The 144,179-nt window shown below is 43.7% G+C and overlaps 2 protein-coding genes across 2 annotated transcripts; both read left to right on the forward strand.

The window, feature by feature from the left end:
- Positions 1-14,860: 14,860 nt before the first annotated feature.
- Positions 14,861-93,521, forward strand: IFNGR1 (interferon gamma receptor 1). Its single transcript, XM_033939444.1, has 7 exons — positions 14,861-15,230; positions 39,358-39,472; positions 47,205-47,377; positions 69,888-70,063; positions 82,985-83,150; positions 86,755-86,879; positions 91,847-93,521. Exons 1-7 carry the CDS (start codon positions 15,125-15,127, stop codon positions 92,327-92,329), a joined length of 1,344 nt encoding a protein of 447 aa, XP_033795335.1. The 5' UTR covers positions 14,861-15,124; the 3' UTR covers positions 92,330-93,521.
- A 20,675-nt stretch (positions 93,522-114,196) lies between these two features.
- LOC117357206 (interleukin-22 receptor subunit alpha-2-like) lies at positions 114,197-143,456 on the forward strand. Its single transcript, XM_033937577.1, has 7 exons — positions 114,197-114,251; positions 121,718-121,856; positions 126,291-126,469; positions 131,801-131,970; positions 138,351-138,496; positions 140,452-140,568; positions 143,255-143,456. The coding sequence occupies exons 1-7, from the start codon at positions 114,197-114,199 to the stop codon at positions 143,454-143,456; spliced, it is 1,008 nt and encodes a 335-aa protein (XP_033793468.1).
- Positions 143,457-144,179: the final 723 nt, after the last annotated feature.

The raw sequence follows: 144,179 nt of genomic DNA on the forward strand, positions 1-144,179 counted from the left end.
CAAACCTCCCAGCTCCAGCAGCAGCTGCATCACACTAAAGATGCTGCTTCGCAGCCTTCCATGCTCTGATTTCTTCTGCCGCATCTCTGAAGACGTCATCAGAAACGCCGGCAGAGGAAATCAGAGCATGGGAAGGCCACGAAGCAGCGTCTTTAGTGTGATGCAGCCGCTGCTGGAGCCTGGAGGTTTGTGCGTCTCACGGTGGGAGGATCAACGGGGGGTTCTTGTGCACCGGGAAAGGGTGCACGGGGGGAAGGGGGCGATGACGCGGCGAACTTACAGTGAGGGAGGGAGGGAGGGAGGGAGTAGAAGTGCGCATGCGCACTCTTGCCGGTGGGGCCCTACAGCTCACGGAAAACGGAACCACGCAGGTAACAGTGCGCATGCATGCTTAGGGTTTTATTATATTAGATTTTCCTCCCCCATTTTTTCCCTTCCATATCATGTACGTCAGTGCGTAAGTGCCTCCCTCCTTTTAGCTTAGACATTTTTTTATTTCTATTTTTTATATTCTATTTTATTGTTAACCATTTAGAAACTTCTATGATAAATGGTATATCAAAAATAAAAAAAACTTGAAACTTACAAAACAGGTGGCAGTAACTGGATTTGAAGATTTCTGATGTTCACCGACCATTTTTAAGTGTTGTTTTCTTAACAACTGAATTATGTATGTTTTAACATTTTATGCTTGTTACTATGGAAACCGTATAATATAAGGTATATAATTTTTTAAAATAAATAAATACACATGCACTAATTATTTTACAATGGCTATGCACTAATGAAAAACACAACAAAAAATCCAATAGAACTGCAGTGTGCCCTCAAATCAAACCAATTCTTCACAACCACACAATGAAGGATCCCCATTGTGGTTTACTTGACACAATAAAGGAGTGGTTTGCTGTTGCCTTCTGATATAGTGTGAGGCATCAGTCAAGCTCCTGTCTAGACGCAGTGGCGTACCTAGGGGGGGAGCAATCCGCCCCGGGTGCACACCTTAGGGGGGTGCACAGCCAGCCATGTCCAGGTCATCCGGTGTTGGTCCGCAGAAAATTCCTGCCGGTCTGCGCAGGGCCGGCAAGATCGGATTGGGACCATTGGCAGCATCTAGGCTGCATCGGCACCCCCGTGACACAATTTAAGATCAGAAATGGGCCCTCCCATGACAGCACTCAAGTTCGGCAACGGGCCTCCTTCTCCCCCCACCCCCGGCATCAACAGCACTTCAGATCAGCAACCGCGGTGCTCAGCCCAAAGCTTCCCTCTGACTCAGCTTCCTGTTTCCGCCCAGGCAGTTCGAGTCAGAGGGAAGCTTTGGCCTGAGCACCGCGGTTGCTGATCTGAAGTACTGTTGATGCCAGTGGGGGTGGAGAAGGAGGCCCATTGCCGAACTTGAATGTCATCATGGGGGGGGGGAGCTTGCCGATCTTGTTGCCAAAATCGGAAAGAAAGGTGAGAGGAAAGAAGAGAGATGGGCCTGTGGTGGATAGAGAGATTGAAAGAAGGGGGCAGATGATGGAAGTGGGGGGAAAGAGAGAGAAGGGGCAGATGATGGAAGTGGGGGGAAAGAGAGAGAAGGGGCAGATGATGGAAGTGGGGAGAAGGGGAGAGAGAAGAGGGCAGATGATGAAAGTGGGGAGAAGGGGCAGATGATGGAAATGGGGAGAAGTGAGAGCAAATGCTGAATGGAAGTGGAGAAAGAGAACACATACTGGATGGAAGGAGGGATAAAGAAAAAGGACATATGCTGGATAGAGGAAGAAGATAGAGTTAGTGAGATAGTGGAGGGGTGAAGGAAAGGGATGGCATGCTGTGGGTAGATACAGTGAAAAGAGGGAAACTGAGGACTACATAGTAAGAAAGAATTTAATTTAGACGGAGGCAGAAAATAAAAAAGGAAGACCAGAGAAGGAAAGAGAAGAGAGAGAAGGAGAGAGAGATGCCAAAGAACGGGGAAGGAGACAGAGATATCAGATCTGAGTGGAGGAAATGAGAAGAGAGAGATGCTAAAAACCACAGGGGGGAGGGAAAGAGAGATGAAAGGAGAAAGATGCCAGACCATGAGGGAACAGAGGGAAGATGATGGATGCCAGACCAAAGAAGGGGGGGGGGTCTAGAGGAGAGATGGCAGGGGGAAACAGACAGTTTCTGGAAGGGGTAGACAGTGGATGGAACGGGCAGATGGTGGATTGAAGAGACAGGGCAGACGCTGGAAGGAATAGAGTGAAAAGAAGATAAAAGCAGAAACCAGAGACAACAAAAGGTAGAAAAAAAATCATTTTATTTCTAGTTTGTCATTAGAATATATCAGATTTGAAATATATATCCTTCTAGAGATATTACTTGGGACTGCAAAGCCCAGGCAGTGCTTCTTTAGCTTCCAGATGGCTTAGGGCTCTCTCGGACCAGGGGGCACTCCCCTAACACTTTTCCTGTCATGTGTGACTCCAGTATTCTGTTAGCATGATATTTCTGTATAGCATTCTGTAATAATTTGGCTTGTTCAGTTTTCTTGATAGTAGAGGGGATATATGTGAAGGGGAGGGGAGACAGGGGTTTTGTTGGTCCTTGCTCTGTATATTTATATTTATAAAATGACAATTGTACAGAATATTGTTTCTTTTTATACTTTAATAAAATACGTTCAATATAAAATCATAACTGAGGCTTGTGCGGATGGGATCAGATGGTTTGCGGGGACCGAGCTTGTGGAGACAGGGCGGAAATGTGTTTTTTTATTTCAGTATTAGTAGTTTGCCAGTTCACAAAATAATTATTTTATTTCTGCCGGTCCACGGGTGTAAAAAGGTTGAAAAACACTGCTCTAGAGCAGAGTCGGCAGTTGCGCTGAGGTGCAGGAAGGTCCACCGATGACTCGTCTGCCGGCTTTGCTCCGGAAGAAGTAAGTTACATCGGAGGGGTGAACCCGGCAGACGCAGTCATCGCGGGACCTTGCCACAATTCCCTGCGTCTGCCAGGTCAACCCGTAACTTTCTTCTTCTGGAGCAAAGACTGCAGACGAGTCATCGCGGAACCTTCCAGCACGCGGCTGCTGACTCTGCTCCAGAGCTAGTACGTCGGAGTGGGGTGGACCGGCAGCCGGCAGCTACAGTCATCGTGGAAAAGGAGCAGGACTGCTGGAATGAAAGAGTGGTGCAGGGAGAGAAAGGGGGCAGGGTGGTATGGAAGGGTAATTGATGTACAGGGAAAGGGGAGAGAGACATACGGGGGAAGGATATTGGATGGAATTGGATTGGAGGGAAAGAAAGGGGCAGATTCTGCTTGAAGAGTGGTGGATGGAGAAAGGGCAGACATTGGATGGTAGTGTGGCGGGTAGAGGGGGAGCCTATGCTGGATGGAAATGCGGATGGGAGAGATAAGGGAGCAAATGCAGGAAGAAAATGGGAGGAGAGAAAGACGGGAGCAGACGATGGAAGTGGACAGAGAGAGAAAGTACTAGATGGAAGGGGTAGAGAAAGAGGGCACATGATGGAAGGAGGGGATAAATATAAGGAGGGGGGAAAATGATTGAGTTAGAGAAATACTGGAGGGGTGAGGGAAGAGGTGGCGAGCTGTAGGTAGACAGTATAAAAGGAAATTAATGAGAGGGTAGTAAGAATGTAATCTAGATGGATGCAGAAAATAAATTGAAAAGGAAAAGGAGGGAAGAAAAGGATTGCAGAAGAGAGGTGTGGAAGAGGGAAGGAGAGGAGTGAGATGCCAGACCAATGAGGGTGAAAAGAGAGATGGAAGGGGGAGGCATACAGTTTCTGGAAGGGGCATAGAAGGAGAGAAGATGCCATATAGGGGCAGAGAGATGGCGAACAGTGGATGGACGGAAGAGAGTAACAAGATGAGGAAAGCAGAAATCAGAGAAGTCAAAGATAGAACAAAAATTTTCTATTTATTTATTGCTTTAGGAGACATGTGTCACTGTTTCTGTGGTGTTGCATTGTATGCCGAGTCCAGCTTCTTGCTGGTTCAATTTAACCTTTGTCTATGTATTTCTATTTTATTCCCCCTTTTACAGAATTGTGGAGTGTTTTTAGTGCCAGCCGTGGTGGTAGCAGCTCTGATGCTCAGAATTCTATGAGCGTCAGAGCTGTTACCACCGTGTCTAAAATCCACACTACAGTTTTGTAAAAGGGGGAGGGGTTAGTTTGTGATGACATATTCCATACTAGGCGAAGGTGTTTTCTGTGTGTTCGAAAGACATGGTTTTCTGTTAGGATTGACGGTGTAGGATTGTTCTGTACTAGTCTGGCTTGTTTATTTTTACTATGGGTGTATTGATGTTGTACAGCTCACTGCAGTAAGTAAGATGCTGCCACACTCATGTGTGACGTGTGGATTGTTACTAAAAATCATGTTTTTCGTACAGATGGGGGGGGTGTCAAAAAATGATGGCCCCATCACTTATGCTAGGTACGCCACTGCCTAGACGGTAACCTTTTTCCGGTGTTTGCATTTAGCAAAAGGGCTTTTATCATAAGTCTTTCTTTATCTGTGCCCTCTTAAAGTCCACATCACAAACTGGTTTCTTGTTTTTTTTGGGCGCTGGCTTCCTTAAACAAGCAGTACCTTAGTACTGAACTCTGCTCCATTGGAAAGTCCCAAAACAAAGGAAAAGACTTCAAATTCGTCACCTTCACCTTCACTTTTCCTTCTTTCCCCTTTCAAGTTCAAAACAGGGTTCAAACAGACATAAGTTTTTAAATAAATTTTCCCCTTTTCATTTTGTAACCCAAACACAGTTCAAGGAAGACTGGCTACTTATTGTTGCCCCTCCCTCTTTAGAGCAAACAACTTCAGCAAATAAGATCTTCCATCACTACTTTCCTTCAGACAAACACATTCCATTCCCCCAACTGGACTAAAGGGCTAAAGTCTAGTTTTTGCAGTCGGTTTACCTAATGTAAGTCAGATTCAAACACATGAAAGGGGAAGTTCCTTAAATAGTTAATTCAGGGCAAAACTTTTCTTGATAATAAGGGTGGTTGGGTTAAAGATTCCCATCAGTTTTGGTCCTATGTGTAGGGGTTAGATTAGCATAGCTCCTCTGAGCTTTCCCTTAAATATTCCCCATTTGCAGGGTCAGGTCAGTTTGACTCTCCTGCACCTCTCAATCCAGGGCTTCTCCCCTTCTCCCTGTTTTTCTCTCTCTGATTACCTTGTCAGCAAAGCCCTTGCTTAAACAGCCTTTCTCTGCCTGTTCACCTTGCTGTGTTAATTAGCCACAGCTGAATAGGATTGCTGTTCAATCATCTCTTCTCTCCATACCATGCTGCAGAGTCAAGGGCATTTTGGGACCCATAGTTCCTTTCAATAAAAATTTTATTTTAACCTTTTAAAAGTGCTAAGGTGGGTTGATATTTCTTTACATTCCATTATCTTCATTATCTCAATCAGCTCCTTGACTGGCTTATCACCCATCCCCACCTTCATGATCTCTTAGGTTCCAGTTAGAGGGCTAGATTCACTAAGCCCACCGATCGTGTTTGCGATCGTGTACCAACCCGATTTTCCTCCATCCTGATTCACTAACCTCTGTGCCGATCATCCTCTGATCCGCGCATACAAATGAGGGGAAACAGCATGCAAAGTAGGAAGGACAGGATTCATAAACTAAAGAAGGCACACCGACTGGGCTGGCTGATCCATAAACAAGCGACTGGTGAGGACCATCGCTTGAGCAAAAACCCTGCTCTCTGCCCCAACTTTCCTGCTCTCTCTGCTCGACTCTTTAGAGTCCTGTTGAGAATGATGACACAGTGCTTACAAACCAGGCAGAGATAGGCTCGGCTTTATGCTAAAAGGTCAATGATGCATTTGAGCAAGCTTCCAAACGCCATTTCCATGATATTCTGATATCGCTTCCTGTATTGCTACCGCAATGTACAAAAGAAAACCTTCATTTTTCTCCTCCAGAACTTCTTGTTTCCTTGTTGCAGCTAAAACAGGTAGTTAACCCCTCAGAGTTTGCTTCATGAATTCAACAGCTGGCTCTAGGCACTCCATTGTTAAGGAAATCTTAAACTAGCCAACAAAGAGCAGATGCAATCAGAAGGGTGGTTGGCAAAAAACATTCAGTCACTATGCTGGCTGCCCTGCTCTCTGCCCAATGCTGCCCTGATTCTCCTGCTTGCTGCCCTGATTCTCCTGCTTGCCGCCCCGCTCACTGCCCCAACTCTCCTGCTCATCCCTGCAGTGCAAGCCTGTGGTTTTAACCCATGGTTTTAAAGCAGGTTAAAACCATGGGCTCATGAAGTAAAAAAAAAATTTAAGTAAAAGTTTTAAAAAAAAGTTTCCAGCTCTGCCGGGAATGGAGGGCCAGTGCATGCACAGACCATCCACAGGCAAGGAAGATGGTCTGCGCATGCTCAAGGATCGCTCTCCAGTGATCCGTGCAGTCGGTGGGGGGCATGCTAATAATTGCCCCCATTTGCATGAGGACGCATTGAGAATTTGTCAGCCTGCCATGGATCGCACATGAATCGGACACGATCGGGCAGGTAAGTGAATCTAGCCCAGAGTGAAAGATAGCAACTACTTTTCCTCTCCCCCACCCACCTCCAACTGTCAATTAGGCAGTCCAACTTCTTAGGGCAACTCCCCACTCCTTCCCTTTAAGCTCGCACTGCCCAGACTTGGTGTTTAACCAGGGATAGTTGCACCCAACTCCTTCTGGCAGCACTGGTGACACCTCAAGGTGTCAAAGTAACCAAGGACCTTATGACAATGGTGACTGGCGAATCCAGCAGGACCATGTACCATGGTGACCCATGGTGACTGGATAGTCCAGCAAGGCCAATGTACCACAGTGACCTGTGGTGACCAGAGTCCAGTAGAACCAGGGGGCCACAGAGACCAGAAATGACTGGAAGTGACCCGAGAGACCAGAAGTGACCGGAAGTGTACGGAAAAGACCAGAGCAGCTGCAGCACATAATTTATGGCAGTGGTGGGATTGAGAAGCTGATAAACAAAACCCAGAGAGGATGGCCTCCGAATCATGGCTTAAATGGATTACTGAACAGCTCCAGGCCCAGCAGGAAAGCATGGAGCTTCTTAAATAGTTAACTCAGGGCAAAACTTTCCTTGATAATACCTTTAATAAGGGTGGTTGGCATAAAGATTCCCATCAGTTTTGGTTTTCAGTGTGTAGGGGCTAGTTAGCATCTTCCAATTTGATGCCTTCCTGTTGCCCCAGGTAGATGAAATGATTGAAGATCTAGTTGGAGCTTAGTACCTATCGACTCTAGACCTCACCAAAGGGTACTGGAAAATCCCTTTCGATGAGCCCTCAAAGGAGAAGACAGCATTCATAACTTCAAGTTGCATGGAGTGCCCGCTACTTTCCAATGAGTTATGAATATCATCCTTCAACCACATTCCGCTTATGCCAAGGCATACCTTGACGATGTCATAATTTTCTCAATGAGTTGGGAGCAACATGTGCAGCACATCATAACCATCTGTACCACCCTTAACAGGGCAAACCTCATGGCTAATCCCCAAAAATGCTCACTCAACCAAAAAGAAGTAACAATATCTGGGTTGTTGCATAGGAAATGCATGGGTTAAACCCATGCCCTCCAAGGTAGAGGCCTTCATGCTGCACCTACACACACCACCAAGAAACAACTGAGACACTTCTTAAGGATGACTGGTTACTACCGAAAATTCATATCTAACTTTGCAGACATGGCAGCTTGGCTCATAGACTTGTTACAAAAAGCCCATCCAAATAAACTGGGATGGAATAGAACGAGCCTATAGGAAACTTAAAACCTCTACTTTAGACCAAAAATTAGTTGTGCAGCAAAATATAACATAGTCTGCAACTAATAGCCTGGAGGAACTAGAAAAAGCTGAAAAGAGGATAGTATCATCTCACAAGGAAACAAAAAAAAAAAAAACACCCTACAAACTGGACTGTACAGTGATACCCTCTTTATCTACTTCCAAGAAAAAAAATCAATTGCATACATGCAAATCTTGATTTGACACCTCAAAACCCAGCAAAAACCTAGATCAACCCTTCCCCCATCCTCTCCCACACCATGAGAGAACCTGGAACTGAAACCCTCAATTACTTTGAACCGGCATCTCATGATGACCTAGCAAAAACAATTGTTGCACTATGACCCTCTGAATCCATCCTCAACCTGTGCCCGCCGAATCTCCTGACAGCCACATCAAATTGATCCTACCTCTAATAAATTCCTCCCTGCAATCGGGAATAGTAGTACAAAGCTGGAAATCAGCAATCATCAGACCGATCTTTAAAAAAACGACCCTGGATCCAAATGAACCTGGCAACTACAGACCGGTCTCCAACCTTCCCTTCATCTCCAAGATCCTTGAAAAGACCATACTATCTCAACTCCAGGCCTTCATTGACAGACCATACTAATCTGGCTTCAGAAAATTCCGTAGCACGGAAACAGTCCTGGTGGACATTATCAATGACTGCTGGAGAATACTAGACAAAGGAAATAATGCATTAATGGTCCTTCTAGACCTCAGTGCCACCTTTGATACCATCATCACCCCCACCTCCTCACCAGACTCACAAATATTGGAATTAGTGATCAAGTGCTCCAATGGTTCGCATCATTCCTGAGCCATAGGACCCAAAGTGTCCTACTAAGATCTACTCTAGCGCGACCCAAACCGATAAATGGACACTCTTCATCCTGTATATCAGACAAGTAATAGTCATTGCCTTAAAACACCACATAAAGATCCACTCATTTACTGATGACAGACAACTGTACTTACCACTAGGTACAAACCGAGACCCCCAAATCTCCACATGACTGCCTGGATGTCCCAAAACAAGCTGCAACTAAACATGGTGAAAACTGAGCTCCTCTGGATATGGAGAGGCGACCCTGAACTTGCCCACCTGTCAATTTCTTGGGAATTGGCCACCTTGATAGCCAAAGATGAAAAGTGATTATGTGTTCCCTTGGACGAGCTCTATGTCTTGAGAATGCCCAAAAAAATCTTACTCATACTACCTACCACACCTCTGAACAAACTACCTAACTGCACAAGATCATTAGAAGGCCTACTGAACTTCAGGAAGGCAATAAAAACTCACCTTTTCCCTTGACCCTCTATGAGAGTACACCAATCAAATTCCTTAAACCTTCTGACAAAGTGCCTGACCCTCCAGTGTCTTGAATCTAAAACACTATGTTCTTCATCCTATGTCTGACCATGCCATGTTTTCTCATACAATGTTCTCCCACAATCTGTCATACTAATCACCATCTCTATCCTACGATAAAATATACAACTATCATCAATTAGAAGTTTACATTTTTTTTCTAAATCCTACTAATGGTTCAAGCTGAATTTAAAACTGTGGGATATATTTTCTTTTAAATCTCAAATTACTGTGAACAATCCTTAGTGCATACATATGTGAAGTGTTCATTTCTCAGAACTCCTGCAAATGAGGCGCTAAGCAATTATTAAGAGGGCCATCATTACACTCCAACGTCCCCTATACCTATATTAAAGTTGAAGCTGGGCAATTATCTGATTTTCAGCAGGCACTCAAAACACCTACTTGGAGTGCTGATGAATAATCAAAGTGGCTCAGCAGGAGGTCTTCTCTGATAATAAACGTGACATAATCAGGCTCGAAGAATGGGCATTGACATGGCAGATGAGATTCAACGTGGATAAGTCTAAACTGATGCATGTTGGTAACAAAAATCTCAAGTAAGAGTACAGGATGTCCGGGGTGGTACTTGGAGAGACCTCCCAGGAAAGGGACTTGGGAGTTCTGATCGACAAGTCGATGAAGCCTTCTACACAATGTGCGGCGGCAGCAAAAAGGGCGAACATAATGCTAGGAATGATAAAGAAGGGGATCACAAACAGATCAGAGGTTATCATGCCGCTGTACCAGGCCATAGTGCGCCCTCACCTGGAATACTGCGTACAGCACTGGTCGCCATACATGAAGAAGGACACAGTACTATTTGAAAGGGTCCAGAGAAGAGAGACTAAGATAGTTAAGGGGTTGGAGGAGCTGCCGTACAGCGACAGATTAGAGAAACTGAGCCTCTTCTCTCTCGAACAGAGGAGATTGAGAGGGGACATGATCGAAACATTCAAGATACTGAAGGGGATAGACTTAGTAGATAAGGACAGGTTGTTCACCCTCTCCAAGGTAGGGAGAACGAGAGGGCACTCTTTAGATTCCGTACAAACGTAAGGAAGTTCTTCTTCACCCAGAGAGTGGTGGAAAACTGGAACACTCTGCTGGAGGCTGTCATAGGGGAAAACACCCGCCAGGGATTCAAGACAAAGTTAGACAAGTTCCAACTGAACAAGGACGTCCGCTGGTAGGGCTAGTCTCAGTTAGGGCACTGGTCTTTGACCAAAAGGGCTGCCGCGTGGTGGACTGCTGGGCATGATGGACAGCACTGGTCTGACACAGCAGCAGCATCTCTTATGTTCTTATGTTCACATCTTGTATTCCATTCATCAAACTCAAAAAACTTCCCCTCTACCCAGAATTGAATTTCACCATATCGACGTTTATGGGTAACAAGTGCTGTGTATGATCATTTTGATAAGAAATATTGAAGAAGTTAATAAATCTGACAAGGTGTTAGTGAGGTGGTAAAATGATGAAGAGTATATAATGTTAGCTTCTTTTACTTATGTTCAATGTCTTTGTTTGCACAGAAGGCACTTGTTATCCCTCTGGACGATGCCGATATGGCGAAACTCAGGTCTGGGTAGAGGGGAAGCTTTCAGTCAAGTTTATTTGTCAAGAACTGTCTCTTGTGAAATCATGTTCAATTCACTGAATTCAACATATTGCAACATTCTTTCCTTTAGCAATGCTTCAATTACTATGCCAGCCCCTGACATCAAACTCCTTCTTCCCCAATTCCACCCTTGAGTCAAAGTTAGAGTTGCCGGAGCACAATATTCTCTCCTTTACAGTATCTACAGTACAAAATTCTTAGAGCACACAGCAATCAGCAACAGTAGCTGTATTCCAGCCTAGGTCACCTTTCATGGAGCCATGGCCCTCTTTCTCCAAACCCATTTCACATTTGAGGCAATATACATTAGTACTTAAATGTTAATTCTGCATAAACGTCTATGTCCCCATTTTACAAAGCTAGGATATTGAAGTCTCAAACCCAAGTGCATGCAAATGGTAAGGGGATGTGGTCTGGGTGTGTTTTGAAATGATAAGACAGACAGCGGAGATGTTCAAAGGTCCAGTTGTGCAACTTTATTTCAAAACTCAATTTAATAGTGCGATGTTTTGGGCAGGACAAGTGCAACATTTTGGAAGGGGACGAAACATCGATGTTCTAAAAAAACTCAAGAGTCACACTAAGCATGTTTAGTAATTGGTAAATAACTGCACTCCACTGGAGGGATTGGGAAAGGTTATCTTCTTAATCCCCCAGTGGTTCCCCCCCCCCATGCCCCATGCCATACTGGCAAGGGAAACTGGTCTCTGATAACATCAGGATAAAACTCAGCTATATTTCTAAAGTCACAAAGATAAATGGGAATTTGCTAACACATACCTCTTTATGTTGTCATTGTTCAATATAACTGGTTGTATGAACATATCTGTTTATGTATTTATATACGGCCTAACAAATTATCCAAGTGGTTTACATACAGGTACCTTAAGCATGTTCCCTGTCTGTCCCAGTGGGTTCACAATCTATCTAATGTACCTGAGGCAATGGAGGATTGAGTGACTTGCCCAGGATCACAAGAAGCAGCATGGGATTTGAACCCACAACCTCAGAGTTCCAAGGAACACAGAGTCTGAATGCACTATTTTATTGTAACATGTATTAGTTAAAGTCACCACAGGGCTACATAACAAGATCCAAAGCATGCAAAACACTTCTTCATTGTGCAAATTGAATAGCACATCTTGTGTTGAATTTTGCAAGCTGCATTATTCCTGGAAAGCTAGTGCTATTTTTCCTTGCCTGAGAGCATCAAGTTCCTAGCACATGGCCCGAGGTTCCCAGGTACCATTTTAAAGAGGCTAGAGCTGTATTAATATTAAGCATAGACTCCTCCCCCAGCAAAGACCGCCACTTTGAGCAGAAGCTCATACATGCCAATATGACTTCCTAGCAGTAGTATTATGTTACTACCACTAGGGTCATGAGTTGCCATTTTGAACTAGAGATAGGAGCAACTGGGGATTGCTCTTGCCCCATTCCATTAACAGTGGGATCTAGAGAGACCCGCTGTCCTCTCAACCCCCCTCTTCCACCCTACCCTATTATCCGAGCCCATCAGCCAATAGATCCTGCCCCTCCCCCTTATGCGCTGCACACCATGTGGGACACGGATGATCCTCAGACGGCTATCCAGCACATATCTGACATGAATCCAATGTATCCTGGCTTGAGGAATCCACTACACCTGTTTTTGAGTAAAATTGAGGTGCTGTGAGGCAGACATGGGTTTTTATTTTCAAATCCAGAAATCTAAGATAGCCACCATGACAACAATTATAGAACAAAAAACAGCCTGTGGAAGCTAAGCTAGGATTCAAACACCAACAATTTTGGGATTTTAGAGGTGAGAGACACTGGCTCTAACCACACAACCCAAAATATTCTACTTTTAAAGCCCCCCACCCACACACACACAATTCTGTATTAGAGACTGTCATGTCAGCCTGTTACTTACTGTGCCATGGATTGGCATCATGGTCTGGGAACTTCACTGCTCTGCCGGCGTCGGGCTATCCTCTCTGCTGCGTCCTGCCTTCGCAGAAGCAGGACGTATGCAGGACCGGCAGCCTGTTACTTACTGTGCTGGGAGCTGCTAGTAGTGAAGCTGCAAATGGCTTACAGGGAGAACCTCTGCCTCCAATAAATCTGGAATCCGGACTGCTTGTCTCTTTGGACTGCCTCTCGGGTCCAACGACTGGCCAGAGACTTCAACTCCCAATGGAACCTCACATGCACAGTCAGGGGGAGGAAAGCAGTCAGCCCCAATCCTGAAAAAACCACCACGGAGTCACTCAGCTTGCTCTCAAACCCACTGCAGACAGAACCTGGTGTGCGTCTTGCTCCCAAGTAGGATTACCAGATTTTGTCCAGAGAAACTTGGACACATGGCCCTGCCCCGTTCCACCTCCACCTCCAGTCCCTCCCCCATCCCATTCTGCCTCTATCCCTCTATCCCTCAGGAATCCGTCCAATCCCTGTTTGAATCCCTGTACCGTACTCTGCCTGACCACTTCCTCCGGTAGCGCATTCCAAGTGTCCACGACCCTTTGGGTGAAAAAAAACTTCCTTGCATTTGTTTTGAACCTATCTCCCTTCAGTTTCTACGAATGCCCCCTCGTACCTGTTGTCCCCTTCAGTCTGAAGAATCTGTCCCTATCCACCCTCTCTATGCCCCTCATGATCTTAAAGGTCTCTATCATATCTCCCCTGAGCCTCCTTTTTTCCAGAGAGAAGAGCCCCAGCCTATCCAACCTCTCGGCGTATGGGCAGTGTTCCAGCCCTCTTACCAGTTTCGTTGCTCTCCTTTGGACTCTCTCAAGTACCGCCATGTCCTTCTTGAGGTATGGCGACCAATACTGAACGCAGTATTCCAGATGTGGACGCACCATCGCTCGATACAATGGCATGATGACTTCCCGCGTCCTGGTAGTGATGCTCCTCTTTATGATGCCCAGCATCCTGTTGGCTTTTTTTGAGGCTGCTGCGCACTGTGCAGATGGCTTCAGTGATGCATCCACCAGCACACCCAAGTCTCTCTCAAGTCTGCTGTCTCCCAACAATGCCCCCCCCCAATTTGTTGTTGAACAATGGGTTCTTTTTCCCTATATGCATGACCTTGCATTTTTCCACGTTAAAGCGCATTTGCCATTTGTTTGCACCTAAGTGGTTAGTATTGAAGCCTTATGCTGTGCTTCCCTAATGAAAATAATAAAGATAGAAGAAAAATTTCAACTTATCTTCAGCTGATCGGTACACCACAGGTGGCCAGCGTTTCACAAATATGCTGCCTCAGGGTGTATCCCCACCAATCAGGCTTCTTTCAAATGGGACGCCAAAACGTCTCACCCTGAGGCAGCATATTTGTGAAACGCTGGCCACTGTTGGTGTACCGACCAGCTGAAGATAAGTTGAAGGTTTTTTGCCAATGAGGTGACCACTCCACCACCTTTAACTAACCACTTCGGTGGAGGTGGGAGGGCCCTTTCTGAGGCTTTTTCCTTCATTGTTGAGTCATTCTTGAGTTATTGTGTAGCCTATGCTGTTCTTATATCATATTATAGGACATCACATACCCTAGGTCCGCCACTGGGAGGTTTTTCTGTTTCGAAAATGTGCATACTGTACCTCAGTCCTAATAATCATGCTAGGTGGTTTATATATAACGTTGCTCATCGACATCTATTCTTTAACATTCTTTTACAACAATAATAGTATCATCCTCTTTGTTAGATACGTTCTTATTTTCAGAAGTTATAGGGCAGTTTTGTTACTTTTTTCAGTCCTTTATTGATTAAGGCTGTGATCTTGCTGTGAAATATTATATTTTTCTGATACGGTTTTCTATAGTCTTGTTCTGAAACGCTGTGCCCCGCTTAATGTGTTGATGCGACACAGCAGGCCACAACGGCACGTCCCTCTTTTGCCGCCTCGCAGGAGTTCAACGAAAGTGCGAAGGTGAATTACGCTTAAACAGGAAACAGCAAACCCACAGCGCGAAATCAGGACTCTTCCTTTACCACCTGACTGCCCTGCCCCCGCCCCCGCCCGCCAAGACTGGGTATCAGACACGTCGGAGCACGCGCGTTATTCTTTACTGGAAGGCGACGCCAGTCCGTTCCCGAATCCAGTCACGTGAACGCGGAGGGGGCGGGGCGAGGAGGGATTTCCCAGCCCTAACAGCTCTCGTCGTTTTGGGGGAGGCTCGTCCGAAATGGTTGATCGCTGTCGGGAGAGGGCAAATGGCGCTGGTGTAAGGCGTGAGATCGCGCGCTGTTGAAGCGGCGCCCGTTCTCCCGGTGCTGAGAGGGACTCCCCCCCCCTTGATTTCTGGCAGTGCTGCCGGGGATTTCCGTGTTCAGGATGAGGTCTTTTACAGCTCGGAGCTTTTTTGTACAGGACCCGTGGCTTCTGCCACTGCTGCAACTACTAGTGCATGCCTCAGGAGCGACGGCGAGCCGAGGCACAGGTAAAGGCTGCCTGTCGTAGACAGTAGATCTCACTGTGAACAGCGTATATAGAAATACAGAGAAGCATAATGAGGGACTTGGTGCTGGTGACAAGAGCGAATGATGCGAGAGCACGATGTCATCTTTGATCTTTTTACTCTTTGCAATGCTAATGCAACTTCTATTTCCCTTCTGTTACTTTTCACTGTTTTTGCATGTTAGATAACTTTGCTTTGGGTGTTTTGATAAATGTGCGAATTTATCATGCTTACAGTTTGCTTGTATTTTTGAGGGGATGTAGTGGAAGCCTTGATTTGAGGAAAGCCTAGGGGCCGAGGATGGAAGGGGGAAAGTTCTGACATTGAGAGAGATGAACAATGGAAAAGACGAGGGGGAGGGGTGGCCCCTTAGCTGTGGTTCTTTTTTTATAGCTCTGGGCCTCTTATCTTCCATACAGTGTGTTATTTTTCCCCAAGCCCCATCCGGTCTCACATTCACTGAGATCCTACCATACTTTCTCTTTTTTTCCCCTCTTAAGGTCTTTAATTCTTTTCCATTTGATGCTTTCCTCTTTGTAATTTCTCTGCACAGATTCAAGCAGCTGGTGAGATGAGGTTGAGGTTGCCTCCTGTTCCTCTGGAACTGAGGTTTTGGACTGTGCAGGGTACTCCAACACTATGCATTAAAAACACAACTGGCCCAGCAGCAGAGGAGGGTGCAATATGGTACCTGTTTTGCTGGTGGCTAGCTGGATTGGCATGGGCGGTGATAGGAATGAAGGTGTAGCTGCTCAATTTAGCTCCTAGGGCAGGGATGGGGACCCTTTGCATGTTGGAAGGCTGCATTAATCTTCCCTCCCCGCTGTACACAACCATAATGTGGTTTTTAGCATCAGCCATGGTGGTAATAGCTCCGACACTCATAGCAATTCTATGAGCGTTGGAGCTGTTACCGCCGTGACTGGTGCTAAAACCCGCATTACGGTTTTGTAAAGGGGGGGGCAGGGTAATTTAGCTGTAATCAAATGAAACTATATTCAAGAAACTTCAGTTCGATTTTTGCAAAACAAAGTACATTTTTAAGTTTATCTAACTACAGTACTATGGACTTAATTTTAAAAAATGAAAACTTAATTTTAAAGTTAACTAAGCTTTTAATGACTTTGTCTGCTTTTTGTTGGAAAACATTTGAATATTTGGTTGTAGCATGGAGGTTCGCAGTTTCAGTTGATCCTCTGAGTATTAGTCATTTGTGACCTAAGGGCGTCTGTCTTGGGTAAGGTAGGAGAATGTAGATTCGCAGCAAAAGTAGCTGAAAAGCAAGAAACATTTTGGGGCATGTTGCTGAAGGCATGGGTAGTCTACTGTAGTGGTATGACGGGATATAAATAAAGCTATTGTTATTATCATTATTATTATTTCAATTGGATCTTTCTTAGCATCAAACAGTGACTTCAAAATGTCATCTACTGAGAGATTAAATCAATTCCATCTGTAGTTCTGTAGGTGCCTTGGTGATTTTGAGTATGATCATACAATTGATGGTCTCAAAATTTTGAAAAATGTTAAACTCGGAAGATATATAAACACTGATTCCCAAACAAATCATCCGAGTAGTAATATCAGTGTTTTCAGCTTATCAACACTTTACACTAATGTTTATGGGCTCCTTTTACAAAGGTGCACTAAGCATTTTAGTGCACGCTAAATGCTAATGTGGGCATGTTAGAGTTTAGCGCGTGCTAAAAATGCTTAGCGCACCTTAGTAAAACAGGGAGTAAGTCTATTAAAGGCCTCAGATACACCTCTCTGCCTCTGATCAATTGATTTTATCGAGCGGGGACTACTGTGCAATGCAGTTTTCACTGGCCTTAACATATTTTAATCTTTTTTTTTTTTTTCATTTTATTATTTTATCTTTTTTCTTAAGGTACAAAAATTTTGTCTTTTAAGAGATGAATTATGTACTTAGCTTTAACTCATCTTCTAATCAATTTTGATCTGTGAGCATTGGATCCGACATGTTTTGCAAGTACAGTAGTACCTTGGTTTATGAGCATAATTCGTTCCAGAAGCATGCTCGTAATTCAAAGTACTCGTATATCAAAGCACATGTCCCCATAGGCCACAATGTAAACTGAAACAATTTATTCCACAACCAAGGTTTACTATGGTGGCCCAGGAGTGGGTACCTGCCTGTGGGTGCTGCAGCCCTTGTAGCGTGGTGGCTTCCTTTCCCCGGGGTCCCTGTGCGGCTCTCCTCCCTCTTCGGCTGATGCCTTTTCCATTCATCAGCACTTCCCAGCTTCTGATTCAAGCCGGCCGCCATCCTTCTGACGCATGTGCAGGATCTCTGAACTCCCCCGTCAAGCCGGCGCCACTCCAACAACACGCGCACCACGTACAAGCACGCAGGACATCCTGCATGCTTGTACTTGGTGCGCGTGTTGTTGGAGCGGCGCCGGCTTGAAGGGGGAGTTCAGAGGTCCAGCGCATGTGTCTGGAGGATGGCCGGGAATCGGAAGCCGGGAGGCACTGGTGAACGGCGGAGGCATCGGCCGAAGAGGGAGGAGAGCCGCACAGGGACCCTGGGGAAAGGAAGCCACCACGCTACAAGGGCTGCAGCACCCACAGGCAGGCACCCACCCCACCATAGAGCTCGTGTAGCGAATCAACACTCGTTTTGCGAGACAAAAGTTTGCCGAGTGTTTTGCTCGTCTTGCAAAACACTCGCAAACTGGGTTACTCGCAAACCGAGGTTCCACTGTATATTGCTTTTTCAAGGATCTCCCAGCGCCGCTAGAGTCATCTGATTCTCCCTAAACTTCTGGATGAAGAGAGAAATTGTTCCATAAAACTAGAAGGAAAAAATAATACATTTAAAATAAATAATTATAATAGTACATCCTACTACTAACAGCGTTGCTCAGTGGCTTAATATTTGTATCGAGACTGTTTATTCTCAGTGTCTTTCAAAAACTGTTCTAACTGAAGTAGATCTCAAAAAACATAATCATTATTCTGGAAATTTAGTAAACATTTACAATACTCTAGGCTTCAAAGCTAGAAAAGCCTTCCATTGTCCTGGATACATCGGGAAATAACATCGGGAAATAAAAGGGTAGATTTTGTCTGGATCACATCTTTGAGAATGTTCTAAAAAGGCAGTTGTGATGTCATGATTCTTAGTTGGTGAACCTTTCATTGTATTCTCCAATTATTAGGTTCATAACGGCTGCATATTCTTCAAATGATTCACATATAGCATCCAGCTCATCAATGAGCTTTGCTAACTGGGGAAAATGTTTATCTGAAATTTCCTTTTGAAAAAGTGCTTTGGAAAAAGATAGCATTTTCTGACATGCTTGAATTTTTTGCTTCATATCAAGTTGTTTTGACATGATATTACACAGAAATGCAGTGTAGAAATCTTCTTTCAATAATTCACATTGCTGATTCTGTTCATAAAATTTAATTATCTATTCTCAATGAGATAAAATTTTGGGAAACACCTGTCCCTGCGATAGCCAATATACTTTAGAATGATACAGCAAATCCACTCAGAATACCTCATCATTCAGCTTTAACATTGCGGAACTAATGATGCCACATTGCATTTGCACGGACATAGTTAACAATACTTACAACTTGTTGCAAAGCATCACTTAAAATAGTAGCTTTAGCACACAGATTTTGCTGATGCAAGTTATAATGAAAGGAAATGAGAGCATCTTGATCTATTAATACTTTTTTTTATAATCTGTGCAATAAACCCTTCATGTTTTCCTGTTATGAAAAGTGCACCGTCTATACTGTACACTCACTAAATTTACCAAATTCAGTCCAACTTCACGACATTTATCTTTAAAGTTGTTGAAGATATAGTGGTACTGTGGAATCCAAACTTAATTCATTCCAGAACCCCGTTTGAGTTCCAAAATGTTCGAGTTCCAAGGCAATTTTTCCCATTGAAAATAATAGAAACTGGATTAATCCGTTTCTTTGTCCCACAAACTCAGATTTTCAAACAAGAACGGGCCCACCTGGCAGAAACAGCAAGATCAGGCCCCCACCGGCATAGGCAGCAAGATCGGCAACTGCAAGCGGTGCTCAGCCCAAAGCTTCCCTCTGACGCGAACCGCCTAGGCAGAAACAGGAAGCTGCGTCAGAGGGGAAGTTTTGGGCTGAGCAATGCTTGCAGTTCCCGTACGTTCGGATTCCAAAGCAGTGTTCAGATTCCGGGGCAAAATTTAATTTTTTAAAAAAGTTGTTCGAGTTCTGGGGCATTTGGATTCTGAGGTATCACTGTACATAACATAACATAACTTTATTCTATACCGCCATAATCAAACAATTTCCAAGCTGAGACAAAATCTAGGTTTACTGTGTGCTAATACAGGATGTGCCCATGCATTAAGCCCAGATATACTGCAGTATAAAAGTTGGACATTTTTCAGGTTGTGTGCTGTTTGCTTGGTACCTGCAAAAATAATAATCATAATACAGCAGGAACACGTGGAGGGGCATAATAAAAAAACAAACGTCTTAAGTCCCCTTTTGGCCTAAGGCCTTAAACGTTGAAAGTAGAAGCACGGAAAATATCCATTATCAAAAAAAAGTCCAAAAGGAGTTTTTTTTAAATAATGGCCTGCCTGTACGTTCAGCTGTTTAAATGGCCAGACCTTAAGCACATGGGCCGGTTAGGTCCATGTGCCTAAGGCCCCGCTCACAGGAGGGGCCTAAGACAACTGGGCCGATTCCACCTGTGGGCGGGGTTTGAGCCGCCTGGGCCAATCAGGCCCTAAGGCCAGCCATTCCCGAGATGGCTGTCCTGTCGGTCGGACGGGCTTGGCACCCATCTGTCTGACCAACGAGTTTTAAGAAAGGGGGGTGGGGCAGGGGGTCGGTGGGGGGAGGGTCGCTGGTCAGCAGTGGGGGGCGATCGGGGGTTTGGAGGGGTTGCGTCGAGGGCAGGAGGGCCTGGGATCCCTCCTGCCCATATTTTAGTGGGGGGTGGGGGTTAGAGGGTGTCGCCGGGCCAGGAGGGCTTGGGCTCCCTCCTGGCCCCTTCGTACTTGGTGGGGGGGGGTTGGGGATCGCGGGGCAAGAGGGCTTGGGCTTCCTCTTTCCCTGATGTCAGCGGGGGGGGGGGGGGAGTGGGGTTGCAGTTTGCCAGGGCAGGAGGGCTTGGGCTCCCTCCTGCCCCGATAGTGTGTGTTATGTATCGCGGCAGGAGAGATTGGTCATCTCCCCTGCCGCGATGCAATCACCCCTTTACCCGAACTGCCACAACCCACGGCAGGAGAGATTGGGCATCTCTCCTGCCGCGGGTCGCAGCAGTTCGGGTAGAGGGGTGATCGCATCGTGGTAGGGGAGATGAGGCATCTCTCCTGCCGCGATGGTTGCGGTGAGCGGGTGGGTAGGTTGCCGGGCCGCTGAACTGATCGCGCCAGCTGCCATCAGCTCAGCGGCCTCTTTTTCGGCACTTATACCTGTTTTGACTTGGTCTAAGTCAAAACGTATAAGTGCCGACTAGGCAACTTGTCAAAATCTTTGGTTATGTGTTGTACGCCAAGGTATAGGTCGGCCCACCTCCCGCCCGCCCTTTTGCCCCCTCTAAAAACGCCTCTGTGCATTTAGAGGCAGGGGAAAGGCCTAAGCTGGTTTTAGATACGTCTAAAACCAGCTTTGATTATGGGTACTTGGACGATCAGGCTTTTTGATCGTTCAAGTACCCATTTAGGCCACTTTTAGATGGGTTTTATTTTTTATTTTTTTTATTATTATTATTATGAGCCCCTTACTATCCTTAGGAGGTGCTCTTGTGTTAATGCATGGTAACATGGAGTTAATGCAAATGTGCTAGCTGGATAATTCTTCCATGTCCATTCTCCACCTATTTCACATCCCCTGCACAAAATACTTACAAGTTAGTGTATGCTATATTTTTTTAATGTTAGTTAACAGGAAAATACCAGAAAACACTTTAATGAATTTTGTAGCATGCTTTTCCTTGTGCGCTAAGCACAAGTTAGATACTCGACACCCTTTAGTAAAACAGGCCCCTTAATCCTGTACTTAGGAAGGAGAGGTATACAGTATGCTTAGAAAGAAGCTCCTTCTCATTTATGAGTCATAATAGCACAGAGTAAATCCTGGGCAATGATTTTGAACAGTGGTGACTTGAGAATGGAACACTTGATCAAGTATGACAGGGTTCCAGTATGCAATGGCAAACTGGTTGAGAAGGCCATTTAGATTAGGGAACTGATTGGAATTTATGAAAACAACTTCCAAATAACTGACACTTTGGCGGGGGGTTAATGTTATTTTCTGACAGTATAATTCTTTTTTTTTTATTTGTAAATTGCCTTGATGGTTTTTTCATCCAAGGAGTGATCAGTCACATATAATTATAAAAATGTTATTGTACCTTGCTGAGAACACCCTTTAGCTGAAATGAAAATAATATATGTTTCTTATCTTGGTCTGAAATGCTGAGTTTAGGCCATGTTTTATACAAGTCTTAGGTGGCTTACTGGCTTAGCCACTCATGCCTTGGAACAAACCGGAAGCATGTTTCTTTATCTATGGGTTGAATTGTAACTGTACAGTATATTTACAAACTTGAACATACTAACTAAGAAATAGTTGAGGAACCTAGCTATCTAGTACAGAGGTTCTCAACACACATACGCTTACCATTATCGGGGGGGGGGGGGGGTACGAGGCGCGGTCCTAATCAATGTTCCCTCTAAGGATTGATGAGGTGTGTACAAAAAAAAATATGCATGAGCGACAAGTTACATACTCCACAAATTTATGAGCAGGCGCGGAGGACGCATTTTTAAACAAATGTAGTTTATCCTTATACTCCTTATGTATTTTTAATCATCTATGGATATGTTTGTATGTTTATTGTTCAAATGGTTTTATTTATTTCCCCAAATTTATTTTTGTTATACGCATTGAAAATATTTGATATTGCGTTTAAATCAAAATCTCAATAAATTTGAAACTTGAAACGAGTGCCCGTGAGATTGTGGGAGGGTTAAATCCTCAAAACTTAGAAGAATAACAATTTACTTAAAGTTTTTGCTTTGCCAGTTTTCTGGTATCTTTACATACAGTGGCGTACCTAGCATATGTAACACCCTGGGCCCATCATTTTTTGGCACCCACCCCCCCATCTGTACGAAAAATATGATTTTTAGTAACAAGCCACACGTCACACATGAGTACCTAGGAAAAGGCAGCATCTTACATATTGCAGTGAGCAGTACATCAATACACCCATTGTAAAACTAAACAAGCCAGACCAGCACAGATCAATCCTACAACGTCAATCCTAACAGAAAATCATGTCTTTCGAACACACAGAACACAGAAAACACCTTCGCCTAGTATGGAATATGTCATTACAAACTAATCCCTCCCCCTTTTACAAAACTGTAGTGTGGATTTTAGCCACGGTGGTAACAGCTCCACAGTTTTGTAAAAGGAGGGATAAAATAGAAATACACAGCTTCAACGCTCTAGCTCAGAGGTGCCCAAACGTTTTGGGCTTGCGAGCTACTTTAAAATGACCAAGTCAAAATGATCTACCAACAATAAAATTAAAAAACACAAAGCACACTATACGCTGAGAAAATGTTAATTATCATTCCTATTCTGGGTTTTTTTCAAAGAGGTCAAGGCAGATGACTCTATGCATTGTCACCTCAGTAACAACCATACAAAAATAGGCAAATATACCCCCCTCCCTTTTTATTAAACCGCAATAGCAGTTTTTAGCGCAGGGAATTGCGCTAAATGTCCAGCGCTGCTCTCGACGCTCATAGGCTCCCTGCGCTAAAAAACACTATTGCGGTTTAGTAAAAGGGGGCCATAGTGCAAAATATAGACAGCATATATAAATTCAGCCACATTTTGATCACTAAATTTAAAATAAAATCATTTTTCCTACCTTGTCTGGTGATTTCATGAGTCTCTGGTTGCACTTTCATCTTCTGATTGTGCATCCAATCTTTCTTCCCTTCTTTCAGCCTGTATGCTTCCTTTCCTCCAGACCTCATTCCCTCCCCCAACTTTTTCTTCCTCTCTCCCTGCCCTTTCTTTTTTTTTCTCTCTTGATGCCCCCTTTCTTTTTTTCTGTTTCCCTTCTGTCTCCCTGCCTGCCCCCTTTCTTTCTCCCTACCCTCCACAAAGCTACTGCTGCCACCATCGGGGGAAACAGGCCCCAAAGCCACCGCTGCAACCATCGGGGGAAACAGGCCCCAAAGCCAGTACCGCGGCTGTCCCAAGCTCTCTTTGCTTCCCCTGACGTCAATTCTGCCGTCGGAGAGGAAGTTCCGCCCAGCCAGGCAGCGATTGGCTGGCCCGAACTTCCTCTCCGACTGCAGCCTTAGGGCGGGTGCACAGCCAGGGCGGACCGCCCCGCCCCCCGGTATGACACTGAAGACATGGCAGCGGCTCCTCTCACAAATCCCCACCTGCGTCGGAAGTACGATGCATTCGGGGATCTTGAGAGGAGCTGCCGCTGCATATTTCAACTTTAAAATACAGGCCGCCGCCGCTTCCTCTCACCTCACCCTCGAGTGAGCGACAGGAGAAAGCGCATGAGCGACGCCACTGAAAATAGTGTGCAATCGCTCATGCGCTCACCTTAGAGGGAACACTGTCCCCTCCTGCTGTTTCATATCTTATACCTTTCTTATCTTCTTCTCTCTCTCACTCCCCCCCTCCCTCCCCCGGCAGCTCACTGTGTGCTTTTAATTTTCTCACACAACTGCCACTAGCATTAGTTTAGCCGATGATTCCATCAGACAGCTTTGGAGCCTTTGTTAGGCTGGCCTGCCTGCCTCCAATGAAAGAGGGAGTTGCATCATCGGAGGCGGGTTGACCTAGCAAAAGGCTGCTAGACAGGGAAGGAAGGAAAGGAAAGGGAGAAGAGGTACTGCTGGACGTGGGGAAGGGAGAGGGAGAGGTGCTGCTGGACAGGGGAGGAGGGAAAGGGAAGGGAGGAAAGGTACTGCTGGAGAGTGGAGGAGAGAGAGGAAAGGGAGAAGAGGTGCTGCTGGACTTGAAGGGGAGGAAAGGGATAGGTGCTACATGCTGGAGGGGAGGGTAAGATGGTGCATGGGGAGAGAGCATATTCATTGTGAGTGGGGTTGGGGGAAGGGAAGGAAGGAAAATTGTTGCAGGAAGGATGAGAGAGGGAGAAATGGACATGGGGTGGAGGGGAGGTAGAAATGGTGCATTGGAGAGAGCATATTAATTGTGAGTGGGGTTTGGTAGGAGGGAAGGAAGGAAAATTGTTGCAGGAAGGATGAGGAGGGAGAAAAGGACATGTGGTGCATGGGAAGGAGAGCATTTTAGTTGGGACAGAAAGCGAAAAGGAATGGAGAGAGAAATGTTAAACTTGGGGGGGGGAGAGAAATGACTCAAGGAAGGGAGAAATGTCAGATCCGGAGAAGGGTGAAGGATGGAGGGAGAGAGATGTCAGATCACTGGAAGGGGGAGGAAAGGAGAGAGATGCCATACCAGGGAATGGAAGGAGAGGAGAGAGATGCCAGTCTGTGGCAAGGGGGGAAAGGAAGGAGAGAGGTATTGGACTACTGGGGAGGGAGGGATGGAAAGAGATGTCAGACCATGGGCGAGGAGAGAGATTGGAAGGGAAGTTAAGACATAACATAAGAACATAAGAAACGCCTTCACCGGATCAGACCTTAGGTCCAACTAGTCCGGCGACCCGCACACGCAGAGGCCAAGCTAGGTGCTCCCTGATGGAGACCTTGATTACCCATATCCCTCAATGTGATTTGCAAGAAGGTGTGTATCCAACTTGTGCTTGAATCCCAGAATGGTAGTCTCCGTCACAACCTCCTCTGGGAGAGCATTCCAAGCGTCCACCACTCGCTGTGCGAAACAGAACTTCCTGACATTTGTCCTGGGCCTGCTGCCCCTCAGTTTCAGTCCATGACCTCTTGTCCGTGTCACATTTGACAATGTGAATAACGATGTTTCTTGCTCTATTTTGTCGAATCTTTTTAGTATTTTAAAAGTCTCTATCATATCCCCTCGCAGTCTCCTCTTTTCGAGGGTGAACAGTCCCAATTTTCCGAGGCATTCTTTGTAGCTCAAATTTTCCATACCTTTTACTAGTTTCATGGCTCGCCTCTGCACCCTCTCCAGCAGGGTTATATCCTTCTTTAGGTATGGAGACCAGTGTTGGATACAGTATTCCAAGTGTGGTCTGACCATAGCTCTAAAGCGGCATTATGACGCCCGCTGATATACTCGTGATCCTCTTCTTTATCATGCCCAACATCCTGTTTGCTTTCTTTGCAGCCGCTGCGCATTGAGCCGACGGCTTCAGGTTGCTGTCTATCAGTACCCCCACGTCCCTTTCTTCTTTGCTTTTGCCCAATGTTACACCTAACATTTTATATTCATGTTCCTTGTTTTTCCTACCCAGGTGCGTCACCTTGCATTTTTCTATGTTAAACTTCATCTGCCACTTTTCCGCCCATTTCTCCAGCTGGTTCAGATCCTTCTGGAGATCCTCGCTGTCCTTTTGTGACCCAACTGCCCGACATAGTTTTGCAAACTTGATTATATTACTTGTTGTTTCCTCTTCCAGGTCATTTATGAAGATATTGAATAAGATGGGCCCAAGAACCGAGCCCTGGGGCACACCGCTTGTCACCTTCTCCCAGTCCGAAAAATTCCCATTTATGCTTACCCTCTGCAATCTGTTCTCTAGCCATTTGCCTATCCATCTGAGTACATCCCCATTCTATTCCGTGGATTAGTAGTTTCCTCATAAGCCCTGCGTGCGGGACCTTGTCGAACGCTTTCTGGAAGTCCAAATAAATTATATCCACCAGGTCTCCGCTATCGATTTGTTTGTTCACCTTCTCAAAAAATTGAAGTAAATTCGTCAAACATGACTTCCCCTTCCTGAAGCCGTGTTTGACTTGCTCTCATCAGGTCGTGATCTTCCAGGTGTTGCACTATGCTATCCCTGATTAGTGCTTCAACCATGTAAAAGTAAATTTTGAGAAGAGAGTAGAAAATGGAAAAAACTTGAATGTTAAGTTAATGCCAAAGATGGATGCAGGACAGAAAGTGAAGAAAGAGAGAAAAACTGTAAGTGAATAAGAAGGCCTTGAAAACGCAGTTAAGAGCACAGACAGAAGGAAGTGCAACCAGAGACTTAGGAACAGATGGTTAAAAAAATAAAATCGCCAGACAACAAGGTAGGGAAAATTATTTTATTTTCAATTTAGTGATTGAAATGTATCAGCTTTGAGAATTTATATCTGCTGTGTATATTGTGTGTACATGAAAAACGAATGGAAGAAATTGCATTACAATTAGTAATGGGGTGGGGTCTGGGCCGGAGCTCGGACAGTTGGTGGTTGGGGGTACTTGATTGATATTTGTTAGACTTAGGGGGTATTTGGCATGAAGAAGTTGAGAAACACTGATCTAGTACTTCCATACAGGTAGAAAAAATATTTTATAACTGTTTAACACCCATGATGTTAGTGGTTTCTTTATAAAAGTGTTTTTGCTTTTTGGGCACAAAGCTATTTTCCTGTCTTCAGAGACTGACACAAACCTCTAACTTCTCTGCCTGCCCAGACCCCCACCCCATCAAATAGCTTTTATTTTTTCCCTGCAACTCTGCTTATCTGTGGATCTTTTCAGCTCACAGCTGGACTGATTCTGTACAGAGGGGTCTGTTAAGGTTTTGTGCTCGGTGTAAATTTCCTAATGCATGCATAAGATAAAATTGCTCCCTATGCTGTAAGCAAATTGAATGCAAATGTGCTATGCATAACAAAATGCACTAATATGAGAGAGAGCATACGTATACATGCATTCACAAATGTGCTAGAATGCTATTCTACACATTCAATTTTGTCATTCTGTTATTCCAGACCATGCACAAATGTATTCCTTTGCAAATCAAAATGCTAATACACAATGTCAACAGTCTAGCTTTTTTGTTGTTGTTCTGTCACTTTACTTCTCGTCAAGGAAACCAGAAGATGCTGTGGGTGCTGAATGTTTGCAGTAAAGAGAAGAAGCAAATGCTGACCACAGGAAACTGAGCTTTATTCCTCCTCAGGGCATGTGTTAAAACCCCCAGCATTAGAGAAACCTGCGCTCAGTCTTTGGGTCCAATCCAATCCTTTGTTTTATGTACCGATTCATCCCTTATAAAAAGTGCTCGACTCGGTTAACAAAATTTCCTAAGTTCAGCTGGGGAATGAGATAATTCTACTCCAAACTATCTTAGAACAGAAGAATCAACCAGAGATTTTTGATATAGATAAATTTTTAACATTTTCCAAAAAGTTGTTAAATAAGAAATTAACCTGATGTCCGAAGAAAGCTCATTCTACATTTTTACAATTAGAAAAGATTTGCAAAAATTGGATATACAGTGTTCCACTGGTCATTTGCTGTTCGCGGTCCCGGTCATTCGCAGATTTTCCGATCGCGAATGACTGGGCAGGAGAGGGCAGCCGGAGCGGCAGGAGAGATCAGCCGGAGCGCCAGCGAGTGAAGGAAATTGATGTTTTGCGATTGCAAATACTTTTAAGGCTACCATGGCATATTCTAGCCATTAAAGGTGTTTCAGAAGGCTTCCATTAATGGCTAGAATATGCTGAGGTAGCATTAAAAGTACAAGTATTAAAGCATTAAAAGTAGGCAGTAACAAGAGTTGGTCTGAAATCTTTGACATCAAAAACTGTTTATGGAAGGCAACTTACAGAATGTTCATTGAAACTGCAGTACAGGATTTTTGGTAAAATGTTGACGCAAAATTGCGCAGTGAGCCTGAACCATGATGGTACTTATGCAGAGTAAGTGCAGTTTTATAGTCAGAAGAAAACAGTGATTGCATGAAGTGTTTCTAGGTTTCAGAGAGTCATTGCTTCAATTTCTTAGATCAGCTGCCTATGGCTGAATGATTTCCATTTCTGGATTATGAGAGAGAATGTCATCTTGGTCTTGACAAATCATTTTTGTCATCATCAGATGTTAAGTAGAAAAGAAAAATGTAGCATAGAATACCACAAAATGTAAATTACAGAAACAATATTCTGTATATAGTGTATTCATATGGGGCAAAAACACCAGGAAGAAGGAAAACAGGGCCAACTCAAAGGGTTATGATGCCCTGAGACAAATTTGATGTAGGCACCCCTACCCCCAAAGTTTAAGCTTTCTCCTCTTTTCTCTCAAGTCCCTAGTCTGGTATTGCTCCCTCCTTCCTTCCTCTTTGGCCTGTGGCCCTCTAAACATTTCCTTTCTTGCCGGCAGCAATAGTATATACAACAAGCTGCTTTCAGCCAACTCTGGGTCTTCCCTCTGCCGTGTCCAGCCAACAGGAAATTGCAGGCAGAGAGGACACCCAGGTTTGGCTGAAAGTAACCTGCTGTGCATGCTATTGCTACCAACGAGCAAGGAAATGTTTGGAGGACCACGGGGGTAGGAGTGAAAAGAGAAGGAGAGAAATGTTGAATTGAGAAAGAAGGGGGAAGAAAGCTGTGGACCAGGTGAGGTACTGGTGGTGAGCTCAGGGACTAGGGATTTTGGCACCCTTTGTATCTGGTACCCTGGTCCAGAGCCTCACATGGTCCAATGGTTGAGTTGACCTTGAAGGGAAAGGTATAATCACAAAGGGTCCTTTTATAAGGAGTAACTAAAGACAAAATCTGTCAGGCAGATTCCACGATGGTTGACATTCTGGAAAATTTTAGGCAGAAGGGAAGACTTGGGAATATATCATATTTTTCTCTCCATAAGACGCACTCCCCCCCCCCCCAAAAAAAAAAAAGTGGGTGGAAATAAGCGTGCATCTTATGGAGCGAATATAACAACCATGATTGGATTGATGCTGACATCAGGGCCTGCCTTCTTCGTCGCCTGCCTTCTTCCTGGATGGTTGTTTTTGGCTTTTGGGCCACTCTTTGAACTCTGCTCTCTCCTGCCTCCTGTCTCAGACCACGGGGGAGGTGCCTGTCTTCAGCTGCCGGGATGGAGAGAGGGAAGGGAAAAAGAAAGGAGCCCCTAGCAAACGAGAAGACAACCAGAGCCTGGGACCGCAATAATGACCAGACAACAAAATTATTTTATTTTCTGTTTTGTAATTACAATATGTCAGATTTGAAATTCCTGCCAGAGCTGGTGTTAGACAGGGAGTGGAGAGGGGACAGGGTACAGAGCCTGGCAGGGAGGGGGGAGAGGGTGCGAAGCCTAGCAGGGAGTGAGGGGGACTAGGTGCAGAGCCTGGTATATATTAGTACAGAATTTGGTTCAGAATGGTTTTTTTTCTTGTTTTCCTCTTCTAAATCTAGGGTGAGTCTTATGGTCAGGTGCGTCATAGGGAGCAAAAAATATGGTAATAGATGTTTAATGCTATTTTAAATTTGCAATATGAGGCCTTGGGTTGAATGCTTTGGAATGGTCTGTCACATTTAAGTAACTACTTCCAATATCACAGCTCTAGAATTTCTTGCAAACTTTTAAAAATTATGAATCTATAAATATTAAAATTTAATATATGAAGTGCTCAGACCCATCAACCAAACTGTTGAGTGATAACACCAAACTATGGCTGCCTTTAGGACCATCATCGCCTTCACTGTCCCTTTGCCACCCTCTGTTAACCTAACAAATAATACTGAATATCAGGTGAATTGACTTATCTTGTATGTTGAACAGTGGCTTGTTGATTATGTTGTTGGCAACCATAGATAAAAAGGTAAAGTGCTTGTGCTCAAAAGTGCTCTAAATGAAATTTGCTGAAAGCCATCTCTAGAACCCCGACCACCCCCCCCCCCCCCGACTGTTTGTTAGATTAACAGAGGTTGGCAAAGGGACATTGAAGGCGATGATGGTCCCAACGACAGCCATAGTTTGCTGTTATCACTAAACAATTTGGTTGAAGTCTGAGCACTTCATAGATTAAATTTTAATATTTATAGATTCATAATTTTAAAAAGTTTGATTGAAATTCTAGAGCTGTGACATTGGAAGTAGTTACATGTCATTATCACAGATTCTTTATTTATAGCTCCATAGATGAATGTGACAACTTTTATTTAAGTGTTATGACTTGGAAACAAGAATGACCGATAGAATCCAATTGAATTTGCATATATATGAGTGGGAACCACCAATAAATGTTGTTAGGAGGACTGAAGAGATAAGGTGGGAGCATATGGAACAAGAGAACTAAATAAATGGAGGAAAACCAGAATGAAAAGATAATGTAAGAATCTTGAAAAGTATTTAATATATTGCTGAGGAGTGGTGGTACCCTATGATGTTTCCTCACCTGATTAAAGTTTCATAGAAGTTGCTAGAATAATTTGGAGCCTACTACTACTATTATTTCTATAGCACTACCAGACGTATGCAGCACAGTACAGAGTCACAAAGAAAACAGTCTCTGTTTGAAAGAGTTTACAATCTAGACAGACAAGACAGCTAAACAGGATGTCATGGATACAGTTAAGGGGAACAGTTATTCTTCTGGCTAAGTTGGCGGGCAATGGGGAGTAGGGTTATGGATTGAAGGCCATGTCAAAAAGGTGGGTTTTCAGTCTGCTTTTAAACAAGGGAAGGGAAGGGGCTTGATGGACAAAAGGGTAATTTTTTCCAGGCAAAGGGGGCAGCTAGATGAAAAGAATGAATTCTGGAATTGGCAGTGAAAAAGGGTACAGCTAAAAGCAGCTGATCTGAGAAACGGAGCCTGAGTTATACCTGGGGTAGACCTAGAAAAGGAATTACAGTAGTCGATATAGGACAATGCTAGAGAGGGAAGTATTTATTTATTTAATCAAGTTTCAAGTTTTATTAAAAAATTTTTATACCGCTTATTCAAATTTTCTAGGCGGTGTACAGCAATAATAAAAGAGATATCTTAAAAAAACAAAAACAAATTAGGGTTAAAATAATTATACAAAACAGTATTAAATTAGTAGACATTTACAGTAGAACACATATACTAACATCACACAGTTGGGAAAGAGGGACTGAACTACAATATTTTGATAAAGCACACTTAGGGGTAAAACAATAGATAGGGAAAGGGACTATAGTTGATTTAGTCCTAAGAAGGACAGTTTTATCCAAAAGCATCCTCAAATAAAAATGTTAATCATTTATTTACCACTTATATCCTAAGTGGTTTACATTCAGGTACTTTATCATATTTCCCTATCTGTCCCGGTGGGCTCAAACTCTATCTAGTGTGCCTGGGGCATTGAGGGGATTAAGTGACTTGCCCAGGGTCACAAGGAGCAGTGAGGGATTTTAATCTACAACCTCAGGGTGCTAAGGCTGTAGTTCTAACTACAGCGCCACACACTCCCCAGTAGATGTAGAAGGCCTAATGCCTTTCTGTCAGTTAGGGAACAAATTGATTATAATTAATAGAGTGTGGAGAATTTCTTCACCACCACTGAGATCTTGGGTGAAAAATGATTAGATGAAGGTCAAAGATAACCACGAGGACATTAATAGACTACCAAGGGAACAGGTGTTCCAAATAGAGAGAGAGCAAGTCCTAATCCTAGTACTGCACTGCTCAAACTCCCTGAGGTCTAGGCAGTGTTCTTCCTTAAGAGTACAGTTAGTTTGGGGTTAGAGGTAATGGAGAAAATGGTTTGGGATATGAACATTCCGGACACTAGGGCAGGAAGAGGTCTTATGTTTTTTTTTCTAGCTCTGGGTTAAGAAAAGTTTGAAAGACCTTTTGCCCTTTTAATAAAGTCTGATGTCTGACTTGAGTAACCAAACTCTGAAGGAACCACAGCATGTCTGGGTGAGAATTTTGTTAAATTCTTTTTAGTGCTCTCGCTTTCACACATCTTTTTCTAATCTTAGCACCATCAGCCTCTTAGGTGTTGTGGGTTTCCTTTGCTAACAAACAAAACAGTGGTTAAGAGATCTGTAGTTTCCTTTGTCTTGTCTTATATTCATTCATTCATGTTTCTACTCATTTTCCTGTTCTTCATTATACTTTGCAGTTTCTGTTACGGCAGAACATGGACCGATGTTTTTATGTCCAAGTCTCAAATAACGATAAATAGTGAAATGCATCTTCGTTCTCTTGCCTTCCCCAAACTGTTCTTGTACAGTTCTATTTGATATATCGAGGGTGGTCATGGCAAGCATGTTCACCCCCAAAGTGACCTGATTTTTATGACAAAGATTTTTCTACATGCTTACCAACCAAAATTTATTGTGAACAAGTATAACCAGAAGATGGTATGGTTAGAAACTGAATAGTCTTCATACTGAAAGACTGATAAAGTCTTGAATGTAAAGAAAGTAGCAGTTTCATAGGACAAAAAAGCATCGGCTTTACAAGTAAATCATAATGAACTGAGACAGAGCAAAGTAAAACACAGATGGAAAGTAGCATTATCTAATAATTTCAGTCAGCCCCTAAGGAGCAGGTGATTGGCCTTATCTTGCCTAATTCGCTGTTTTAAGAGTCATGAAGAAAGGCTGCTGTCAGCATTTAGCCCCCCAACCCTTCCAAATTTTGGTGGTCTTTCTAGCATTGCACAAGTAAACACAGTGAGTGAGTAAGGTTTTTTGGGCCGGATTCTGAAAAAAGTTACCGTAAGTTAGGCGCCTAACTTAAGTGTTTTAAGTGGCGTGATAATTGGTCACACTATTAAAAACTCATTTAAAAAAATATTAGGCGCTGCTAGGTTGCTTCCGAGACCGGCACCTGGGTCCATGACACCTAGTGACGTTGGAGCCCAGAAATAGGCGTGTTTAGTGTCAATGCCAGACTTTGGTGTCAGTAGGTGCTGTTGGCCACAATTCTGCAAGGATGCCAGGCACCGGAAATGTAGGCCTGTAAAACACTGGCCTGCATTTCTGGTGCCTAGGGTCCTTGCTAGCTGCGATTCTGTAAGCGGAATATATCCATGATTGATATGCCAGATTCTGTAAGAGGTGCTGTTTTGCCTAGCTGTAAAGGGGATAACAAGCTAGGTATTCTGCCTCGCATAAAGAATGCAACAATCTAGGTGTTCTGCTTGTCTGTAAAGAGTGCAACAAGCCAGGGCAAAACAGTTTTTACCTACTGTCTCTATTGTACACTAGTGTTAATGGAAAACACACAAGTTTCTTTTAGAACTAAATATAGCATTTATTAGTGAAAGATTAGTGAGAGAAAGCAATACCAGAGTGGTATTTACAAAGAAGAAAATAAACAATACATCACTGTGAAAGTTTGCTGCATCTTCTAGCCTCCCTGCCAAAGACCGGGAAGCCCCAAAACCACGTCTGCCTGGAAGAGCTCACAGGAGGATTCTGCGGCTGTAAGTGCACGTTACTCTGTAGTCAAACATCGAGCATTCTTACACAATGTTTACCTTACAAACACACTCAGGATGGTGTACACATTCCCAGTACAGTATATGAAACTCATACATATCGGTTAATTGGAATGGATAAAAACAAGACATTTATCATAATGAGAAAACCAAATTACTGTATATTAGTATGTGAAAAGTTCTGCCCAAATGCTCTGTTTAGTCTCAGTAAGCAGCTTCACTGATAAGAATAGTCCCCAGTAAGCACTAACAGGCACTGCTAGTGTCAACAGCTATGCTAATAAGCAGCTAGCAGGAATTGAGATGGCCAAAGCAATGGCCAATTAACTATATCTGCCATAACGAGACTATGCAGCTTATAAACATAAGACATAAGAATACCGGTAACCTTACTGGATCAGAGCAGTGGTCCATCAAGCCCAGTAGCTCATTCTCACGGTGGCCAATCCAGGTCATGAGTGTAAGGTTTGATAGTGTGTGGCCCCCACAATGTATGGTGGTAGGGGTTATGTGAGAGGCGCCCTTACACATGCCAGGTCCCAGGTTCAGTTCCCTCACAGAAGATTCACCAGGAGTAGAATCAAATAAGAAACAGCCACAGGTGATTGCATAAAGAATATATTATAAAAATAGGCTTACAGAAAAGTACTATTCATAGGCATTACAATTAAGGAGAGAGCAAAGCAGTTTCCCTGCTTTACAGAGTTCAGAGGCAAAGAGACCAGAGAGTCTGAAGTTCTAGGGAGAGCCAGAGAGAGAGAAAGGGGGATGGGGTGATGGTCTAAGCTTCGGGTTCCATAGATAAAGAGAAGGATAGACAGAGAAAGAGATCCATGTGTCTTGCAGAGAGGAGGCTTTTATAGTTTTGAATCTTATTCTGAATATAGAAAACTATTGAGCTTCAATAGAAGTTGAACTTCCCCCCTCCTTCGTAAACAGGAGAAAAATAGGCTGTAGTCATATGTAATTTCAAGTCTGTCTCTGACAATAGTTTCTGATTAACTTTAGTTATCTGTGCACCTGGACCCATTGTCCTAAGCACCTTCTTAATCAGAGAAATTGCAATGTCGTGGGATGCTGGTACTGGGATAGACCGAAGGTCCATCAAGCCCAGTATTCTGCTTCCAACAGTGGCCAACACAGGACCAAGTACCTAGCTAGGTCCCAAGTAGTAAAACAGATTTTATGCTGCTTATCCTAGGAATAAGCAGTGGATTTCCCCAAGCCATCTGAATAATGGCCTATGGACTTCTCATTTAGGGAATTATCCAAACCTTTTTTAATCCCCGCTAAGCTAACTGATTTCACCATATTCTCCACCAACAAATTTCAGAATTTAATTATATGTTATGTGAAAAAATATTTTCTCCAGTTTGTTTTAAATACTATTAATAGTTTCATTGTATGCCCCTTGGTTCTAGTTGTAGTAAGAGTTATGGTGCACTAATCAGTTACATAAACAAATACATGCCTGTTAGTTTTCTAGGGAAAACCATAATATTTCATCCAGGTTCAGCTATCTTTGCCTACTTACACAACACCAGACCCAGGCTAATGAGAAATACTTTTATTATGAAAATAGAAAAATATAATTCATAAGCCAGTAGCAATAACTAATTATTGTTCACAAAATATCCGATTACATTTATGAAACTCAGTACACAATTATTACAACACACTTGCTAGATAAATAAGTAAAACTAATTCTTACACTCTATAATTCCTTATAATAATAATTCCTGATTAGCAGCAAACTAGTACAGATTATCACCAAGGTGCTTCACTTCTCATCCCGAACCACAATAGATTCATTTATCTAACCCCAGCTGATAAGATTATAGAATTCCGTATTCTCACCATCTAATTAGGCCTTTGCACAAAATCAGGTGAAAAGGAAGACGTCCTCTACTCAGAACTGAAGATAAGAATTCCTTTGGTACCGGAACAAAAGTTAGTCAGCCACTGGAGAAGCTGTAACTTAGGTTGGCAGCAAAGGTTTACTTTATGTGATGGAATTCAGATTTGTTTAAAGGTCCGGTTCTCTCTCTTAGGCAGAGAGTCACAAGAGGTAACTTTTCAGGTCTTAATTATTATAAGATGTGCAGAGAATCCAATGTTAAGATGTAAGCTTCCTCACATCCCAACACAGAATCAATTATAATTAGCACGTTTCACTTTGATCTCATCAGATGACCTCTCCGGACCAATCCAGAAACAGAACTTAGATGAATAGCCTTTCTGTATAGAGTCTCGTACAGGCTGTGAGACAGAGGCGCCTTCGTTAGATAAGAAGTATAACAGCAATTCCTCCCCCAAGATTCATACAGGCTAAGCATAGAGGCATAGATGGATGTCCTTGACTAGAATTCAATTCTGGTACATACCCAGAATGCATCAGGCAGAAACAGCAAATGTGTATTCTTTCTCTTCTTGCTAGGTTCAGGCTGGAATGATTTCTTGCAAACAATGGTTCAGGCTTGATGATGTCAGAGAGGCCTAACCTTCAGGTTCAAATAAAGAAACACCCCTACATAGTCTAGTCCTAGCATTTTTGAACAAGTGATTTACCTCTACCCTTTCCATTCCACTCATTATTGTATAGACCTCTATCATATCCCCCCTGAGCCATCTCTTCTCCAAGCTGAAGAGACCTAGTCACTTTAGCCTTTCCTCAGAGGGAAGTCATCCTATCCCTTGTATCATTTTCCGCTATATCTTTTTTGAGATACAGTGACCAGAACAGCATACAGTATTCATGTTCATGTGCTTCAAAATGTCTTTATCAAAAAGGTGGTTATTCAGTCTGCTTTGAAACATGGTAAGGGAAGGGGCGTGATGGATGAACTCAGGTAGTTTATTCCAAGTATATGGGCAGCTAGATGAAAGGAACGAAGAAATCTGGAATGGGCATTGATGGAGAAGGGTACAGATAAAAGCAGCTTATCTCGGGGAGTATAAGTAGAGATACTGAGGGGCTGCAGCATGAGCACGCTTGTAGGTTAGTAATAGGAGTTTGAACTGTATGTGGAGGTGGTTTGTGCAAATGAAGTGATTTTGAGGAGAGAGATGAGTGTAGATACGTCATGCAGCTGAGTTTTGTACTGATTGCAGGGGGAGAGGCATTTCGGCGGGAGACATGTTGCAGCAATCTAAGCGTGAGGTTATTATGAATGTGTGGACATGGGTCTGAGTAGTGTGCTTAAGAAGGAGCAAATTTTGGTGGTGATAAAAAGATAGAAGTTGGATGTACGTAGAAAATGAGAAGTCAAAATTGAAGATGACTAAGGTTGCGAGCAGAAGAGACTAGAACGATAATAGTATTATTTACAGAGAATGGAGGGAGAGGAGTGGAGGGTTTAAGAGGAAGGAGGAGCAGTTCAGTCTTGGACATGTTTAGTTTCAGATGGCAACAAGACATCCAGACAGCAACGTCAGCCAAATAGGCTGAGACTTTTTCTTGGACTTTAGGTGAAATTTTGAGTGTTGAGAGTAGATCTGGGAGTCATCTGTAAGTAGGTGTTACTGGAAGCCATGGGAGAAAATAAGGGCACTGAGGAGAAGAGGTGTAGAAAAAAGAAGAGGTCCCAAGGCAGACCCATGGGATACACCAACCACTACCATCTCTGACTACCCACCTTTCTACCTCTCTAAAACTTTGCACAGTCACACATCCCATAGCCAAAATTGTGGGCAGAGACAGAACAAAGTAGACAGATCTTGAGAGATCCAACAGTTTGAAGGCTAGATATTGATTAATAACTTATGTATATAAAGCTATGTATTTGCAATTGTAATGTAATATATAATAGGGGTATATAGACAAAATATAGTCGGGGTTTGTTTTTGTTTCAAAGCAGTTTAATTCATTGTGCATACTATATCTACCTTAGTAATGTGCACTGTGCTTTAATATGTGCACATTGAGCATTATTCATTGGGCATCTAGTGAAGAAGTATCATATATTCGCAACTATAAGTTGAGAAATTTAGATTTAAAAAAGCCCCCCAAAACCCAGGGTCGACTTATCCAAGTAATCCACTGCCGATCCTCTTTCTCCCTCTCTCCAACACTCCTGGCAGTGATCTTCCCTCCCCCCCACCCCCATGCTAATCATGCATCCTTCCTGCCTGCCTTATTAACTTCGGCCACAAGCAGCCATCAATCCTCTGAGGCCGCTTGTGACTAGTCCTGGAGCCATCTCTATGGTTGCTGATGGCCTGTTCCGGCAGGAAGGGGGGCATGATTAGCTTGGAGGGAAGGAGGATTGCTGCCAGGGGATTGGAGGGAAGGGGAACGAATCACTGCTGCAGAGTGTTGGAAGGAAAGAGCAGTTCTGGCACAGGTGAGGGCTAGAGGGGAGGACTGACATATGCCCTGGTCGAGGGATGTTTAGGTCTAATATTGCCACTCAACTTATGCATGAGTTCGACATGTAGTTGAGCATATACAGTAATGGCCGGCTTCTAGTAATAGCACCATAAATTAAGCAGAAGTAGACGCCCTACCGCCACCTATCTTAATTGTTTTGATTGGTATTAATCTGTGCAGTAATTGACCGTGTCACTTAAAACAAATTAATAATTTTTTTAAATGTTGGTTTCCGTAGGTGCCTACAAAAAAGAACACTATAATTGTCTTTACAGAGATGCTTAACAGCGCCTAAGGTCAAAGGTAGGCATGGTTTATGCCCAAAATGACCTTTGGGGCTGCTGGACACCCCTGTAGATGTGATTCTTGTCAAACATATACGCCAGTAATGTAGGTCTGCAAACCCTGGCCTACATTACCAGTGCCTATGTTAGATGTAAGCCGCAATTCTCTTAAAGTCACCTACGCATGATTGACATGCAGATGGCGCCATTTTTTGGAGGCACCAGCTGATGTAGGCGCCATTACTAGAATCAGGCCCTAAGGGCCTATTGATCAGTAGTGTTCACCATTAATGACACGGAGAGAAAACCCTTTTCCTGTTTTGAGGTTAAAAAAAAAATCCACCCTCAAAATGACATGGGAAATGTTGTTTCAAATGAATATACATCCCTAAAGTGTAGAGACTGAGGACTAAATTCTATATATTGTGCCTAAAAAATTTCATTGAAAATTCTCACTAAGCGCTATTCTGTAAATGGAACCTAAAGTTGAGCACTATTTATAGAATATTGCTTAACTTTACTCCTGGGAACCACACCTAACTTTAGGCACAACCATTTGCACCAGTGGAAACGTGGTGCAAAACCTCACATCTAAATTTAGGTGCAGATGCCTCTTATTCTATAATTATGTACATAACTGTGAGGAATGCCCCCCCCTCCCCTCATATTCACCTATGACTCACCCATATCTGTGCCCCCTTTTGGGCGCTGTATGTAAAATTTTAGGCACAGATCCCACGCCTACATTTATATGCATAATTTTAAATTAAAACCAATTGGCACTGATAATTGGTTTATTAGTCAACTAAGTTACACTCACAAAGCATCATTCATAGAATTGAGGATAAATGTCGCCACTGTGTACAGTATACATATTCTATGCCTGCCTCAAATTTTTTTATGTGTAACTTTGGGTGTATAGTGAATTGTATGCCCGGAACTTTGTGCTACAGAATGTTGCTGCTCACTCAAGTAAAATATTGACATCAGATAAATAAGTTTTCCTTTACAAACAGTTTTCAACGTAGCGGGTACATTTCTTGCTGTAACCAACAAAAGCCAGTTCTTGAAATTAACTCAATTAGGATTATTGTTTATCTTGTGTTTTTTAGTGCCCGAGCCTACTCAGCTGGTGATAGAATCCTATAACTTCAATACTATCCTGTACTGGAACTATAGTCACACAACGCCAACTCCTCACTTCAGCGTAGAGGTCGAAAATTACATGTAGGTTGGAATGTTTCCACTTATTTTACTGTCCTGAGCAGGGATAACTTGTCAGGACTGTATACCAGGAATACTGTAAATATCTTAATTTTTTAAAAACTGGCCATCTCTAATTTTAATCTTTGACCAGATTCATGTTGTACAGGCAATCCCTGGGTTACAAATGTCCGACTTACGTTGGACTCGTATTTACGAATGTTGCCCTCTCCCATTCACTGTCCAGCATCTCCATTCCTCCCCTCTCCATGGCCTTTCCAAAGTGGCGATGGCTGGCTGGCCAGCAGGAGCACCACTCTAAACAGGAAGCCCAAGGTAAGCTTCATTGGGTCCTTTCTCCCTGGACAGGGATCTTACAGCCACACAAGAAGGTGACGTCCCCGTGACGGAGCCGACCCGGCAGTCTAAAAGCTGCAAAGCTAAAGAGCTTTGCGCATGTGCCAGCCCTCCCCCCTACAGTATCCCACCCGGCCCCTATATAAGCACACCCCCAACCGGCCAACACAGTTTTAAAAGTTTCCGCGAAATCCGACTCGGTAGTCAGAACGGTGTCAGCCGTTTTTACTTTCGCTTCAACTTTTAATTCAACATTTCCAAAAATTCTCGATTTCGATTTGGCAGAGCTCTGGTTCAGCATGTCAGAAAAAACCAAACCTGGTTTCAAACGCTGCTCCACGTGCTCTGCGAAGATGTCGGCGACTGACCAGCACGCCTCGTGCATCCGATGTCTGGGTCCCCTCCACCGGACGTCTTCCTGCGCTCACTGCGCTAAATTCAACAAGCGCTCGCTCAAAATTCGAGCGCTTAAACTAAAGGACCTTGAACTCCCGAATGCGGCCTCCGCTCTCTCCTCCGCCTGCCAGCAAGGAGCATCGGAGCCGCAGGGACCGCCTCCCAAGGTGCCGAAGCTGGTGCTTCGCAAACCAGCTCAGGCACCAGCGTCTCCTGCGTGTAGCACGTCGATGCCGATGACGTCACACGCAGGGACGCTGCCTATTGGCTCCTTTGCTCCTCCACTGCCTATTGGCTCAGTGACTGCTCCCACTGGCCAATCCCGGCAGGATCGCTGTCTCTCGGTCCCGCCCTCGGCACCGACTGACTCCAGCCGTCGGCACCGTGCTCCTTCTGCTACAGAGCCTGCAGCCCAGCGTTCTGCCTCCCCAGACCAGCATCTGCACTCTGCTTCAGCCAGCCCACCCAGGAAACTAAAGAGGACATCTAAACAACTACTTTCCTCTAGTTCCTCCTCCTCCCGGGGCTCTCCTCCTACACTGTCTGCTGCTACTGCCGCTCCTGCTCCAGCCCAGGATCCTCCCCAGCTCCAGTCTCAGCTTCTGATGCAGCCTGAACTTTTTCAACTTTTCCAGCAGTTCCAGCTTTTTCAGCAACAGCAACTGCTTTCTGCATCTCCTCCTCTACTCTTCGCTCAGCCGATTGAACAGGGCACTCAGCTTACATCCTCACCTCAGGTTCAGCATGATGCCCATCTCTCGGACTCTGTCTCCACTACCTCTTCTATGGCGGCGGAACTGGATTCCTATTATGCTTCCTCCTCGCGTTCACCCTCGCCTGATCTGCAGACGGATCCCTGCTCTCTTCTCTGGCTCATGACGACACCCCATCTGAGCGAGATAGGGCGTCACCCCCGGAAGACACCTCCTACCCACGCTTCCTTTCCAAGGTGGCGTCCTCTTTACAATTAACCGCCACGGCCCAGCCGGACCCCCGGGAACAGAGACTTCAGGTCCTTAAGTATCTTCACATTCCAAAAGAGGTGGTCTCTTTGCCCCTTCATGCTACTCTGGCTGATTCTCAGACAGCTATCTGGAACATTCCATACTCGTCCCGAGTCACGAAACGCAGTTTGGAACATAAATACAAAGTCCAGGATGTGGCGGGGTTTGGCAAAACTCAACTCCCTCACCAATCCCTGGTGGTCCGCTCTGCCTTGCGAAAATCCAAATCCTCCAAAGACTTTGCATCTACTCCACCGGTCCGCGAGATGCGCATCATGGACTCCATGGGTAAACGAGCTTACCAAAACTCCATGCTGTCTGGGCGAATTGCCATCCATACGTTCTTCTACACCCAATACCTCTATTCTAACATGGAGGATATGAGAAAACTGGTCGAGACCTTACCGGTGCCCACGCAGGAGGCTTTTAATGCTGTCCTCTCCAACTTCGAGGAATGCTCCAAGAACCTTATCCGGGCAGCTGACGATGCCTTTGATACCGCCATGAGGGGAGCGGCTACAGGTATGTCCACCCGCAGACTGGCATGGTTGCAATGCTCTAAACTGGGGGTGGACATCCATGCTAAGGTGGCGGATGCTCCTTGTCTCGGAGACAGCTTGTTCGGAGACAAGGTTAAGGATCTTATTGAGGGGCTTAAAGAGGATTGCACCACACTGGATGCTCTGGAGGAGGATACCGCACATCACTCAAAACAGCCCTTTAAGAAGCAGCTACCTTCTCAACGGCAGTTCCAGACCAGGAAGTCCTTTTCTTCTGCCAGACAGTTTGCTCCATATCCGCAGAAGCAGTTTCGGCCCTATCTACAGCAATCCTCCAACAGGGCCCCCAGAGACCGTCGCTCTCCTAAACCCGCTCAACCCGCGGCCCAGAAGCCCCAGCCCTCTTTTTGACAACCCTCCCCTTCCCACTGTTCCAGTGGGAGGTCGGTTGAGATTTTTTCTCCAGACCTGGCGGGATATAACCACAGACACCTGGGTCTTGCGCATCATTCAACATGGATACCGCCTTCGCTTTCTGGCTTGGTGCCCCCCGTCCCACCAGTCCCTCCAACCATCTCACCTGCTACCTTTGCAACAGGAGTTGTCTCGGTTGCTGGACATTCGGGCCGTAGAACCAGTCCCCGAACACCAGTGGGGCCAGGGGTTCTATTCCCGATACTTCCTCATACCGAAGAAGACGGGGGGCGTTCGCCCGATTTTGGACCTACGGAACCTAAACAAATTCATATTAAAGGAAAGGTTCCGCATGCTCTCAATCTCCGCCATTGCTCCTCTGCTCCAAGTCGACGCTTGGCTCACATCCATAGACCTTCATGATGCCTATCTGCATATTCCCATACATCCCTCTCACAGGCAGTACCTCCGGTTTGTGTTTCAGAACCTTCACTACCAATACACGGTTCTCCCCTTTGGCCTCTCGTCAGCACCAAGGGTCTTTTCCAAATGTGTCATCCCCATAGTAGCACATCTGCGCAAGCAGGGCATGTCCATCTTCCCCTACCTGGACGACTGGCTCATTTCGGCTATGACGCCCTGCCTCGCCCGCCACGCTTTGAGCCAAACTGTCAACCTCCTTCTACAGTTGGGATTTCTCCTCAATTTTCCAAAGTCCCATCTCCTCCCATCTCAATCACTGCAATTCATCGGGGCAACTTTTCAGACTCAGCAGGCTATGGTCTTCCTCCCGTCATTGCGAGCTCAAGTCATCCAACAACTGGTACCCAGGGCTCTGGGTCACAGCCAAGGACGTTCTCACCTTACTAGGACACATGGCGGCCACAGTGCAAGTGCTACAGTTTGCTCGCCTAAAGATGAGACCTATCCAATGGTTTCTCAAAACCCATTGGAACCAGTTCCTTCAGCTTCTTTCCACGCAACTACAGTTAACGCCCCAAGTGCTTCAGGACTTGCAATGGTGGCTTCACGTGGATCCCCTTGCTCACGGGCTTCCGTTTCATCCTCCTCAGCCTACTGTCACCATCACAACAGATGCCTCCAAGAAAGGCTGGGGCGCTCATCTCCTCTCTTGGTCCACGCAGGGCACCTGGTCCCCCGCATTAGCTCGCTGCAGCATCAACTTCCTGGAACTGCATGCCATCCATCTTGCTCTGCAGGTGTTCCAACACCACTTGCACAGTCAGATCATCCGAATCCGCACCGACAACCAGGTTGCCATGTTCTATGTGAACAAACAGGGGGGAATGGGCTCCTCTCGCCTATCCCGCGAAGCAGTCTCCATTTGGAACCTCGCTCTCCAGCTCCACTCCACCCTGCAGGCGGTATACCTTCCAGGCACGGACAACCAGCTCGCAGACAGACTCAGCAGGCAACTCAGTCCTCACGAATGGTCGCTTCAGAGCACAGTTACGCGAAAGCTTTTCGCAAAATGGGGCACTCCTCACGTCGACCTCTTTGCATCCCAGACGAACGCCAAATGTCCCAGATTTTGCTCCAGGTACGGAGAACCAACCTGTCTGGCAGGCGATGCATTCCTCCTCCACTGGTCTCAGCATCTCCTCTATGCGTTTCCTCCGATTCCTCTGATTGGGAAAGTCCTGCAAAAGGCCATCGCAGACAATGCCTCCCTGATCCTCATCACTCCGTATTGGCCGCGACAAGCCTGGTTCCCCGTCCTCCTCAACCGGGCTTCTCAGGCTCCTTGGATTCTACCGCAGTTCCCGGATCTTCTCACTCAACACGACGGTCAATTACTTCACCCCAATCTTCCGTCTCTCAAATTGACAGCCTGGCTCCTGCTCCCACGCTGACTGGGAACTCTGCCTTCCCTCCGGAGGTCCTACACATCCTTCTTGCCTCCAGAGCTCCTGCGACTTAACGCTCCTACTCCGCCAAGTGGTCCCGTTTCCAGCACTGGTGCTCCACCCGTCGAGTTCACCCCAGCACCTCGCCCTTGGCTCAGGTCCTCCGCTACCTTACTTCCCTGCAAGTCTGCGGATTATCCTACAACTCCATTCGCCTTCATCTGGTGGCCATCTCAGTGTACCACAACCCCGTGGACACGGTCTCCCTGGCACGCCATCCTGTGGTCAAGCGCTTCTTCAAAGGACTTCTTCGGCTGCATCCCCCCCTCCGACCTCCGGTGCCGGTCTGGGATCTCAACCTTATGCTGCAGGCTCTCATGGTTCCCCCATTTGAACCTCTCTCTGTTGCACCACTCAAATTCCTTACCTGGAAAACTCTATTCCTGGTAGCTATTACCTCGGCTCGCCGAATTGGAGAACTCCATGCCTTGGTATCCTATAGTCCCTATACCCAATTTCTTCACGACAAAGTGTTGTTACGGACTCATCCCAAATTCCTACCCAAGGTGGTCTCGGCCTTCCATTTGAATCAATCCATTGTGCTGCCTACTTTTCATCCACCCCCCCACCCTTCACCGGAGGCCGAACGACTCCACACACTGGACTGTGCCAGAGCTCTCCGCATCTATTTGGACAGAACTGCGACTCCTCAGCGCCCGTCTCAGTTGTTCCTCTCCATCCGTCCGACTTCCTCTCCTAGACCGGTTTCGAAGTTGACATTATCCTCTTGGATTACCCAGCTCATTGCGTACTGTTACGCCTCCGCCCCGGGGCCTGCTCTTCAGGTGATCCCTCCGCATGTCACGGCTCATGACCTCCGAGCTATGGCTACCACCTGGGCTAACCTCCGCCTCGCGCCTCTCCAAGAGATCTGTTGAGCGGCTACCTGGTCCAGGATTCATACCTTTGCCAAGCACTACTGGCTTGACGTGGAATCCGGCGCAGATGCATCTCTGGGTTCTACGGTCCTGCAAGCGGCTTTATGAGGCGTCAACTTCCCTCCTCCTCTCCGTCTCAGGTAACAGATCTTATTATTATTATAATAACATGTGGTTATTCTGTTACCTTCAGCTCGGGAGGCACCTTCTTGTGTGGCTGTAAGATCCCTGTCCAGGGAGAAATAGAAGTTGCTTACCTGTAACGGTAGTTCTCCTTGGACAGATGGATCTTACAGCCACACAATCCTGCCCAGCCTCCCCTTTGTTGCCGCCAGCTTTATACCTAACTGTGTTGGCCGGTTGGGGGGGTGCTTATATAGGGGCCGGGTGGGATACTGTAGGGGGGAGGGCTGGCACATGCGCAAAGCTCTTTAGCTTTGCAGCTTTTAGACTGCCGGGTCGGCTCAGTCACGGGGACGTCACCTTCTTGTGTGGCTGTAAGATCCATCTGTCCAAGGAGAACTACCGTTACAGGTAAGCAACTTCTATTTCCTCTGCCGCGTCTGCTTCCTATGATGTCATTTCCTTTAGGCAGACACAGCAAAGGTAAAGGACCCAATGGGGCCAACCTTGGGCTTCACTGTCGGTAAAGAACTGAAGGTTTAAAAAGGTACTGGATGGATGGGGGAATGGAGTAGAGAAATACCCGCTCGCTTGGGGGAGAGGGTGAAGTTGTTTGTTATGCTCACATACTTTGGATCCAGGCCAGTCTAAAATTGGATGATTAGCTATACTATTGCTCCATGGTTCTCTTTCAGTCTACCTAAAAGTAAGACCCACACCCAGAGAAGCCATTGTGGCACGAGTTTGAAGAAACCCATGATTTTTGGCTGGCTCAAATTCAGAGCCTGAGCTTTCTGCTCTAATCCCTTTTGTGAGGTACATTCAAAAGAGAAGCCAAGGGGCAAAAACACTCTAAATACATGGCTTATCTGTATGCCTCCATCTTGACCATTTCTTTCTCTGAATAGCTTCCAGTCAGTTTTCCATGCTATGTTTGTACCAATATGGGGCTATTGTAAAGCTGTATATACTTTGGGCCCAGGCCATCTTAAATTAGGTGTCTAGCTCCATGGGTTGGAAATGCCATGATGACGTAATCTGGGACAAGTTCCTTAACCCTCTACTGCTTCAGATATAAACAGATTAAGCTTTCTAGGGACTGATGATACCTACAGTACCTGAAAATACACCCAGATTCTCACGTTTGAGTTATATTCAATTCTGACTTAAGAACGGCTTTAAAAGTATAACTCATGCTTAACCTGGAGACTTCCTATATATATTTACCAGGATAGAATAAGAACGTAAGAATAGCCTTATTGGGTCAGACCAATGGTCCATCAAACCCAGTAGCCCATTCTCACGGTGGCCAATCCAGGTCCCTAGTACCTGGCCAAAACCCAAGGAGTAGCAACATTCCATGCTACCGATCCAGGGCAAGCAGTTCACAAATTTCCCCCCTTCCCCCCAAAAAACATATTGATAGCTATGAAATACCTCTCCAGAATTTCCTTAATGTCTTTTACCAGTAAGTGGAACCCAGTATAAAACCAGATGCTTCAAAGAGCACAGTATGTGTCTTTGATATTTTATATTCCTGAGTATTAGAAAACTTATGGGTTCTCAGATTTTTCAGGTGATGCTGCAGCAATGTTGATTATCTTGTGCCAGTAGCACTATAGAAGCAATATGGGCCTGATTCTCAAAATTACAGCATAAGTTAGGTAGCAGTAGACGCCCTACTGCCACCTAACTTAATTGGTTTAATTGGTGATAAATAGCGCAGTAACTGACCATGTCATCAAGTGGTCCAAGGTTCCCCATTCAACCATCTCAGAAATTGATGGCCTACATTTCCAGTACCTACTTTTAACATGGCCATGATTCTGCAAACGGCGCCATTTCATGACTGACATACAACAATGTCGCCATTTGCAGAATCCGTCCCTGTATGTTTTGCAGAAATTTGCTATATGTAACAAGTCTGGTTATCCATTTCTCAGAACAGTTATAAAAATGCTGAAGGAACATGAACAAGCACCTCACCAGGAATTTCTGTAACATTTACTTAAAATCTGAGGGGATCTTTTAAGTGGCAATTTTATTATTTGGTTTAGAGCATTTTGCTGGTTCTGAAAGGTGCAAAATCCTGTGTATTTTATGATAAACGTTCCACTATTACAATGGTATGATGGTTTGTTTCCTTTGTATTTTAGAAATGGAGAACAGATGCATATTGAGAGCTGTAAAAATATTACACATTATTATTGCGATATTTCTGAAGAAGTATTTGATCCAGACAATTTCTATTATATCAAAGTTAAAGCTGTAGTTGAATCAAAGGAATCCAGGTATGCTGTGAGAAATGACTTTTCGCTGCGGGTGAATGGTAAGTCCTGTAATACATATTTGCAAATTTAGTTTTGATCTTAAGACTCTGTTAGCCTTGTAGTACCTTTAACTCATATAACTCTCGTCACAGTGCTGTTGTATATAAGGTGGTGTTGTAGTGTCATCCTGTATGTCATTGTTCCTCCGTGCAAGGCCTGTGAGAGAATAGTGGTTTCTGGTGAGGCCCAATCCTGCCTTCCTCCCCCCCACCCCCCAGCTTTGCAGGATATAGGATAAGGTCCTTGCATTGAAAACCACTGTGTAAGTTCAGGCAAGTCTGTTTTGCTAATGTTGGCCCCTTTCCTCTTCCTTTTCTCTCGTCTGTGGAGTAGACATCTCTCACTCGCCTTCCACCACAGCCTCCTCTAAACCTGCTGTCTTTGCTGGTAGTAGTTTAAGCCAGACTGCTCTGGTAAGCCCCAGGCGGCTTCCCTTTGTTGTAATTTCCTGTTGCCACATTGGCATTATGCATCAGAGTGAAGGCTTTGGGGCCTGTTGGAGTAACCTGACTTAGAGCTAGATGTACTAAACAGGATTGGTAAGACTGGGCCCGCTCCAATCCAATTGTTGGCCAATTTTAAAAGAGCTATTGAAGCACTAAAAATTTTGCATGCAAATAATTCATGCAGAGGTTTGTACTAATCCCTGTTTCTCTCGTCCGATTGATCGCTGTGAGAGCAACTTGCATGTGTGCAGAAATGGCAGGGGAAGCCCAAACAGCTGAGAGGAAGGGGAAGCCTCCTGCCACTCAGCTGTTTCAGGCAGGAAACCTTTTCTTTTTCTTTTTTGTTTAATGGACACAGATGTGCGTGTTACATGCGTACAATATCTTGTCTCATTTGAAAAAAAAGATAAAAGCCCCCCCTCCCCAACATACAGATGACGGCCCTCCACGGCATCCTGCTGATGAACCACCCCCGTGCCAGCAAGAATCAGTAGGAGGGGATGCCCACTCCCTCCTACCTTGCTGACTGTTAGGCAGTCGCTTCTGTCTGTATAGTTTTGCACTGTACAAGAGGAAATACATTTATATATTTTTTTCTGTTGTTGCACTGCAAACAGTCTAGTATCTTTAGGATTTCAGTTTTTGTCTGCTTTAGCACTTTTAGTTTGGGATCATTTACCCTATATGTAAAGATGGGGATGTATGTGTTCTACAAGTTTGATCAAAGCCAGGTGTTCTGGCGGAGATAGCTGTCTAATCTAATCTAATCCTTAGGTTTGTATACCGCATCATCTCCACGTTCGTAGAGCTCGACGCGGTTTACAGTAGGAGAAATAGGAAGGAACTACAACAGAGGGTTAGAGGTAGAAGTGTGAAGAAAATTTAGAGGACTTGGGATACCAAGTTTCCTTGATTCCTAAGTTGGAGGGAGACTTACATTTTTTGAGAAAAGCCAGGTTTTCAGATGTTTGCGGAAAACTTGGAGAGAGCTCAAGTTCCAAAGAGGGGAGGTAAGGTTGTTCCAGAGCTCAGTGATTTTGAAGTGGAGGGAGGTCCCTAGCTTTCCTGTGTGGGAAATGCCTTTTAGCGAGGGGAAGGATAGTTTTAATTTGTGGGAGGATCTGGTGGTATTAGGGTTTGAGGAATTCCAAGAAAGAGGGATAAAGGGAGGGAGGATACCATATAAGATTTTGAAAGTTAAACAGGCGCATTTATAGTGGACCCTGGCGATTATCGGAAGCCAGTGGAGCTTGGCCAGGAGCGGGGAGACATGGTCAAATTTACTTTTAGCGAAGATGAGCTTGGCCGCGGCATTCTGAATCTGTTGGAGTCTGTGGAGGTTTTTCTTAGTTAGGCTTAAGTAGATAGAGTTGCAATAGTCCAATCTGGAGAGGATGATGGATTGGACAAGGAGGGTAAAATGTTTTTGATGGAAGCAGGATCTAACTTTCCTCAGCTATCTGTACAGATTGGTCAGTTTTGTGGCCCCATGAGAGAAGATGTTGGCTATTCTTCAGCCTTTGGGACCCAAAGTAGCCTTGACTTAAAAATTAGCGAAAACCATTGGCGTAGCAGGTGATTGTTCAGTCAGACACATGGAGCTTGAATCACACTATATTTACGACAACTTCATGCCTCAGGTGAACTATACTGGTTGTTGAGTAATTTTCAAAATGCACTACTGAAAATATATAGTCGGTCATACAGAATTCCCCAGGAGTACACCCCAGGGCTGAGGCCTCTTGCACGGCCCTGTTTGTTGTCTCTTGCAGGCTCAGCTCTATTACTTCCTTTATCATGACCTACATGGTCCAATAATAATAACTGATAATGTGTTCCTCTATCCCAGTGTTTCTCAACTTGGTCCTGGAGTACCTCCTTTTCAGTCAGGCTTTCAAGATATCCACAATGAATTTGCATGAAAGAAATTTGCATATAATGGAAGTAATATATGCAAATCAAGTTTATGCATCTTCATTGTGGATATCCTGAAAACCTGACTTGCAAGGGTGTACTCCAGGACCAAGTTGAGAAACACTTCTCTAGCCTGTGCAGACTAAGGCGGTTCATAGACAACCCCGCGAAAGACAAAGGCGCGCGCCGAAGAAAATTACAGTTTTTAGGGGATCCGACAGGGGGTTTTGTTGGGGAGCCCCCCCCAGTTTACTTAATAGAGATCGCGCCGGCGTTATGGGGGGTTTGGGGGGTTGTAACCGTCCACATTTTACTGTAAACTTAACTTTTTCCCTAAAAACAGGGAAAAAGTGAAGTTTTCAGTAACATGTTGGGGGTTGCAACCCCCCAAACCCCCCACAACGCCCCCACAACGCGGCGCGATCTCTATTAAGTAAAGTGGGGGGATTCCCCCCACACACACCCCCGTCGGAGCCCTAAAAACAGTAATTTTGTGTGGCGCGCACCCCCACGCTGCGCTCGATTGTCTGGGCGTGCCTTTGTCCCGGCACGCCTTTGACCTGACACCGGCTAAGGCAGTGTACTTTTTGGCCATATAGGCCACCTGGCCAATTTTTGAAAACAATTGGGTGTGCCAACCTCATGAACTAAACACAAATTGCTACCCCTCTCCTTCGAGTATAATAGATTGTAAGCATGATATAAGAATATAGGGATTGCCATACAGAATCAGACCAAATGTCCATTTAAACACAATATCCTATTTCCTACAGTGGCCAATGCAAGACTGCTACTTTTTAAACATATTTATAAATGATCTACAGATGGAAATAACTAGTGATTAATTAATAACTAGTAATTAAATTTTGCTAATGACACAAAGTTCAAACTTGTTAAATTGTAAAAGGATTATGAAAAATCACAAGAGGACCTTGGGAGACTGGGCATCAAAATGTCAGATGATGTTTAACATGAGCAAGTGCAAAGTGACGCATGTAGGGAAGAGGAACCCAAACTATAAATACAAGGTCTGACAATTAAGTTCACAAACTCATCCTAGAAAAAGTGCTACATAACTCATTGCTGAATATCACTACGGACACCTTTGAAGTGCTCCCCTTGGGAAGTTATGCACTGACGCCAGCACCTTGTCCACCCTTCAAAGCAATTTTGGAACTCTATCTGGAATGCCCATCAGACCTGTCATATTACCCTTGATGTCCTGAATGTCGTCAAAATGTCTTCAATATTTGCTTTATCTTTCGGTAAAGAAAAGTCATTGGGGGCTAGATCAGGTGGGTTCTGTAACGAAATAGTGCAGGACTTATGCGCGCCGCCTTAAAACTGTTCCTGTGAGCGCTCTGAGGGGGTGTGGGGGGGGAAACCCCCCCCCAGTAAACTTATAAGTGTTTGCGCTCCCGTAAGAGGGGGTGTGGGTTTTTTGGGGGTAATCGGCAGTTTTCAGTGTAGTGAGGGGGGTTCTCCCCCCCTCAGAGTGCTCGCAGGAGCTGTTTTAAGGACAAAAGTCCTGCGCGGGATTGTCGGCATGCCAATGTCCCATACAGTTTCGACATATCACTGATCAGGTGAGTAGGGAGGATGTTCCAATACAGTTATTTGTTTTCTGGCTAAAAATTCCCTCAAAGGCAGTGCCATGTGAGCTTGTGCATTGTCGTGATGAGTTGATGGCGAAAAGTTCAGGTCGTTTTCGTCTAACTTTTTCATGCAGCCTTATCAGCACTTCCAAATAGTAAACTCAGTTAACTGTCCAGTTGGTACAGGTTCATAATGAATCATCCCTCTGATATCAAAAAAGATTTAGCAACATTGTTTTGACTCTTGATTTAGACTGGCAGAAATTTTTTGGTCATGGAGAATTGGCTGACTTCCATTATGCACTTTGACACTTTGTTTCAGGATTGTATTGGTACATCCATGTTTCATCACCAGTGATAACAATGCCCAAAATATCATCTTGCCTCTCCAAAAGGTCTTGGCAAACTTTCTCTCATTTGCTTTTGTTCATCGGTGAGCTCCTTGCGCACACACCTTTCTCATACCATGATTTTTACTTGGTCTGCTATACTTCGCATAGTCAGTTGATGATTTTGACATACAATTCAACAAATTTTTGCAATGTTTTTGTCGGTTCTGCTTGTTACTGGTTGCCCTGACCTTTCTTCATCAGTGACGCATTCTCTCCCCCTCAGAAAAACGTTTAATCCATTTGTACACTGCCATCTTCTTTATGGCATTATCCCCATAAACTTGGACTAACATGTCAATGATTTCACTTCCACTCTTTCAAAGTTTAACAAGAAATGTAATGTATGTTTGTTGCTGTAATTCAAGCTCCGACATTCTTGCAATTGCATATAAAAAGCACACAACAATAATGAACGCTTCTCAGCAAGACACTGCCAAACGTCGACACGAACACAGCTGTGAGACACTGATATATCAAGGTTATGAAACCATACCAAGTTGTACAGTGCTGTCAAAGTAAGCGCACGGAGGCAAGTTCACAAACTTTAATTGTCAGACCATGTATGTGATGCATGGTTCCACATTAGGAGTCACCGCCCAGGAAAAGGATCTAGGTATCATCATTGATAATGCATTGAAACCCTTTGCTCAGTGTGTAGCAGCAGCTAAGAAAGCAAATAGAATGTTGGGAATTATTAGAAAAGGAATAGAAAACAAATATGAGAATACTATGCCTTTGTATTGCTCCATGATGAGACCTCGCCTTGAATACTGTGTGCAATTTTGGTCACCGCAACTCAAAAAAGATACAGTGGAATTAGAAAAGATACGGAGAAGGGCAATAAAACTGATAGAGGAGATGGGACAACTTCCTTATGAGGAAAGGCTAAACGTAGTAGATGACAGCAGATAAAGACATGTACGGGCCATCCAGTCTGCTCAACAAGATAAACTGATTACATAAAGTATGATGTGATACTACATATACATTCTTGATCTTGATTTGTCCTTGCCATTTTCAGGGCATAGATCTTAGAAATCTGCCCAGCACTGGCCTTGTTCTCCAAGTACTGAAGCTGAATCTGTCCAGGAATGATCAAGTCACAAACCGTAGAAGCAGCTAGGACTTTTCAGCCTGGAGAAGAGATGGCTCAGTGGAGATATGATAAGATATCTATAAAATGCTGAGTGAAGTGGAGTTGCATGTTTCCAAAAATACTAAGGGCTCCTTTTACGAAGCTACGTTAGCGGTTTAATGTGCATAACAGCGCGAGCTAAACTGCTAGCTGCTACCGCCTCCTCTTGAGCAGGTGGTAGTTTTTTGGCTAGCACGGGGGTTAGCGCGTGATTAAAAAGTCCTTCGTAAAAGGAGCCCTAAGTCTAGGGGGCATACAATGAATCTACTGAGTAGTCAATGTAAAAGAAACAGGAAAAAGCTTTTCTTCATGCAATGTATAATTAAACTCTGGAATTCGTTGCTAGAGAATGTGGTGAAAGCAGTTAGCTTAGGAGAGTTTAGAAAAAGGTTTGGATAATTTCCTAAAAGAAAAGTCCATAAGCCATTATAAAGATGGGCTTAGGAAATTCTACTTTTTATTTCTAGGATAAGCAGCATAATATCCTGTTTTACTCTTTTGGGATCTTGCCAGGTACTTGTGATCTGGATTGACCACGGTTGGATCTTTGGTCTGTCTCGGTATGGCAACTTTTTATGTTCTTATGTAACAAGTATCTAGAGAGATTCTAAAGATAGGTAGAGTCTATGATACTTACTTCAAAGGATACACAGTGAGTTTGTTAAAGTCTACCTTAACAGTGGTTTATGGACTTTTCCGCCAGGAACTTGTCCAAACCTTTTTCAACTCAGCTACACTAACAGTTACTATAACAAATTCCAGAACTTAACTATGTGTCGTAGTTAAAAAAAATATTTTCTCTTCTTTATTACTTCATTGCATGCCTCCTGCTAATTGTTTTACAGAACTCTATCATATATCTCCAAGCTGAAGTGTGCTAACCTCTTAAGCCTTTCCTCATAGGGAAAGTCATTCCATACTCATTGTTATCCAGGTTGTCCAGCTCTGTACCTTTTCTAATTCTCTACTTTTCAGATGTGATGACCAGAATTTCACAGTGCTCCAAGTGTGTTGACACTTTAAAAAAAAAAAAAATTTTGGAGGGAGGAAGGGTTGCACATTCCCAAGACAAATAATCCCAGTGAGAAAATGTTTTAATGTTGCTGCTACCCTAGTCACTGAGTTATAGATTTCCAATTTACAAGTAAAATGGGGAACAATTATCTGTTGATCCCCCTCTTAAAGAGGCATTGCACAAAGTAATCTTGTTGATGTCACCCTAGCCATCTGTCCCCTTTAGATTAAATGGGTTAGTTTGTTATGTTTCCAGAGGTCCATCTTGTTGGCTGCAAAATCTAGTTACAAAAAATAAAAACTGTTTCACGCTATCCCCAAGTCTACCTTAAAACTTACCCTGATAATGACTGGCTTTTAGATGTCACCAGCCATAGTACTAATCTTCCCTGACCCTATAACAGGGGTACGGGAGAGAGACAGCTTATACCATTTGCTGATTATTATTTGCACTTTTAGCACATTTTTTTAGGTTCACTAGTACACATTCAATCACTTGTGGGCAAACCCAAGGATGTTTCACAGTTTATGCCAGAGCAGAAAAGGGTGGTGTGAAAGAAGAAAAATAGGGGCAGATAGGTGGCTGGGGTAGGAGGAAATAAGTACAGGTTGGAAAGGTGGTTGGGGTAGGGGTGAGAAAGACATAGATGGCAAAAAGAAAGCTGGGAGGTGTCCTTCTTGGTGAAGGGGCACAAAAAGCTGGGGGCTAAGGAGGGATTCAAACTAGGTTGAGGAGTGTGATGCTTAGAAAATTGTATTGCTAGGTAAGGGTAAGGAAAGAAACATAAACTTGGAATTCAAATCGACTCCTGTGGAATGCCACAAGTGATAGTATGAGGAGTAGAGAGTGTGCCTTTGTGAGAGATTTGAAAAGAACGTTCTAAACTGTTTGAGAATGGTGCCAGAAAGAAATGGTTATTATATTTGAGCATCATGATGATCATGGTCCACAATGTTGAAGGTGGAAGAGATCCAATAAGATTTGGATAACTGAGGAGTGTTGGTCCAGAGATGTTCAAAGTTTGTTTTACAGTGTTGTGAGGAGAGATTTTTTTTTACTGTGACCTTCCTTGAAACTAGCTTGGCAAGGGTGAAGTATAAAGGATTTTTGAAAAAATGAGTGAAATGATATGGTGGCCATGTTAGTCCACGCTTCAAGGTAATATATAGAAATATTACCTGGAAAAATGAGGAAAGCTGAGTAAGGACTACTTTTTCAAGAATTAGAGAAGGAAAGTTGGCTGAGTTAGAGAGCTCTAAGTGTGTTTTATTTTTTTTAAAATAAGAGATGTGACCAGTGCATGCTTCCAAAGAAGTAGAAGGCATAACTAGACAAGAGAAACATGAAAAGGCATTTAACTAAATGGACAGGCTAGGGGGCTGAGTGAGGAGGAAGTTGAGTTCAAGCTCACCAAGAATTCATTTGCCTAGTAAAAGGTAAGAGAGGCAAAGGATGACTATTCCCATGGGAGATTTGTTGGTTGTGGTGGAAGGGCCCAAAAATCTAGGAACTAGTCTTGGAACAAATGGGATTATTTATCACACATTTATCATAAATCACACATTCATTAGAACATAAGAATTGCCATACTGGAACAGAATGAAGGTCCATCAAGCCCGGTCTCCCAGTTTCACAAGGTCATCTTGCAGTTTTTCACAGTCCTCTTTCACTTTAACAACTTTTGGGTCATCAGCAAATTTAGTTATCTCATTAGTTATTCACATCTCTAGATCGTTGATAAATATGTTAAAAAGCTGCGGTTCCAGCACAGACCCCTGGGGAACCCCACTATTTACTACTAACTGTTCTACACAGCTAGAATTCTAATTCACACAAAAAAACAAAAGCTGTGAGTCAAAAAGTGAAAAAGTATAGCAGCCAATATACTTTGTCGTAAGGAGGAAAAGCTTCAGAACCCCATTAGGGAAGACACCCTTCTCTAATGTAATCAGCACAAAAACCTTAAAACTAGTGTTAAAACTGATATGAACTCTTAGATTGGTGCAAATCGACACACTATTAGTTAATGTAAGTAAGCGGCAGAATTCCTAGTTTAATGGCACCATGCACAATGTTAACGGCAGTTAGCAACAGGACATTTTCAATCATAACAGGTAATCAAACAATCCAATGAATATCAAAGAATTATCTTGGCATTTACTAGTGTGTTCATGCTCAGGCTGCCGCCCCAACAGTGGCCAAAGCATTTCGCCTCATGGCTGCTTCAGGGAAAGGGAGGGTGAAGCTCTTGAAAACATGCAAATAAAAGTATAGAAAACTTGCTTTAGGCTTGCCTGTTTACTTGGCAGATTGTTGCATTAGCTGCTCATTTTCACTTACATTTAGAATAGGTACTGATGTACATGTGGGCGGTGTGACAAATCTGATCAGTTTCTTTGACTGAATGACCAGAGTATTGGATAGAAGGAGTGTGCTAGATGTTGTGTATTTAGATTTTAGCAAAGCCTGTGACGGTGTTCCACACAGGCGTCTAATAAGTAAACTGAGTGCTCTCAGGATGGGTCCCAAAGTGATGGGCTGGGTCAAGAACTGGTTGAGAGGAAGGCGACAGAGGGTAGTGATCAATGGAGATCGCTCTGAGGAAAGTGATGTTACCATTGATATGCCTGAGGTTCTGTTCTTGAGTCTGTTCTTTATAACATTTTTATAAAAAATCTTGCTGAAGGGCTCTCAGGTAAGATTTCCCTTTTTGCGGATGATAACAAAATCTGCAATAGAGTAGATACCCAGGATGGTGTGAATAACATGAAGAAAGACCTGATGAAGCTTGAAGAATGGTCTGAAACTTGGCAGCTAATTTAATGCTAAGAAATGCAAAGTCATGCATTTGGGCTGCAAAAACCCGATGATACGGTACAGTTTAGGGGGTGAAGAACTTATGTGCATGATAGAAGAGCGGGACTTGGGTGTGATTGTATGTGATGATCTTAAGATGGCCAAACAGGTTGAAAAGGTGAAGGAAAAAACTAGAAGGTTGCTAGGGTGCATAGAGAGAGGTATGGCCAGTAGGAAAAAGGAGGTATCGATGCCCCTGTATAAGACTTTGGCGAGATCTCATTTAGAATATTGTGTACGATTCTGGAGGCCACATCTTCAAAAAGATGGAATCGGTCCAGAGGAAGGCTACTAAAATGGTGTGTGGTCTTCGTGATAAGGCATATGGGGACAGACTTAAAGATCTCAATCTGTATACTCTGGAAGAAAGGCAAGAGAGGGGAGCTATGATAGAGATGTTTAAATACCTACGTAATATAAATGTGCATGAGTCGAATCTCTTATTTGAAAGAAAGCTATGGAATGAGAGGGCAAGTTAAGAGGTGATAGGCTCTGGAGTAATCTAAGGAAATACTTTTTTTACAGAAGGGGTGGTAGATGCATGGAACAGTCTCCTGGAAGAGGTGGTGGAGACAGAGACTGTCTGAATTCAAGAAAGCCTGGGATAGACACGTGGGATCTCTTAGAGAGATGAAGAGATAATGATTACTACAGATGGGGCAGACTGGAAGGACCATTTGGCCTTTATGTGCCATTATGTTTCTATGCTTCTAGTAAAACAGTCTGCCCCATCCACAGCATCCACTATTTCCTCCTCTTTCTAAGAGATCCCACATGCCTATCCCACGCTATCTTAAATTCAGATACTGTCTTCATCTTCACCACCTCCACTGGTAGAGACTATTCCACGCATCTACCACCCTTTCTGTAAAGAAATATTTTCTTGCATTACTCTTGAGCCTATCGCTTCTTAACTTTATCCTATGCCCTCTCATATGGAGTTTTCCTTCATTTGAAAAAGGCTTACCTGCTATACATTAACGCCATGGAGATATTTAAATGTTTCTATTATATCCCATGTTTCCCATGTTTCTTCCCTAGTATAAATCACCAAAATGAACATTCAAAAAATTAGTAACTCGATGATGAATCAGGAACTCATCAAAATAATCAAACTTAGTGGAGAAAAGACCTCAGTGTCACCAAAGGATGTAAAAAAATCGTAATATCTAAAAGGACTAACCTAACTTTAAAAAACCTTTTGAAGTACGGGGCACATCCTCGGTCAGAAAAACTCAACTCTTGGTTATTTTAAAGTTCAGATAAATATTTAAATAGCTTCACAAAAGTATGTACATTTATCCCAGGACAAGCAGGCAGCATATTCTTAACACATGGGTGACGTCACCGACGGAGCCCTCGGTACGGACCTTTTTAACTAGAAGTTTCTAGTTGGCCGCACCGCGCGTGCGCGAGTGCCTTCCCGCCCGACGGAGGAGTGCGTGGTCCCCAGTTTCTTCGTTTCCGCGGAGCGAAGAAGACGCGTGTGTTTTTTCAACGGCCGTTGAAACCACTTTTTGCCTTCCCGCTCACGCTTTTTTCCATTTTTTATCTTCCTTTGCCTTCGGGTTTCTTTTTTCTTTGCTTTGTAAAAAAAAAAAAAAAAAAAACTTTGCTTTTTTTCCCCTTTTTTCGTTTTTGCCCCGGCGGGGCCTGTTGCCATTATACAGGCCTCGGGGTTCGATTTTGCGGAGGCCGTTTTCCCCTTCATGCCCCCGCAGGTCGGTTTTAAAAAGTGCCAGCGGTGTGCACGCCCGATCTCCCTCACTGACCCACACAATTGGTGTTTGCAGTGTTTGGGTCCGGAGCATCGGGCGGACTCCTGCACCCGCTGTGCCACTCTTCAAAAGAGAACCCTTAAAAACCGAAGAATTCAACAAACTCTCCTCTTCGGCACCGGGTCGGCGATGGACTCCTCGACATCGACAGCGGTACCACAGAAATCGGCACCGTCTACCTCGACACCGCCCGACCCCACATCGGCGTCTCTGGCGCCAGGTAAGCCTGCTAAGAAGCCTTCCTCTTCCCTCGAGCGCCCTCCAACTACGGTGGCGACGCCGACCTTGCCGGCATCGCACCGGTCCCGCAAGCGCTCCGCCCCGATCTCGGTGAGTGCCTCGTCATCGGCCTCCTCATCGCTGGGGCGTGGAGCGGCATCTAAGGAACCGAAGAAAAAGAAAGCGGTTCCGATGCCACCCCTAGATGACCGTATCTCGGCCATCTTAAAGGTTCAACTCCAGGAACAGTTACAGCAGCAACTCAAGCACCTGTTGCCCACTATCCTGGCACCACTCCTTCCGGTACCAGACCGGCCCGAGCCCCGTACCGAACCCCCGGTATCCACCCCTTCGGTACCCATCAACACTTCCATGCCGATTCTTTCGGCTGAGCAGCTTCATGCCCATCCAGTGGTTCACTCCCATACCACATCGGATCCTCCTCGGCACCAAGCAGTGCGTCATTCTTCCCTGGACCGGGATCGACGCCGGTCTTCCTCTCCTGGTACCATTTCGGTGCGTTCTGGGAAATCTTTATCCAAGACCCGCCATACCGCACCTTCCACCCCGGTGTCTCGACATGCACCAGAGGTCCGGGACCCTGACTTATGGGAGGAAACCCCTCTCGGTACCGAGGAGGATCCCTCCTCATCTGATGAGGACCCGTCGGCACCCGATGCCACCTCCAAACCGGAGCAGTCCTCATTTTCTAAATTTCTGAGGGAGATGTCTGCAGCCCTGTCCCTTCCTTTAGAATCTGACTCAAAGAAGTCTCAAGCCTTCCTGGAGGCTTTAGATTTCGAACAACCTCCTAAAGAGTTCCTCAAGCTCCCCGTGCATGACATCCTACGGGAGACCTTTTACAAAAACTTGGAGAATCCCCTTACGGTACCGGGGGCTCCACGTAAACTGGACAACCTCTATCGAGTCATCCCTATTCCAGGGTTCGACAAGTCTCAATTGCCCCATGAGTCCCTTCTTGTTGAATCCACCTTGAAAAAGACTCAGGGCTCCAGTGTCTATGCCTCTACCCCTCCTGGCAGAGAGGGTAAGACCATGGACAAGTTTGGCAAGAGGCTCTACCAGAATGCCATGCTGGCCAACAGGGCGAACAACTATTCCTTCCATTTTTCGTTCTATATGAAACATTTGGTCCAACAGCTGTCTGCCCTTCAAAAGTACCTGCCGGAGCGCAAGGTCCCACTGTTCCAGCAGCACATCTCTGGCCTTCTTCAGTTGCGCAAGTTTATGGTCCGCTCGATATACGACTCATTTGAGCTCACCTCCCGTGCCTCTGCCATGGCCGTTGCCATGCGCCGCTTGGCCTGGTTGAGAGTCTCCGACCTGGACATCAACCACCAGGATCGTCTAGCCAATGCCCCCTGTCTCGGGGATGAACTTTTTGGAGAGTCACTGGATTCCACCACCCAGAAACTCTCCGCCCATGAAACAAGGTGGGACACCCTGATCAAACCAAAAAAGAAGGCTCCGCCTGCCCGACCTTATCGACCTCAGTCATCTTATCAGCGCAGGTTCTCAGCCAGGCCACTCAATCCGCCTCCTCAACAACCTCGGCGGCCCCGTCAACAGCAGCACCATGCCCAGGCTCGTTCTCAGGCCACTCAACCCTCCAAGCCTCTTCAGCCTGCTAAGCAATCCCAGCCCTTTTGACTCTTCTCTCCAGGGCATAGCCAGTCATCCACCCTCGCTACCTCTTCCACAACCAATCGGAGGTCGTCTCACCATTTTCTCCAGCCGTTGGGAGGTCATCACATCGGACCAGTGGGTCCTCAACATCATCCGCCACGGCTACTCTCTCAACTTCCAGACTCTTCCACCGGACAACCTTCCCGTAGAGTCTGCTTCACACTCATCTCAAACCCCCCTCCTCCTGAGGGAGGTTCAATCCCTCCTCCTTCTCAATGCCATCGAAGAAGTACCTCCAGATCAAAGGGGTCAGGGATTCTACTCCCGCTACTTCCTGGTTCCCAAAAAGACGGGAGACCTCCGTCCCATTCTCGATCTCAGGGACCTCAACAAGTGTCTGGTCAAGGAGAAGTTCAGAATGCTCTCCCTTGCCACGCTCTACCCTCTTCTTTCTCAACACGACTGGCTATGTTCCCTGGACCTCAAAGAGGCCTACACTCACATCTCCATCAATCAGAATTCTCGCCGCTACCTGCGGTTCCAGGTGCTGCACCACCACTATCAGTACAAGGTGCTACCGTTCGGCCTCGCTTCCTCACCCAGGGTCTTCACCAAGTGCCTTATAGTGGTGGCGGCCTTTCTCAGGTCTCACAACCTCCAGGTGTTCCCCTATTTGGACGATTGGTTGGTGAAAGCACCTACGTCTCAACTTGTGCTACAGGCTACTCATCACACCATCTCTCTCCTCCACCTCCTGGGGTTCGAGATCAACTACCCCAAGTCGCATCTGCTTCCCACCCAGCGACTTCAGTTCATTGGAGCAGTTCTGGACACCACACTAATGAGGGCTTTTCTCCCCTCCGATCGTCAGCGGACCCTGCTCCACCTCTGTCGTCAGGTGCTCATGCATCCCTCCATTCCTGCCCGTCAGATGATGGTCCACCTGGGTCACATGGCCTCGACGGTGCATGTCCTTCCTCTGGCACGTCTCCACCTTCGCACGCCTCAGTGGACTCTCGCCAACCAATGGTCACAGACTACGGATCTTCTTTCTCATCCCATCTCTGTGACATCATCTCTTCAGCAATCTCTCCAATGGTGGTTGAACTCCTCAAATCTTTCCAGGGGTCTACTTTTTCATCTACCCCCTCACTCTATGATCATCACCACGGATGCGTCCCCCTATGCGTGGGGAGCTCACCTAGGAGATCTACGCACCCAGGGACTTTGGACCCCACAGGAGCGTCGTCATCACATCAATTTCCTGGAACTCAGAGCCATGTTCTACGCCCTCAAGGCTTTCCAACATCTCCTCTGTCCTCAAGTCCTCCTCCTGTGCACAGACAATCAAGTCGCCATGTACTACATAAACAAACAAGGCGGCACCGGATCTCGCCCCCTTTGTTTGGAGGCTCTGCGCATCTGGACCTGGGCCACGGACCGCAATCTCTTTCTCAGGGCGGTATATATCCAGGGCGAACAGAACTCCCTGGCCGACAATCTCAGCCGCATCCTTCAACCTCACGAGTGGACGTTGGACCCTCCGACTCTGCTCTCCATCTTTGCTCGATGGGGCACGCCGCAGGTGGACCTCTTTGCAGCACCTCACAATCATCAACTGCCCCTCTTCTGTTCCAGACTCTTCTCTCCTCACCGTCTGGCCCCGGATGCATTCCTGCTCGATTGGAGGGACCGGTTCCTGTATGCCTTCCCTCCACTTCCTCTGATGTTGCGGACCTTGTCCAAACTCCGCAAGGACAACGCCACCATGATTCTCATCGCCCCTCGGTGGCCTCGCCAACACTGGTTCTCCCTCCTGCTCCAACTCAGCTCCAGGGAGCCCATTCCTCTTCCTGTGTTTCCTACTCTACTTACGCAGCGGCATCAGTCTCTACTGCATCCCAATCTGTCTTCGCTCCACCTGACAGCTTGGTTTCTCTCGGGCTGACCTCTCCAGAGAATCTATCTCAGCCGGTCCGCCTCGTCTTGGACGCCTCCAGGAAACCGGCCACCCTCCAATGTTACCATCAGAAATGGACCAGATTCTCCTCGTGGTGTCTCCGGCATCATCAGGAACCCACCTCCTTAGCGGTGGAAACTGTATTGGAATATTTGCTCTCGCTGTCCAATGCTGGCCTCAAAACTACCTCCATCAGAGTCCACCTCAGTGCCATCACTGCGTTTCATGAGCCTATCCTCGGAAAACCCCTCACGGCTCATCCTCTGGTTTCCAGATTTATGAGAGGGCTCTTCAATATCAAGCCGCCTCTCAAGCCTCCTCCTGTCGTCTGGGACCTGAATGTGGTTCTCTCAGCACTCATGAAACCTCCGTTTGAGCCTCTTGCCGCAACTTCGCTCAGGCTTCTTACCTGGAAGGTGCTTTTCCTAATTGCCATCACCTCTGCCAGGAGAGTTAGCGAACTGCATGCACTGGTTGCTGACCCACCGTTCACTGTTTTTCACCATGACAAGGTTGTTCTGCGTACCCACCCTAAATTCCTTCCCAAGGTGGTCTCGGCTTTTCACCTCAACCAGTCCATTGTGCTGCCCGTCTTCTTCCCTAAGCCTCACTCGCACCCTGGGGAACAGGCGCTGCACACGCTGGACTGTAAGCGTGCCCTTGCTTACTACCTTGATCGTACCAGAGCTCACCGTGCATCCCCTCAGCTGTTTTTGTCTTTCGATCCCAACCGTTTGGGTCGCCCTGTCTCCAAACGGACACTTTCGAATTGGCTTGCTGCCTGTATTGCATTCTGCTATGCTCGGGCCGGTCTCTCACTGGAAGGTGCTGTCACGGCCCACAGAGTCCGAGCTATGGCTGCTTCTGTAGCTTTCCTCCGTTCCACGCCCATCGAGGAAATCTGCAAGGCTGCCACTTGGTCCTCAGTTCACACGTTCACTACTCACTACTGTCTGGATGCCTTTTCCAGACGGGATGGTCACTTCGGCCAATCGGTGTTACAGAATTTATTTTCATGATGGCCAACCATCCCCCCTCCCTCTTTGTTAGCTTGGAGGTCACCCATGTGTTAAGAATATGCTGCCTGCTTGTCCTGGGATAAAGCACAGTTACTTACCGTAACAGGTGTTATCCAGGGACAGCAGGCAGATATTCTTACGTCCCACCCACCTCCCCGGGTTGGCTTCTTAGCTGGCTTATCCTAACTGGGGACCACGCACTCCTCCGTCGGGCGGGAAGGCACTCGCGCACGCGCGGTGCGGCCAACTAGAAACTTCTAGTTAAAAAGGTCCGTACCGAGGGCTCCGTCGGTGACGTCACCCATGTGTTAAGAATATCTGCCTGCTGTCCCTGGATAACACCTGTTACGGTAAGTAACTGTGCTATATCAAAATTGTAAATCAAAAACTTTGTCTTTAGATGAAATGTCCACTTATCTTTCAGCATATCACAAGGCAACCAATATTAATTAACCCACCGGGACTGATAAGACTTTTTAATAGCTTTACTTAGTACATAAACAAAATACCCAAATAAGAGCTATATTTCACACTACTTCTTATGCTTATAAATAATTCATCATTTATCACAAGGAGTATAGATTGGTACAGTTATAAGGACTTCACCAAAATTCTCGTTCTTTTACAATCCCGATGGTGCTATGCCGATCCAGCTTATCAGAATATTGGATACCTGTTTTACCACCTGAGATCATCAGACATAATCACCCCCAAGTCCTGCTCTTCTGTGCACAGAAGTTCTTCACCTCCTATACTATATCGTTCTGGATTTTTGCAGCCCACGTGCATGATCATACATTTTTTAGCATTAAATCTTAGTTGCCAATTACCAGACCATTCTTCAAGCTTCGCCATGTCCCACCTCGTGTTATCTACACCCTCCGGGGTGTCCACCTTATTACAGAGCTTGGTATCATCTACAAAAAAAACAAACTTTGCCAGACAGTCCTTTCGCAATGTCGCTCACAAAGATGTTAAACAGAGCTGGCCCAAGGCCAATCCCTGCAGCACTCCACTAACAACATCCTTTTTCTGCAATCAAACTCCATTTACCACTATCCTTTCTCTCCTTCCACTTAACTAGCTTTTAATCCAGTTTGTCACTTTTAGGATCCTTACTGCATGCATTCTGTTTATTTTTCAATTGCCTGTACGACACTGTAACGAAAGCTTTGCTAAAGTCCAAGTACACTACATCTAGCGCCCCTCCCATATCCAACTGTTTGATTTCTTTGACTGAATGACCAATCAGATAATTTGGAAGACTGGGCGTCCAAATGGCAGATGAAATTTAATGTGGACAAATGCAAAGTAATGCACATTGGGAAGAATAACCTGAATCACAGTTACTGGATATAGGGTCCACCTTGGGGGTTAGCGCCATAGAAAAGGATCTGGGTATCATTGTAGACAATACGATGAAACCTTCCACCCAATGCACTGTGGCAGCCAAAAAAGCAAACAGAATGCTGGCAATTTATTAAAAAAGGGATAGTTAACAAGACTAAGAATATCATAATGCCCCTGTATCGCTCCATGGTGCAACCTCATTTGGAGTATTGCGTTCATTTCTGGTCTCTTTATCTCAAGAAAGATATAGTGGCGCTAGAAAAAGTTGAAAAAAAAGCGACCAAGATGGTAAAGGGAATGGAACTCCTCTCATATGAGGAAAGACTAAAACGGTTGTGGCTCCTCAGCTTGGAAAAGAAATGGCTGAGGAGAGATATGATTGAAGTCTACAAAATCCTGAGTGGAATAGAATGGGTACAAGTGGATCGATTTTTCACTCCATCAAAAATTACAAAGACTAGGGGACACTCAATGAAGTTAAAACCAATAGGATGAAATTTTTTTTCACTCAGAGAATAGTTAAGCTCTGGAAAGCGTTGCCAGAGGATGTAGTAAGAGCGGATAGCGTAGCTGGTTTTAAGAAAGGTTTGGACAAGTTCCTGGAGGAAAAGTCCATAGTTTGTTATTGAGAAAGACATGGGGGAAGCCACTGCTTGCCCTGTATTGGTAGCATGGAATATTGCTACACCTTGGGTTTTGGCCAGGTACTAGTGATCTGGATTTGCTACCGTGAGAACGGGCTACTAGGCTTGATGGACCATTGGTCTGACCCAGTAAGGCTATTCTTATGTTCTTATCTGACGAGACTTGCCTCTCGTAAAACCATGCTGCCTCAGGTCCTGCAGTCCATTAGATTCTAGAAATCTAGAATTATATTGCTAGTTATTCTCATCTCTAGATCATTGATAAATATGTTAAGTAGCGGTCCCAGCACAGACCCCTATAGAACCCCACTATTTACCCTTCTACATTGAGAATACTGACCATTTAAACCTACTCTTTGTTTTCTATCTTTTAACCAGTTTTTAATCTATAATAGGACATTACCTCCTATCCCATGACTTCCTGATTTCCTCAGGAACTTTTCATGAGGTACTTTGTCAAATGCCTTTTGAAAATCCAGATACACAATCCTCCATTGCCCCCTGCTTTGCTGATTAACATTAGTCTCTGGAGTCAAATGCTGCTGATGACAAGGAAGGAAAAATTGTCTTATCTGATCATTTTCTTTCTTTTAATCTTGGCTTATGAATCTAGAACCTCACCCTATTCTTTTTCAGTGTGATTTTCTGTTCATGTTACTGTTGAATGTTTTCATTGTCCTGGCTTTGAAAAGTTGTCTATCCTTTGAAAAAGTTGTTAATGTGTGGATTAATCCCTTCTGCTTTGTTATGAGAAATACTAACTGACTAGAAGCCTCACTGTCCTAGAGCGCTAAACTGAACCCAATCTTATATCTTCATCTGCTGGATTCATATGCTGTGACTAAAGGAAAGAAAATTATCAGGTAAAACACAATCTTTCCTTTTACCCTTTGTCTACCCATTGTTACCCTTCCCAGCCCATTTTCTCCCTCTCTCTACATTTTCTCTTCCCAGTAAATCATAAGTGTCCACTTTGCGCTGTACCTTCTACCCAACAGCTGTTCCTGTATTGCCATTCTCCCCCACCCCTAGTTGTTGAGCCTGTTGCCACTTCCTCCCTGGAAACCAAATAATAAAGGGCATATTCTATAGTCCCATCTTCCCTCATTTTCCCAGTCCTCCTCTAGAACTCACACATTAAAATTATTCTAATCTCAGACCCATGCTCTTTCCTCCATGCATCTCCTCTCCACCTCTTGCCTAAAAATGGCTATCTCTTCTCCTCCAACCAGCACTTGCTCTCTCTCACTCTCCCTTTCAGCATGCTCTCTTTTCCTCCTCTTTCCTGTATTTACGTTATCATGTCCTCTCTTCCTGTTAAGTAACTGCTCTCTACTCTTTAGCATCTCTGTCTCACTTTCCTCCCCCTCCTGTCTTCTCGCTCTCTCACTCTCCTTCCCCATAGCCCTTGCAGTCAGCACTGATGCAGGCTGGGTCTGCAATAATGAACGTACAGCAGGGAGAGCCTCAATCACAGAGCATAAACACTGAAGATGGTACTGTGTTCCCGCTTCCTCATTTGATCTTAACTTCCTCTTACTAATGGAGAGCTTGTATACAAGGAGTGGATGGGGGTGGGGATGTAACACTACTTTCAATGCATCCTTCCTCTCAGTCCCGACCTCTGCCTCTAGCTGCAAGTTGTTCACTGCTGGATCCTGACTGTTCCAGTCTGCGCCTTTGTTCCCCCCCTCCCCTCCGCAGATCACTACACCTACTTTACTCTCCTCTCCCCTCCCCTTCTCCAGTCCACCGTAAAGACAGTGGAAGAAAAGAAAAGTAGTTGTGTATTAAGTAACAATCTTCTCTTTTGTCACTCGGTGCTGAAAATAAAATTTGAACAGCGTGATTCTAATTTTATTTTCAGCAACAAGTGACAGAAGAGGAGACTAATGCCTCACACGCAGCTACTCTTTTCTTCCACTGTCTATAGAGTGAACTGGGCCTTGGGGAAGGGGGTAGGAGAGAGAGATGTATGCCTGTGTGTGCACGCACACATATCAGAGGTTACATGTTGGGAGGTAAGAGACAGAAGTGAAAAGCCTGCTATTCTTTGTGTAATGCTGACTGAGCTGCACACTGCCCTGTCGGCTGAATATCTAGCATGGACTTTATAAGTGAATTTTAACCACCACTTTGGATACTACTACTAATGGAGATAAGTACTTGAAATCTTTTGATACTAATCTCAATTTACTGTGAACTATTGTCACGGATATTGATTTTTAGACCCACTTATTAGTGGACTTCACTGCACTAGGGGTTAGAATTCCTTTTTGATTCAGTTTATTGAATTTTTGCGTTATACCACAGAGTTAAGCCCTACCCTTTATTGGGATCACTTTGCTGGGACTTCATTTACAACACTTCATTTATCTAGGTCCAGGGATGTCTTATGCTTAATCTACCCTGTTGGGTTTCCAAGCTTACAACTCACCTATGAAAAACTTTTGCTGAGCTGTACATAATGGTTCATAGTCTAAAACGCGCGAGGACAAAGGCGCGCTGACAACCGAGCGCAGACAACTGAGCGCAGGACTTCATCGCGCTGAAGAAAATTTTAAAGGGCTCCGACAGGGAGTATTTTAAAGGGCTCCGACAGGGAGTGTTGGTGGGGAACCCCCCACTTTACTTAATAGAGATCGCGCTGGCGTTGTGGGGGATTTGGGGGGTTGTAACCCCCCTCATTATACTGCAAACTTAACTTTTTCCCTGTTTTTTAGGGAAAAAGTTAAGTTTTCAGTATAATGTGGGGGGTTACACCCACCACACCCCCCAACATGGCAGCGTGAGGCAGCGCGATCCCTATTAAGTAGAGTGGGGGGTTTCCCCCCACACCTCCCGTCAGAGCCCTTTAAAATACAGGTTTTCTTTGGCACGATTAAGCTCTGCACTCAGTTGTCCGCGCTCGGTTGTCGGCGCGCATTTGTCCTCGCGCGCTTTTGATCCGTCACCGTATATAACTGAGGACCAAATATAATGTTAACTTGAAGTGCTGATATGCAGTCTCCTTATTTTTCCAACATCTCAAACTAAGTGTGGCTTTTGGACTTCCCTGTGGCATGTGAAAGATCTTTTTTGTCTTCCACATTTTCTATTCTTTCATTCATTTTTGGGTTCTTACACTTGAAGACAAAACTTAGATGCCAGGATCAATTATTTTTTCAGTCACCATGGTAACCTGGTGGTTTGTTGATCCCCACCTTATATTCTTTTTCCTACAAACATTGCATTTCTGAACCAGGTCTGAAGACCCATCTGTTAGGGTTTATCTTGGTAATGTTGAGGTAAATCCATCTTTCTGAAGCCTTTAGATCAGGGGTATCAAAGTCCCCCCTCCTCGAGGGCCGCAATCCAGTCGGGTTTTCAGGATTTCCCCAATGAATATGCATGAGATCTATTAGCATACAATGAAAGCAGTGCATGCAAATAGATCTCATGCATATTCATTTGGGAAATCCTGAAAACCCGACTGGATTGTGACCCTCAAGGAGGGACTTTGACACCCCTGCTTTAGATGTTTAATATATAGTATATGGGGCTTGTTGCTCTTGAAACCTTCTAATAAGCTGCTCATTGTGTCTTGAGACCTCAGTGTGGTATGGACCCAGCTGTTGAAAACTCAGGAAATTCTGCAAAGCTGCAGCATGATTAGTATGTTCTGCACATGCATGATAGTCTATATTGAAAAACTCTTTGAGCTTGTTACTCACAGCCATGTGGTAGACGTCCTTGAGTGATGTCATCTAGTTGTGAGGAGGCCTTATATCCTGCTGTGTTTGGTAAACATCTGTTACAAGTAAACAGTGTAGATTTCTTATTCTTATATCCAGTAACTACCGTGTTTCCACGAAAATAAGACCTACTCCGGAAATTTATCCCTAGCATCATTTTCGGGATAGGTCTTAATACAAGCCCTACCCCAAAAATAAGCCCTAGTCCCGGGATTCACCAGCAAATGTTCAAATACCCTCTTTCTCCCCCCCCCCCCCCGGTGCAGCCTCTGCTGATTCGCCATTCTTCCCTTCCCGCCAACCGCAAGTGAGCCCTACCTTGATCCGAAGTAGCATCGGGCCGGCAGCACTCTAAACAGGCTGCCGTAGCAAAGTGAAATCCCCGACGGACAAGGCCAAGCAGTCTGTTTAGAGTGCTGCCGGCCCTACGCTGCTTCGAAGGATGGCGGGTCAGCAAGGGTTCTGCTGCACAAGGGATGGGAGGGAGGGATTGATAAAAGCTGGGCAAGGCTGTACGAGGGACGAGAGGGAGGGCAGGATAGAAGCTGGGCAAACTTCTGCTGCACAGGAGGATGGAAGAGAGGGGAGGAAAGATGCTGCACATGTGGGGGAGAGAAAAGAAAGAGGAAGAATTGGGGTGAAGGAGAGGAAGGAAGAGATGATCATGTGCATATTCTGAAAATAAGACCTAGTGCCTTTTTTGGGCCCCAAATGAATATAAGACACTCTTATTTTCGGGGCAACACGGTACTACTGTAGTGTATTAATTTTCATTATTGAACAAATGTATAACTTTGTTTGGTAGGAAAAATTGGGCCACCAGAACTGAAAGTCACAAGGGATGATCCAGAGATCATTGTTGAAGTTTGGCATCCTATCACTCCTTATCAAAGGGAAGATCCAACAAGTGGTTTGAAAACTGTACGAGACATTTATGATGATTTCACCTACACCGTTTTAGAGAGGAAGAGTGGAAATCAGGTTTGTCGTGTTAACAATTGCTGATGCTGAATGTGTTAGGAGATTTGAAAAATGCTTTTATTTGATAAAGGTCAGAATTTTTTTTTTTAATTCTGTGCATAGTTTTTCCAATGATTCTTAAGAAATAATGGAACTTATGGCTTATAGTTTTTCTTTCAGGAGCTGATTAATATAATATAGTGATTGACATCCTATTACATAAAAATAAACTTTCTAACCCATTTACTATTTCAAAACTTATGAGCAGAAAGATATTTTAATGAGTAGAGCAATAATGACGTAACAATTTTATATTATGCATCCAGTGGCAAATAGTAGAGCCCTAACAGTTGGTCAATAGACAAACACAGCAGTGAACATTTGTTTTATTTTAAAAAACTGAATGCTGCATTTAAAAATACATCCACTACTGCTATACAACCTCTGGTAAATACACAGTCAAGTCACATTATTATGACTACCTGCTAATATCCAAAATAACCGCTGCTGGCAGCATGGATGGCAGCCAGATGCCATGGGAGTGACTCGGTAAGATTTTGAATGTTTGCTAGAGATATCTGGAGCCATGCAGACTGCAGTGCTTCTGACAGTTGCTGACAGGTGCGTGGTGGTGGATCCAGCCATCAAACATGTTGATCGAGGTGGTCCCAAATGTGCTCATTTGGGATAAGGTCTGGGGAATTTGTTGGAAGTCCTGGTAGTGCTCTGTGAACCACTTGTGAACAATTCTAGTGGTATGATATGTCACATTGTCTAATCTAATCTAAACCTTAGGTTTGTATACCGCATCATCTCTATATTCGTAAAGCTCGACACGGTTAACAAGAGTTAGGGTCCTGTTGAAAGATCCCATCGGCCATAGGGAAGACTGTCAACATGTAAAGGTGTACTTGATCGGCAAGCATGGAGAGATACTCATATTGGTTGAGAGTGCCTTCCAGAGGTATTAAGGGACCCAGACCATACCAAGAAAACATTCCCCAGACCATAATGCTGCCACTACCAGCTTGTGTACATCCAACAATGGTTGCCGTGTATTTCTTCTCTGCAAGATCACACTTGATACGCCAACGTCCATCCATTCGATGGAACTCAAAACGTGACTCATCGGAGAAGGCAACTCTTTGCCAGTTGGTGCAAGTCCAATGCTGGTACTCCTGTGCAAGTCCAATGTCGGTATTCCTGTGCAAATTGCAGCCATTTTTATGTGGTGAACCCTCGTGAGCATGGGTGCAGTCACCAGCCCTCTGCTCTGACGTGCTATTCGCAACAGGATTCACTGCACAGTCATTTTGGACACACATCTGGAAGCCCCCTGGTTCATTTGGATAGTGTTTTGCTCCACGGTGGCGTGCTAATCGGCCTGCACCAACCTGCACAGCCAACATTCACCTCTCACATCGATGGCTCGTGCTATTTCACAGTTACCATGTTGGGTCGTCGAAACGGTTCCATTCATTCACTGATGGTCCATTTTAACCAGAGCAGCCCTTGAAAGGTTCACAAACTACCATTTCTGAAATGCTGCCACCCTTGGCCCAGTTGTTGATGATCTTTTTTCAATGTCTGATAAATCGCTCTTTTTTTCCCCTTGACAGCCCCTGATGACATCCCACCTTATATATCCATAAAGTCTTCATATGACAGTTGCATTCATTCATTGGCTGTGTCCCTGAAGTCAGAGGTAGGCGTGGGTCATAATAGTGTGACTTGACCATGTATAAAATTGCTCCAGCAGCGGTCATCTTGGATTTTCCCGATTTTGAATTAAAAGCTTTTATCTGCCTCAAAACACCTCATTTTTGCAAGAAAACAGGTGGGATGGACTTCTCATGTTGGAATACTTCGGGTTCATAACCTGTTTGTGGCGAATGGTTATTGGACGAGCAGTCGTGTTCCAGGTGGCACGTGAGGAAGGAGGTAACGACTTTACACTTCCCCCTCCGTATTCACGGGGGTTTGGGACAGAGCTGGCCCGCAAATATTTAAAAAAACCGCAAATAATATTCGGGCCGGTTCTGCCCCTAACCCCCGCTTTCCCTGGCTATTTTAAGCCCTGAAAAGCCCCCCCTTAAGCCTTACCTGGCGGGTTTTTGGGGCAGGAGCGATCTTCCTACGCTCCTGCCTGTGCAGATCGCTCACAGGAAATGGCTGTCTTGAGCTCCCATAGTCTCTTGAGCCTTTTCCTGTGAGCAATCTGCATGGGGCAGGAGTGTGAGAAGATTGCTCCTGTCCCGAAAACCCACTATACCACCAGGAAAGGCTTAAGGTGGGGCTTAACAGGGCTTAAAATAGCCTGAAAAATGAAAATGTATTTTTTGATCTAAAACCCCAAATAAGCGAATCCGTAGATACGGAATTCGCAAATATGTAGGGGGAAGTGTAGTCCCCTCTGCCTCTTTGAGGTGTTTTGGTACTCAGGTCATCAATGGACTGTCTAAATTAGGAACGGGGCAGTGCCAGTGCATCCCAAGTGAAACGCAGCTGCAATTTAGTGCCAAAATCCTAGAAAATCCCCAAGAACTCTAAACAAGGTCTAGAAGGGATTTCTGCCCCTCAGGTCATTTTAGGCTTATTTGGCTCACAAAATTCACTGAAGCTGCCTTCTGTGGTGGCCCTATTAGTGCCAAGTTCCACTCCCCTCCCTCAAGAGCGCAGGTCCCCAACACCAGAGACATGCTTAAGCGGGCGACAGTCCACTTGAGGAAGAATCGGATGATCCAAATGATGATCTTTTGTCTGTACTTTCTCTGACAGGCATTGCCACAGTGGGGAATGTAGCTGCTATTTAAGAAGATGTTAAAGATAACTTTATCGAGGTTTTTTATTGAATAATTATTTAAATTAGAGAATTTTTTTTCAGATGTATGTAAATTATTTGATTTGTACTGTTTTGAAGATTGTGTACGTGTTTTGTGAACCACTTAGGTTTAAGCAGGCAACAAATTTTTTAAATAAAATAAATCTGCAGAACACAAAACTGGGGGACGCTCTGGATCTTGGGGAAGACCCTACTGTACGGAGACTATTCAAGCCTTCAGCACTGATAGGGATCATTTTGGAATCCCTTCAGCAGTTGAAATTTGAGACTCCTCAGTTCTTGACAGCACAGTTTGAGTAGCACACAACCGCAGTCTTCCTGTTTTCTTGACCATCCGGACCTTGTGCAGATGTTCTCAGATCACTGGGAGGTACCTGCAGGTCCTCCAAGAATAGCAAAGGCTATGTCTAAGCTCTATCCAATGGTGGATACTTTTAATCATCATTTTGTTTCCTCAGGTAGATTCTTTGATTTTTTTTATTTTTTTTATTTATTCAATTTTCTATACCGTTCTCCCAGGGGAGCTCAGAACAGTTTACATGCATTTATTCAGGTACTCAAGCAGTTTTCCCTCTCTGTCCCGGCGAGCTCACAATCTATCTAATGTACCTGGGGCAATGGGAGGATTAAGTGACTTGCCCAGGGTCACAAGGAGCAGAGTGGGTTTGAACCCACAACCTCAGGGTGCTGAGGCTGTAGCTTTAACCACTGCGCCAGGTTACTAAGCACAGTCTCTTTCCAGTGAAGGTGGTGAGGTGTTAGACTGCAGAATTGATTTTGTGCTCAAAAGGCTTTTTGATTCTGCAGCCTTAGGTTTGAGAGCAGCTGCAGCAGCATCCTTTGTCACCAGAGCCTGTTGTACCAGTCTGTGTCATGATCCAGACACTATTGTGGATAATTGATCTCCCATTTTTGATCGCTGGAGTGAATTAAGTGGCAGATGCCCTGTATGACCTGTTCAGAGTGGTGAGCAAGCTCTCAGCTTACTCGTATCTCCGCATTCTGGATGCTGTGGATTAGACAGAGGTCTGGTGATTCTTTGTCCAAGGCGACCCTCAATGAACTGCCATTTAAGGGACAGTTATTGTTCGGAAATGGTCAGGATAACCTTATGGCTAGTATGCAGGACCACAAACCCAAGTCCTTGCTGAACAGCAGGCCTTGATATTCCATGGGGCCGGGGCATTACAGCTTTTGTTCCTCTGGATGATATAGTTAATATTCCAGAGATCTCTTGGGTCAAAGATCTTATCGGACCACCAAACAAAGGTTTGGTGGTGCCAGGCGCCCGCAACCTTTGGCAATGCGTTCTACTTCTGCCCCAAAGAAGCTGTTATGACAACAGGTCCTCAGCCAACTCTCCTCGGATTGGGGGAGGCCCTCAGCATGCCTAGAAGAGTGGGCAGACATCACCACTGATTACTGGGTGCTGGACATTCTAAGAGACGACTACAAACTCAAGTTTTATTGTCCCTTTCCGGAGCTTTTTCTGGACTCGCCAGCTGGGAAACCTGACAGAGGTGAAGGTTAAGAGCCACTGTTCAAAGATTACTGAATATAGCAGCTATAGAGGTTCCAGAGTCCAACTTGGGCTCCGTCAGATACTCGATATACTAAAGAGAGGCTCTAACAACTGGAGATCAATTCTGGATCTCACAGCGGTCCATGCAGAACTCAAGATTCCTCGGCTTCGAATGGAAATGATGAGGTTGGTGATTACCTGCATGTAAACCATGTAAGTTATAAATGGTATATAAATACTAAAAATAAATAAATACCTTATTCGCTCAGGGGAAATTTCTGGCTTCTCTGGATTTGACAGAGGCCTACCTTCATATTCCCATCTTCCTGGAACACAGAAGGTACTTTGAGATTCCATGTCTTGCAACAGCACTTCCAGTTCACAACCTTGCCATTCGGGCTGGTGACAGCATCTCAGACTTTTACCAAAGTGAAGGTAGTTGTAGCAGCATACTTATGCAGACTCAGTATATGAGTACAGCTGTATCTGGACGATTGGCTCATCAGAGCCCTGTCTGAGTCATTCTCCTAATTGTCCAGCTGCTGCAGAAATTAGTCTGAGTGATCAACTGTCGGAAGAGTCACCTCATTCCAACACAAAACCTAGAATACTTAGGAGTCTGGTTCACCAAGAGAGTGAACAGGGTATGTGTTCTGCAATCCCGCAAAGACAAGCTTCTCCATTTGATGTGTTCTCCTGAACACACACACCCTGATAGCCTGACAATACTTGCAGGTTCTGGGGTCAGTAGTCACAACCATGGATGTTCCCTGTCAAGAGCCCACTTACGACTGCTTCAGGTAGCATTCATCTTCCGTTGGAGTTCGTAAAGGAAACCACTACATCTGTGGCTCCTCTGGATGGCAGAGGCTCATTGCAGTCTAGCCTAGTGGTTGAATCCTCTGTCTTTCCAGAGGAGTTCCCCTCCAGATCTCCACCTGGGTGATCTTGATGACAGACACCAGCCTTTACGGATGCGCGTACTGTCCATTTCGGGAACACTGGTCTCCTTCCAAGAAAAAGTTGTCGATCCAGCTTGCTCTTCTGCATTTCGAGAGAGCACTCCAGAACAAGTCGGTTCGGGTCTCAGAAAATGTCTTGGCAGTAGACTGTCAATCACCAAGGGGGCACCAGAAGTACATCTCTGCTTCAGGAGGCTCAAATGCTCTTTCACTGGGTGGAATGCCATCTTCTAGTGCTTTCGATGGTGCATTTTTTATGGAGAAAGATTAATTCAAACGATCCAGTGCATACTTACTAACTTTTATTTAATCACCATCTTTTTTTTTTTCATATATACCGTATTTTCGCGGATATAACGCGCACCCGTGTAAAACGCGCACACGGGTATAGCGCGCAGAAATCACGATGATATGTACAAAAACTTTTGTATACCGCGCTCACGGGTATACCGCGCATGATGCCCGACGCTCCTTTCGCCCGCCCTGACTTTCCGTGCGCTGTCCCGACTCTCCGTTCACCCCCCCTGACTTCCGTGCACTGCCCTGACTTTCCGTGCGCTGTCCCGACTCTCCGTTCACCCCCCCCTGACTTCCGTGCACTGCCCTGACTTTCCGTGCGCTGTCCCGACTCTCCGTTCACCCCCCCTGACTTTCCGTGCACTGTCCCCCCTTGAAGTCCTGTCCCCCCTTGAAGGTCTGTCCCCATCCTGAAAGCCTGATGCCCCCCCGACGTCCGATACATCCCCCCCCCGGCAGGACCACTCGCACCCCCACCCCGAAGGACCGCCGACTCCCCAACAATATCGGGCCAGGAGGGAGCCCAAACCCTCCTGGCCACGGCGACCCCCTAACCCCACCCCGCACTACATTACGGGCAGGAGGGATCCCAGGCCCTCCTGCCCTCGATGCAAACCCCCTCCCCCCAACGACCGCCCCCCCCCAAGAACCTCCGCCCGTCACCCAGCCGACCCGCGACCCCCTTGCCGACCCCCACGACACCCCCACCCGCCTTCCCCGTACCTTTGTGTAGTTGGGCCAGAAGGGAGCCCAAACCCTCCTGGCCACGGCGACCCCCTAACCCCACCCCGCACTACATTACGGGCAGGAGGGATCCCAGGCCCTCCTGCCCTCGACGCAAACCCCCCTCCCCCCCCAACGACCGCCCCCCCCACGAACCCCCGCCCGCCCCCCCAGCCGACCCGCGCCCCCCCTGGCCGACCCCCACGACCCCCCCACCCCCCTTCCCCGTACCTTTGGTAGTTGGCCGGACAGACGGGAGCCAAACCCGCCTGTCCGGCAGGCAGCCAACGAAGGAATGAGGCCGGATTGGCCCATCCGTCCTAAAGCTCCGCCTACTGGTGGGGCCTAAGGCGCGTGGGCCAATCAGAATAGGCCCTGGAGCCTTAGGTCCCACCTGGGGGCGCGGCCTGAGGCACATGGTCGGGTTGGGCCCATGTGCCTCAGGCCGCGCCCCCAGGTGGGACCTAAGGCTCCAAGGCCTATTCTGATTGGCCCACGCACCTTAGGCCCCACCAGTAGGCGGAGCTTTAGGACGGATGGGCCAATCCGGCCTCATTCCTTCGTTGGCTGCCTGCCGGACAGGCGGGGTTTGGCTCCCGTCTGTCCGGCCAACTACCAAAGGTACGGGGAAGGGGGGTGGGGGGGTCGTGGGGGTCGGCCAGGGGGGTCGCGGGTCGGCTGGGGGGGCGGTCGGAGGTTCTTGGGGGGGGGCGGTCATTGGGGGGGGAGGGGGGTTTGCGTCGAGGGCAGGAGGGCCTGGGATCCCTCCTGCCCGTAATGTAGTGCGGGGTGGGGTTAGGGGGTCGCCGTGGCCAGGAGGGTTTGGGCTCCCTTCTGGCCCGATATTGTCGGGAAGTCGGCGGTCCTTCGGGGTGGGGGTGCGAGTGGTCCTGCCGGGGGGGGGGGGGGGATGTATCGGACGTCGGGGAGTCGGCCGGGCAAGAGGGCTTGGGCTCCCTCTTGCTCCGATCGTGGGTGCGGGTGGGAGTGCGTGCGAGCGGTCGTTCGGGGTGGGGGTGCGAGCGGTCCTGCTGGGGGGGTGAATCGGGCGTCGGGCGGGGTGGGAACTATGTTTAAAAACTTTTGTATACCGCGCTCACGCATATAACGCGCGAGGGGTATGCGCGGTACGTAAAAACGCGTATAACGCGCGCGTTATATCCGCGAAAATACGGTAGTTCATACAGTCCAACATTTGATGCTATATGACAGAACAGTAGAACGTGTCATTTTTTTTACCTAATATTTTGTTTAATTCCTTTTTTAATTAATGCTTTCTTAAGAACATAAGAATTGCCGCTGCTGGGTCAGACCAGACCAGTGGCTCACATGGCGGCCCTCCAGTCAACGACCAGCGCCCTGAGAGTAGCCCTACCTGTGTGTGTTCCAGTTAAGCAGGAACTTGTCTAACTTTGTCTTGAATCCCTAGAGGGTGTTTTCTCCTATGACAGATTCCAGAAGAGCGTTCCAGTTTTCTACCACTCTCTGGGTGAAGAAGAACTTCCTTACATTCGTATGGAATCTATGTAACCCCCCTCCTTTTTCTGTACCAGAGCGCTGAGGATCCTAAACTGTAGTCATTGGTGTCCAAGTGGCTTAGCTCAACACCTGGCCAGAAAAAGAGGAAAGTCAGAATTAAAATGAACACTAGCCACTCTTAACTTGGATTTTAAGAGAACAGGCTAGGATTAAATGTTTTGAAAATCAGATAAAATATACAAAGGTTATAAACACTGTAATGAATAGCCAGACTAGATGCAAGGTGCAAAAACAAATTTATTGCACCGATTCAATAATTTGTCTTTAAAATGGTTAAAAGCAAGTTTAAAAGCAAATAAAATCTTTTAATAAGTTATAAAGTGCTTAACATTATAATTTAATAACATATGCCTAACTGGATCCAGTATTCTAATACTCTAATGTGTTTCAGCATTCACTATTTATCACAGTTACATACTGATGACTGAACAACAGTGCTTCCTTTACAGTACAGAAACCTTTCTTTCTATTTCACAGTTCTCAGGGTCATAAATGCCATTTAAAGTCATAGAGTCTTAACTTCAGGTAGGCAAAGGTTGTTCTTAGTAGAAATTAAAATGACTTCTGTCTTTGGTGAATTTTACTTATCTTTGTTCTTCATTCTTCAATCTTCAGGCCTCTTTCCTTCATCTGTTCTTCTCCCTACACCTCTCTAAGTCAAATAAAAATAAGAGTAAAAATTACCCTCACTCCCTATATGTAAATATCTTAAGTTTGCCTGTCAGCTCAGGATACCTAAGAACTGTTCCACTAAATAAGTTTAAAAGAAACAAAAATAGTTTCTATAACTAGAATTCTATCTAAACTATTTTTTTATTTTCCTTAAACTAACTATTGTAGCAGACTGAGTTCTCTTCACTTACATTTTTCCATTTTCTTAGGCAGACATTAAAACAACACACAACTTTCTCAAATACCAATTTGCCTTAAATCTGTTCCAAAAATCTGTTAGTCATACACACAATTTTTATTAAAGTTTCATTCATATACCTCACCTTCTATCTCACTTACTCTCATTTACACACAGAACAAAACCAGAACCGTTTTCCCTTCTTCAAAGACAACTCAGTCTGTTTAACTGTCACAAGACAGTTGATGTCCCTGCAGACTTGTGCAGCCAATCAGAAACATTCGTACATTAGCATAGATTCTCAACACATTCTAATCAATATCTTTACTCAAATAGCACTGCATTAGGAAACTACCAACAGCACCTCTGCTGAATGTGGGCTCAACATTCCACAGCACAACACCAGCACAAATACTCCACAGTATCTGACACAACAAATGGACCAGGTATTTAATTTATATTATAACCTTGGTTATATCTATCCCCTTTCAATTTTAGAGAGTTCCCTCTCGTTCTCCCTTTCTTGGAGAGGGTGAATAACCTGTCTTTATCTACTAAGTCTATTCCCTTCAGTACCTTGAAAGATTCGATCATGTCCCCTCTCAATCTCCTCTGTTCGAGGGACAAGAGGCCGAGTTTCACTAATCTTTCACTGTACGGCAACTCCTCCAGCCCCTTAACCATCTTAGTCGCTCTTCTCTGGACCCTTTCGAGTAGTACCGTGTCTTTCTTCATGTACGGCGACCAGTGCTGGACGCAGTACTCCAGGTGAGGGTGCACCATGGCCCAGTACAGCGGCATGATAACCTTCTCTGACCTGTTCGTGATCCCCTTCTTTATCATTCCTAGTACATGAAACGGATTAGAACCAGGAATTCTGTTCCTAAAAATCTGCATTACAAGAAAATCGTAACTTTTTTTGATATGATACATTGCTATTCTTTAGCTTCTTATATTCGTATGTTTATGGTTCATTTTTATATGGGATTTTCATATTATGTTTTTACATTTATATTTGTTTGTTAAATCCATCATATCATGTTTGTTCGGTATTATTGATGTCTCATACTATTTTGTCATGCTGAAAATTTTCATCTTTTTCATGTATTATTTTAATGTTTATGCATTTTATCATTATTTTAGTTCTTTGTTATCCCCTGAGGAAGGCGGCGTAGTCGCCGAAACACGGAGACTTAATCTGTACTGCATGTGAAGAACTTGTTTTTACATTTTGCAATTTTAACTTCAATAAAGCATATGTAACTTAAGGTTGGTTTAAGACATCTCCTGTGCCTCTTCCTTTTGTTCTACATTTTAAATAGACATGGCTGCTGAGCCAATTGCGGCAAGGGAATCTCCCTGCCATGATCAGTTTAGAGCAGTGGTCTCAAACTCAAACCCTTTGCAGGGCCACATTTTGGATTTGTAGTTATTTGGAGAGCCTCAAGAAAAAAGAGCTAATGTCTTATTAAAGAAATGACAATTTTGCATGAGGTAAAACTCTTTATAGTTTTTAAATCTTTCCTTTTGGCTAAGTCTTAATAATAATATTGTCATTTATAGCTAAAGAGACATATGATCAAGAAACTGTTTTATTTTACTTTTGTGATTATGATAAACATACTGAGAGCCTCAAAATAGAACCTGGTGGGCCGCATGTGGCCCCCGGGCCGTGTGTTTGAGACCACTGGTTTAGAGGATACAGCAGGAACCTGTCCACCTGTGAAGTCGGCCAGCAGGAGGGTTGCCCACTCGCTCCTGCTGCTGGCCCCCATCATCCCCTGAACTCCACCAAACACTCCCTGACTCCACCCCGGACACCCCAACATTCCCCTGCCACTCTCCAACTCGACCTGGACAACTCGACATCCGTAAGATCCACATGCCACTCCACAACACCCCCAAGATCCCCCTGCCACCCCCACCCCCTGAATGCCCTGTACCTTTATCTGATGGCCTGCAAGAGGGATGCCCACACCCTCCCTCGAGGAGCCTTAGGGATCTGAGCCAATCAGGAACTTAGGCCCATCCCAAATGCATCCCAGAATGCACTGGGTAGGGGAAGGCCTGTCATTTTGTAGTGGAGGGCCTACCGGCGGTAGGGTGTGAGCATCCCTCTTGTAGGCCATCAGATAAAGGCACATGGAGGGCATTCAGGGGTGGCAGGGGAATCTTGGGGGTGTCGGGGAGTTGTCCAGGTAGAGTCAGTGGCAGGGGAATGTTGGGGTTTCGGGTGGAGTCAGGAAGTGTTTGGTGGGGTTCGGGGGATGATGAAGCCAGCGGCAGGAGGGAGTGGGCATCCCTGCTTGGCGAGTAGCGGCAGGAGGAAATGGGCACTCCTCCTGTCACACACTGTGTCGGGAGGGTTCGCCATTGCAGCAAGACGAATTGGGCATTCCTCCTGCTGCGGACATTTGAGGTGGGAGCCTTTGGGGGTTCTGGCAGGAGGGAGTGGGTATCCCTTCTGCTGGCTGACTTCGTGGGTGGCTGCTAAACTGACTGCAACAGGGAGATTCCATTGCCACGATGCTCTAACCGGCGCCTGTGACATGGACACCGGTTAGAGAATTGCGATTCTATATAGGACGATTCTCAAAAGCCCTTTAGGCGGCTGCTGAGATCGGGTGTACTATACAGCAGTGGTCCCCAACCCTGTCCTGGAGGACCACCAGGCCAGTCGGATTTTTGGGATAGCCCTAATGAATATGCATGGGGCAGATTTGCAAGCTTGTCACCTCCATTGTATGCAAATCTCTCTCATGCATATTCATTAGGGCTATCCCAAAAACCTGACTGACCTGGTGGTCCTCTAGGACAGGGTTGGGGACCACTGCTATAAGGAATCGGGCCGGTACCCCCTCTTTTACTAAGGTGAGCTATGCTTCTTAGCACGCATTAAATGCTAACGCGTGCTAAATGCATATTATTCTATGGACGTATTAGCGGTTAGCGCACGCATTCATTTTAGCATGCGCTAAATGCACGCTAAAACGCTTAGCGCATCTTTGGCAAAGAGGGCCTTAGTGTATACAGAGGACTTGAAATATATTGCTTGAAGGCTATGATATATCAGAGTTATATAGATTGTTGTCTTTATACAAAATATTTTCTTGGAGGGAACTATTTCCAAAATGTCAAAGACTCCTTCCTCAGGAAATACAATTCTGTCCCTCCTTACTCCAATCAAAGAATTTATTAAACTTGAAACCACCACTTCATTGTCCATCTGAACAGGTTTTTTTCTTTCCTGACAAGACTTGACCTTTTCATCCCCCTCCACTGTGTACTTTACTATATTTCAGCTGCCATGACTGTAAACCAAATGTATTTGGATACACCTGTAACAAATGTATTGCACTCTTTCCCCCCTGTTCCAACTAGTGAAATTCAAACTCTGGAGGTGGAAAGGAGTTCATTGAGTAGGGTAGGGTAGAACAAAAAACAAACATAGGGAGTAATTTTAGAATCATTTATCACTTTTCTTTATTTAAAGGCTCCGTAGCTACTTCAGGCTTAACTCACACCAATCAGAATATTCTTTTTAATAGTGGTGGAAATGTTGTCATTTTGCCTGTATCTTTTGAAAATGCCTTAGGCGGAACCATACTCCTGAGCAATTGTGTTTTCCCTCTCCCCCAAAACTTTTTTTTACAGTTTGGTGCCATCCTAATTAGAGTGAAGCCCATGCTTTTTAAAATAAACTCCCCTGTTGCTTGGTTCCTAGAAAATCTAAAGTTCGCTCCCTGTAGCTTTATCTCACCTTCATATTGAAACTATGGGAATCTGCCTGGGTTTGAAGACCTAAGTTTGTCTTCTAGAACCTCCATTACACGTCATCCTGTGTTGGTATCTATACCCACATGTACTATAACTGACTTTTCCCCAGTACCATCTAAAAACATAAGGATGACGTGGGCTATGGGTTTTTTTTGTTTGTTTGTTTGTTTGGTTGTTTGTTTGTTTTTTTGTTCTTATCTCAATTTGGGAAAACTGAAAACTACACAATAAAACAGCAGCTTTCCTTCTTAAAAGGAGTCATAACTGATGACATTGTGTTTTTTGAGTTAATGCAAAGAGAGTAAGTTAGTGATCTACTTTGAACCGAAAGGTAATGGCGGAATAGAAATCTGTAATGTAATGTAATGTACTGTTCCATTATGGTAGATTTTAAATAGAATAGTTCTAAATCATTTCATTTTTGTTACAGTATAAACCAGAGGAATGTGATGAGCAAAAATGCATCATAAAAATTCCACATCGTTCCAATGATGATTTATATCTGTCCGCTGAAGGAAAATCAGACAATTGGGCTATATTGGGTGAAAAATCGGAAGAAAAAATCTTTAATGTCACTTTTAAAGAACCAGAAAATGGTAAATATTTTTTTTTTTTAGTAATAAGTTTTATGCCATTTAAACATTTTGTTTTTTTTATTTCTTTTCTTTCCTTATCAATTTTATTTGAATTGTAAGTGATACTTTTTTTATAGGATAAACTATATACCTTTTTTTCTTTTAACATTCATTTATACATTTTTCAATATGTATACAAAAGAATAAGCATAAAAGAAACATCAACAAATGGAAGTGTCTGCATTTGTTGATTATGCTAAAATTGAGAGCAATATGTATCTAAAATACTCCAACCTTTAGTAAATGAAGATAAATGATTACATTTTAGTGCTCTAATTTCTTCATATTTTCTGTAGGCACATAAAGTATTCCGCCATTCATTATATGAAACTTTTAAATTATTTTTCCACTAAAAACAATAATATGTAAGGCTAAAGCCATCATATTGTCTTTTTGGGATGAGCATTCAGTAATCTCTGCTGGACATTTGTAAAACTGCAGCAGAGTCCTCCCTTCATACCATTGCTAGGTATTATAGTTTAGGTGTTGCAGTTAAAGGGGAAACTGTCTTTGGTGCTTCACTGATTAGAGCAGGAGCTTCAGCTTCTTACTTCCCATCTTGAGGACTACGTTTTTACATTCCTGGAGTGGTGTGATGCTAAGGAAAGAAAAATTAGATCATGCCTGTTAATTTTCTTTCCTTTAGATTAGTGGGCTCAAACTCAAACCCTTTGTAGGGCCACGTTTTGAATTTGTAGGTACCTCAGAAAAAATAGTTAGTGTCTTATTAAAGAAATGACAATTTTGCATAAGGTAAAATTCTTTATAGTTTATAAATCTTTCTTTATGGCTAAGGCCTAGATTCACTAAACCTCCAAACCGTGTGCGATCCGTTTCCGTTTGAATGCCGGCCGACAAATTCACTAAAAGCCTGCATGCAAAAGGAGATGATCGTTAACATGCCCCCCTATCTACAGCCAGGATCACTAGAGAGTGATCCCTGCTCATGCGCACACTCTGACAGTAGTGACAGGAGAAGCAGCCTCCTGTCGCTGCTGTCAGGGCTCAGCCCCAATCTCTCTTGCCTGCCCTGACTCTCCTGCTCTCTGCAGTGCAAGTCCATGGTTTTAAAGTGGGCCTGCACTGCGGGGAAAGGTGGCAGAGAGCAGGAGAGTCCAGCGAGCAGGCAAGAGAGATCGGGGCACAGCAGGGCAGGCAGGAGAACCTAAATTAGCCCCACCCACTGACCTGACACACCGGCCCTACCTGACACCCCCACAGGCCCCGATCTCTCCTGCCTGCCCTGCTCCGATCTCGCCTTCCCTTCCCACGACCGGCACGGCCCTCGCCCCCCACCTGGCACGGCTCACCCACCTCCAGCACCAAAAAGTTGGGAGCAGGAGGGGTGCTCAGTCTCTCCTGCTCCTAGTGCAATTCAATGTGTTAAGCTGTTTAATTAAACTGATTTTTTAAGGAAGTAACCATGTTAGTCTGGTGTAACAAAACTGATATAGAGCGGTAGCAGCTTGATGATAGACTTACTAGTTTGAGGCATGAACTTTCAAGGACCAGAGTCCACTTCATCTGATGCATGTGACAAAGTGGATTCTGGTCTTCACAAGTTCATGCTTCAATAAAATGGTTAGTCTGTAAGTTTAACCTACCAGTTTTAACAAGTCTTATTTCATTGTATACCATCGGTGTTCAAATTAGCACAATAAGAGTGATAATTAAGACTGTGGTAAATAGCAAAATTTGCTGTATGAGTCATTACACTGCTAGAGCAGATTGCCCTGTTAGGGAATTGAGCATACCTGGGTAGATTGTTGATGTGAGCAAACTGCCCAAAGCCATTGAACTGCACTGGGTGTCAACAGTACATGAGTTATCAATGGCCTAGAAAACATATTAGACATTTAATAAGTGCCAGCATTGAAAATATATGAAATATTTCCCAGAACCCATTATCGGAAAGCTTAATAGGACCAGTGCAAGATCTTAATTGTTAATTTTTAAAATTAAACAACCTTATAGCTGGAGCAAACTTTGATGGCAGCTCCAGAGATTGACAAGTGGGACCAATGACAGGCAGACAGTCTGGGTCCTGTGATAGACAAAGTCAGATCAAGGCTAGAGTGCACTTAAGTAACAACTGCAGTGGCAGCTCTTAAAAGGGGCAGGGATTTTCAGGTCAGCTGTATAGCAATAGCTGTCAGCCCTTGAACCTTCATGCCTTTTAAGACAGCAGACTAAGAAGAGACTTATTGCGGTTCATAGACAACAACGCGGAAGACAAAGGCGCGCGCCGACAACTGAGCGCAAGATGGAGGCACGCGCCGAAGAAAATTACTGTTTTTAGGGGCTCCGACGGGGGGTTTTGTTGGGGAGCACCCCCAGTTTACTTAATACAAATTGCGCCGGCGTTGTGGAGGGTTTGGGGGGTTGTAACCCCCCACATTTTACTGTAAACTTAGCTTTTTCCCTAAAAACAGGGAAAAAGTGAAGTTTTCAGTAAAATGTGGGGGGTTACAACCCCCCAAACCCCCCACAATGCCCCCACAACGCGGCATGATCTGTATTAAGTAAAGTGGGGGACCCCACGCCCCCCCCCCCCTGTCGGAGCCCTAAAAACAGTCATTTTCTTCGGTGCGTGCCTCTGCACTGCGCTCATTTGTCTGCTCGCGCCTTTATCCCGGCGCGCTTTTGACCTGACACCCTTATTGCTACTCTGATTTATTAATTACAGACGTAAGTCATACAACACAGAGCAGTTGTAGCCAGAATTTGATGTTGGGGAGGCAGACATCATAGGTGGGAATGGGATTGGAGAGCAACCAAGGTTAGAAAAGAGACCAGAAACAGGATCCTCACTTCTAGGCCAATGTTTGGCCACAATTTACTCCCGCTTAGTATTACAGCTTAGTGACTCTCAAGATAAATGTCATTCTATGTGCATTGTTGCATATGGGAATATCGTGCATTCCTGGTCACAGCTGTGCAAGGATAATGGGTCTCAAATCAGGTCAATATATTTCTAAAGGGTCAGTACAGGATAAAATAAGCCCTTAACTCTGACTGTTGCAACCAGGAGTCTTCCTGTTGGGGGGAGGAGGGGGAAAGAGGTAGACGCAATCTCTAGTTGCCCCTGTCCCGAGGTATACCTGGATTCTAAATGGTGATCAAGGCCCCATAGTAGTCTCTCAATATTGTGGATGGTCCAAGGCATTTTGATACTTTCTTGGGATGGGTGGGGGAAATGAGGGGACCAGGCTTATTTATCCTGCACTACTTCCTTTAAGTAGCTCCCCAGGAATATCAAAGGTGGTATCTTTTTCCATGAATAATTCAGCTTGCTTGATAAGATTAAAGGGCAAGCATCATTACTCATTTTGTATAATAATGAGCTATGTTGAATGTACAGTAATACATGTTTTGAATATTATTAATCTTAACTTGCATTGCACAAAATGTGTTAAGGGGCAAAATGTACATTAAAAGGAAAAATAGTTGCTTAGCAAAAAGCTTATTCCCTTAACATGCAAGCAACTTCCTGTAAATTATTTCTCACAATAGTTATCAAATTTTCAAAGCCACTGTTAATCTGTTTCTATTTTTGCTTTTCTAGAATTACGCTACAGAATTTATATAATCATTGCCTTCTGCACAGTTACCATTTCATTGGTCATTTTGGCGACTATTGTCTTTGTCAAGTTACTTAAAAAAAAGAATATCCAACTGCCAAAATCCTTGGTAAGTACAAAAAAGTACTATTTATTTTTCAGATTCAGGTCTTCCTTTTAGGGTTATAGTTGGAACTTTCTCCTCTTGTATCTTGTTTCCTTCAATGGGCTTCTGGGATAAATTAGTAGCATAGCAGATGACAAGTCCCATCTAATCTAGCAGAGTAGACAAAATAACTGAGTAGCAGAATATCTCACTACTAGATAAACAAGAAAGATGATATGCTGCAGAAATCATCAGTTTTAAAGATATTTGGTTTTTTAGGCCTGTTTATTTTATTTGATGGTGGGTAATTCCATGTCAACTGGTCCAATTTCAAGGTAGTCCCCAACTTGACCATCTCAGAAATTGATGAAATGTTTTCAGGGGATATGTTGGGACCAAAGTTTTGGGGCATGATCTCAACTAGGGTTAGAGTTAGGGGCCCCTTTATTTGGGCCACTTTTTTGTATCTGAGGATGATAACTAAAAAGCTGTCAACTTTGGATTCAGGTTATGGAAAGAACGGTTGGTCAACCAGGGTGAAAGCTACATTTCTAGGACAATGTTTTAGGCTAAATCCAAACATATCACTCAGAAGAGTGACAGATGCTTTGTTGGATCACTTGAGGTGAACACAAAGTTGGTAAAAATGTTTGTTACAGAATGCACAGAATGTTTGACTAGTCATGCCTCCTAATCTAGAAACATCCCAGGGTTAAGAATTTAGAAAGTGGAAGAGATTACAGCCATGGATGCCCCACACATTTTTAAGCCCACTGTGCTGTTAATTAATGAGATAAAGCTTAATCAAAATTGATGAAAAAAATTTCATGAAAATTTCTAGCTATGTTTGAAGCCAAATATCACAACTGTACATTCTCCAAAACTTTTCTTTTTTGCACCATTAGAGCAATTTTAAAGCTACAAAACTCGCCTAGCTATATGTTAGACCCTCTGTTCCAAATTGAAGAGAATTTCAAAAGTTGCATTGAGCACATTATCAAGCTCTCAGTAACATAAAAATATAGGTTTCTGAATTCTGCTGCTCCTCTTTACAAAACCCTACTTCCTGTTAAGTAACTTCTTCACATTTTGTTTTTTCATCTCTTTGATGCAGATGTTTCAGTAGTCCCTGCTTCATTAAATCAACTTGCATTCTTAAACTTTAGTTTGAAAAGCATATTGGTTTAACATTTGAAAAGCAACTTGTTTAGAACATTAAATAACTTTTCTTTAACTTGTGGAATAGACTTGCCTTTTTTTTTTTTTCTTTGTAGTCTTTCCAGCAGTCCATCTGTCTGAATCTGAGTGCCTCTTTGACAAGGAGAAAAATAATTTTTGGTTTGAAAACATCCAGTTTCAAATTTTATCAAAATCTGATATACCGCCAAATCAGAATACAAGGCGGTTTGCAAAGATAAAATAATCAAAAGGATGAAAGACGAGTAACAATTGGCAATAATAAATCGCAAACATGAATGAAATGATAGGAAAAGGGCAGAACTACAATTTTAAGGAGAAAGGAAGGAGCAGGATAGAACTTAAGGGGAGGGGTGACAAGACAACAGATAATAATGCGAGATAAAAATTCATCTTAAGCGCCCTTAAAAGGATGATTATAATCCAAAGGCATCTTTGAACAAAAATGTTTTACAGTTAGTCTTCTCTTAAGTGGTTCGGTGCAGAGTTCACTGAAAAGATGCTAGATCGCATTGTATTAATATATTTCATTGAGGGAATTGAGAGCAAGTTTTGGGACCCTCCTGTCAGGAAAATAGGCACATGGATTCAGTATCTGAAATGCAGTCAGGCTCAGGAGTTGAATGAAATTTTAGTTTTCTCTGTTTGAGATGGGACAGCAGCTTTTGAGTGCAAAGCTTGAAAGAGAAATCATCAAGCAGAGTTTTAAATACTCAAGGGGCTCCTTTTACAAATCCGCGCTAGATCCTTAACGCACGGAATAGCGCACGCTAGCCGCTACCGCCTCCTTTTGAGGGTGCTGAGGCTGTATCTTTAACCACTGCACCACACTGGGAGAAAGGGAAAAGCAGAACAAAAGTGTGGACACCTAGAGAGATTTTGGCAGAGGAATAACACTATCCATGCAAAAATAATGTGGAAGATGGCAATTAAAAACGTATAAGTTGCATATTACAGAGACTAAAAACAATTATTATGCCGCAGAAATAGGAAAAGGTAAATGCAATCCAAGAAAGCTATTCCAACTTATGCGTAAGTTAATAGATCATCCTCTTCAGGCACGTAAATCTCAACCCTCTGCTCAGAATCTGGCTGATTTATTTTTAAATAAAATTTACAATGTATAAAAGAGTTTGGAAAAATTTCTACCTCCTGATCAATTGGAAGACTGCCAATCAGACTGCTTTAATTTTGACATTAGAACTGATCGATCATGAGGAACATTTAAAACCGAGCTTTAGATATATGTCCTTCATTTCTTTTTTTGCTAAACTTCCTGATGCTATATTAATCCCCTTTTACCAAACAGTGGAAGAGGTTTTTTAGCACCGGCTGGCACGCTGAATTCTTTGCGCTGCTTCGACGGTCATAGAGTTCCTTTGAGCATCGGAACAGCACAAAGCATTCATTGCGCTAGCCAGTGCTAAAAACCTCTTCCGCACTTTTGTAAAAGGGAGGTAAATTAGTTGTTGGCCCTTTTTAATAACCTGTTAACTGAAGGTTCTTTACCTAAAGAACTGGGTAGTATTGTTATTACCATCCAAACATCAAGAAGCTGTGACCCTTTTGTGAAAAATGATGCAGGAAACTTTTTTTTATCCAACTACTTATAGGAGGAAAAGCCTCAGAACTCCATTAGGGAAGGTGCCCTTTTCTAGCTAGAGATGGTAGATAACTTCATCAGCCTTTACTAGCGAAAGGCACATTCCAGGACTTCCAGCTATAATAAAACTGGAGGAAGGAATGGTCTAGTGGTTGGAGCTTCAGCCTCCGCATCCTGAGGTTGTAGGTTCAAACCTTGGGCTGCTTCTTGTGACCCTGGGCAAGTCACTCAGTCCTCCATTGCCCCAGGTGTGTTAGATAGATTGTAAGCTTGAGTGCCTGCTTGTAGACCACTTAGATAACCTTGATAGGCAGTATATATAATAAGAACATAAGAATTGCCGTACTGGGACAGACCAAGGGTCCATAAAGCCCGGTATCCTGTTTCCAACAGTGGCGAACCCAGGTTCCAAGTACCTAGCTAGATCCCAAGTAATAAAACAGATTTTATGCTGCTGCTTATAGCAATAAGCAGTGCCCCAAGCCATCTTAATAATGGCCTACGGACTTGTCTTTTAAAAAAATCATCCAAACCTTTTTAATATTCTGCTAAGCTAACTGGCAACAAATTCCAGAGTTTAATTACGTGTTGTGTAAAGAATATCTACAATAGGAGCGATCATTTATCTTCAAATAAATGTCCTTCAACTATTTTATTGCAGATTATATGATCCCTGGGGTTCATAGACATAATCGCGGAAGACAAAGGTGCGCGCCGACAACTGAGCGCAAGACGGAGGCGCACGCCAAAGAAAATTACTGTTTTTAGGGGCTCCGACGGGGGATTTTGTTGGGGAGACCCCCCCACTTTACTTAATACAAATCGCGGCGGCGTTGGGGGGGGCTTGGGGGGTTGTAGCCCCCCCACATTTTACTGGAAACTTAACTTTTTCCCTAAAAACAGGGAAAAAGTGAAGTTTTCAGTAAAATGGGGGGGGTTACAACCCCCCAAACGCCACCACAATATGGCGCGATCTGTATTAAGTAAAGTGGGGGGGTTCCCCCCACACACACCCCCCGTCGGAGCCCCTAAAAAACAGTAATTTTCTTTGGCGCGCGCCTCCACACTGCGCGCGCCTTTGTCCCGGCGCGCTTTTGACCTGACACCGATCCCTGGTGCAGGCGGCATGTCGAACCTTGGCCAAGTTGGGTCTTTTCTGAATAAGCATTGATTGATAGATGATTTAGGAAGCGGCAACTCTTCTTTCCTTTGACCACTTTCACTGTTTCTGTGCAGTTTTATGTCCTGCCAGCCTGCAGCCTTCTGTGTAGAAACAGCTAGATCATTGTATGCCTGGCACATCATGTAAGATGCTTGTCACCCTCCCGAGGTACACCCAGCCAGTCAGGTTTTCAGGACTACTGAAGAATGGCACGGGGATAAATTTTTCCCCATCCCGTCCCTGCGAGTGTTGTCGCTGTCCCTGTCCCATTCCTGTAAGCTCTGCCTTAACTGCACAAACCACGAACACATGATTTTAAAGTGTTTGAGGCTTATGCGGATGAGATGGGAAAATGAGTTTCCGCAGGAACGGGGAAAAATTTGTCCCCATGTCATTCTCTAAGGACTACCACAATAAACATGCACGAGAGATTTCCAGGACGGGACAGGAAAATGAGTTCCCGCAGAGATGGGGAAAAATTTGTCCCCGTGTCATTCTCTATAGCGCAGCAGCTTCTTTTTAAGGTCAGTGGAACTGCATGAATCTGTCACCAGAGAAATTTAGTGCTGCTGTTGTTAATAAGCCACTTGGTTTCAGTATGACAGTTGTTCCTGCCCTGTGAATCTGCAAGTATTCTTATCTGTAGTAGACTGTGTCCTGGTCAGCGTAAGAAACAAGCAGGTGGATCAAGCCAGGAGCTGCACACCACCTGCTTGGTTACTATTATGAATATGGGTTTTTAGAGCAGTGGTTCTCAACTTGGTCCTGGAGGACCCCCTTGCCAGTCAGGTTTTCAAGATGTTCACAATGAATATGCATGAAAGAAATTTGCATATAATGGAGGCAGTATTTGCAAATCAAGTTTATGCAAATTCAATGTGGATATCCTGAAAACCTGACTGGCAAGGGGGTCCTCCAGGACCGAGTTGAGAAACACTGGTTTAGAGTGATGGAAGAATATGAAGTCCTTTTTTTCCTATATGAGTTCCTTCCATGTTGAACTGAAGCACAGATTTGTTTTGCTTCTAGGTGTCTGTTGTAAGAAGTTTTGGTCCACGTCACATAACAAACGAATCAGAACATGCCTGCATTGTAAGTACTGAGCCAGCATCTCCAGTGGGTCAGAAAGAAAGCATAATACAATATGAGGAGCAGGTGGAAGCACAGGAGCTTTCTAATAAAGAAGAGTCCTTAGAAGAAGCGAACACCAGTTGCTTGCTAGAGACCTCGGAGGACACAAAAGAGGGGGAGACCGAAGGAAGCTGCACTGAAATGACACACAGCGGCGGCATAAAAACATATTCTGTCACTAATGGATCGCAAGACATTGTATTGGACTCTGAGGTTACAGAGGTTTGTCCTGAAAGCAGTACAAATCTAAAGCCTTTGCCGGACGTCACAAGCCGTAACACATCCTTTGGTTACAACAAGCCTCATGTGCCTTTAGAATTGGTGCTAGTAGTTGGTGAGGGGGAGACCGTGCATGGCTACAGCCCAAGCCACAAAGTATAGGGGGTATCCTGGAGTAAAACCAAAGTTGCTGGCTTGATTAAAATGAATAAATAAAACCAATAGCAATTCAAGCGTTCTTAAAAGGACTAGAATTCCTGTTGACAGAAAGTGATGAGTGTTTAAACCTTAAATCATGATCCTTTTTTTATTGATCAATCCAGTCAGCAGGATAGTTGTGAACTACACTTAAGTAGTTAAAGGCGTTGGAATAACAGTTTATACCAGTTTGTCAACATTTGCACACCTAGTGTAAAAGGTAACGGAAGGAGCTACCAGTATATAAACCAGGTTTGAATAAAGAAAGGACATTTATCACTTAGAGACCATTTATCACTTAGAGTTGAATAGAAGCTGCTCTTGCTTTGACCCTGAAATGTCAAGTAGCTTGAAAAGAGTTAATACTTCCAGAAATCTGCAGTTGGGCTAAAAAAGATGGTGGGAGACAAAGGTTTTGTAATGCTTAATCATTCTTACTATGACGACTAAAAGTAAATGATTAAATTTCAAACTGTGTGTTGTAAAGGAGCAATCATGTTTCCTAGTTATTCATTTGAAGATCTTAGTGGCTCAAAGACACACCACGATGAATGCCCACTTGCTTTTGCATTCTGTATATAGGTGTGGCAAGCTGGAAGTGGTGTATTCAATGCATTCTTAATGTATGCTTGAAATAACGTTGTATTTATAAAAAAAAACTTTAAATCACCTGCGCTTGAAAGGATTCTACAGGAGAATGGTTTATTAATGTATAGCAGAAGCTCAGTGAGGCACTGCATAAGAGCCTGTGTGAATCTGGCAGTATGATAGTGGTTTTATATGAACAACGTAAGTGTATAGATTGATGTTATGTTATACAATTAAGAAAATATGCTTTTTATACTATTAATGTGTGGAGTGGAGTAGTACGAGAGTTTAATGTTTCGAGCAATGGGCTAAGATCCAGGGGTCAGATGCGAACCGATCGTGTGCCGATCAGTTTGCAACCCTGACCCGATTCACTAACCTCGTGGCCAATCCGATTCCGATCCGGGCATGCAAATGAAGGTAGGCGGCATGCAAAGTAGGAAGGACACGAATCACTAAATTTTTCCAGGAACACCGACTGGGCTGGCCGATCCAAAAAGAAGTGACTGGTGGAGACTAGTCGTTCACGGCCTTTCCTGCTCTCTGCCAACTTCTGCCCTTCCTCGCAGTGTGAGCCCGTGGTTTTAACCCACAGGTTTAAAGTGGGTTAAAACCACAGGCTCGCAAAGTAAAAAAAAACAAAACAGTAAAGTATCTAAATAAAAAAAAATAAAACGCTCTGCCGGGCATGCTCAAGGATCGCTCTCCATCGATCCGTGCGGTCGGTGGGGGGAGCCAACGATCGCCCCCATTTGCATGCAGGCCTTTAGTGAATTTGTCAGCCTATGTCGCCTATGGATCGGACACAGAAAGGAAGGTTAATGAATATAGACCTTAAACTTCCATTACCTCAGGTACACCCTTAGATTGTAAGCCCTTTGGGGACAGGGAAATATATCTGAATGTAAATTAGATAGTATGCACTGAGCAGGGCTTCTCTTCTGTGTATGTACAATGCTGTGTATATCTAGAATCTAGGAAGCAGTGGTATCTTTCAGCTACTATTGAAAACGTGTGTGCTAAATTAAAATCCCCTTTCTGTTGTTTGGAATTTTTAGGTTGCAGAAGCAGCAAAAATTATCTTTTATACCAATGTATATTTATACTGTACACTTTACTATCAATCAGGCAATAAATCTTAAGAGCTCTTGAAAGTCTTACTGAATCATATAGTAAAGAACTCGTACAACAAAGGTTTTCCAGGACCTCAGCAATACCACTCAGGGCTAAAATATGGCCCTAGAGCTTAACGTATCTACCGTATATACTCGAATATAAACTGGGATTTTTGGTCCAAAAAAATTGGCCCAAAATGGGGGTCCCGGTTTATATTCGGGTCAATGCCCCCTCCCAGAATTTTTTTAAGGCTGCTGCTGCCGCCAGGCTCTACCCTCCTCCCTGCCCTGTCATACCTCTGCCAGTCCCTGGTGGAGGTGCAGGTGCAACGGGTCTTCTGCCGGTCCATGGTGGAGGTGCAGCGGCAGGAGCAAGCTTTTCAAACTCCGGCTTTGAATGGAATGAGCCGGCCAGACACGCTGCTGCTCCAGTGGCGTACCAAGGGGGGGGCGGTCCGCACAACTGGTCACCCTCCACTGTTCTTCATAGAGTGCAGCTCGTCTAGAGCAGGGGTGCCCAACCGCTTCCCTTCCCTTCTCACCACTGGCACCATGCTCTTTGATCTCCCTGCTTCTCTCGCTGCCCGACCTCAATTCTGACGTCGAGAGGACGTTCTGGCTAGCCAATCGCTGCCTGGCTGCCCAGAACGTCCTTTCCGACGTTAGAATTGACGTCGGGCAGCGAGAGTTGGTCGGCCCCGTGGAGATCTCGGCCTGATCCCGATGGCGCCAGCAGCAGCAGCAGCCTATTCCCCGGTGGCGGTGGCATGGGGGAGGGCAGGAAGGAAGAAAGAAAGAAGGGGGGGCAGGGAGCCAGAAGGAAAAAAAGAAAGAAGGGGGGGACAGGGAGCCAGAAGGAAAAAAGAAAGAAGGGGGGGACAAGGAGCCAGAAACAAAACAAAAAATGGGACAAGGAATCAGAAAGACAGACATAGAAAAAGAAAGAAAAAGTTGGGGGAGGGAATGAAGTCTGGAGGAGAGGAAGCATACAGGAGGCTGAAAGAAGAGAAGAAATATTGGATGCACAGTCAGAAGAATAAAGTGCAACCAGAGACTGATGAAATTACCAAACAAAGGTAGGAAAATGATTTTATTTTCAATTTAGTAATAGAAATGTGCCAGTTTTGAGAAAGAAAAGATATTAAACTTTAAATGTGAGTGCTGCAGAAAAAATAGAGTACTTGGAGGGCCGCAGAAAAAATAGTTAATGTCTTATTAAAGAAATGACAATTTTGCATAAGGTAAAACTGTTAAAGAAAGTTTTATAAACTATAAAAAGATTAACCTCATGCAAAATTGTCATTTCTTTAATAAGACATTAACTATTTTTTTCTGCGGCCCTCCAAGTACCTACAAATCCAAAATGTGGCCCCGCAAAGGGTTTGAGTTTGAGACCACTGGCTTAGACAGTGATACTGAACTGCTACCCTCTTTAAGACAGATGGGGAATGTCATGGAGGAAGGGCAATGTACAGATTTGAATTTAGGAGGAGAAACATGGGAGAGAGAAAGTCCTTTACCTGACCTACCTCTGCATTTTTTGCAGCTATTCTTTTCCCCCAAGTTAGTGGGTGGTGGGAAATAATTTCTAGGCAGCACAATGACAGTTGTGCATCCTTGCCTAAAATGTTGTGATACTAACACAGCTTTTTTTTTAGATGCATTTCATAAAGTGAGAGCACCTATTACTGAGGCTTTGTCCATCTATATGCATGTTTGTGTATTTTCTGGTATGTGTTCATGGCTGTGCAGCCTTAGTTAATTTACATTGCATGTGTGAACACTTGAGGGAGGAGAGTGGGTGGAGCAGTGTGAGCCTTTGATGTTGTTTTCTTCCATGTCTGCAAGCTCCAAGAGTCCCACCACAGCTGCTAGAATATATTCTAGATTGGGAAGCAGCATTGCAGACACCACGGTTTTGCCCCTGCAGGCTGTCTTGAGCTAAGTCGGTGGTGCACACGCCAGCCATAGCCATTGGCATCTTTAACCAAGATGCTGAGGGTACAAGAAGAAAAGGGTAAAGGAGGAAGAGAGGGGAAGGAGGAGGAGGGGGAAGAAAATCAGGATGAGAGAAAACAAGGAAAATATAGGAGGATGTAGGAAATGAGGGTGAAGGGGAAAGGGACTGGAAAACAGGACTTGCATGCACTTTAAAACTTTTTTTTAATTTGAAATTGTGTTTTTGAAAAAATATTGTCAAATGTTTGATCAAAAATACACATTCAGTAATAGAAAAGAATTAAATGCCACAATGCTGACTTGGCAATAACTTTTAAATCTCACTTTTGATGGTCAGTGATCATCAGACAGCTATTGATTTTGTAGTTATAAATGCATGTCCATCTAAACTTTAGATAATACTGATATTTTTAGAAATTGCAGATTTAAAAAAATGTAGCAACATGCAAGGCTGAAAAAAATATTTGCGTTCCAAGTCACCTGGGAGCCACAGATTCATGGCCTGATGCCTACCTGCCACTGGGGTTAGGAATCGGAGAGAGAGGGATGCTAGTTAAGAAGACAACAAACTAAAATAGATAAAATAGAAAATAAAAAGCTATAGAAAATTTCCCTGCTGGTTGTTAAACAATTTGAATGGTACCTTCATTCTGAAAGGCATTTGCTAATCTAATGATAGGCACTAAATTTTCTTGCCCCATGCCTCTTACCCATATGCAAAATATAAATTGGTGGGCTTCCTAAAGCCCTGCCAGCTGATAATCTCTTCCTCTAGGAGGGAAGGGGAGATTTGTTCAGAGATTTTTGGAGGTTGCATAGAAGAAAAACTGTACACTGGCACTAGTATGGTAATCTTTGTTGTTTGTTTTGAATCTTAAGAGCGACTAAAATGGTTAAGGGGCTGGAGGAGTTGTTATACAGCTTGAGATTAGAGAAACTGGGCCTCTTCTCCCTTGGAAAGAGGATACTGAGAGGGGACATGATTGAAACATTCAAGATACTAAAGGGAATAGACTTAGTAGATAAAGACAGGTTGCTCACCTTCTCCAAGGTAGAGAGAACGAGAGGGCATTCTCTAAAGTTAAAAGGGGATAGATTCCGTACAAACGTAAGGAAGTTCTTCTTCACCCAGAGAGTGATAGAAAACTGAAACGCTCTTCCGGAAGCTGTTATAGGGGAGAAAACACCTTCCAGGGATTCAAGACAAAGTTAGACAAGTTCCTGCTAAACTGGAACGTACACAGGTAGGGCTGGTCTCAGGGTACTGGTCTTTGACCTAGGGGCCACCACGGGAGCGGACTGCTGGACACAATTGACCACTGGTCTGACCCAAGCAGTGGCAATTCTTACTTTCTTAATGTGGACATTTAGGACCCGAGTCTCAAAACAATAGCTGTCTCATTAAAAAAAAAAGGAAAATCCCTCCCCCTCGAAGGTGGCCCTCCCTGATGTACCACCGATGAAAGACACCAGGGATCAATGTCCTCCCCCCCCACACACACACACACACACATCTATCCAGATATGTAATACAACAGACAGGGAGTTGCAACATAGAGGAAAGGCAGGCACTTCCCTCTAGGAACATAACAGGGTGAACACAGTGTACATACTTAGAATTCTAAGAATATGATAAGTATAGATAACTAAAAGTAAGCTCATATGAGGAAAACAATCACAAAAACACCACTCTGAATTGACTTCCCAGTCAGTGTCAGGTCAAAAGCGCAATGGGACAAAGCCGCGCCCAGACAATTGAGCGCAGCGTGGAGGCGCGCGCCGCACAAAATTACTGTTTTTAGGGCTTCCCTCATAGTTTTGAGTAGCTTTTCAGTCACATATTCATAAAATTCAGAATTTTTTCACAGTTGTTTTTTTGCCCAACATTACGGTACATTTTCACCATTTGTCAAGTAGATCAATCATGACTTAAGTAATAACTCCTCTCTCACTCAGCACAATCATTTTCCACTATTTATTTATATTTTCACATTTTATTTTATTTTCAAGTTGTTTCTATAAACGTCACACTTTTTCAGACAATTTAACACAACGAAGCCAGTAATGAAGGTCCAAATAATCAATTTGATAATGTTTCACTCGCTTTTTATCAATACCTCAAGAATCATCTCTGGTTTTCAAATGCAAGCATTTTCAGATTTGTTCTTTCAGCACCAAAACAACAGTCATTTTAACATTTTCATTCAAAGTTATATTTTATCATACTCTTCTCAGCTTCAGGAGTGACATGTTATGAGCAATTTCAGGTTTCTAAATGCAAATCTCCAATGATGTCATTCTTTAATACATCAATCATTGCTACACGGATTTCTCCGCTTTTTAATGGCATTTTCAGTGCTCACAGTCACAGCATTAGCATACGTGACATCCGGGGCCAATCATTTTTTTACACCCCCCCCCCCCAATCTATATGAAAAATATGATTTTTAGTAACAATCCACATATCACACAACAAGAGTGTACCTAGGAAAAGGCAGCATCTTAAACACTGCAGTGAGCACTAGAACACCAACACATACATTGTAAAACTAAATAAGCCAGATCCTGCACAGTCAATTGATCCTGTACATTCAATGCTATCAGAAAGCCATGTCCCTTTCATACACACAGACAGATACACCCTCGCCCAATATGGAATAATCACAAACTAAAAATAGAAATATGTAAACTGAACCACCAAGAAACCAGACTCTGCATACAATTCAACACTACAACACCACAAAAACAGTAATACATGTCCTCTAATATAAAGACAGTAGATGTAAATTTGAAAAAAACTGATACATAACAATCACCACTTTACAAATTAACAAATAAAAATAAAACAAATAATGAGAAATAAGAAAATACAATTTTATTGGATTAATCCCCATAAGCTCGGTCCCCATCCCCGCAAACCACCTGATTCCATCCACACAAGCCTTGAATTGTTTTATATTGAACTTATTATATTAAAGTATAAAAAGAAACAATATTCTGTACAATTGTCAATTTATAAATCAGCGTCTTCTCCCCACTCTCTCTTCCCCATTTCCCTTCAGCATCCTCAGCCCACTCTCTCGCCACTTTCCTTCAGCGCACGCACATAAAAACAAGCAAGTAATTTTATATCATTTTCATTCTATTCATTCATAGAAATTAAAGTCTAAATAATGCTAGTCAAATAACAAAACATGATTTTCCAAAAATAGTTCCCTGCAGTCAAGCCAGCAAGGATTACTAGATGTCTTTCAGCAGCTCCCCTCCCTCCCTCCCCCTTACCTTCGTGGCCAAGTCAAAATGATCTATCAACAATAAAATTTTAAAAACACAAAGCACACTGTACGCAGAGAAAATGTTAATTATCATTTATATTCCGCGGGTTTTCAAAGAGGTCAAGGCAGATGACTTTATGCAATGTCACCTCATAGAAAAATAGAAACATAGAAGATGACGGCAGAAAAGGGCTACAGCCCATCAAGTGTGCCCACTCTGCTTACCCACTCCCTGTCTATGCCCTAATGACCCAATTTCCTTATCTTGACCCTCGTAGGGATCCCACATGGGTATCCCATTTATTCTTAAAGTCTGGCACGCTGTCTGCCTCGATCACTTGCACTGGAAGCTTGTTCCAATGATCAACCACTCTCTCTGTGAAGAAATACTTTCTGGTGTCGCCATGAAATTTTCCGCTCCTGAGTTTGAGCGGGTGCCCTCTTGTGGCCGAGGGTCCCTTGAGAAAGAAAATATCATCTTCCACTTCGACATGTCCCGTGAGGTACTTAAATGTTTCGATCATGTCTCCCCTCTCCCTACGTTCCTCGAGAGTGTAGAGCTGCAATTTGTTCAGTCTCTCTTCATACGAGAGACCCTTGAGCCCCGAGATCATCCTGGTGGTCGTCCGCTGAACCGATTCAATTCTGCGCACATCTTTATTGTAATGTGGCCAAAAATAGACAAATATACCCCCTCCCTTTTTACTAAACCACGATAGCGGTTTTTAGCGCAAGGAGCTGCGCTGAATGCCCCATGCTGCTCTTGACACTCATAGGCTCCCTGCACTAAAAACCGCTATTGCGGTTTAGTAAAAGGGGGCAATAGTGCAAAATATAGACAGCATATATAAATTCTCAAAACGGACACATTTTGATCACTAAATTGAAAATACAATCATTTTTCCTACCTTTGTTTGGTAATTTCATTAGTCTCTGGTTGCACTTTATTCTTCTGACTGTGCATCCAATATTTCTTCCCTTCTTTCAACCTCCTGTATGCTTCCTCTCCTCCAGACCTCATTCCCTCCCCCAACTTTTTCTTTGTTTCATCCTGCCCCCTTCTTTCTTTCTCTCTCCATGCTCCCTTTCTTTCTGTATGTCTCTCTTACATAAGAACATAAGAATTGCCATCTCCGGATCAGACCCATGGTCCATCGAGTCCGGCGATCCGCACACGCGGAGGCCCAGTCAGGTATACACCTGATTGTTCTAATCACCCATATCCCTCTATGCCTCTCATAAGGAGATGTGCATCTAATTTGCCTTTGAATCCTAGCACAGTGGATTCCTTAATAACCTCCTGTGGAAGAGCATTCCATGCGTCCACCACTCGCTGCGTAAAGCAGAACTTCCTGACATTTGTCCTGGACTTGTCACCCCTTAGTTTCAAACCATGTCCTCTTGTCCGTGTCACATTGGACAATGTAAATAATTTGTTTTTCTGCTCTATTTTATCGATGTCTTTCAGTATTTTGAACGTCTCTATCATGTCCCCTCGCAGCCTCCTCTTCTCAAGGGAGAACAATCCTAGTTTCTTGAGTCGTTCCTCGTATTCCAATTTCTCCATACCTCTTATTAGTTTCGTTGCTCGTCTCTGCACCCTCTCCAGCAGTTTTATATCCTTCTTTAGGTTGGGAGACCAATGTTGTACACAGTATTCCAAGTGTGGTCTGACCATTGCTCTATAAAGCGGCATTATGACTTTCTCCGATCTACTCGTGATTCCTTTCTTTATCATGCCCAACATTCTGTTTGCTTTCTTTGCCGCTGCCGCACATTGTGCCGACGGCTTCAGGGTCCTATCTATCAGTACACCCAGGTCCTTTTCTTGTTCGCTCTTACCCAGAGTTGCTCCTGACATTCTATACTCGTGTTCCTTATTCTTACTACCTAAATGCATTACTTTGCATTTCTCCACGTTGAACTTCATCTGCCATTGCTCTGCCCATTTCTCTAGCTGATACAAGTCGCTCTGGAGTTCCTCGCTATCTTCCTGCGATCTGATTTCCCGGCATAGCTTTGTGTCGTCTGCAAACTTAATGATCTCACTGGATATTCCGCCTTCCAGGTCATTGATATATATATTAAATAGAATCGGCCCAAGTACCGAGCCCTGGGGCACACCACTAGTCACTTTCTCCCAGTCTGAGAACTTCCCATTTATGCCCACTCTCTGCTTCCTGTTTTCCAGCCATTTGCCTATCCACCTTTGTATATCTCCCTCTATTCCATGGCTTTGTAGTTTCCTGAGAAGTCTTTCATGCGGAACTTTGTCGAATGCTTTCTGGAAGTCCAAATAAATTATGTCCACCGGCATTCCACTATCAATTTGCTTGTTCACGGTCTCAAAAAATTGAAGCAAATTCGTTAAACATGATTTCCCTTTCCTGAACCCATGTTGACTGGGTTTCAGCAAGTCGTGTGTATCTAAGTGCCGGACTATGCTATCCTTGATCAGTGCTTCAACCATCTTTCCAGGGACAGACGTAAGGCTCACTGGTCTGTAGTTGCCCGGTTCTCCTCTCGATCCTTTTTTGAAAATTGGCGTGACATTCGCTATCTTCCAGTCATCTGGTATCTGTCCAGTTCTGATTGTCAGATTGGTGAGTTTTTGCAATAACTCTCCGATTTCAATCTTCAATTCTTTTAAGACTCTCGGATGAATTCCATCCGGTCCAGGGGATTTGTCACTTTTAAGTTTGTCGATCTGGTAGTATATCTGGTCCAACTCCACTTCAACTGTGGTGAGGCTGTCTTCCATTACTCCATTAAACACTTTCATTGCCTCTGGTATTTTTGCAGTATCCTCCTCCGTAAAGACAGACGCAAAGAAGGAATTTAGTTTGTCCGCAATTTGTTTATCTTCCTTAATGTACCCTTTTCTTCCCTGGTCGTCCAGGGGTCCCACCGCCTCTTTTGCGGGTTTTTTCCCTTTCACGTATCTAAAGAAGGGCTTGAAGTTCTTGGCCTCTTGCGCTATTTTTTCTTCATAGTCCTTTTTGGCATCCCTCACCGCCTTGTGACATTTCTTCTGTTCGTCTTTATGTTTTTTCCATGCTTCGGTCGTTTTGATGTGTTTCCATTTTTTGAAAGAGTCCTTCTTTTCTTTTATGGCTTCCTTCACCTGTCTGGTAAGCCATGCCGGTTCTCCCTTACCTTTTGTTCTCCCTTCCTTGGAGATCCTCGGAATGTGTAGGTTTTGTGCTTCTGTGATAGTACTTTTCAGTAGGGACCATGCCTGGTCTACTGTTTCAATTTTATCCACCTTTTTCTTGAGTCGTTGTTTCACCATGGCTCTCATGCGATCGTATTTGCCCTTTTTAAAGTTAAAGGTTTTGGTTAAGGTTTTGGCACTTTTTCTATTCCCGATGTCAAGCTTAAAGATGATCACATTGTGATCGCTCGTCCCCAGCGGTACCGTAACTTCTACTTCTTTTGTCGGTCCCGTGAGGCCATTTAGCACCAAGTCCAGGGTGACGTTGCCTCTTGTCGGCTCTTTCACCATTTGTTCCAGGAAGCAATCCCCTAGCGCCTCCAGGAACTTGGCCTCCTTGCCGCAGTTGGAGGTTCCTAGTTTCCAGTCTATCCTCGGGAAATTGAAGTCTCCCAATATTATTACATTGCCCGTCTTGCATTCTCGTTTGATTTCCTCTATCATTTCTAAGTCAGTTTCATCCGCCTGTCCCGGGGGACGATAAAAAAGGCCAATTTTCGTGGCTGCACTGTTTTGTCCAGGAATCTTGACCCAGAGGGACTCTAGCTTCTCTTTCGTTTCCATCGTAGCCACTTCAACAGATTCTACTCCTTCCTGCACATATAGGGCAATACCTCCACCTTTCTGCCCTACTCGATCTCTTCTATATAGTTTGTATCCCTGAAGTACTGTGTCCCATTTGTTTTCTTCATTCCACCATGTTTCTGTTATGCCAATGATTTCCAACTTATCATTTCTTGCTATTGTCTCTAGTTCCCCCATTTTGTTTCCTAGACTTCTAGCATTCGTATACATACATTTGAGTTCTCTTCGAGTTACTTTTATGGACTTTCTACTCTTTGCTGTCCTTACTGTTACTTTCACGGTATCCTTAACCGCTGCAGTGTTGTTTCCCTTGTTTGTTGTGCGGTCTTCCTCTCCTATGTCTGAGTTGTCCCTTTCTGCCTTGTCTTCCTTATTTGCTGTGAGATCGTCCTCTCCTGTGTATGAGTAGTAGCCCATTGTTCCTACATCGGGGCATCCTGTCGTCCGTGCCATCGACTGGTGGTCGACTGTCGGCTTTCCCCTATTTATTAGTTTAAAGCCTTCTCGATGGCCCTCTTCAAGTTGCCTGCCAATACTCTCGCTCCTTCCTTGTTGAGGTGTAGTCCGTCCTTTCTCTCTCTCTCTCTTCATGCCCCATTTCTTTCTTTCTTTCTTTCACCCTGCCCCCTTCTTTCTTTCTCTCTCCATGCCCCCTTTCTTTCTGTATGTCTGTCTTTCTCTCTCTCTCTCTGCCCCATTTCTTTCTTTCTCTCTCCATGCCCCCTTTCTTTCTGTATGTCTGTCTTTCTCTCTCTCCCTCCATGCCCCATTTCTTTCTTTCTTTCATCCTGCCCCCTTCTTTCTTTCTCTCTCCATGCCCCCTTTCTTTCTCTATGTCTGTCTTTCTCTCTCTCCATGCCCCATTTCTTTCTTTCACCCTGCCCCCTTCTTTCTTTCTCTCTCAATGCCCCCTTTCTTTCTCTATGTCTGTCTTTCTCTCTCTCTCCGTGCCCCATTTTTTTCTTTGTTTCACCCTGTCCCCTTTCTTTCTTTCTGGCTCTCTGTCCCCCCCTTTCTTTCTTTCTTTCTCCCTGCCCTCCCACCGCCATTGGGAAACATGCTGATGCCACCGCAACTGGGGAAAGGCTGCCACTGCCGCCATCAGGAACAGACCGGCACCGAGTTCTCCCTCCCTGCTTTTCTTCCCCATGGGGCCGACCAACTCTTGCCACCTGACGTCAATTCTGACGTCGGAGAGGAGGTTCTGGGACAGCCAATCGCTGCCTGGCTGGTCCGGAACGTCCTCTCCGACATAAGAATTGACGTCAGGTGGCGAGAGTTGGTCGGCCCCGTGGGGAGGAAAAGCAGGGAGGGAGAACTCGGCGCCGGCCTGTTCCTGATGGCGGTAGTGGCAGCCTATTCCCCGGTGGGTGGCCAGCTGTGCACCCCCTTGGGGCGTGCACCCAGGGCAGATCTCCCCCCAGGTGACCTCCCCCTTGGTACGCCACTGAGTCACAGTTTGATTCTTTCTGTTACCAGCAGTCCATTTCGTTGCCAGTTGAGCTGCAGTTAAGTTTGTGCCTAAGGTAAGATGAAAACACGTTGATTTTTGTCTCTACAAGCATTCAGTTACAATCCTAAATATTTCCTTTATCAGATATTACTAAAGTATTTGTAACATTTTTTAAATGATGTAACAAATGTTTCAAATTAAGAGAAACATACTCAATGGGCAGAACTTTTTCAGCTCTTAATAATAATTCTAGAACTGTAGGAAGATCATGTCACTGCTATGCTATTCAAAAGTTACAAAAGTTAATGTTTTGATACCTTTCTTCTTAGACCAAGGTTAATTGGTGGACACATGGAACGCGCTTCCGGAGGTTGTGATAGGCCAGAGCACGCTACAGGGGTTCAAGGAAGGTTTAGATAGGTTCCTAAAGGATAAGGGGATTGAGGGGTACAGATAGAAGTAGAGGTAGGTTATAGGAATAGTCAGGGACCACTTCACAGGTCATAGGCCTGATGGGCCGCCGCGGGAGCGGACCGCTAGGCGCGATGGACCTCTGGTCTGACCCAGTGGAGGCAACTTCTTATGTTCTTAATTTACTCATTGTAGTTTGGCATACCTTAAATCATGGAATGGTGGTATGTTGTACATCATTGATTTGCATGTTTTAAAAATATCTTGATGCAAATTCTTCCCACATTGAGCAATTATACTGCACAGAGTTTAATAGCTCAATTCTGACATCTAGTGCCAAAAGTAAATGCTGAATTTATGTTTCAATGTGTTTAAGATACTACGGGCAATTGTGTATTTTTCATATATTGGTAAATTAGGATACATTTAATTTAATCTTTTAGTGTTCATTAATATTTTTCTTTTATGAGGTTTCTATCATTTGTAAATGTTATTTGTGTCTTGTCACCAGTATGGCTTTAACTTCAGGTACTCGCAACATATCCACCTCTCTCATTATGATCTGTCGCAGTTAAAATACTGAACCCACCGCATATAAGGTGGCAAAACATTGGCTGCAACTTTATTGAAAGCACAGTTTAATAGCAATATATATAAAATGGCAAACTCTGCAATTAACCCAAAAATTCACAACTTAAAAAATCAAGCTAATAGCCCTTAGTTTTCCATTCAGCTGGATGGTAGCAAAGTAGCTGTAAAAAGTTCCTCTTACCCCCAGGAGCCCATGGTAATACTGAAGCCCCAAACCCATCTCCAAAAACACCCCAGTGATTCCATATCCCCTTTCTTTTCGCTAAGCTTGACCTTTCCTCTTCACTACCCTTCCCGCCCTTTGGGCCATATCCCTATCCACCACAAGGGTAGGATGGACAATGACCCAAAGTCCAACACACCCATCCCTCCCAGTCTACCTTCCTAAAGTCCACCAAAACTGAAACTTCACATAAATAAAATCCCTCTTTCATTTCATAACTCCACCACTCCCAGGCTCCCAGCTCCTCTAGTGCCAAATTCAGTCATCTGATACTTCCCTCCAGTCCCTTATACCTTCTCCTCCAAGCAACATGCTAACAGCAAACAAATTAATCCTAAAAGTGCTTGTGTGCTTAGCCAAGTTAAACGCTCATAGTCCAGACCATGAGCCTTTCTAGCTTAGGCACTTGTAATGCATCCACCTCTCTCGTAACCATATGTCACAGTTAAAATACTGCAACTGTATTGAAAGCACAGTTTCATAACAATATATAGAAAATGGCAAACTTTGCAAACACCCAAAAATGCACAACTTAAAAAATCAAACTAATAACTCTTTAGTTTCCCATATAGCTAGATCAGTGGTCTCAAACTCGCGGCCCGGGAACCACATGCGGCCCGCCAGGTACTATTTTGAGACCCTCGGTATGTTTATCATAATCACAGAAGTAAAATAAAACAGTTTCTTGATCTCTTTAGCTTTAAATTACAATATTATTATTAAGACTTAGCCAAAAGGAAAGATTTATAAACTATAAAGAGTTTACCTCATGCAAAATTGTCATTTCTTTAATAAGACAAACTATTTTTTCTGAGGCCCTCCAAGTACCTACAAATCCAAAATGTAGCCCTGCAAAGGGTTTGAGTTTGAGACCACTGAGCTAGATGGTATTGAACTAGCTCTGAAAAATTCTCAGTACCCCCAAGGGCAAACTCATCTCCCTCAAGACCATGACGCCCTCAAGGATCCAAAATTCAATTTTATAACATAACCTACCCCCCCCCCCCAGTTATTCCGTATCCTCTCCATTCCCATCAACCCATCAAAAGCAGTGACAGCATAATGCTTGACACAGCTCCCTTCCCCCCAAAGAAGTTGTGGCCCTAGTACTATCATAACATTCTTATAACATATCTTGTACAGCAATAAAAATCTAAATATCAGAAAAATGGACCCCATCTGGTCTATAGAGGCCTGGAGAGTCACCAAAGCCAAGAAAACTTAGAAATTTCAACATTAGCTCTACAATACAAATTTTTGATAGCTTTAGGGTGCCTAGTCCCCCTCCTGGCCAGATGGGGAATCACCTGAGACCAGTTTAGGGATATAAAAGGCTACTGAGAAAAGATCTCTTCTTATTTGTCTCTCAGATCCACTTCCTTCATTTGACATAAATGATTCCCCCCACCCCCAAGTGAACAATAATAACATGAGGTGAATAAGGGTTTAGCTCACAGAAGAGTTGATGGGAGCTGAGCCCACAGCATTCCTCTGATGCCAAACCAACGGATGTGAGATTCAGCAGCTCTTTTATGAACCCAAAACATAAAACAAAGAGAGGCCAAGGCCTGCTTATTAGGAGTTTCTAACTCTGCCACTTGTAAAGCTGGAAAAAAATGCACCTGACAATACCAGCTGGAAAAATAACACTGCAAAGAGCAAAACACAAATAAAAGATAACATCCTGAACAAAGACTATAAGGTCATCGGGAAAAAATGGGTCAGCAAGATTAGTGAAGCCTCTCACTCTTCCTCTGAGCATGCCCCTTCATAAAATGTGGATCAGGAAAATCCTGAATTTAGGAGAAAAAAACAACACTGGCCAAAGATAAGGGCACCATATCTTATCTTATTTTATTTTATTTTTTTATTTTAAAAATTTCTATACCGTTTTATTCCAAAACAATTTACAATAAAGTTACATATATAAACTATTGAAACAGATCAGAACAGATAAAAGCAAAAGCAGAAAGATTCAATCTTTGCAATAGGTCAATGCTCAAAGAAATGCATTAACAAATAATTGTGGTGTCAGCAATTTCCTGAATGACCTCCTAACCCCACATTTCCGAATTTGACCAACAAGGCCATTCCACAGTTTTACTCCTAAACATGAAAAGGTCATGGCATTCGTTTCCACATACTTGGGATGGGCCTTTGTTTTCAACAGTGCTGAATTTTCAGAACGCAATGATCTTGATGGTTGGTAACCAGACATCAAACTCTTTAAAAATTTGGGAATCATGCTATATAAAAATTGATGACCTAGCATAATTGCTTTATTTTGGATTCTAAATACAACTGGTAGCAATGCAGTTGTCGGAGATATGGGGTAATATGCTCATATTTTGGCCTTCCGGTTATCAATCTGGCCGCGGCATTCTGGATCACCTGCAATGCCCTGCACCTGGTTTTGGTTATTCCCAGGTACAGGACATTGCAGTAGGCCAGCTGCGACAAAATCATTGCTTATACAACAGCACGAAAGTCAACTGATGACAGCATCTGTTTTAAATGATACAATAAATGTCTCTTTAAAAAGCATACTTGCACTGTCTTTACCACTTGGCAACTCATTGTAAGTTCTTGGTCTAATTTTACTCCCAGGACCGTCGTTGACTCCCTCACCAGCAAATACCTCATCTATTACTTTTAATGACCGACTCACATGCTTAGGAGAAACAATAACAATTCACCACCTCCCAGACACCCACAGACAAATGACCCAACAAATTGTACTGCAACAGAAAGGCTCGAAAATGTTGCCATCCTGTGCCATAAACTTTCCTCATGTTAGGTGCCAATGAATTCAGCAACAGATTCCTGAAGAGATTTCTCCCACTATCCACAATAAAAGCTTGACGTCCGCACTGGGTGCCATTCTTGAAATCGGGGCCATTGCATTCTGGAAACAGCATCAACAATTTCATTAGTACAGCCTGAAATGTGAGCCACAACAGTTACAATCACCACAGCACAAACAACTGAAGCAATTCAACTAACAGCAGGCAGCACACACTATTTGTATTTAGTGCCTGCACACATCTCTCTCTCTTTTAAATATTCCCCCCCCCTCCAAAAAAAATAAAAAACCCCAAAACCATCAGCGCTATCTACACTGGAAAGAGCTCCAAAAACATAATATTCTTCCACCATCCTTTGCCTCTCCAATCAGCACGCTTGGAGTGTGTGCACTATGCTCCCGGAGAATAAACTCCAAACCCAATCTCATCAGACGCATCTGTAAACAAATCTAACTTCCAATTAAATATAGGAGGAGCCTGCCAAACGTACACTGTTAAAAGACTGTAAAAATGAGGCCAGAAGATGAACCCAGTAATAAGATTTCCACCAAACCCAGAATAAGCAAGGCTAAGTGATATGGAAATAATTGTAGCAGGTTTCCGGGCCTTGCTGCATCTTATGTAGAAAGAACCATTTTAGCCATCATGCTGTGCCTTTCTTCACAGTTTGCTGTGAGGTTTGTAGTGTGTCTTTATAGATAGTGGGTTCATGGAACTGATTAAGAACAGGACAGTCTGTGGGTCAAGAAATATGAATTTTTTGGCAGAAAAGTTTGTGGGCTGATCTGATTGTGAACAGGGAAGTCTGTTAGTCATGAATATGAATTTTGGCAGGAAAGTTCATTGGAGGTCCAAGTTTGAATTAGAATTGGTGGGAAAGTTAATTGGAAATCCAAGTTTGAATGTTGGATATTATAGGGAGCGTTCGGGACCCAATTTTTAATGTCTGGAGAGAGAGAGTCTGAGGACCCACTTTTTAAAATTCTGTCAGAAAAGAGACTGGAACTTTTTGAGATGGAAGAAGAAGGTGTTTGTCCTTGACCCCAGGTCAACCCACAAACTTTCCCGCCAAAAAGTAAAATTTCTCGACCCACAGATTGCCCTGTTCTCAATCAGATCCATGAACCCACTATCTATAAAGACACACTACACACCTCAGCATACCCTGAAGAAAGCCACAACATGATGGCTGAAACATCGGTTCTTTCTACACAGACACGGGAAGACCTGGAAACCTGCTACAATCATGACACCAGCTGTGGAAGCCTAAGAGAACTGATATAAAAATACTCTGCCCTGCTGGATAACAAGGGATGCAAAGTTGAAGTGACCCACTAATGGTTGATCTGCTGTAAGATCAATATCTTCAGATGACAAGCCTCAGCAATCGCTTTTGTATAACCTCTACTTTCTCAGCTTGAAGCCTGGACAACATGTGAAAACATTCTAACTCTATTCCTCCCCCCAAAAAACAAATGAGTGCATGGGCCCTCCTATTTTTTTCTCAGCTAAAATGATGCCCTGGTCTTTGGCTACTCCATGAAATGCTGTAACAGGTTGCTAATGCTGAAAAGTCCTTCCCTCCAAATATAAAAAAATCATCCAAATAGTATACAATCATTGCAGAACCCAACTCTTGCTGCACCACTCAATGTACAAAGGTGGAAAAAGTTTTGACATACACACTACAGAACAACTCATAGGAATGCACCAATCAAAATAATATTGTCCCTCAACTTGGGTGAACCAGTAATAAGCAGAATGCTGACTGTACATCCACTTTTGTCATCAAAGCCCTGGGGCTAAGAAAACACAGCATATCTAGCACATTGTAACATAACATAAAAATCCACTTGTATACTGCCATACCTCTCAGTTCTAGGCGGTTTATAAAGATAACAGAAAGCTGATGATTACATGTAACTGGAAGAGTTACGACAGACTTAATTACACATTTTGGTGGGCAAATATTTGTTCCACGTATAAATATGAGAGAATGAATGTGGAGTGTATGACATTCAGTAAGGTGTGGAGCCCATTGACTGCATATGTTGAATTGCAATGAATGTCAGGTATCTCCCTTTTTACAGATTCTTTACACATCCAGAGGGGGGGGGGAGGTATTTGGGTTTGTAAAAGGTATTTATCTATAATATTGTAATAATATATGCATGTGCAGTGTAATAGTTATGTGAGGAAGGGAGGGAGAAAAGGATTGGTAATGTATTAATTTTGTGTATTTTAAGTGCATTATGTATAATGCTCATGTTTAATATATTTGTATTGTACTGTCAAAATTTGAAAATCAATAAAGAATTTAAAAAAAAAAAAGATAACAGAAAGTTATACAAGCATAGCAGATAATAAACTCATTTATAAAATTTGTCAAATAGGTAAGTCTTCAACATCTTTCTTAAAACCTCATAAGAGCCAGAATCCTGTATCAATTTATCGACACTCCTATCTCAGGATGCTACCTGATAAGCCAGAATTCTCTGAAAAAAAATCGCTTATAAGTGATAATTTTCTTTCTGTGAACCTGACGTGATCGATGAGAGAATTTGGCACAAGGCCATACAGCATTTTAAAACAGAAACATCCAATTTTAAAAAGTATCTGTGCCTCAACTGGAAGCCAGTGTAGCAAACTGATGCACACTGGATAGGACTAAATTCTCTATCAAGGAAAGAATTCACACTTGTACCAATAGAAAAAGACAAATTATTGGATTTAATAAAATTTTCTGCTTCCTTTTTTGGGAGTAATCCCTAGAGGTGAAACCACAGGATAGGCGGATCACGAAAAGGTCCAACCATGTGTCCCATCAACAGTTGCTTGCACAGCTTATCCGGCACTGCTTCCTTTTTGAACATTCAAGGTACTGAAGGGGACTTAAACATTCAAGATACTGAAGGGGATAGACTTAGAAGATAAGGACAGGTTGTTCACCCTCTCCAAGGTAGGGAGAATGAGAGGGCACTCTCTAAAATTGAAAGGGGATAGATTCCGTACGAACATAAGGAAGTTCTTCTTCACCCAGAGAGTGGTAGAGAACTGGAACGCTCTTCTGGAGTCTGTTATAGGGGAAAACACCCTCCAGGGATTCAAGACAAAGTTAGACAAGTTCCTGCTGAACAAGAGCGTATGCTGATAGGGATAGTCTCAGTTAGGGCTCTGGTCTTTGACCAGAGGGCCGCCGCGTGAGTGGACTGTTGGGCATGATGGACCACTGGTCTGACCCAGCAGCGGCAATTCTTATGTTCTTATGAATACGAACTGATGGGCTATTGGTACACGGAAGAACAAGCAAAGGACCAGTAAAAGGGACCTGTGCTAAAATAGCACAAGTTGCCCACATTGATAATTACGCCCCTAAACAAGGAGAAGGAACAAAACTAGTTCCCATTTTTTTTCCTTTCATGAAATATGTGCACCACTTCCTAGAATTGCAGCCGCTTTGTAACAAGAGAAATTTATTCACATTTACTGACATGGTGCTCAAACATTGCTCATCATGTCTTCTGATCCACTTCTTTAGGACTGTTGTAACCAGTAAGTATTTTATTTCTTGCTTCTTTTTCTTTCTCAGATTAATTTAATATTTGCATATGCATGTACATTCATGGTTTTGGACTATTTAGACACAAAGAAGGAAATCACATATGTAATATATCCATGCTTGTCTTTTTCTCCTGTTAATGAAGCTAAAAAGATGCACCTTTATTTTAATTCATTGTGTGTAGGCATTATTTCTAAAATAAGATTATAAAATGTGCTATGATAGGTCAGATTAAGGTCTATCATCCTAGTATCCTGTTTCCAAAAGTGGCCAGTTCATGTCACAGGTACTTAACAAGATCCCAAAGAATAGATCCATTCCTCCTTGGAAAAGCATCACTTTGCATTTGTCCATATTCATCTGCCAACTATAGTCCATGTTGAAAAAAAAATTCATAATTATCCTACATTGGAAAGCTCACGGAAAGTTCTGGTTTATAATTCTAGTAGTGAAAAAAAATGACTTCTCTCTCTATTCACCTTGTGTATTAAGATTTTATTTATAACCCTTTTGAAGAAATTCATACAAAGCGGTACCCAACAAGAATAGGTTGAACATATATAATAGACAATTACAGCAGTAAAAATATTCAACTAACCATATATAGTATGGCATAGTATTCTTACAATGTCAACACAATAGGCAATAAGACATCTTAGTAGACATCATAGGGTGTGAGAGGAGGTGGAAGATATATACCAGGAGTCTCCAAACTACGGCCCGTGGGTCACATCCAGCCCGTGATATGATTTTATCCAGCCCGCAGAAGAATTGTGCGGAAATGCACCAATTGGACTAATTTTCCAATGAGAATCTACAAAAAAAAACAAAAACCCCAAAACAAAACAACCACGGGGTGTCGATAGATTTCAAATGCATTAATTAAAATTGTGTTCAAAATATATTGATATTCCATATTATGTTAATATTAATATTATTCACAACTTTAATTAATACTGAATCGTAATTGCATACTTCACGGTATTTCTTTGTGCTTGTTTGGCCTCAATTGACAGTGTCAATTCACGGCATTGTAGGTAGCTCTGGCACTGTGACTGATCTTTAAATTGTATCTGGAAGTTTGTTACTTGTCGTTACGGTTAATTGTCCATAAGAATGCTTGCAGTGGTGCAGTGCAATACTCAGTTTGGAATTGCATAAATTTATACTTAAAGGTGTGTATTCACTTATTCACATATTTGATTGTACAGAGTTCTGATTCTAATAATTTCATAATAATTTCTAAATTTATTCTCTTTTACAGTTTTAACATGGATGGTAAAAAGAAAAGACAGTTCCATCATTCACATTAATGGTTTTATTATAATTTGTGATGAAAATATGAGAATTTGCTGGTAGTGTTCATCGTCATTAATATACGATAATTTAACCTCACATACTCTGTAATTAGTTTATACAATTTTCTGCTTTCAATAAAACTCATATATCTAGAGTTATTTATCTTTCTTTTTTTTTTTTTATACTACGGCCCGCTGAAAAGTGCTGAAGCACCCAATGTGTCCCTCGTGGCGAAAAGTTTGGAGACCCCTGATAGAGAGAAATAAGATAGAGAAACAGGTGCTAGAAAATAAGAGAAAATTACACATGAATTCAGAAGGTGCATAAATATAGCATTAAAAGCAGCATTAATGTTTGCTAGGATACAATGCATAATCTTTTTAGAACACTGAAGCTAAATTTTAAGGCGTTTTTTTACCAAGGTTGAGGCAACCCTCTAAGGGGGGGAGGGGATGCAATGTTTCCAAATGAGCTAGTTATGTGCACACTATAATTTTATTTATTTAATTGGTTTTCTTTCCCGTTTTCCCCAGGGATCTCAGAACGGGTTACAGGTTAAACATACATAAAATACAGTTAACAGATTATAATATGACAGTTACAGAACAATTTTACGATACAAAGCTGTGTCCTAATTCTATACATACTAGGGGTCTAATACCAATAAACATAAAATAGAGTTCAGAGGTTAAAGTTTGCCATAGTAATCCTCAATAGTGTAAGGTTTTCAATATAAGTTTCCAATACATGACGGTATGAACCTCACTCCCAAGTCAGAGTATGTCAAATTTACTGCCATCACTCACAAAAGTATTTGCAGCTTGCCAAAGAGAGCTTCCTTCTAGACTTCAGGAGATGTAATAACAAGTGCAGACATCCTATTCAACTGTGCTTCAAAATTCATTTTAATCAAGTCTTTGGCTCCTGATATGATGGGAAATATTTCTCCCACCATTTTCGTGATCTCCAGTTGCTTGTCTTAAGGATTTTCTCTTTCTCTCTCTCCGCATTCAGAGAAATAATCACTCTGCACTGACACAATTTTCTTGGTCTTCAACTGCACCAACTGGGGAAGATGGTGGCGCAGAGGTTAAAGCTGCAACCTCAGCACCCTAAGGCTGTGGGTTCAGACCCACACTACTCCTTGTGACCCTGGGCAAGTCACTTAATCCCCCCATTGCCCCAGGTACATTAGATAGGCTATGAGCCCAATGGGACAGACAGCAAAAGTGCTTTAATACCTGAATAAATTGCAACCTCATCTGGAGTACTGCATTCAGTTCTGGTCTCCTTATCTCAAGAAAGATATAGTGGTGCTAGAAAAGGTTCAAAGAAGAGCGACCAAGATGGTAAAGAGGATGGAACTCCTCTCGTATGAAAAAAACCTAAAAAGGTTAGGGCTCTTCAGCTTGGAAAAAGACAGCTGAGGGGGAGATATGATTGAAGTCTACAAAATCCTGAGTGGAGTAGAATGGATACAAGTGGATCAATTTTCCACTCCGTCAAAAATTACAAAGACTAGGGAACACTTGATGAAGTTATAGTGAAATACAGTAAACCCTCGATTCAATGGACTACCCTGGGGGAGGGGTGTCCGTTAAATATGAGAGTCCGTAAAATCCGAGGGTTTACTGCAAGTGTTTCTGCTTTTTCTGCCTGTCCCCCACCTACTTCCTGCTTCTCTTTTCCCCCTCTCCCCTCCACGGGCCAGACAGACCACAGATTTGAAGGTCAGGCATCCCTCTCTCCACCTCCTCTCCCGCTTCTCTCTCTTCCCCTTCTCCCCCCCCCCCCCCGGGCCGGACGCTCCATGGATTTTTGGCAGAGAGTACTTGCCATGCTCCTCTGTCCTCCTGGTGCTGTTTTCCTCTGGCTCTGCTGGAGTTTAGTCTTCAAGCCAACCAGCAGTGGCGGCTGGGTGGGCCTGCTGTTGTCGGCCTGCTCCAGAAGCTGTCTCTCTGGCATGATTTGCTGTTCCTGCATAGGTAGGATGCTCCAGGGGATGGCTTCCAGAGCGAGCCAACTCCAAGACTCAATCCCAGCATAGCCAGAGGAAAACAGCATCAGGAGGACAGAAGAGCACAGCAAGCACTCTCCGCCTGAAATCCATGGAGCGTCTGGCCTGGGGGCAGAGAGAGAAGCGGGTGGGGAGTTGGAAGAAGGAATGCCCAATCTTCAAGTCCGTGGTCTGTTAAATCCGAAGTCCAGATAAGCGGGGTCCAGAAAATCGAGGGTTCACTGTAATTTTAAAACCAATAGGAGGAAATATTTTTCACTCAGAGAATAGTTAAGCTCTGGAATGCATTGCCAGAGGTTATGGTAAGAGTGGATAGCGTAGCTGGTTTTAAGAAAGGTTTGGACAATTTTCTGGAGGAAAAGTTCATAGGCTGTTATTGAGAAAGACTTGGGGGAAACCACTGCTTGCCCTGGATCGGTAGCGCAGAATGTTGTTACTCCGTAGGTTTTGGCCAGGTACTAGTGACCTGGATTGGCCACTGTGAGAATAGGCTACTGGGCTTGATGGACCATTGGTCTGACCCAGTAAGGCTATTCTTATCTTCTTATGTTAAACCATTCTGAGCTTCCCTGGGAGAACAGTATTGAAAATTGAATAAATTTCTTGGTACAGTACTCCCCTGATATTCGCGGGGGTTCTGTTCCAGGAATGTTGAAAAAATGCAAATACAGTTTTTAACAAAGGAGACAGGAGAGGGCAGCTGCAGCGCCAGTGAGTGAAGGAAATCACTCGTGGTATGCTCCAATCGCCTCTTCCTGTACTAAAGTCGGGCCTCACCAATCAGGAGCTTCTTTGACACGCAGCTCCTGATTGGTGAGGTCCGACTTTAGTACAGGAAGAGGAGCATACTGCAAGTGATTTCCTTCACTCGCCGGCACTCTGGAGGTCGGAAAATACCGCGAATGACTGCAAATTCGCGGGGGAGCACTGTACTTGAGGATTTGCTCTCTCTACATTATTCAGATAATAAATCACTCAGCATTGACACTTTTATTATCAATGTAGTTCTTGTGTTTTTCTGAGTCATTTCTATGTGTTTTTCTTGCATCCAGCTTTTTATTGGTCAGAATGGGCATGTCCTGGGTGATCATATCCTCTTCATTTTCAATTATTCTCTATTGGGTCATGATCCCAGTACTTTTCTAGTATAGCAATATTATCTTGTTTACTAAGTTTCTAATGGATGAGACATGCAACCTTATTGTGCCTTTCTGTATAGCAAATTTCTGTCATCAGAACTTCTTAGCCAGTTACAAGAGAATTGACCAAGTTAAGTAATCTACAGATTTTTCCTGTTCTCGCCATGAACCATCTCATCCATCATTTCATCTGTAGATTTCATGTAGCTTCTCCTTAATCATTCCTATGTCTGGTTTTGATCATCAAATGGCTCCTGGCATAACACTTTCTATTTCCTACTGTACCCTTTGCGTTTGCTGCTTTTTAAAACTTGTTTGATCTAATTCTTTGTATTTGTATATTGATGGATTAAAAGGGTTCTGGAAACCAGGTATTATAATTTAGCCAGACTTGAAACTTCATAGGCATTCTCAGCCTTGCTGAATACCAACTTGGCAGTTTTCAGAAACCCTACTTTTAAATCACTGAGTTTTTCAAAAGTACAAAGAACAGGAAGAAGCTGGAATTCTGAATGTCATTTCTGTTTCTTAAAATGCATAGAATGCTTCCCTGAACAATGTATATCTGAAGCAATTAAAGGCTATTTCTTTTTTTTACTTAATGTTTCCTCTTCCTCCTGTAAAGTTCCTGCTTAGGGACTGGCCTCTGGTGCCATGAGAAATTTCACAGGATTTCTTCCTCTATTTTTATAGCTGCGTCTCAACTTACGAAATCTTCAGTCAAAAGCCATAAATTATGTCTCCTTCTGGCAGTATTTCTCAACCCTCTCCTGGAGACACTCTTAACTAGTCATGTTTTCAGGATTACCAGAATGAATATGAATGAAATTGATTAGGTCTCCAGTATATGTCAATTTTTCTCACATATATTAATAATTCTGACTAACAAACTAAGGGGGTCTTTTACGAAAGATTAGCTCATGTTAACTGTCACAGGACTCATTTTATTCCTATGGGGCCCTGCTGCAGATAACATGCACTAAGCTTTACTAAAACACCCACTAAATGTTCCTTCAGGAGACATTGGCAAGCTTTTACAGAGGGGCACTCCTCCTCAGCGCACTTTTTGTAAAAGGACCTGATTGGAAGCACTGCCCTGAGAAACCCAAATTCAGCCTCGGCACCCTGAGGTTGTGGGTTCAAACCCATGCCGCTCCTTGTGACCTTAGGCAAGTCACTTAATCCCCCCCAGTGCCCCAAGTATATTAGATAGAATGTGAGCCCACCGGGATAGATAGGGGAAAATGCTTGAGTACCTGAATAAATTAATTTAAAACCATTCTGAGCTCCCTGGGGAGAACGGTATAGAAAACTGAATTAAAAAAAAAAAAACAAAAAAAAGTAAGGAAGGCCTATTTTAATGGGATGTAGTCTGTCTTAAAGAGGGTAGAACTCAGCTGCTGAGGCTAACATTTATAAAGGAAATAGAGCAGCTTGTAGTTTATTTTAGTCAGTGTAATGTTTTGCCTGGAATGTACAGGCAAAACACAAATGGGTCCTTTTCCAAAGCTGTGCTGCCGAGCAGCGCACGCTAAATACCGAGCCTCCCGTCCTTTTCCTAGGGGCGTCTTGGTAATTAGTGTGCAACTCTGTAAAAGCCTACTAAAACTACCAAAGAAATGGAGTAAAACACAAATCAAACAAAAATAAAATCTGAAAAATCATTCGAAAAGGCCACTTCTTTAACTCTTCCTAAAAGCTCTGAAGAGAACATAAGAATTGTCATACTGGGACAGACCAAAGGTCTATCAAGCTCAGTGTCCTGTTTCCAACAGTGGCCAACCCAGGTCCCAAGTACCCAGCTAGATCCCAAGTAGTAAAACAGATTTTATGCTGCTTATCCTAGGAATAAGCAATGGATTTCCCCAATACATCTCAATAATGCCTATGGACTTCTGTTTTAGGAAATTATCCAAACCTTTTTTTAAACCCTTCTAAGCTAACAGATTTCACCACATTCTCGGGTAATGAATTCCAGAGTTTAATTACACATTGTGTAAAGAAATATTTTCTCCGGTTTGTTTTAAATCTACTACTTAGTAGCTTTATCGCATGTCTCCTATTCCTAGTATTTTTGGAAAGAGTGAACAAGCGATTCACATCTACCCTTTCCACTCCACTCATTATTTTATAGACCTCCATCACCCCTGAGCTGTCTCTTCTCCAAGCTGAAGAGCCCTAGCCGCATTAGCCTTTCCTCATAGGGAAGTCATCCCATCCCTTTTATCATTTTTGTCGCTATATCTTTTTAGAGATATGGTGACCAGAACTGCACACAGTATTCAAGCTGCAGCCGTACCATAGAGCAATACAAGGGCATTATAACATTTTCATCTTTGTTTTCCATTCCTTTCCTGATAATTCCTAACATTCTATTTGCTTTCTTAGCCGCAGCCGCACATTGAGCTGAGGTCTTCAACGTATCCTCAACAATGACACCTAGATCCTTTTCCTAGGCAGTAACTCCTAACATCACACAGCTATAGTTTGGGTTCCTCTTTCCCACATGCATCACTTTGCACTTGCTCGCATTAAACATCAGTAGCTGATTCCAAAGCTAAGTAAAACCAGCAGTTGCATAACAGTGCATGGGATGAAATGAGGTATCTTTGAATGATACTGAGAAAAACGGGGATGTCAGAATATCTCAGTAGAGAGGTTATGCTAAAGCAGAGCTTCCCAAACCTGGTTTTCAGAACCTCAAGTAATTCTGATTTCAGGATTGCCATGATGAATATGGAGAAGACACATCTCCACGCACTGGATATCTATGCCTATTCATTACACATACTCTGATAACTACTACTACTATTAATTATTTCTATAGCGCTACCAGACGCACGCAGCACTGTACAGAGTCACAAAGAGTAAGAAAACAGTCCCTGCTGAAAAGAGTTTACAATCTAAACAGGCAAGACAGACAAACAAGATGTCATGGATGCATTTAAGAGGAACGGTTAATCAGCTGGTTGGGTTGGAGGGCAGAGGGGAGTACAGGACAATCAAGCCATTGTGACATCACTGATAAGGTTGTGTCTTATTGGTGGAAGGAGACATTATGACATCACAATCTCAGCTCTGCTTCCCAAAGACAAACAGGATGTCATGGATACAGTTAAGGGGAACGGTTAATCAGCTGGCTGAGTTGGAGGGCAAAGGAGTAGGGTTAAAGATTGAAAGCTATATCAAAAAGGTGGATTTTCAGTCTGCTTTTAAACAGAAGGGGAAGCCAACTGGCTATGGCAGGGGTGGGCAGCGTTTATATACAGAGGATCACATGAATGTCAGTATTATCACTAGCGAGCCACACACAGAAAATTAACAAACGTGCCATATAATTCACTGCCAACAAAACTCAATGTGATGATTGAATGAACATAAATTATTTCCAGAATGGTCTATTGCTGTATACTTCTGGTATCACAAGCTGAATAAAATTTAGTGGTGTGAGTGGTGATGTGTATAGAGTTGGATCTATGGGAAGCCTATAGGTGTGCGTCTGCAAGAATGTGTGGTGCGAGAGGGTGTAAGGGGGAATATGTGAGGGAGTTGTGCAATTTGGCATTCCAGGGAGGTTATGGAGAAGAAGGTGTAGTGTGTGTTGTTGAGCAGCCCATCCTTTGTGTACTGAGTGAGTGTTTCTCCTTTTCTGCTAGCAGGGCTTGGGCTCATTGCTGCTCCTTTTATAGCCTGGGCTGACTCCTGTTCTTCTTTGATGGTGGGGCTGGGCTTCCCAGTCATAAGAACATAAGAACAGCCTTACTGGGTCAGACTAATGGTCCATCAAGCCCAGTAGCCCATCCTCACGGTGGCCAATCCAGGTCACTAGTACCTGTGGCTCACTATTTCTTGCTCTATTTCCTTGCTATTCTTTATGCATACAAATGGATGGTTAGATGGGCTAACCCTCAACAAATGGAGCTCATGCTTCTGGGTGAAATGCACTTAGGGCTCCTTTTACGAAGGCGCGTTAGGGCCTTAACGCATGGAATAGCGTGCGCTAAATTGCTGTGCGTGCTAGGCGCTACCGCCTCCTTTTGAGCAGGTGGTAGATTTTCAGCTAGCGCGTGCTATAGCGCACGCTAATCTGATGCATGCGCTAAAACGCTTAGCACACCTTCGTAAAAGGAGCCCTTAATCTTTTTCAAATATACTTGAAGCGAGAATTGTGAGAAGGAATCACTTGGATTACTAGGTGACCAAGGAGTACAAAGGACACTTAGGGAGGAAAAGTCCACAGCAAAAATAAATATTTCAGAGCCATAGCTCTGTGGCTCACAACTGGAAGTTTCCAGCATCGTGATTCCGTCTACCCTCTGCTGAATCCATCCCCTCCACCAAAAAAAAAAAAAATATATATATATATATATATATATATTTTTTTTTTTAACAGAAGTAGTAATATATGATATTGCTGAAGGGCTGTCTGGTAAGATTTGCCTCTTTGCAGATGATTCCAAAATCTACAATAGAATAGACACCCCTGATAGTGTGGATAACATGAGGAACTTAACAGGTTAAACGCTGAATATCCCGGTAGCTAAAAATGAAACTGGAAATTCAATGCTAATTGCCGGATATGGCACAGCATTGAATTTCTGGGTTCAGTGGCAGAAGGCGGCTTTAACCCCACTGCCCACTGAATATCAGCTCCTTTACTTATTTTTTTTTTTTTTTTTCCATTTTCTTTTGGTTCATGTAGTAGGAAGGAAATACCTCATATGTTAGAAATGTTTTGGATGTGTGCAAGGAAGAAGAGAGACTAATTAAAGATCACCCCAAGTTTCTGGGCTGAGGGAACTGGGAGCATGACAGTGTTAGCCAAAGAGACAGATTGAAAAAAAAAAAAAAAATCTTAGATGCCAAAATTTCCAGTAATGAAATTATAAAAAGAAGTTCCCAAGTTTATTAAAACTTTCTATCCTACAATTTATGGTAAAACCTTCTCAGCGGCTTACAATTCTATGTTAAATTTAAAGGACGTGGCATTCAAAACGAGACAGTGAGGGTAAATAATAGAAATTACATTCTTTTAAAAGAAGGGGAGGGAAAAGAACATAAGGTTTCAGTTATTGATGTACGAGAATGTTTTTTCTAATATAATTTTTCTCTCTGTCTAGTTTCTAATAATCTGGAACTCCAGGATTCAATTAAACCTGAAAAGGTAGAATTCAGTTCAGTTAATTTCAACAGCGTTTTGCAATGGCAGCCCGGAAGACACATCAGCAGCAGCACTGTCTATTTTGTGCAGTACAAAATGTAAGTAAGAAACAGAAGAAGCAAAGCAGTGATACATGTCAATACAGCATTCACACTGGCCACAGCAATATACTCGTATAAACAACGGTGGCAAAGCTTGCCTTCGTTTATGCCTCTCATACCTCTATTTTGGAGGAATGGATAGGGGGACCGAATGTTCTATGTGTGTAAGTGAATGAATCAGAGAGAGAGGGTTTAGTTTATAATTTATTACTTATAGTCCACCTTTGACAAGGAGGATTGCAACCTCTGCGATAGGTGAAGGTGGCCAACCTCACCTGCATGGAAACAGAGGACTTTGCAACACTGAACCACATGACTATGAGGTGCTGGAAGCTGCCTAAACTTGGGCAAACTTGCCGCTAAACTGACTTGCTGGCAGAAGCAATCAGAAGAAACTAGAACCAACTGGTGTAATGCAATGCTCATGCACAAGAAAATATTAAAAGAAGCTGCACGTACAGCAAACAGGACATGGCCCAGATAGAATGTACTAGGGGAGGGTATGGAAATCCAACCGGGGGAAAAGCTGTTGTTTGCTAAACCATGAACAAAGGGGAACTTTGACACACAAAATAATATGGTCATCAGTGGAATGTTTCAGGTTGAGTATGTCTATCTTTACCTATGCTTAGCAATGATTAACAAAGTATAATTAGAACTTACTAGAAATGACACATGAAGGTTGCTAGTATGTAGAGTCACGAGTTACTTTTTGTTACAAAGTGTATAAGAAGTGACAAGACACAGGGCTCCTTTTACTAAGCTGCGCAAGCGGTTTTAGTGTGCGCTTAGCGCACGCTGCATTGCCATGCACGCTAGATGCTAACACCAGCATTGAGCTTGCGTTAGTTCTTGGCTCGGGTTTAGCGCGCGAGACAATGCAGCAAGCGCTAAAAATGCTAGCACACCTTAGTAAAAGGAGCCCACCGAGCAGTTAGAGAGAAATATTCTGCTAACTGCTGGCTAGCCGCAGATTGAGAACTTTTTTCCCTGCTTTTGGAAAATTGATTTGCTGTACTTCTGTAATACTTGATAAAAAGCTGCTTTTATTTTGTAATCTGCTTTTGCTATCTCCATAAATATACAGCATAAATGAGAAGTACATAGCAATGAAGGGCTCGAGCAGCCGGCTCTTCACCTTACATACACAATACAGAACATATAAAATTAACAAAACAATCATCAAGAAAAAGAAGTATCAATAATCATATTTCATTTTACAGAACAAATATCGCTTTAACGGGTTGTTGTTGTTTTTAAGGCTTGTACATCTTCCTGTTGTCTAATACAGTGGTTCCCAACCCTGTCCTGGAGGAACACCAGGCCAATTGGGTTTTCTAGATAGCCCTAATGAATATGCATGAAGCAAATTTGCATGCCTATCACTTCCATCATATGCAAATCTCTCTCATGCATATTCATTAGGGCTAGCCTGAAAACCCGATTGGCCTGGTGTTCCTCCAGGACAGGGTTGGGAATCACTGGTCTAATATTCAGGTAGTTTGTTCCATTCACTGGGGTAGGGAACTCCGGTCCTCGAGAGCCGTATTCCAGTTGGGTTTTCAGGATTTCCCCCATGAATATGCACTAGGGCCTGCACATAAAAAGACACTTGTTCTTACTGCTTCTAAATGCAAATGTTTTTGAGTCGGTATCAAATCAAAATGCCCTGATGAACACAATGAATGAGGGGGCACATAAAGTGTAGTATGGTCCTACAAATATTTAAGTGCTAACTGATGTACACTTAAGTAGGCCAACAACAATAATTTATACTGAATTCTATATTCCATTTTCTACCAGTAAAGTTTAACGTAATATAAAGTAACATGGTCCCACTTCTTAATTCCAGAGCATGGATAATTGAGTTTTGAATGATTTGCAGGGCGTGCATTGACATGGAAGGAAGTCCTATAAACACTACATTACAGTAGTCTAAACTAGACAGTACAACTATGTGTGTGTGTGAGTCAGAGAGCGAGAGAGTTCTTCTCTGTGTTTGTATACCTAATTTTCCAGCACTTTCCTGTGTCATAATTTGGTTTATTTGATCTGAAGTCTCCTGATTGACGAGGAGATATGAATTTCTTTTAAGGTCCAGTTCTGAGATACAGCCTGTCTAGTTTCTAATTCCATAAGGCCCACTAATCTCATCAGGCCAATTAATCTCAACCTGTCTACCTACATTGACATTACCAGGGGTCAGAGCTGCCTACAGTATCTCCTAGAGGCCTTTGGCTAACTCTCTCGGTAGTCCCTGAATCCTCAGTTAGGCTAACTTTCAGGTTAAGGCCTTGAACATAAAAAAGGAGAATTCAGATATAATATACCAAAAGCATAGCCACAAGCAGGGCAGGATTAATTCGTCGAGGGACCCTAGGCACCCAAGTACACTGGGCCCCCTGCCCCACCCCACCATGCGCAAAGGCGGAAACAGGAAGCTGCGTCAGAGGGAAGCTTTGGGCAAGCAGCACCACTTGCAAAATTACAGTTCCCGTTGCTTTTCTTGCCCACGTTGCTTGCTTATCTTACTTTCTGTCAATTGGGGGGGGGGAGGATGCGCTGCTGATCAGGGGGGCCTGCGTTGGCGATAGATGCTGGAGGGGCCCATCGCCGTTTGGAAAAAAACAATGTTAATGCCCTCCTTCATCAGGCCCCCCTGACCATTTTGGGCCCTAGGCATCTGCCTACTTGGCCTATTGGTTAATCCTGCCCTGCCACAAGTGGACTCAAGTGGATTGGGGTCTACTAACTTTGGGATCAAGCCCACCCAGATTTCCTGTTCCCTTGATGTGGCTGGCAGGGTTCCCCAAGCCCTGCCAGCTAAAGATCTTCCTCTGGCCAGTGCTCTACCAAGCTGATCAGCTTTTCCCAGCCCCCCGACTCCTCTGCAATTGAGCATTTGTGGAAGTCAGTGGTAGCGGCTTAGGGGTACTGCTTCCGGCTACACAATTTGGAACAATTCTGTTTGGGAGGAGGTCTTCAACTGATGGAGCTTAAAGATCCTTACCAGTTTAGGTATTTCTATTTTGAGGTTGGTGGGGAGTGCCAGGGTGAGTGAAGACTGGGGGAGGGTGGAGGCAAGAGTGGTTGCAGAAAGGATATTTCATGCCCTCTTACTCTGGGTAAGGACCACCCTAAAATTAGCTATCTGACTATGTCATTGTAAGATATTCATCTGTATTAAAAGTCTAATTCACCTTATAAGAGCAACAGAAGCTCCCTCTGCTACCAGATATTCCTTTGTTTTAAATTTAATGGTAATGCTCATCTCAATGCTTGCATTGTGCCAAAGAAAGTCTTCTTCTGGATGTAGCATATCTGATCAACATATGGCTCCTGTGAGAGAGGCTCAGAAGAGCAATTTTAAGACCACAGGGGTTATTAATGGTGCTGTTGACATTAACATAGATAATTGGGTTGTCCTGAAGATTGTAATGTGACTTGCCTACCTAGAGCAAAGGCAGCAAATCTATCTCAGTATACAGAACTTTAGAAAGTACTAGTGAGAATATGGCTATAACTTGGTACTAATGGCATGAGAACAACAGAGAAGATAGATTTTGAATCTGAGGAAGGAAACTTTAATCCAGTACCTCAATGGTAGTAATTTCCATAATGTTACCTGTTCCACATGCAATGATGGGTACAGTTCCAGAGCCTTAATGGTTCAATAAGATACTAGTACAGGGAATGCAAATGACTACAATCTAGGACCACTGATCTCCTATTAAGGTAGTCAAAATTAGAAGAAAATTAATAGAGCAAGAGTAGCAAACTCCAATCCTTGACTGCCAAAAAGAGGGCTAGTCTCCAGGATTTCCTTAATGAATATGCATGAAATCCATGAATCTGGCTAATTTGAATAATCTGACATGCCTCAAAAATCATGTCTATTTGTGTAGCTTTAGGACTAGAGATTTCATTCTCTGGGCTACTAAAAGGCCATGAACTCCAGCAAGGTGTGCTAATAGGTTTTCAGGTTTTGGTTGTTTTTGGTTTCTCTCCATCTAAATTATATCCACATTGTCTCACCTTATATCCATCTCTTTTTAGTGTCACTTCTCTCTCTAGTGTCACTATCCTTGTCACTCACGTCTCATTTTATTTATTAAAATGTTCTTTTGCCTGAAAGGTATCTCCGTTCATTGCAAATGCAATATACTAATGATCTGATATTGATAAGAAGTGTATGACTTCTTGCTTAAAAATATCATTTATTTATTTAAAATTATTTATAACCCGCCTATCCACAAATCTAAGCGGGGAACAAAACATCGCAAACAAAGTAACAATAAATAATACATACAATTACAGTACAGTAAAACAAAAACAGCATAAAAACAAAAAAGACCCACTGTCGCTCAAGCTGTCACAGAACTCGCACCAATATATCCAGGAAAAGTAATATTTGAATCATTATCTACAAAGGTATGGAGAAAAAGAGTGGATCAAGAAAATGGAATGTTGGGGCATTGATGAGTTTTTCTGTGACCTCACACAAGAAACATCTGATGTTCGAGAGCCTTACTATGGTAGAGTGAAAGCTGTTTCTTCTGGCATCCATTCAGACTGGAACACAAGCTGGAGATTTATTCCCTGGTGGGAAAGTAAGTTCTTTAGTAATTTTAATCTACATCTATCTGGACTTCTCCTTTGCTACTTTGACCTGAGTTGTTGTTTTTTTGTGTTTTTTTAATCTTTATTGATTTTCCAAACTAATACAAAGTGCTAGGAAATATTTTGGCATTAATAAACAACATAAGCACTTAAAATCAGTCAATATCCATACATAATAATAATAATAACTTTATTTTTATATACCGCCAGTAATCTTGCGACTTCTAGGCGGTTTACAATAAAGGGTAACTGTAAATACAATAAAGAGAGGCTGTACATACGACGAATTAAAGAGTATAGCAGTGTACATCTGAGAATACCGGCATTAATAATAGTAACAACAGTTTGTAAGCTGCAAGACCAAGAAGTGCCATGCTGCTTACAAAGAATTAGAAATGTTCCATGAATTGAATGGAGTATTCATAGTTAGTGATTAGGAGTTAGGTTAACAGTTTACAAGTTCGGGTATGTGATGGAGTTATGGGAGGGGCTGATGTCCTGGTTCGTTTCCTAGGTATTTCGAGAACAGGTAAGTTTTTAGGTGTTTCCTAAATTCTTCATAGTTGTTTGTGTGTGCAATTAGTTTTTCTAAGTCTTTACCCCATAAGGCTGCTTGATACGATAGCAGTTGTTGGTGGTATCTCTTGTATTTGCACCCTCTAGTCGGTGGGGAGACAAATTTCAGGTGTGTTTTTCTTTCATGTCTGTTGGTTGGGAATGAGAAGAGGTCTGTAATGTATTTAGGGGCTAGACCATTTAATACCTTGAAGCAGAGACATCCTAGCTTGAATTTCGTGCGTGCCCCCATCGGCAGCCAGTGTAGGAGTTGGTAGGAAGGGGTTATGTGGTCGGACTTCTTCAGCCCGAAGATCATCCTGACTGCTGCGTTTTGTATCAGTTGTAGTCTTTGCATTTGCTTCTGGGGGATTGTCAGGTGGGTGATGTTGCAATAATCTAGGTGGCTTAGTATTAGGGATTATACTAGAATTCTGAAAGCCGAGGTGTGGAAGTACGCCTTAATGGACCTAAGTTTCCAGAGAGTGAAAAATCCTCTTTTTATTAGGGAGTCTATATGGTCTTTCATTGTTAGGCCTTGGTCTAATATTACTCCTAGGACCTTCATTGTTGATTGAATGGGGTAGTTGAGATTGTTAATGTGTAATGATTTTGTCGTGTTATTTGCGTGTGGCGAGGCTATAAAGAATTTAGTTTTATCTGAATTGAGCTTCAGTTTGAAATCCCTCCCCATCCAGCAAATTAATCAAAGAATAACCAAACAGATATCTTCTCCCCCCACCCCATGTCCTGGATGTGTATTAAAAGAAACAAATTTTTTTTTTAAACAAACACATTATGTTGAAGTAACAAAGGATGTCAACGGGCCCCATATCAACTTAAATAATTTGCTGTGCCCCAACATATCCGCATTCATCTTTTTGTATTTGCAACTTAAACATAAACTGGCCCACCAAGTTGAGGCGGTCACAATTTTTCCAATTGCGTGTTATCATTTGCATAGCTATTCCCATCATAATTAGGAAAAGCCTGCATGTGTAAACATCCATGGGAGGCTTGATATGCAGCACTGTTCCACATATAATTGCCTCATACATCAAAGGGATTTTTGATTCCAGTATGAGGTTAATCTGTCCCCCATATTGACTTCCAGAAGTTGAGTATCAAAGGACAATGAAACAACAGATGATCCAGAGTCCCTATGTCTAAATGACAGTGCCAGCATCTATTAGATTTAGAACTTTATTAGACTGCTAGATGCCTTTTCAAAGAGGAGCTAAACTGTTAAAGGAACAGTAAGATGTTTAACCCAGTAGCAACTCTAACTAGACACATTTGAGTGTCTGGATAGATGAGGACTAGCTAGAGTAACACTTCCATACATTTTGCTCATCTCCACATCACAGACCCGCCTTTCCCCACACTTTAAATTAGTTTTAAAATACACTCCAAGAAAAAGATCCAAGAGTTTTTTGTAAATAAAGATACCCTCAGTTGATTTCAGTCAGCCAAGCAGAAAAAACTATTATTAAAATGATTTAATAGCATCATTCAACCAGTTCTATATGGGAGTGAAATCTGGAATCTTTACAGGATAGCCGTAAGGTGACCATTTATTTTTTTCATCAAAAGGGGACATCTATTAATTCTCAGTCCCGCCCCCAATCCCGCCCTAGTCCCCCATCTCTTCTTCCTTTCTCCTGGTCTGGCATCTGTCTCCTCCCCCTCCCCCCATATACCCTGACATCTCTCCCCCCTCCATGGTCTGATAGCTCCTTTCCTTTCCCTCCCTCTCATAGTCTTGGCATCTCTTTCCTCTCCTCCCCCTTCCCTGGTCTTCCTTTTCCCCTCTCTCTTCCCAGTAGGGTGCAGCATCAGTACTTCTCTTCCCCTATCCCCTCCCCAATTGGGTGCAGTAGCAGCTTTTCTCTTCCCCTCTCCCCCCCCTCAGGTGCAGCAGCAGCAGCTTTTCTCTTCCCCCCTCGGGTACAGCAGCTTTTCTCTTCCCCCTCCCCCTTGGGTGCAGCAGCAGCTTTTCTATTCCCCCCTTCCCCCCTTGGGTGCAGCAGCAGCTTTTCTCTTCCCCTCTCCCCCCCTTGGGTGCAGCAGCAGCAGCTTTTCTATTCCCCCCTCCCCCCTTGGGTGCAGCAACATCATTTCTCTTCCCATCCCTCCCATCGGCAGAGTCACAAGCTTCCCTCCATCGCTGACCTATCTTCCATAGGTCAGCGATGGAGGGAAGCTTATAACTTGCTGCTCTTCCTTGCTTCGGGCCTTCTTCATTGCCGGGTCCTGCCTTCGCAGAAACAGAAAGTAGGCAGGAGTCAGCCCCGGCAGCGAGGAAGGCCCGAAGCAAGTTGTAAGCTTCCCTCTGTGTCTCGCTTAGCTCCCCTCCGTCGCTGCCCGTAGTGAACTCCTGCTCTGAGGCTCTAACGTGTGCGTGCTGGCTTCCCTTCTCTTCTCCTCCCCCCGGGACGTAACTTCCGGTTTCGGAGGGAAGAGAAGGGAAGCCGGCACGCACACCGTTAGAGCCCAGAGCGTGGGTTCAGTTTGCATGCTGAAGTCAGCCCAGGAAGGAGCATCGGCGGCAGCAGCAGGATTAGCTGGGCGCGGAGAACACTGTAGGGGTTTGGCGCTGGACCGACTGTCCCCTTGTCCCTGCGCACAGCTTCGGGACGCTGTCCCTGAAAACGAGATATTTCGGCGTCCCGAAGTGGTGGCTCGGGACAACGGGATGGTTGGTCCAATAACGGGACTGTCCCGCTGAAAACGGGACATATGGTCACCTTAAGGATAGGGCAAATTCTCAATATAAGCCTTGCACCTCCAGCTCTGTACCACACACTTTATATTCCCCAGCAAAAAGAACTAAGATGTTTCCTCTTAAACTCACCCTATCAAGAAAATATATTTAAATAGTAGTATCACCTCAGAAGATGAAGCAACTATTTCCTTCCATGGCCAGACACTGTGTGGGCTATTTACTAAGCTCTGTTTAATGTGTTTTAAAAAAAACATGGACTAGATCGCATGTACATTGTATTATGTAAACAACATTCTTACTTTTACAATTAGTAGATGTCCTAGCTCTGATTGTTGGTATTGTCCATTCATGTCCCTCTAGAGCAGTGGTTCCCAACCCTGTCCTGGAGGACCACCAGGTCAGTCGGGTTTTGGGGATAGCCCTAATAAATATGCATGAGAAAGATTTGCATATAATGGAGGTGACAGGCATGCAAATCTGCTCCATGCATATTCATTAGGGCTATCCCCAAAACCCGACTGGCCTAGTGGTCCTCCAGGACAGGGTTGGGAAACACTGCTCTAGAGTATATTGGCAGGATCCACAGCTTACATGCATATATCTACTATTTTCCTCCATTCGCTTACTATATTTGTTTTTGGGCACTATTTCCCCTATGAACACATGTTGAGTTCTATGTAGGAATTCTATGAGCGTCCGAGCTAATACCGCCGTGCCAACGATGAAAAAGCCTAATATGGCTTTGTAAAAGGGGGGGTATATATGCATGCATCCTAATGGGTGTCATACATTTAAAATATTCAGCAGAGACTAAAATATTTATTCAGTTTTAAATAGACAGCTGATGCTAACCTATAGTGATCACTCCATCTACATGACCTAACCAAAATGATCCTCAAATGCTGTTCATGTGTGTGTCTGTCTCTCATAGGCACTTTGGGCCAGATTCTCTAACCAGCGCTATTGTCAGTGGCCACCTAAAAAGCGGCCGCCGATTGCAAATCAATCACATGATGGCAGTGGTTACAAAATCACGCCTCCAGGGTTTTCCAGACCTACATTTTTGGTACCTACCTTTGATGTGAATCGTGCCTCTGTAGGTGCTTAGGCCACCTAACACCATTTCTGGCAATAGCCACGCCCACAGTGGCGTTTGGCAGCCTAAAGCACCTTCAGAGGTGTGAATCCGGTGCCAATTTTTTAGGTGCCGGTAGACACCTTGAAACTCAGTTAATAAACATCATTTAGACAGTGTTTTTTTTAACTGAACTTGGGCGCTTACTGGTGCCCAAAAACCCGGTGCAGTTTAGAGAATCTGGCCCTTTCTCTCTCTCTCTCTCTCTCTCCTTGACAAAAATATGATTGTTTTATCTACAATGACTTGTTAATAAGAGATTTCTTGACAAACTATTTGCATTTCAGGCAGGCAAAATGAATTCTTGGTTATGTATCATTATTTCTCAGGCTTATTCTTATGTGTCTTTGAGGAAGCTGTTGAAAACTGATCTGTTTGGTAAATTTATAAATTGATGTTTTAATATGTATATTTTAATCCTGATTGGTAAATTTGTAAATTGATATTTTAATATGTATGTTTTAATTTTATTTTAATGTACTTTTATGTCAATTGTATTTTTTTTCACTGACTGTACAGTTCTTCTTGATGTGAACCGCCTAGAACAGGGGTCTCAAAGTCCCTCCTTGAGGGCCGCAATCCAGTCAGGTTTTCAGGATTTCCCCAATGAATATGCATGAGATCTATGTGCATGCACTGCTTTCAATGCATATTCATTGGGGAAATCCTGAAAACCCGACTGGATTGCGGCCCTCAAGGAGGGACTTTGAGATCCCTGGCCTAGAACTATGAGGTGTGGCGGTATACAAGAATAAACGATTCATCAAATTAAAATGAAACTTGAAACTTGAAATTATTATTATTAAATTATTATTATTATACATCCTTGGATTACCCTGAATGAAGAATTACATTTTTGCTCACAAATTTTAAATACCTTACTAGTCTTTACATTTATTTATACAGCCAAAATAGGACCACCATTGCTAAAGATGAATCCCTGCAACAGATCAATAGAGGTAGAGATCAAAGCTCCAAGTTCACCTTACAAGGGGAAAAATGGACGAAAGATATCCATGAAAAAATATTATGATCTCTCATATCGAGTATTTATCACTCATAATTCAATGTGTGGCGTAAGTATATAACAAGATTTTCTATACTTATCCTTTTTTTCCATATTACATACCATCTCCCAAATTCTGTAAATGGTGGCCAAAGTTAAACATGCAAATCTATTCACAATGCTGATTTGCGCGTGCAACTTAATTGGCTAACAAACCAGTCAACGCTGATAATTAACCACTAACAAGTAATTATTGGCATTAATGAGAATCTAGGCACATATCCATCAGAGAGTATCTATAAAGTTCTGTGTGAAGTTTCTAAAGTCACACAACTGAAAAGGAGGCTTTATGACAGGCATTGTGGGGGCATGTCTATTTATTTATTCAATTTTCTATACCGTTCTCCCAAGGGAGCTCAGAATGATTTACATGAATTTATTCAGCTGAAGCATTTTTTCCTGTCTGTCCTGGTGGGCTCAGAATCTGTCTAAAGTATCTGATGGCCAACAAAAAAGTATGAAGTCTGGGGTGATCCTTGACAACAACCTCTGACCATATTTCCCAAGTAGTATCTGCTTCGTTCTACTACCTCCAGCAGCTACCTAAAATCAGACGATACTTCTCAGAGCCGGACTTTACTCAAATTCTATATGCTTTTGTCCTCTACTGTAAGGATTACTGTATCTTGCTCCTAAATGGGCTTAGTACAAAAAACACCCATCAACTACAACAAATACATGCCGCCATCCAACTCATGAAGAACCTTCACATACGACACCCGATCTCTTCAGCGTTTCATGCTGCTCACTGGCTGCTCAATGGCCTACAAACTCTTCCTTGACATGGTACCAGCCTATATAGCTAGCATACTACTACCATACACCCCAAGTCAACCACTATGCTTGCAAGAAGAAAAACAATTATGTACACACTCGGGACACAACCTCTGCCTTGAGACCACACAAAAAAGATCATACTCTCACTACTTACCATGCCTCTAGAACAAACTACCTACCCACATAAAATCACTAGAAGGTCAGCTGAACTTCAGGAAGGCAATAAAAACCCACCTCTTCCCTTGACCCTCGGAGCGCACCTACCCAAATCCCAAACCTAACAAAGAAGAGCACCAGCCTTCTGCTGTCATAAATCTCAAGTCACAATTCGCAAATGCTGATGTGCTTTGCCCACCGTACCAGGAACTGTTGCACTTTATATTGCCCATCATATAATGTTCTACCCTACCAAACCACCATATCTTTGTCGTACATTTTTCACATTTTGTCATACTGTCACCTTTTTCTCCCACTCTACTATACATTGTATCTTTCTTACTATATATGCCATACCATGTCTACCATGCTACAAATTCAATTGCTATATTCACTATACAATATCTGAAATCCCATGTCCACTGTACTAGGTTCTACCATGTCAAGTGCCATGCTGTCATGTCATACTAGTGTAGCCACGTTTTGTATACTGTTTTGCCATGCTACATTTGTTTATATAATACTATCTTTCCCATGCTTTGTTTACCATGCTAGGTTTTTATATATAAAATCCTATGTTCACCATGTATAATACTATGTCTGCCATGCTTGCAATACTATGCTTATCATCTATGCTGTGCTTGTATATATGACTGTCTGCCATGGTAAACTGCTATTCTATGTTTGTTGTGCAATGCTCATCATGCTGTATCATACCGTGTCATATTTGTCATGTTATATTTTACTAGGTTTGTTATGTATTTAAACTTGTAGCCCATTCTGAGCTCTCCTGGAAGGACGGGATATAAAACCAAATTTATAAATTTATAAATACATTCATTCAATTGTTCATGTAATTTGGGTATTTTTTTTAAATCACTTTTTATAGATTTAGGGGGTAAGGGGCAATTTTATTTCTCCATTTAGACAGCCTGATGCTAAGTGGTGACAGCCTATTCTATAATGGCACCTGGGCGTTCAGATTCTATAATAGAATATTAGCCTAACCCAGTATCAGCATACCGTACATTTGGATGCCTGCAGTTACATCTGCGGGCACCCAAATGTGTCACAGGCACATGTAACATGTTATTTTGTAAGTTGCATGCATAAGTGGCAACCTGGCCCATCCATGCGAATACCCACCTTACATTTATGCACTATGCCACTTGTACACACCATTACAAAATAGAAGTAGGCGTTTTGCTGCCATATACATGCATAAATGTACACATGAATAGCATGATATAATCTGGCCTTAACTAGTATAGAAAATTTGCAGTCTTCAAAAGGCCACGGGCAGCGGTTCCTACACGCTGCCCACAGCTGACCCGGAAGCCTTTCCTCTAACGCAAAATCCCAGCATCAGAGGAAAGGCTTATGGGTCAGAACCAATGCCCACAGCCTTTTGAAGACTGCAAATTTTCTATATTAGTTAAGGCCAGATTATATCGTGATATTCATGTGTACATTTATGCATATATATGGCAGCAAAACGCCTACTTCTATTTTGTAATGGTGTGTACAAGTGGCATAGTGCATAAATGCAAGGTGGGTGTTCACATGGATGGGCCAGGTTGCCACTTATGCATGCAACTTACAAAATACCATGTTACATTTGCCTGTGACACATTTGGGGCCCCCTGAACTCTTTGGCCCCGAGGCACTTTCTTACTTGGGATAAGCTAAAATAAATTATAGAGAAAGCAAGTAAAAAGAAGAAACTAAAAAGATAAATTTGGTTTTCAATAGATATGGATGGGAAAGATAGAAGGGAAAGATGAGCACTCAGGATGAACAAAGACTCTCAAAAAGAGAAGCAAAAAAAACAATATAAAGTCAAAAAGAAAGAAGTGAGAAAAGTAAAGAAGACAAAGGCACAACTGGAATAAAAGGTATTTCAAGAGAGAATGTGGGATGGCAACATTTTTTTACATATGTCAACAGAAAGAGCAAAACTGAGACTGTAAGATTAAGAGGAGAAATTGTGAAGAGGAACAGGAAAAGGTAAACGTGCTAAACCAATACTACTGTTCAGAATTCACCATCAAAGTCTGGAAAAGTATATACGGCAAATGGGGTAATGACCGAGCTGCTTATGAAAGAGAGCATTAGTGTGTCAGAGACAGAATAGCTTAGCTTGTCCTAGAAGACCAGTGCTTTCTAATCTAACCCAAAAGTCATTGGTTCAAGGTTGGCTTATCCCCATAAGCCAGTGTCTCGCAAACTATTTCCAGCTGCGGCGCACTAAACAGGTGGCCACAACTTGAAGGCACCCGGAAGTGCGCAGGTGTTGATGTGATGATATCATATGCATGCATGATGTCATCATGTTGACATCTGCACATGCGTGAAGACCCTGCAGACAGCCTTCACCAGCAGTCTGTGTGTGTGGGGGGGGGGGGGGCAACAGAGGAGGTGCGGAGAGCAGTAGAGGTGCCTGGAAGGAGGAGAGATGCCGGCTATCTACAGGACATGCCTTTCTCCATGAGAGGCATATCCTGTAGGCAGTCAGCCAGCACTGGTGCATCTCCTGCTCCCCTGTGTGTCGCAGCAAACTACACAGTTTGCAATATACTGCTGTAAGCTAAAAATACTAGAAAATAAAAACATATATTTAGAATATTGTGTTCAATTCTGGAGGTCGCACCTTTAAAAAGATATAAAAGGATGGAGTCGGTCCAGAGGAAGGCAACTAAAATGGTGTGTGGTCTTTCTCATAAGGCGAATGGGGACATACTTAAGGATCTCAATCTGTTTACTTTGGAGGAAAGGCGTGAGAGGGGAGATAACGATAGAGACATTTAAATACCTACTTGGTGTACATGCACACGAGTCGAGTCTTTTTCATTTGAAAGGAAGCTCTGGAATGAGAGGGCATAGGATGAAGTTAAGAGGTGATAGCTCAGGAGTAATCTAAGGAAATACTTTTTTTCCCAGAAGAAGTGGTGGAGAAAGAGACTATGTCTGAATTCAAGAAGGTGTGGGATAGGCACATGGGATCTCTTAGAGAGAAGAAAAGATCATGGTTACTGCGGATGGGCAGACTGGATGGGCCATTTGGCCTTTATCTTCCATCATATTTCTATGTATTTAATGATACTGGAAAAATAAACCCCAACATTTTATGCCTGGAATGTCCTCCCAAGGGAGGTGGTGGAGACAAAAGCAGTGTCGGAATTAAAAAAGGCCTAGGATAAACACAAAGGATCCGGAATTAGAAAATGGATGGTATGAAAAACAAAACTTAGGCGATTGCATATGTGTTAATGTGTTGAGTGGTGCTTAGATAGCGATTTCAGTTCTGAAGAACTATGGTCAGTGCCAGACAGACATTTACGGTCTGTGTTCCATATGTGGCAAGACATTTTAGGATGGACTGGAGAGGGTTTCAGCAGCAATTCCAGTAGTTGAAATATGAAGACACTGCCAGGGGTGATTTTCAGCCAGCCCTGGGCAATGTGCTGTTTGCTGAAGATATTTATGCAGCATTATTGTTTGACAAGTTGTGATGGTACAATTGACCAGTAGCTTTTATGCTCATTTAAACAAGATGCTGGAGTACAAAGAAGAAAGACAAAAGGGGGATAAAAAAACGACTGTCCCGAATAAGGAGAAATCTTTCAGGTGGTCACATTCAAGCTGACAACTGGCTGTATCCTTAGCAATGTGGATTGGAGAACTGAACAGTGGCTCAATGATGGTTCCCTGCAGCTAATTATTCTGTTACTGGGAATAAATTAACAGATCATGCCAGCCCATTTCTCCTAAAGTTGCACTGGCTTCCCATAAAGCAAGAATTGTGTTTAAGTTTTTATCATTTGTTCATGAGATTTTATATGGCTTAGCACTGGAATATCATTGTTCATTAATCTCTCTGTACTCTTCAACTAAATATCTACGCCAGGGGTGTCCAACCTTTTGGTTTCCCAGGGCCGCATTGGCCAAAAAAAATGTTTCTGGGGCCGCGCAAACGCTGCAGCAACACAGAGGAGGAGCCAGCAAGACGGTAAACACCCGGGGCCAGCAGAGGAAAACACTGCATCGCCCTCAACCGGGGCCGCAAAAAATACTTCACGGGGCCGCATGCGGCCCTTGGGCCACAAGTTGGACACCCCTGATCTACGCTCATCTCATGAAATTCATTTAACAATTCTTTCTAACTCACTATGTTGAAAAACAATTATTAGAATGAGATCCATTGTAGTTAGAGGAATAAGTTTTCATGAATCCTCAGAGAAATTGATAGCTATCTTGTCTTCAGACAACATATGAAAACTTATTTATTCAATCAATACTTCTTAAGAGTATAATGTAGCTTAAATCATGTTTTAATGATGCATAATCAGCAAATACACAAAACAAAACAAGAGTACGACAAGGTCGAGAACACCAAAAGTACAACAAAACAATTTTTCAAATAAACCCCCATTCCCACCCCTACCCACTCCCAAGTGCAAACACACCACCCACCCCAAAGCCCTCCCTAAACTCTACCCAGTACCCCCAAAATAGCAAAGAAAGCAGAGAGACTGCTGAGCAAGCTGTGTTCTTATGCCGCTCAGCAAGCACCAAACCGGACGACCCCCCCCCCAAAATCGATCCCCACCCTACCCGACTTATAGACAACACTCACCTGGTCATCCATACCAACCATCAACACTCAGCCAAACAGCATACCATCCATCCTGGGGAAGCATCCGAGGGTCTTAAGAGCATAATGTAATGGTTCCTCTTGATTTCTATAATGTATTCTTTGGATGGGAGCCCTTTCATTATTTTCTTATTATGATCTGCCTTGAGCCATTGTGTAGTCAAACGGAATAAATATGTTCAGATTTGATTAATTTAGATATTACTATGCGGATTTTAGCCACATTGTTTGTAATAAATTTCTCAAAACATCTATTTTGTGTGTGTGCGTCTTGAAAAAATTATATCCATACAGCAGTGCGCATAACACAGCTGGAGTAATTAGTAATAGTAGCACTAACCATAGTAGTATAAAGGGGAAGGAATTCCTCTCATATGAAGAAAGACTAAAACGGTTAGGGCTCTTCAGCTTGGAAAAGAGATGGCTGAGGGGAGATATAATTGAAGTCTACAAACTCCTGAGTGGAGTAGAACGGGTACAAGTGGATCAATTTTTCACTCCGTCAAAAGTTACAAAGACTAAGGGACAATCAATGAAGTTATAGAGAAAAACTTTTATGACCAACAGGAAGAAATATTTTTTCACTCCGAGAAAGGTTTGGCCAATTTCCTGGAGGAAAAGTCCATTGTCTGTTCCTTGGGTTTTGGCCAGGTACTAGGGACCTCAAATGACCACCGTGAGAACGGGCTACTGGGCTTGATGGCCCATTGGTCTGACCCAGTAAGGCGATTCTTATGTTCTTTATGTTCATTTATCAAGGATTCTGCTAAGAGTGTTTTTTGGTTTTTTTCTCATTTATGTAGACACACAAATTGTATGAAGGAAAGAACAGAATTATTAAGATAGAAAATCTGACTCCTGGCACAAAGTGCTGCTTCATTGCTGAAACCTATTTACCAGTGCTGGACCGCAGTAGTGAGCATAGCAGTGAGCTGTGTACAGTACCACTGTAAGGTAAGAGGGAAGGGATTCCACAGAAGCAACTGTGACCTGATGACAAACACAGCTGCATAAGACACTTTCTCCCAAATTTTATACATAGTGCCCCAAAAACCTGGCACTGACTAGAACAGCGTTTAGCATGATTCTGCAAGGTGCACATACCTTTCATAGAGCTGTGCTTAATGCCAGTGCATCGCATAACTTTCAGGTGCACCCATTTAGGCCAGCTAAAACTAGGCCTAAATGCCTAGGCCTTCGTTGTGCATGGATCGGGCGTTTTCTGTTGCAATGTGCATAATTTTTAGGAATGCCCGCATCCTCCCATGCCCTTCCCCTGGCCACACCCCCTGTTCAAATTCATCCACTGGAACTAGCACATACTTTTGATAGAACTGTGCTTTCCAAGCTGGGTGCATAACTTTTAATTAGTGCCAATTAGTGTTAATTAGGAGGTGTTAATTGGCATTTATCAGCCCCAATAAAGTCCAATTAATCAATTACGTTTTGCATGCAAATTGGCTGCGTGCATCAATTTCCACACAGAACTTAAGGTGCCATATACAGAATTTGGGAGTTTTGGGGATAATTCTATAACATAGATACTAACACTTATGTACCCATTACATTTAGAATAATAATAACTGTATTTATCATCCACCCATACCTTACAGTTCAGAGTGGCTCACAAAATGTCGAAGAAAACTGGAACATATCTAGCAATGGTACACTGTCAATAGCACGGAGGACAGCGGCGCACCAACATTTGAGCATAGGACAAATGCATGCTTCCGCTACCACTGCTTTGAGGCCTTCCGTTGTATGCTCTGAGGGTGTGTGTGGAGGGGAACCCCCCGACTACACTTAGAACTGCATGCGCTTCCGTGGGGGGGGGGGGTTGGGAAGTGGAAACCCCCCAGTACACTGAAAGCTCCCGTTCTCCTTCCCGTTTTTGCTCTTTGGGAATTTTCCCCCCCCCCTCTCCCCCTTAGAGCGCAAAAGGGAATGCCTCAAAGCGGAGGAAGAGGCGGCGCACATTTGTCCTGTGCTCATATGTCAGCGCGGGATTGTCGGCGCGCCGTTGTCCTCCAGCAATAATAAAAGCCTAAAAGGAGAAGAAACAATTTGTCCTCGATACCTACACATTAACATAATATCACTGTAAACGAACAATTTTCTTAAACAGGTACGAGGGGCCACTGAAAGGTTCTCAGTCCAGCTAACAAAGTTCAGGCAGCCTCCATCGAGGGCTAAGCTTTAGAGCCCTTTGGGTTTCAGGGCTGTTACTGCAGCGGCAGCTGCTAGTGAAACTTTGTTAAAAAGGGGAGTATATGAGGCACCTTTTTGGAGGGTTTTTTTTCACTATTTTAATTGCAAACTGGGTATTCATGTACCTATTAGCACCTGCCGACAGTTAACATGGGACCACTTACGGCCTTCTGTTTAGAAGTGGTCACACGTTAACAGTGTGTTAGCCAGAAAATGCAGTACACTACCCGGATAAGGCTTTCATACCCATTCTTTTTTTTTTTTTGTAATTGTTTATTTATAACAAAAAAACAACGGATCGATACAACAGTACAATACAAAAGTAATACATGCATCAAAACTGCAAGACACACTGATGTCAACCCCTCCCCCCTCCCCTGGTAACAGCATATAGAAACCTTCAACCCCCAAGATCCATATAACCCCGCTGATGGGCATCGTAACACCCAAGGAAACGGAAGGAGAAGAAAGAACAGAATAAAAAAGAAAAGGAGCACAAAACCAGAAAAATACAAACCCCCAATGCCCTCAGACCATATCTAGTTCCATCAATCAACTCACAGCAGGACGCCCCACATCCAATCCCTCCACTACCAAGTATCTCCCCCAAGTATCATGATATTGCTGCCATTTTCTAGTCAACAAGGCCGAAAGCCTGTATCGCTCACATACCCACCCCAATTTCTCTCTCATTAGGGTCAAAGTAGGTGTAACAGTGCTTCGCCAGTGGCGAGCCACAGTCAGCCTGTTCTTTACTCATGCCACACCCCTGACAGAAAAGTTTTTGAAAAACAACACGTTGTTGAATGTGAGGTAATAGCCTGTTTCCACATTTTAACCATATGTTAAGTGCTTGACATTCTTTAGTGAAAAGGTCCCTTAGGCCTGTTCAGGAGCAAGAATAGATGTTAACAAACACATCACGAGGCTCATTTTCAAAAGACAAAACGCATCTAAAAAAAAAGCATGGAATGGCAGTTGGGCATTTTAATCACTAAAACATCCAAATCAGGAGGTGGAAGATGCTGCTCGTGAAGGCAAGCATTTTAAGAGGTATGTGGGGGAGCGGGAGAGGAGGAGAGACTCCTTTACCCCTCCCCCCTTATTATGCCACTGGCCCCACTATAACTCCCATTTCTACATTTCAATGGCTTCTTTTATGCATTTTTCATCTGGATGTTTTGTTTTTTGAAAATTTGTCAACAAAGATAGAGACGCACTAAGGGCGAACACGTCTAGAAGGCCATTTTCACACACACACAAAAAATGATAGATGCTTTGTGGTTTCAAAAATGGCCATTTTCATTACCCAATTTTTGGAAGCATTTCACAAAATTTTCCAAACTCAGGCTTAGACATCATATTGAAAATGGCCTTTCATGAACATATTTTATAAAGAACACCATAAACTTTGCTCATGCTTCCATCTGGGTGATTTCAAATACATTCTTCTTTGGCACTGTGTGTATTTTTACATATGTAATATCTGAAGTGATTTTATAAAAGCCACAATTACTACGACTACTGCTACTTATCATTTCTACAGGCATACTCAGTACTGTAAATTCAACATATAATAGACAGTTCCTTCTCAGGAGAGCTTACAATCTAATTAGAACAGACAGAACAAATGGGACAGATAGGGGTTGGGAAGCTTCTTGCAGAGAGAAAGATAGGTGTCATATGGTGAGTGGGAGTTACGAGTTGAAAGCAGTTTCAAAAAAGTGGGCTTTTGGCTTGGATTTGAATACTGCTAGAGACAGAGCTTGATGTATTTTCGTATTTTTCGCACTATAAGACACACCTAGATTTAGAGGAGGAAAACAAACAAAAAAAATATTCTGAACCAAATGGTGTATTAATATATTTAATAAAATATAGCAGAATAATATTTCAACCATGTAAAGTCAACAGCGTTATTACGAACCATCATCACTGTCATTAACAAATGAGAGACTTTAAGGTTCTAGTACTCTTCTAGTTTTCTAGGCTCTGCACCCAGTCCCCTCACTCCCTGCCAGGCTCTGCACCCTGTTCTACCTCCCTGCCCTGTACCCTGCCCCCCTCTGGTGGTCTAGTTGTAGGCCAGGACAGGAGGGATCCATCCCAGTTAACTTACAATTTTTTTTACCACCATCCCCCCCCCCCCACCCCGTACCTTTTTAAATCCTGGTGGTCCAATGGTATATTGGTAGAAGTGAGCTTTTTGCGCTTCAGCCTGGGCCCGCGCCACTCCCTGAATGGCTGCCATCAGTTCTCACTGGGCTCGTGAGAACTGATGGCAGCCATTCAGGGAGTGGCACGGGGCCAGGCTGGAGCGTGTAAAGTTTGTTCTTGCCTTGTGCACTGCTGGCCGTGAGATCTGAGGCAGCTGTCCAGAGAGGGAGGGGCTCAGCGCGGGACAGGAGCGCAGAAAGCCCGCTCCTGCTGATACACCGCTGGACCACCAGGATATAAAAAGGCACCATATAGGTGACATCACGGTCTGTGACCCAATATTCGCTCCATAAGGCGCACAGACATATCCACCCACTTTTGGGGGAAAAAAGTGCATCTTTTGGAGCAAAAAATAAGATAATTCAGGCAGTCTCTTCCAGGGATACAGTACAGCACGATAACTGGGACTGAGTGTGGATGTGGCAGATAAGAGAGACTTGCCTAATGAACAGAGCTCACCGGGCATAGGAAGCGATAAAAATTACCCTTTAGTGAATCAGGCCCACAATATGTATGGTAAAATCGGTGGCATAGCTGGAACTCAGTGGTCCCTGGGTGGGAGGACCAAGATGCTCCCCCTCCCCCGAACTCACACATTCCCTAGGTCTGGTGCCCACCCTGGGTCCAGCACCACTCCTCCATGTTCAGCTACTTCCCTGCATCTCCACAGCTACAGCATCAAAGATAGCGCTAAAAGCTGCCTCTCTGGCCAGCGGGACCTTTCCTCTGCTGCATGCCACCCACAGAAAGTTTTATCAGCATGGTGGTATATGGCAGATGATAGGTCCTGCAGGCCAGAGAGGCAGCTTTTTGCCCTGTCTATGATACTGTAGCAATGGAGGACCCAGCAGTTGGGTAAGTAGCTAAGGAGGGGGTGGAGAGGTACTGACCTCGATGTGCGGAAGGAAAGGTTCAGCTGCAAGCGGTCCCTATCATTGGGTGGCCCCAGGCAATTTGCTGGGCTCCTTCAATGGTAGTAACACCCCTGGATATAATGCATACTACATCAAGTCTAATTCATGCTTGAATAGTTTTATGGTGAAATGCAGATGATTTATGTATCTGAACTGTGCTAAATTACCAAATGAGAGACACAAGGTCATACAAGGATGAGTTCCCATTTATAGATTCTGCTCTGCATTCTAGGATCCTCCCTATAATAATTACACAGGCTACCAGTACTATACAGAGTTAAATTTAAACTTCTTTAATTTTCAGAGTCTTCAGACAAAATTGGCCAGAGTACCTAGAGAATAAATTATCTCTCTACACTCCTTTGAAGCCTCTATGGTCCTTTCAAGGAGCACCATTATCTATTGCCTCATCAAAAGAAATTGCACAATATGATATCCACACCAGGCCTTCTCAGGAGTGGCCCCTACATGCTGGAACTCATTCCCAGAGGGGCTCAAGACTACCTCTACTTCAGGAAGCATGCTGAAGCTTGGCTCTTCTCTCAAGCCTTTAACACATATGGGAACTGACTATTCACTCCCTCCACACCTGGACTAGCTTGCTGCATACTCTGTTACTTAGACTAGTTTCTCATATCTTATTTAGCTGTATGTATAATTTGTCTTCAGTTTAGCTATCCTGTGATGTTATGTTACCTTTTTATATTCTAAAAATAACTCAGATATAGTGAACAATCCAATGATAATATCAATAACACATTCACACGGATAGTGCAAAGAAGATTCACAGCTACTACACAAATCGGATGAACCACACATGGGAGGAAAAAGCCTCAGACAGGGGCCCTCCCACCACCACAGTGAACGGTATAAGGTGGTCAGGTAGAGAACCTCACTGGCATAAAAAACCTCCCACAGGGCATCTCAAAGTTTTGTGCAGTAAAGTGCAAGCATATATCAAAACTGTGGTCAAAAAGTAGTTTAAATAAGACAGGGGTAGGCAATTCCAGTCCTCGAGAGCTGGAGCCAGGTCAGGTTTTCAGGATATCCACAATGAATATGTATGAGATGGATTTGCATGCACTGCCTCCTTGAGATGCAAATCTATCTCATGCATATTTATTGTGGATATCATGAAAACCTGACCTGGCTCCGGCTCTCGAGGACTGGAATTGCCTACCCCTGAAATAAGATAAACTCAAAACTTATATTTATAGCTCGATCGTAACACCAACAATGGCCAGCGTTTCACATAAAACTGCCTCAGGGTGTGACCAATCAGAACAAGAGCTT

This window comes from Geotrypetes seraphini, chromosome 3, assembly GCF_902459505.1.
Source record: "Geotrypetes seraphini chromosome 3, aGeoSer1.1, whole genome shotgun sequence".
Taxonomy (NCBI): Eukaryota; Metazoa; Chordata; class Amphibia; order Gymnophiona; family Dermophiidae; genus Geotrypetes; species Geotrypetes seraphini.

Excerpts from the sequence above, each read along its gene's own strand:
- IFNGR1 (XM_033939444.1), top strand. The coding sequence starts at position 15,125 with ATGAGGTCTTTTACAGCTCGGAGCTTTTTTGTACAGGACCCGTGGCTT. Across the intron at positions 47,378-69,887 it reads CTTTTCGCTGCGGGTGAATG|GAAAAATTGGGCCACCAGAA; the intron begins GTAAGTCCTGTA and ends TTTGTTTGGTAG. Across the intron at positions 70,064-82,984 it reads AGAGGAAGAGTGGAAATCAG|TATAAACCAGAGGAATGTGA; the intron begins GTTTGTCGTGTT and ends TTTTTGTTACAG.
- LOC117357206 (XM_033937577.1), top strand. The coding sequence starts at position 114,197 with ATGAACCTCACTCCCAAGTCAGAGTATGTCAAATTTACTGCCATCACT. Across the intron at positions 126,470-131,800 it reads ATTTATTCCCTGGTGGGAAA|CCAAAATAGGACCACCATTG; the intron begins GTAAGTTCTTTA and ends TTATTTATACAG. Across the intron at positions 138,497-140,451 it reads GAGCTGTGTACAGTACCACT|GGTCAAAGTAGGTGTAACAG; the intron begins GTAAGGTAAGAG and ends CTCTCTCATTAG.